The 137,107-nt window shown below is 38.6% G+C and overlaps 1 protein-coding gene across 1 annotated transcript; it reads left to right on the forward strand.

Annotated features, from left to right (window-relative positions):
- Positions 1-56,310: 56,310 nt before the first annotated feature.
- LOC140226524 (rho GTPase-activating protein 5-like) lies at positions 56,311-87,195 on the forward strand. The gene is made up of 16 exons (XM_072306975.1): positions 56,311-57,165; positions 60,209-60,394; positions 61,483-61,973; positions 62,889-63,049; positions 64,293-64,508; positions 66,181-66,480; positions 67,256-67,408; positions 68,398-68,518; positions 71,964-72,087; positions 73,309-73,507; positions 75,028-75,210; positions 79,744-80,001; positions 80,387-80,547; positions 82,842-82,974; positions 83,511-83,545; positions 87,050-87,195. Exons 1-16 carry the CDS (start codon positions 56,949-56,951, stop codon positions 87,193-87,195), a joined length of 3,084 nt encoding a protein of 1,027 aa, XP_072163076.1. The 5' UTR covers positions 56,311-56,948.
- The last annotated feature ends 49,912 nt before the right edge of the window (positions 87,196-137,107 follow it).

Here is a 137,107-nt window from a genome sequence, read left to right on the forward strand (position 1 = left end):
AATACTGCTGCTGCAGTTGCAAATGTCACGGAACCAGTCAAAGGGGCATAACCTTAACGGGTGCTGTTCTTTATTCCGAAGGTTCGTTATTCCGAAGGTTTGTTGATCCGGAACACACAAATTCCCTATACCTAGAGGTTCGTTAATCCGAAAATGAAAAAGGGTTCGTTAATCCGAAAGTGAAATATAGTTCGCTATTCCGAAGGCTCGTTTATCCGAAAATGAAATAGGGATTCGTTATTCCGAAGGTTCGTTAATCCGAAAATGAAATAGGGTTCGCTATTCCGAAGGTTTGTCGATCCGAAAAATGAAATAGGGTCCGTACGTTACGAACCTTCGTTATAACGAACCTTATTTCATTTTCGGATTAATGAACCTTCGGAATAACAAACCTTATCACACTCATTTTGGGCTTAACAAACCTTCGGAATAACGAATCTTCGGAATAGCGTACCTTCGGAATAACGAACCTTCGGACTAAAGAACCTTCGGAATAACGAACCTTCACTGTAAAAACATCGGTGTTAGATTTAACACCATGGGTGTTAAATCTAACACCGGTCAAACTTCAATAGAGGACCACACCCACAGGTGTAGAAAATGTATTGTGATGGTGATAAAAAGTGTTCACCTGGCACTTCGTGGTGTTAATTTGACACTGTGGCTGGTGATATTTTTGACACTGCGCTAGAGTTAATTCAATAATGACACCGCATGGTGTTGATTTGATATTGGTGGTGTTAATTTCAATGGTATAACACCCGTCCAGCTTTAATAGGAGACCACACCACCTGGTGTTACTGTGCTGTAAATGTGTTTTCACATTTTTTTCGAAAATCAAGTACTTTATTTCTTTCTTTATCGTCTTGTTGAAGTTCAAAATTAACAAGAAGTGCAGTAACTAAGAAACTGTTAAAAAACAATATTACATTTTGAAATGACATCCGGAGGTGTTAATTTAACACCATGAATGAGCACCGGAAATTTAACACCAGCTCGGTGTTTCATATTTAACACCGGACTTTTTGCAGTGTTCGGAATACCGAACTGTATAACCGACCCAAAGTGCGTGCATACCGAGGGCAGAGAGGAGGATAGACACTCGGATGGCCATTTATATGGGGCGGGGGGGGGGGGGGGGGGAGACAGCACTGCATGTCCACATTGTACATGACCTCGACAGTATCGCCATTATATAGATATGCTGAATGATAGCCTCCGCTTTCATTGGCTTCGCGATGGTATTCCTATTTTTCTTTTATTAGTGATGAAATGGTTGTAAATTAATGGACAAGTTATGGATTGTGCTTGATATTAATATGTCAAACTCCTTATACTAGGATATAAAAGCAAACACATTTGTAATATTGTTTTGAAGATGTAATAATGATAATTCATGAGAAAAGAAAAGAAAAAAATAGCGTTTCCTACACACATGCACACATACACACACACACATTATAGACATAAGACACAATACACACACAGACACACACATACGCAAGCACAGAGAGGGAGAGAGAGAGGAAGAGAGAGATAATTTTTCTCGATCATTACAAAATGTAAATTATACCGAAACAGAAAATATGAACGATTCACTTATAGACCGTGTGTCTGCCATAAGAGAAGGAAGTGTATACTTATAATAGCGGTTTCGGTTTTGAAATCACTGTTTGTGTTTTGTACCTTAAAGGGATTACATAGTTTTGGTTGAGACCTAATTTCAGGTTTCTAACATTTTTTGGTGAGATAATGAGAAACCTCTTATGAAATATGAAAGAGCATGTAATTTTTTGAGGAATTCAACGTTTATTTGATGAAAAATTGTTTTGAAATAGCTGAGATATCCAAAAAAGAAAGAAAGAAAAAAGAGCGATTCTTATAAAGTGTGGGACCCACACTTTATTACGATCGCTTTGTTTTTACTTTGTTTTTGGATGTTTCAGTCATTCCAAACCCGATTTTCATCAAATAAATTTTGAATTCCTCTTAAAATGGTATGTTCTGTACTATGTCATAACTTGTTTTCTTGGTATCTCGCAAAAAGTTAAAAGCCCAATTCTCATCTCCACTAATACTGTATAATCCCTTTAATCACCTTCTGTCGTCTGTCTACAAGCGGTTTGTATTTCCGTCAAACCTATTTGAAGCTTAAAGGACAAGTTCACCTTCATATACATGTGGATTGAGTGAAGCCAATAATATTAGTAGAACACATCAGTGAAAGTTTGGGGAAAATCGGACAATCCGTTCAAAAGTTATTTATTTTCAAGTATCTGTGCAGTCACTGCTGGATGAGGTAGCAGCTGCAGTAAATGTCACATGCGTATATACAACGATAAGGAAAATAAAAAGAGAATTTCACAAAATGTTACTGTTTGAATAAAGTGCACATTTCTTCGACTTGTTACTGATGTATGTGAAGGGTAATATTATTCACCCTGCCTTCTGAAAGAGAGAAGTCGAGTGTTCTTTTGTTATGCGAGAAAATCAAAAATATTATGTTGAATTTTCTTTATTCTTTCTTTATCGTTGTACACTATTTGACATCACAGGCTAGTCTTCTCATCCAACCATGACTGAGCAGAAACTTCAAAAATTCATAACTTTTGAACGGATTGTCCGATTTTCTTCAACCTCTCACTGATGTGTTCTACTAATATTGCTGCATTCACTAAACCCACATGTCTGTGAAGGATTGGTGAACTTGTCCTTTAACGAGCTACTCGTCCCTATCAAAACAAAATACCGGTAATGATAATTATGATAACACTAATGATAATGAGGAAAATGTTGATAATGATAATAATAATACATGTATAGGTTTTACCTGCCAATTTCATTGTTTTGCCATTCAATTTCATATTAGAAATATTCTTTTTCGTCAATTGTGCTCAGGCATCAAAATACGGTCATTCAAAATCGTTTTTCTTCATTCAAATTGATTAATTTGGCAACCGATTTTGCATTTGTGCATTCTAATTCATTGATTGCGCATGCCTATATTATTATACTTGTCATGATGATGTAAGATGAAGAAAGCTGCATGATGACGATGATTAAGATAAAGATGTCAAATGAAGATTGTAAACCCAATAATGATGATCGTATATGAATGAAAATAAAGTTAAATTAGAGATAAGGACAACTATGAGATGACATCATGACGAAATTAGTATTTTATTCTAAAGGCATAATTTACCATTTGCAGATGAAAGCATTAGTGCTTTAAAATAGTTCTAAAATGTGAGTTAGGGATAGAAACAACCACTGTCAAAATTTGAATCCGTATAATCGATGTTAAGTGTTGTTAAATACACAAAATGTGAACAATAGTTATAATAAAAATGTTTCCAGACTAAACCGTATACAGTTACGGTTTACTGAGAAAAACCCTGATATCTCCTTATATTTTAGGTTTTATTGGAAATATTTCATATGGTAGAATGTTTTATGATTCAACAGACCTACACATATGCATCAAATGTGATATCTTGAACATTTTTGAAATCACTGCTCCCAAAGGTAAACTGGACCTTTAATAAAGTTTACATAACATGTTTAGCAAAAGAAAACAATTTGGATGTTCAAAATAAAGAAATGCTGATCATGACGATGAGTGTATAAGATAAAAAGTAAACGTCACATTCATTGACTATCTGGACATAATCACTCTTGCCAATTTATAAGCACACGTGCATTACTCAATTGACCCCAGTGCTCAATAATGAAAATAGCTTGCTTAAAAACGAAATTGAAAGTGCTTGTAAGTGCTTATTGCACTACTCTGAAGGCACAAACTTGGAAATCCATGTCAAAACACGAAACTAAATGCTTACATCCGAATTTTAACTTGTGACCACTAATTCAGGTGCCTAAAAGTAGAAACAATTCTGAAAACATTAAACGAGAAATCGTTTTACCAAAGTCAATACACCGCTTCAAACCTACGAATTTGAATTCACATGAAATGAAAAATAAATGACATTTTTTAAACGAAATTGGCCAGGAAAACCTATTATAGTGAAGATGATAATAAAACATTAATGATAACGATAGTAATAGGAACAACAACAAAAACAATGGTAATAATACAAATCATGATTATCATTGTTATTATCATCATCATCATTATCATTAGTGGCTGGTATTATCATTATTATCAGTAGAGGTATAGGAACACTGGTTACAAAGGGTAATGTTTGAGGGGACATTAATTCCGTCTATTATCTTTTCCAAGTTAGGCCCTATTTATTTTACTGGCAATCAAAATCAAAAGAGATATTGTAGACCCAGTAAAACATCCTTTCCTTAGCATAATGTACAAAAATAATGAACCACTCCACAGCACTTATCATTTTTTCGTATATATTGTATGAAATGCATCAAATCTAATAAAGGTACGGCCACTTGTCTAATAAACGGCATGCTCTATGGTGGTTCCTCGTACAGGGTGACCCCACCCTATTTCTTTCCTTACAAAGCTGGTCCGTTTTTGGCGTTAGATGGCGATATTCTCAACAGCAAGAATTCGCTGCGATAACTCGGGCGAGTCATTAACCTGTGAAAAAGAATGAAAGGACGCGTCATCCTCTGCTGGTATCAGCGAATGCATCTCGGCCCATCAGGAACCGAGTAATGCACGTACGTATTGTATGTACAGTAGTCTGTACATGTAATGTATGTAACGAACGGTGGATTCGTGTCTAACGCCCTGGATCAGTCCTGCACCCTCTGTGGGGTAGGAAAGTTATTAATTTTGGTGAATTTCCGTGACTATTTTTATGGATCAACCCTTGACAGTTGGGAATAATTAAGCTGTCAGTGATACGAATGTAAGTATGGCCTCCTCACTTGTTTCGAGAGTCATAGACGAGTGGAAATACGTGTATGGAAACGAATTTGTGTGACTTGTTGATGAATGTATAAATTTCATTTTCACTTCTGTGTGTGAGTAGCGCTGCAGGTTGAGTGCAGTTCTGCAAGTGTAATCGGTATGTGATAACGTAGCATAGGCCCTACTAGTCGCTGGGTGGTGGTGCGTGTGATAACTGATAACTGTGAAGCCATTTGATATTGTGACTTCAAGTAAAAAGAGCTTGCATATTCTTACCTAATGACTGAAAGCTTAAGTTCAACATAAGAAGAATGTTAAGGATCCTTTGGCTTTGCAGCATTGGTTGTTGGAAGCACTTTCCATATTGAAACAATTAGCCTGTGCAGCCTAAACCCTCAGCCAATAAAATTAGGACCTCACCACACAGCTCACCAGTAACGTTAGCTAAAAGTCATTTGTGGCTAGAGTAGATTGTTTGTATGGTGCTCACTCAGGGACTAGCATGGCAAGTGTTAAGAGGTCACAGATGTTGTGAAATTGTCCCAATATGGTCTCAATAATATGATACATAAAATTACTGGATTCTTCTAGATTCTAGTCTGGATATCCCAATTACAATCAGTCAAAATTAAACTTTAGGCCTAGTAGACTAATTGCAGAATTCAGAACATGCAGGGGTTCCTGATCCTGATTGTAAGTGTCTTTCGATCTAACAATAACATGAGCAGAAAAATCTGTCTATCCAGAGGAGTCTTTTTATCGTTTTGTTTTACTTTTACGACTCTCCTCGGTATAGGAGGGAATTCCGTGAAGCCAGACGGAGTCACGTCCCCGACGACAAAACATAATGTACAGACCAGTCTTTCAGTCAGCTAGCTTTCAATCTTGTCTAGATTCCTTGTCCTCTGGCTCTAGACCTTTATGAGCATGAGTGCCCTTCAAATGTAGAGTAAGTGCACTAGTTCGCGGCCATGCACCAGTTCGCGGCCGGGCCAGCGGTCTCCAGTTGATAAAATCTGGCCAATGGGCTGGCAGCCCGGTAACTTGTCACCATTCAACGGAGTATATCCTGCACAACATCAACATACCTGGGACTAACAGCAGTGCGAGGTCTAGTCGCTGTAAAATCTCTTGGAAACCAAGGTGTTCACCGCAAGAGCTTGAATTATAGGTATTATTAACACGTAAGTCAACTATTCTGGACGTAGCTAGACGGCTGTCATGTCCTTATATGTCGTTTTCTTGTTGAAATATTGATCGTAGAGGAGGGTTAGAATGTGATGACTACTCACCACGGACAATACATTGAAAATGACGAATCGCGAAGGAAACGGGGGGAGGTCGCGAACCGGAACACCATAGAGGGCGCTTGCTCTATATCGCGGCCGGGGGTAAAACGCCAGCCAAAATAAGCGTACAGAAATATAGAAAAGCATTTGAAATAGAACAAAAATATATTTTTTATTAATAAAACAAGTAAATTGAAAAATAAGATCATGCATCCATATACTTTGATGACTTGTAAGGGCGTGCCTCATAGCTGTCCCTGATCTTCAGTTCTGCTGTCCCTCATATTCCTTGAAGTCCTCTTCCTCTTCCAATTTGTCAATGGCTCATATTCAGTAATTTGGGGAAAATTTTGAGGAAATAGTTTTATTAATCAAAACTAATATTTACAGATTGGGAAAATAGGATTTACAGTTTGATATGTTTCATTCTTGATGGAAAAAAACAAGTCACTTTGCGCTGGACAAAACCCAAAAGCGCGAGGCGGCCGCGAACCAGAACACCCCGGCCGCAAACCGGAACGCGCTGTACCGGATCGCGGCCGCGGTCTTTTTTGACCAACGGGATGGACATTGGTCTTGCAATGGTGACAATATGGTGTATTGGTAAGTGGACAATCTCTATGATATAACCTGGATTAGAGCAATCTGCACGTTTGCATTTCAGAGTGGAAAAACCCTTAAGCGGCCGCAAACTGGTACACTTACTCTATACATGGCAGATACTGGCACTATAATCAATATTAAAGAAACAATCTTCATCATCATCGTCACCATAATAGACACTATTTTGTTCACACAATGTAGTGTGGCAGCTCTACTACACATTGACCACCCTTTTTGAAACCGACCGCATAGTTTTGGCGCACAGAACGCTTAGTATGCACTGCACTGTGCACAGAGCACATAAAAATGTATTGGCTTTGACCGTTGATGAGGATGTGTGGGAAAATGCGAAAATTCACTTTTCATTAATGATTTTAATCAAGGACAAATTTTCTAATGAATATTTCAACCGAATTGAATTGTGATGTCAGCATTTTCTAAAAAGCTTCGTACAACACGGTGTTCAATACAACTCGGTTTGTGTGCTTTGTCAATACAAAAACAGCGGTCGATCTAAAAAAGGAGCGTTACCGCGGGGAGCTGAAAAGAAGACACTCAAGTTCGACGGCGATATTTTTGCACTAATTTCGAATTGAAAAGGGAACAACAGCATTTGACGGTGCCTGATTTTCTCAATCACGTATACAATACAATGTAGGCCAAGTTTCTATGTGAATTTCAGTATTGAATATTCTTATCAGGCAAATAGAAATTAGACGGTCGGTGAGTAGTAGGACCAACCATACACTTTGTAGTTAACAAACTAGATCTAAATTATTGTACATTTTGTAAATCACTCTGGCTGTTTGGGGTCAATTGTTTATCAAATGGGATAACATATTTTATTTTTAATGCACAAGTCTTTGGACTCTAGCAGTCTAGGTTTGTAACCCCAGGAATACTCTGTAATGCCACATTTGATGCGCCAATACTTCCGGATTGAACCATAAGCACAATGTACAAGTTAGACCTAGTAGAGATATATATCAAATATATCTACAATGTGAAGACCAAAGTACGTGTGAACCAAGGCATGAATAGCAAAGTGACAGTATCATTGTACAGTTGTACTAGGAGTGTGGTGGATGTTGAATGGATCAGATGACAGTGAAAAGAAAAGAAGAAAAAAACTTTCACTCTTGGTGTCTTGTTCAGAATGTCAAGATTTCTTGTTGTTGTTTTTTTTGACCAGTAAAGGCAGCATTTTTTTCACTTAAAAAAAAAAAAATAATTATAGACTGTCTGAGCCTTCTCACCCCGAAAAACAAATGTCTCATATGTTGTACTCATATACATGTTATGTGCATTTATGTATAGTGTGTCTACAACAAGTGTGTGATTGTTTTAAGGTACACAGGATCAGAATGAGCATTTGCTCAGTATAAAGTTGATACTGCACTGATTTTACTCAACTATATACCAGAACTCTATTCAAATTAGTGTTGAATAGGGAGGGTTATTTTACTGTCCTGGCATGAATTATGGTGTAACAGGGTATGTCTAATACATACGGTTGTATACATTTGTACATTGTATGCCACATAATACAGCTGTACATGTGTTACATACAGTGCACATATTCAAGCTATGAAGAATGTGCTAAAATTTGATACCCCAATTTTGCTTGATATACAAGGTTGTATAATGCTTGTCTGTTGGGCCATCGCAGTGAAAGTTACCCAAACAAGTAGCACTGTAGAAGTACTGTAAAAGTGGATATTTTCACGCTCGGCCCAATAAGAAGAGTTTCGCATGCTTTTAGTTCTGTGGAATCAAGACAATCAAGACAGTAAGTACAGGAACATATGGCATGCAAAAAAAGATTTGTATGCTTTCATTTTTGCGCTAGTGTCTGGTTGTGCGAAATGCGCAAAAATTTCAACATCGCGAAAATTTCCACTTTTACAGTACTTCACTTTACTGGCAAACGAAAACATAGGTCAGGGGTCATGCAACTGGGATACTAACAAGCAGCAGTACAAATTACTCAAATTGCAATGAACTGTTCTTTCCCCAACCAGCAGGCTTCTACAAATTCACTTGCCCACTTGCCTTAGAAAACTCTAACTCATTGTTCGGCAAGCAAAAGAAACTTTGTATTGTAGATGTACACACTTGTTGATCAACCCATTAAAGAAGTACAGTAAGTGTACATCTAGCCCTAAGTTTACTCCAGCAGGTTTCTATGGGAAATGCAATTTTAACAATATCTTCTTATCCTTTAAGAATGAGTTAAGGTATGGGACTCCAGTACATTCCCACTAGGCAAACTAGGGTTATCCTGTGTAATGCCCTATGACACAATGTATTACATTACTGGTATCGAGATACTGATAGAATTTTTTAATCAACAGTGGTAATACATATGTAGTTGCTATGATAACACCTTTTGCTACACCATCTCTCTAGTATTGAAGATCTTTTAGACGTACATAGTAAAAGAAATATTAGAAATAGAAGAGAACTGTTTTATGCAAAAGGGAACAGGCATATACAATTGTATGCTAGAATTATCATCATTCAATGTGTTACATAATGTATGTATACACTGTTTAATAATATTTTGAAAAAGAACTGTCTTCCAATTTGGCTCAAATTTTTCCAGAGTGTTGTGTTAGCTCTTGAATTTTAGAGTTTTTGGCAAGCATACAGCCTATAGATGATGGCCTTATCTGGTCAGACACGTACCTGAAGTGATTCACAAAGCTCCTAGACATGTTCATGTGCACACTTTCCCCTCACCCCCCTTTTTTTGTGCAGAGCTCTCTTACCATTAAAGTAGAACTCAACTCCAATTTACAGTTGGCTTCAACTGAATAGATTAAAATCAAAGAAGTGTGGTTGCAGTTTCATCAAAATCATGCAAAAGATATACTGTACATTCATGCAAAGAGATGATAATGATATTGATTGCTTTACAGTGTATGAAGCTCCCCCTCATTCAATCTCACACAAACCTTCACTATTTTTCTACTTTGAAAAAGTAAAGTGAAAATGCATCAAATTAAATTATTGTTGTGTCGCAATAACTTTGCTACACTTGTACACATAGTGTACGATGACTTGTTTTCAGTTTATTTTTGTGGTCAGGCTGTACAGGATACTGTAGCTGTGGTATACTGACGCAAGCCATGATACAGTACACGTTTTGTATGTATTGTAAATTTATGCAATGACAAGATGATGACATAATTACCATAAATACTTGTACCACGTACACAAGTGGTCACAGCCAATGCCACTGAGTGGTGACAGCAATTTTAAAGCTTAAAAGTGCCAGAACTGCCACAACGATCATCTCATGTCTGATTTTGATACATACTTTGTACAAATGTAGTACATTTGATGTACATTGGGACTTCTTTGCTAATATTCTGTCTACTCGTTGATACATGCGATTCGTTCGAAATTGGCACAAATTTGTGGAACTGCCAGTGGAGTTGGGCTTTAAGGGTGTGAAGAGTGTACATGTACATCCATGTGGCATGTGCTGGCTCCTCGGCCCACTCAGAGTCAGCTGTTTCACCCCGCTCCTTGTTTGCACGAGGCGGAATGCATTAACGAGCATTCCTTGTGGTCAGCCAAAGATCGGGGAAGAGGAAACATCCCTGGCCCATCAGTTAATTGCTGTACTGACACCTTCCCCCCATACATGTATAAATAGTTCAGTCCAGATATTATACGGCTCCAACGAGAGCCAAGACTTAACAAGCTGCCAAGTCTCTCTCTGAGTCTGCAGGAGTTTTCTTGAAAACTTTCTCCTTTAGTACCAGTGGCAGTCGAGATAATAAACCAGTTTGGAGATACAGTTGTATTGTAGCTCATTTGCACATGGGTACAAATTTATGACCTTTCATTTTCCTCTGTTGGTTAGGCACTTCAATTACAGTAATTCGGAGCAACATAGAACGCATCAGTTTGCCCAACATAGCAATTAATGATAGGAACTTATATTCAAACAAAAGAATGAACCTGCGTACAGTTTTGTTGATATTAAGTGACCAGAATGGTTCGTCAATCGACACTTTTGGAAGCATCCGTTTCAGTGTGCTGTATTGAATGCATTAACAATTTTTTTTTTTCTCTGAACATTGCTACATACCAGGCTTGCTTTCAGGCCTGGCTGGATAGGGTTTACTGGCATTTTTAGCAAAAATATTGTCAAGTCCTGATTTGCAAAAATGATTCTACTTTCAAAACAATTATGCTGTAAGAATGAATCCAGTGACTATTAACAAAGCAGTGCAAGTTTGAGCAAAATTAATACATTGTATGCAATGCATTATTATACCTAATAGCCTACATTAAATCTTTCAACTGGGCGTGTATTGCATTGAGCCTATGGGAACTACTGTAGAAGCATCAAAAGCATAGGCTGATAGCAGTGATGATAATGGCATGTTCAAAGGTCACCTAGGGTGGTGATATTTATTAAATGTAGAATAATACACTAGTATACATTGTTGTGTGACTACAATGTCACATTATATTAGTGTGCAGCATACTCCACAGACAAATATTACAAGTGCCAGACTTCCTTTTCCAACTTCAAATTTTATCCAGAAGAAGTTTTCATCGTGACTTTCTTCAGTTTTACCACTCGAGGAATTTATGACTAATACATCCTGTGTGAGGAAAGGAAATTTATCCCTGTTTGGAAATAAACAGAAGATCATATTTTGCTTCAGAATTGTTTTTCATGCACTTGAGTATCATCATGCATCACAGCAGTGTGTAGAAAATTTTCTGAAATTAATAACAACCACTTTGTGAAACGGAGTCTGACTCGGTCAATGGCTTGGCAACTTCACATTCATGAGTACATGTACAAGTTGTATTTTGCTGAAACACACAACTGTGCACAAACTAAATCAATGAAGTGCAGTACACATGTTTCAGTACATGCACATTCAGAATTTCATAGCCACGAGTAGTAAATGTCACAAAGTTAACATCACATAAAAATTTGCAGCTTCGCTGTACTTAATTTCTGCCATTTTAAAAAAAGTTAGATGGATTTGAAAGCAACTTTTCCAATGTTTTCTTTTAAGTCCACACATGATGTCATATTCAGTAGTCTCCCTATTCAGTGGTCCCATCACCAAAACTTTTAAAAATTCATAAGTGTTGCATCAATTGTCCGATTTTTCTCAAATTTTCACTGATAATGTGTTCTACTAATGTTGCTGCTTTCACTTAATCCACATTTCTCTTTGGGTTTTGGTTCCTTTTTATAAGGCAAATGACATCAGGAATGCATACATAAAGGAAGTTGTCTTGTCTCAAGATCTCCAACAAAGTGTCCTCAGTATGATTTACTGTACAATCTTTTACACTGTATGTTTTCACTTTTCTGTACTGAGAACTTGTTCGATTTCCCTTGGAACCTGCCAATGATTTCCTGCTTTCGTTTCTTTTCCATATCATTCTCTTTGCGGCTTCTTGGTTATTTTGAACTTACTTTTTGAAGATCATATTAACCACCTTTCTGTAACTTAGACTATTCTTTTGATATTCTGTCATAATCGTTAAATTTGAGTGGAATCTTATTAAAATTAAGATGTGTGAAGTTTGCTTTAAGCATCCAGTCTGTTCAAAGGAAAAATGTTATGGTGTACTTCCTTGTCCGAATTTGAAATTGTACAGTATGTACACGTGTACATCACTGTGTGTATGCTGCCATGTTGCTATACTGTACATCTGCATGATTGTATTAAAAAAAAAAGAAGCAGGAAATGTATTAAAAGATGAATAATCAACAGACAGGAGGAAGCGAGAAAGTGTAGAATCTTGAAGCTGGTGCGACACGATGACGAGTGCCCAGTTCCTGTATCATTTGAATTCATGACGAGTATCCCGTGGACACTCCAAATTCGCCGCTCAAACATGTTTCAACACGCAGGGTTGAATACAAACTTAATGTCAATTCTTCCTGAGTGCTGCTGCCATGTACATTATTGTACAATGTAGGCTGCTTCCACCTGCTCCCACATATGAAAGGTTTTTGCAGCAGAACTCATCTTAAATCGTTAAATTGGCAACTCTAAATTTCACTGCATAGATTTTGGAGCAAAGTTTATAGCTGCAATTGATGAAGTACCTTGTACATTAATTCTGTACAAAACTGGAATGTACATTTTACAAAATAGTTGCCAATTTGATTTAAAAAAAAGGAACTTTAATCTTTAGCAATTAAAGCTACAGTTTACCTGTGGGAACAGTGATTTTAGAAATTTTCAAGTTAGCACATTTGATGCATATGTAGGTCAGTTTTATCACAAAACATCCTACACTGTATCATATAAAAATTTTGCAATAAAACCTGAAATATACAGTCTGTAGGGAGATATCCCTGTGTTTCTCATTAAGCCATAACTGTAGACGGTTTCGTCTAGAAACAATTTTATTATAACTATTGATCACATTTTGTATATCGTTGTAACAATACTAAACATTGATTATACTGCTTCAAATTTTTACATTGGTTGTTTCTATCCCTAATGCACATTTAAGAATTATTTTGAAACACTAAAGCAGGGTTTTTGTTTCATCTGCAAAAGGTAAATTATGCCTTTAACCTGTTGTCAAAGGATGGGCTGATTTTGCTATAACACACATTTCTCATAGACAGCTGCCCTCGAGTACATTGTATACTCGGGACTAGTCTCCAATGGGTTAAAAAAACTTTTGAAAATTCTAAAAAAAAAAAAAAAACTAAAACAACAAGTTCTGTCTATAAACCAACAAACATCACCTATAAAGGGATATTTAAATAGATTTACTTAATGAACCACAAACAGCAAATTTTTAAAATGATAATAGAAAGCACATGGCACTAGAAAAGTTACAATTTTTTTAAGATTGTGTAATACATAAATTTGTGCTTGAGAACTACAGAGACCAAATAAGAAATGAGTACATCACAAATTCTATTTAAAAAAGCAGCAAAGTTCAAAGGAGTTTAATTATTCACCTGAGAGACAAATTGATAGCTTTATACACATGACATTTTACAGAAAATAAAATCACCATTAGATGCCATGGTATTTTACAGTGCTATAGAGGCTTGCCTGCTATAGCAAGACTGTGGAACATAATGTGCTTCCGGTGTTCACCCGTTGAGGACGGTTTGATTTTGCTACCACACGCATTTCCTGTAGACACTTGCCCAAGTACTGGTGTAAGTGTATACTCGGGACTCGTCCTCAACGGGTTTTAAAGGTAGGGGATACCTTTTACAGAACTCCCAAAATGCAGCAAAACATTAAATATGAACCTCAGGGGACTTGTTTAGGCCACTACTTAGAAATTTGGAAGTCAACAGTTATCTACAATTTGAATAATGCACAAAACTCAACTACTCAGTAGTTCTGTGTGTCAGCCACACTTAAGCCTTTTTGTTGCAGTCTTCTGTATTTTTTATCTATAAACACAAATCTAAAAGTATAAGAGCTGATGTAATAACATATAGAGTGTGTGGCAAGAATGTATATAGAAATGTTTGTAAGTTTTGATGAACTTTATTCACAAAATAGATATGATGGGCACACATGCAGTGCATGGGTCTGCAAAGGTAGCCCTAGTAATGTACTGGAATTTACGGTGAGCCCCGAAAAAAATTCAATTCAAAATCTAACGGTCCATGAAATGTACTAAATGTTACCTTCCACTTTCAATACTTTATGGGAGTTTCTAAAATGATGCTCTCTTCAACATACCACTGTGTTTATACAACTCTTCATTTAAGGCATGCAAATGGGATTCCCTACCTTTAAAGGGGATGCGTAGCTTTGTATCAAGCAATGGATCCAGATGTAATGGGAAACCGATACAATGTTCAGTGCCTCAGGGAGGGAGGATCTTCAGAATGTATTCATTCTGTTATGCTCTGCTTGTAACCGGTGTCTTGCATTTTTGTCCGTATGTGTGTGTGTGTGTGTGTGTGTGTGAGTGTTCATTTTGGCGTGTTGGAGAATCAAGGTATTGTTCATCTTATAAAGACTGACATAAGTACACTAGGAATAGAGACTTTGAGCCCTTTGCAGTGATACACAACGGTATGAGCCAGTTAACAGTTCCCCTTTGCATGTGATGCATGTGAATGTCGTCTGCCCCAACAAGCATGTTGGATTGTACAATGAAAGTTTACTAAAGCATCTATTAGGTAGTTCTTATAAATAATGCTTGCCAGTAAAGCCACCTGATTGTAAGCCTGGCATATGGCAGCACTGACAAAACAGGGTTCGAAATTGGCGATGGTCCGCTGGCCATTGACCACCCAAAATCATGTCAGACTAGCTAAAAATCGTAAAATTCTGAAGTTTCTAGTCCGTCTGGCTAGCCAAAATATTGCTTCAGTGTCAAAATTGATTCTAAGTAGTCCGCCTGGCTAGTTAAAAAAAAAGGTAAGTGCGACCCCTGCAAAAGTTTGTAATTATGGTCATCAGGTCAGTGCAAACTGACAAAATGGATGCTTCCCCAAGCTTTAATTGACAGACCATTCAGGTTTATTCTTTGACCATGAGTAATGAATTCCATCAATTGTTTCATCGAGCAAGCTTACTACATGTATATAAATGCGTTAAGTGTCCCTTTGAGAATGAGTGAAGTGCCTATAAACCAACAGAGAAAAAGATTTAGATAGACTGGGCAGTATGCAGAAAAATGAGGAGTCCAGTGCATTCAAGTTGTGAAAAGAGTTGTGAATTTCTGTAGATTGAAGTAAAAAAGTGTTCAGCCCTTGTTAATCCCTCATGTACATTGCTTCAATGTTTATATGTACTACAAACTGTAGGACAGTGGAGGTCAATTACTTTATTATTCGTACTACAAACTGTAACCGTTGCCTAATCAAAAATGCCTTATTTGGTAATACTACGAACTGTAAACATTGCCTTCAAAAATGCCTTTCAAATGGAATCTCTACCCTCTTGATCAAACAAATCTAGAAACCAGTGGTTTCGTTCATACAGTAGAGCTTGTGCTCAGATTACACTGCTACCCTGCACACCTTCTCTTGTCACAGGTTGTGATGCGTGGGTAGTCATCTCACGTGAGAACGCACTTTGCGGCGGGCCTGTGATATGTCGTTCAGGCTGTAAAACCCATCCTGACACCAATTTGTCACAACTGGGCACGGTGGATCCTCCATTTTTCCTCCATTTTTTTTTTGTCCGCAGACAGAGCAGCCGTGATGATTACTCCTTCATTCTACCAAGGCCAGGCATTAATACATAGTAAGAGCCTGGACTAACAAGTCTAGGCATACCATGAAGGTCTGTCCAAGAACTTGATGGGGGTGTGTTCACACACATGCATAAAGTCAATCTTTTTTTCAAGGCTGTACGCAGAACGTTGAAGGCAAACAAGGCAGACTCGTACAAGTGGTAGCACTGAATGTGGACAGGATCTGGACATGGATTCTATTATGAAAAGGCAAAGATTGAATAGTTGCAACTGATTGACAAATTGCCCTACATCAATGTCAATACGCACTGAATTATCATGAATTTGGAACATCTTTATACAAAAGGGCTATATCCTATTAAATATGGTTTACCACATACATGTATGTTGGGAAAACGAAACTGTTGAGTCACGATTGTTGATCCTGCAACCGCCTGTAGCGTGCAGTTGTAAATACTACGTAAATTTTGTCCTGTTTGTTTACCTGTGGTTCATACTGTGTACACACGTTATTGTCTACCGTAGGCAGGCAGATGTTGAGCTGTTGGGGGGGGGGGGGGGGGTTGGAGGGGTGGTGATGGAGAAGATCATATCTAGTGGAATGAGGAAGTGAACATTGTTTTTATTTTGCAAAGTTGTCATAGAGTAGCAGTCACCTCTGTTAATCAAGGGGGCCATTTCATGAAGCATTTTGTTGGATATTTTTTCTGACAAATTTGCTCTCAACCAGTCAGATGCGAGGATTTCTGTAGCTTTTTACAGTTTGTCCAAAAAAAAAATCTCTGACAAAACACTTCATAAAATGCCCCCCCCCCCCACGGCTCATATATTAGATTACATTGTAGGATTGCGGCTTTGAATTGACAATGTCTTGTGGTTACATTCCGATTAAATAAAGGCTTGTTATTTTTTCTATTAAAACAGAACAAGGCATCAAATTAAACTACAGTGTAGAAAGGCATGTAAAATATGTACATGTACATCATTCCTCGGATGTTGGTAGATGCTGTATTGAAACTTTGAATAACATTGATTTGTTGATACAGGACGAGGAAGTTTGTGTAGATACAAGTACCACACTTAGTCACTTTTATTTCTGGACATTGTATCACGTACACATGCTATACATATTGGGTAAAGAACAATTATTTCTTTCAAAAGACTCCAACTACAAACTGTAGGTCTACAGTGTATCAATTCCTCTTTCAGCTTAGAATGCAAATTTATGTTTCACGCTGATTGGTTGATGGGCGAATCAAGTAGTTTCATAGGTTGAAGTGATAACTGAAATAATCAGTGTCTGAAAGATTCAGTATGAATGGCGTCTAGGTTTGATAGGCTTTCTGCCAGTCATAATAACATCAATCGCAATCACAACCCATGTGCTGATGTACTGTGTTTAGGTGCTCTACCTTCTCTGTGCAAGAAAATCTCCTTTGTGAAGGCCCTTGAACAAGACTATCAGAAGGTGGACATGACAAATACAGTGTGAACACATTTGGACTGCCCTCACACAAGGCCTTTTCCCCAGGTCTGTGTGGACATAAATAATGTTTCTGGCTATTAGGGAAGGGGGGGTATGTCTTGATATTGATGGGTCACGGAGTACATGTGGGGAGGATGATAGTCTTCATCCCAGGCTGACTGATTGGTTTTTATCTGTTTCAGTCGCGAAAGATTTCAAAGTGTACCAATACCCTGAAAATTAAATTTGGTTGCAGCTAGAATGGATACACAAAAAACCCTCATAATTCTCCTGTGATACATGTAGCCCCTGAAATCGATAAATCAGAGCATATCTCAATAACAAGTTTGTGTTCTCCGTAAGCCCCGGTATTGACGTGTGCGCATTCTACATGTAGCAATATGTGCCTAACATGTTTTCAACTAATAATATTGAGATTCCATGACGATCGGTTAGCTGTTCGTGCACGCATTCCATCATTGTTCAAGAAGTATTTGGGAAATGAAAATATGACAATAGTGTGATCATTTGATTGAAAGACTTGGGTGGGCGACTAATCTATTTCAAGTTGCTCTTGTGATTGCATTCTCTTTAAAATTTACATTTAAACCCCCATAGATAAAAATCGGAGTGCCCGAAATTGTGATGTTTTGCAGAGAGCACGTCTCAGTAGCAAACATCATACTCGGGATACTGGTACACTTTAGAGTTGTGTTGAAACATTATGTGCAAATCACATAGCCCCAAAGTTGGAAAAGCAGTATAAGGAGATTGTAACATGTCTTCATCACTCTACTTAGTAATTACTGTAAAACGAGGAATGTTTGCATGCATTTTAATTTCGCAAATTTCGCGAGAGTCAAAATTCGCGAGATTGAAATGCATGTGAAAGTTCTTGTCTACTACACTATATGCATTGAATGTGAGAGGAAAACTTGCGAAATTTTCATGACGCGAAAAAGGCCATCAGCTCCAACTCGCGAAAATTTCATGCCGTGAAAATATTGTGTTTTACAGTAGTATGGTATGGTGATGAACTGCTGCATTTCAAGATGCATGCTGAATATATGCTTGGGAAGTTGTCAAAAGCAGTTTGCCAAAGGAGATTCAATACAGTATGTGCAGTCCTTATTACCTCTGCCAAGGGAGGAGGTTTTACATGTAGTTTTCATTACCGTTTGTTTGTTTGTCCGTTTACAAAAAACTCAAAAAGTTGTGAACAGATTGGAATGAAACTTGCAGGAAAGGTTGAAAATGACACAAGGAACAGAAGATTAAAATTTTGGTAGTGATCCGGAAATTTGTATGAGTTTTATGAAGGATTTTCGATATTTGGGCCGGTAGGGTCAATGAATTTGAGAGTTCAAGCTGCATATTTTTTAGGTTTTCATATGCGCACTAAAGTGCGTGCTCTAGTTTCTTTCTGCTAGAGCGAGGCGCACTGCGCAGCTGAGGGTTTGTGATGTAGGAAACTCTTGTACATGTACATATTGGGAAATCGGGCGAATTTCAGCATGCTTACATTTTTTTATGGGTGGAAACGAAGAGCTTTTTCCCAGGAGAAAAATCTCTTTGGATGGAAATCACTGATCTCTATGGAAAAAGAAGATCAGTGGTGGAAATTAGCTGCTTGGCGGAGGCCTGCGCTCTGAGTGCTTCTCTAGTTGCTTGATGCTACAGGTGGATTACATGTAGTTTCTCGCTCCCCTTCCCCCCTCCCACCTCCCACCTCCCCCAGCCATTCCCCACAACATAGAAGACGGGAGCTCTCATCCAGACTCTTACAAGCACTTGCAAATTATGCCACATTCACACGGAAAACACAGCAATACGCACAAGCCCACAAAATGCTTCATGTGTAGTCAGTCATACTCTTGAATACCCCCTGTGTGCAAGACCAGGGAATGTTCACCACACAATGCAGAGAAGCCGTTAATTTATGTTGCAGGGTCGCAGACATAAAAAGGTGAATGCCTTTACAAATGCATCTATGACGGGGAGTCTGGGCTGTTTGCAAATTTTGTGAAGAGAGTGCATTTAAGTGTGCAGTTTAGTTTTGTGTTGCTGTACATTTGTTTTTTTTTTGTTTTTTTTTTTGTTATTTTGCTCCTTCTTAGATAGGACCGTGTTCAGTACTTGAGCTGTGGTGCATTCACAATACAAACATGCATTGTCCTTATGTATGTGTTGTGCATGCGTAGTGAAGTAGAGCCAGCAACATCTTCATATCAATGACTTTACATTCGCTATGAAAACAAATTTGTACAACTGTACATCACTCACCCATGATACCTGCAATGTATGGCATATTATGCATCAGTATTATCTCACTGTAGCTTTAAATACAGTGTACACATAAAGTGCAATTGCACCCCATATTAAATTTGGATGTCCATAGGTATGGAGCTGTTAAAATGAGACAATTGAATGCTGCAGCAAAATAGTGAATTAAGAATAAATTTCATGAAAATAGTTTCCTATTGTGTTACAAGTGTACAGTTGAGTAATATTTAGTCAGGTCTTACCAATACCATACATATTTCAGCTATTATAAATCTGATTGTGATGTCATAAACTGACAATAGATGCTTTAAATAGATGATGATGTCATAAATTCACAATTCTTTCATTGGTTCCACTTTGTACACAGATTATACAGACATGTTTTGAATGATAATGGTGCAATCATAACCTGTTTGCCCGGCAAATATAAAACAAGGTTATATTTCAGCACAACATGATAAAGTTGATGCAGTTAAAACAAGGAAATTGATAGCAAAAGAAAGTGGGTACCGTAGATCAATAAATCAGGCACAATTTTTATACTGAGAAAGGAAACTTCCGCTCTTTAGATTTTATACTCTTGTGGTTTCTGTTTGAATTTATTTATCTGTTTTTGATGATCCTTGTGAGGAATTGTTTGAATTAAAGGGATGTACATACAATGTATATACACATTTGTTGAGGTGAGTGCATTGAGATTTTAACTTTTTGCGAGATACTTTAGAAACCAGTTTATGAAATGCTAAAGAGCATACAATTCTAGAGAAATTCAAATTTCATTTGATGAGAATTGGGTTTGAAATGGCTGAGATAGCCAAAAACAAAGTAAAACAGAACAGTCATAGTAACATTGGTGACCTGTCTATATTCTATAGGATAGGTTTGTTTTGTATAATATCTCAGCCATTTCAAAACCAAATTTTATCAAATTTTATACATTGTATGTAAACTTTGAATTCCTTTTGGTGTTTTAGAATTGATCGGAATGCTCTTTCATATTTCATAAGAAGTTTCTCATCTCATAAAATCATCATCAAGAAAAGAAGTTGGAAACCTGAAACCCCATCTTAACCAAAACTGTACCATCCCTTTAACTCTTTGTCAATATGCGTACTTGTAAAACATAAATTGTCGGTTGAGAACCAGCGCCTTAATTTAAAACATTCATCAGTTGACCTTGTGCAGTGCTTCACACACTACACTGGCTTTCAACTGCTTAGTATAATGTGCTTTGAGTGCTGTTTGGCACAGAAAACCTCATAGCATTGTGCACACCGTCCACCAGAGTCTCCAGTACAAGTTGTTTCTAGCGCGAAAATAAAGTTTTAATGGTACGTTAGCCTTGTCAATAATGGTATCCTTGGTGGCAGCTTTTATTAGCTCATACATTTTTATGCTGTGTTGTTTGTGAATTTTTAGTTTTTGCTAGATTGTAATTGTTGCAGATTGTTCAGTATTACAGTACTGTAAAAGGGCTCTGATAGAGTTTTGCAAAAAGAAAGTCCTGTAACTACGACACCTTCAGCACAGCAGTTCTTCTGACAAGGAGGCCCTGTGATTTCATACATGGGAAGAAGAACAATAAAGAAAAAATAAAATACCCCACATGGAAGTTCTCTAGGATATGATTTGCAATGTTCATGATGACTTTTGCAGGGCTTTACAGCTGATAGCACATATAATGCCCTTCTTTGCCGATGGCCACAGATGTCTTTAAATGACAATTTTTGAACGATACGGATTACACCTAATCCCACAAATCCCAAATACTGCACGTTAGCCATCATGACCTTTGGTTGGACAGAGTTTTATGTTGCTACACCTGAGTGGGCTTGCTATTTTAGGTCAAGTTTGGATGAATTCTGAATACCTAGATACACTGTAAAATGAAAAACCTTGTAAGTTAAGCTACGTATGAGCCTTGGCTCATAAGGAGTTTATAATGAATGATGTGTCAAAGGTCAAAGGTTGCATAGAGCATTCTGCTATTAAGCACTATCATTTCCTCGTTTGGGGTAAAAATGAAGTCAGTTGTGAATATTGTGCAGGTAAAAATACTTTTGTGGCTAGACTTTGCACCAGTCTTTTGGAGACCACTTTACGCTTTGTATGCACAAGATAGCGTGGGATCTACTAAGAAAAATCAACATTTTTTTTTCCCCTGTTGGAGTGTCATTTCAGGAGATAATATGACAAAGTGTTTAAAGTTACTGTCAGGTTCTGCTAAACCCTTTCTGTGCCAGGGACTTTGGACATGACAGTGTTTTGGACAGCGTGTGCGACACTGTGCAGTTTTCTGTACCGATCGGCTCTCAGAGCACATTATAGAGAGTTCAATTTTTCAATACCAACAAGGAGAACATAAGGAGAGAAAAAAACAACAACCCAGTTTTGTGATGGTAAGAATGGGAGGTACAATTATGTATGTTCACATGGTCGTCCTGGCACCACTAAAACTTCCTTTTCCTCTGATGTCTTGGAATTGCTCCATCAACCACTTACAGCTCATTCAGGCAGCGCTGAGCATCATCAGTAAATCTCCATTTTTCTGTTTTTTTTTTTCCATTTGCACACACCTCTTCACGATGAAAGTCTGACGTTGCGTGCCATTATTTGTCGTGGGGCTTTCATTTTTGCAAATTTCGTGAGTTACAATTGTACCTGTAGTTGTTATTCAAAATTAAGAACAAGCAAAAATATTCCTTTGAACAAGGTGAATGCGATGTAGTATTTCCTCCTCTGTTTGCTGTACCCCATGATCGCGAATTTAATTGCTTGCTAAAATGTGAAGTCGTGACTTGCAAAAAAATTAGAGACACTAAAAATCTGGTCTACATACAGTAGTTACACTGATAATGAAAAATGCAACATTGACCTGTGCACAGAAATGTTGTTTGGGGGACTCTTAGAACTGTAAAGAAAGGTATTTTTGTTTCATGAAATATTTGCGAATGGGAGCCGACGGTCATTTTCGCGGCATGAAATTTTCATGAATTGTCACTGGCTTTCAATGCATCATAATGCAGACAAAAACTTTTGCATGCTTTGGGAATCTTGCCTCTCACGAAATTAAAATGCATGTGAACATTCCTGGTTTTGCAGTAATTATAAGCTCTCCAGCAACTGCATTTACTCCGGCCACTATTTACGAAGCTCAGCAGAGAGATCCCTGCTGGCCGTATCATGGAGCTATAAAAAAGAAAAGAAAAAAAAAGAAATATACAGAAATGTAGATGCATTCACATTTATACAACATACTGCTGTATCTTTGAAGTACTATACTGCAGTACGAGTGTATTTCATTGTAGATGTGAATGACCCTAATGATATGACGGTAAGAAATTGTGTTGTTACGAATGTTGCATTCCCTTGTGACCAACACGGGAGAGTCTGTAAACTGCAAGAGCTTTCTGCAGGAACCCAAGATAGGTTTTACCTTTTATAAAAGGGGGCTGCCATCATCATTGTTCTCTAACTTCCATGTTAACTTTTAAGAGAAAAGTCTGCTCAGTGTGAACTGCACTATGGCAGCGCTGCGGTGAGGCATACTCTAATCAGTATTAAAAGTAACTGTAGAATTATTGCTGTCTTAATTTAGCCCAGTCCGACCTGTACAATGTCCATGGTATATCTGCTGGTAGCCAGACATGCACAATATTGTGCAGCAATGCTTTGTTATTATTTTCCCTATTTTTGTTTTCTTCTTCTTCTTCTTTTTTTTGGATCACTAACTCATCTTTGCAATCCGCAAATGCAGTGGACCTTGTGTGATCAACCATTTGGAAGAGAATTTAGACAGTTCCTTGGTTCAGATAAGTGTATTGTCTTGACTTTTGTTCAGCAGAAAGCTAAACTTGGGCTTTTGTAGTATGCAACTTTACATGGCTGCGTAATGTTTGTCTGTGGTGAGGACGACTTCTGTGTCATTCAAGAGAAATTTGATTTTGTGGGGAGGACTGATAAAAATAGCAATGTGTGAAAAAAGGACAGAGAGGGGAAAAAAAAAAATAAAAGCGGGCGAGGCGGAGAAAGCTTGAAATTAAAGGTCTGTACACACTCATGACAGTAAAATCACAGTTTACTTTGAATACAGTGTAATATCTAAAGACAAAAAAAAAAAAGTTCAATGTGTGTTTGCATACTACATGTATGTCCAATATACAAATAATTTTGAATAATAAATGTTAAAGCCATGGAAAGCCTTGTTAATGGTCATTAAATGTACTTTTCATATCAGAAATCAGAAGATTCCTTGCCTCTGTTTGATTTTTTTTCCCCCTGAACAGCTGGAAAACCAATTTAGTATGTAGAGAAAAAGGTGGTTGTGTATGAGGTCATGTCTTCCTGTTTTGATCAAGTATAAACCTGTGAATTACACTGGATCATAGATTTGACACCTTTTAAAATCCTTTCTGTGTAAAATGTGCACAGATGTCGTACACAAACCTGTGGACAGGAAATAAATGTCGCATGCAGAGGGTTAAAAAAAAACCCCCATTGTAACGGTGAAATTTGGGAGGCAGGCTTTATGTTCCTCCAATGTGTTGTACAATGTACAGTATGTACTACCTGATTGTGTACACATGATATTTATAAGCAAAGTCCTGCAAATCCACATGCCTAGTTGCCTGGGGCAGCTGTAACTCACTGGTGGGCAACTAAAAATGAATGAGTGCCTCTTGTGTAACAGGTTCAATGCACATGATATGTACATTGGTATGCCCAAACACCTGCTCTGGCCATAAGTGGCACTGTGGTAATTCAAATCTGAATACACGGTCTTCTAGTGACTCTGCAGCTGAGATTGTTGGATGTGATGCTTGACTGGTCATTGATGCTAGCTGTCAAGAGTGATCAAGCTTTTATTACAAAGGGCTCGTTTTTGTTGTTGTAATAACCTTCAACCCAGAAAGCTACACACACAATACACACACACAACACACACTCAGCACTATCACACACACACACACAGCACACACATTATTAACATGCACACACACAGCACAAACACACACACACACACACACACACACAAATGTAAACTGCAGTCCATAAATCGTGGGAATTCTGTAGACTGTTGAGGTCACTAAAAATGGGTGTTGATCGCTCACACTATTCATAAAGGCAAGAAGGACAAAGCTATACAGTGTGTATTAATAGTGCAGTGACTTGGTGACATTGCAAAAGTAATATTTTGACAAATTTTACATACAGGTACAGTATAAAGGTCACCTAAATATGTCAGCCAAATGAACTTATATTGTAACACACACAGTAGTCTTGGAATGAAGACAAAATTGTGGAATAGTGCTGTTGCATGCTGTGATATCTTGCTACACACTGTATAAAGTCAATTGTAAAGTTGTAGAGTAGAATTTAGACGGAAGGAAAGAATGATTAATCAAGACTTCAGTCACATGGCTGTTAAGATTTGAGGGGGAAGCATTCTTTAGAATAGTGTAATAGTAGAAAGTGATTCAGTAGCTGAGATTATGTTCTGTAAAACTGCTTTGAATAGAAGAACAGATAAGGATTACAGGTTTAAATATTCTCTTTTCACAAGTGTTAGTCCTTACAAGGTCATTGAGTTGTTAATAATGGGTATTAAAGCCATAAAAACTACACTGATGAATTAGTAATGCCTTCCAAAACAGGTACAGTAGGAGTTTCGTATGCGTATTAAACAAAAACATAAAAGGGTTGCATTACAGTGAAGCTTTTAATAACGCAAGAGTGAGGAGGTGGTACTGTAGGTAGCCTTGAAGTCCAGTTAAAATCGTTATTTCACAAATTGACAGCAGTTTAACACACAGCAGTGTTGCCCTTTAATACAAATTTTATACTGTGTATTTTGCTGGGTTCCATCAACAAGGCCAAGTTTTACATGGCATAGTGCTTTACTCTGTCAGATAGTATTGTAGGTATACTATAGAGTGTGAAGAATAGCAAGTTAGTAGTGGCTTCCCCTTCCACCAAGGGGGAATCCCCCTGCTGTAGTCAGCAGGGTTCCTCAGTGAGCTCAGCCCCCACACTGCCCCCCCCCCCCCCTTCCCGGCATACCATACAGTGCATTTTAGGTCAATGCACTATGGTTTCTACAGTCCCGAGTGTGCTACTTATAATTGCCAATATTAAAAGTAGATTTTCCTGTCTTTAATAGAATAACAAAACATGTACATATGATAAATGCTGCATAATACTATAATAAGCAAGAGAATAAGGTATCTCATGATCAATGACCCTCTTTTTCAAAATTTGAAACTCTGAATTTTGAAGGAAGGAAGGTTAAAGCTCTCTTTTGTGACCTACAAATTATCCTTGCGTGACCCGTCCAGTCCATTCTCTATGGTTACAATGTAGTTCGACTCCAGGTTAAAATAAAGGCACTTTTAATTCATAGAGATTGTTGTTGTTGTTGAATTTGAATTATCAAAGCTATTTGACTCACTGCTCGTATACTGTAGAATCAGCTTGTATTCAATGAATCCACTTCATATTTTAGGTAAATTCTCCTGACAGATCAAAGTGTCGTACACTGTAATGTCTAAAAATCTGACTGTTCAAAGATTGATTTTTTGGAGGTTGTCCTACCTTTCATATTAAAGTAGTTGGTCATCTGTTAATAGGCTGTAGACTTTTGCTCTTAATTTTGCCAGCAATTCTGCATCTCAATATTTCAATTTTTTAATTTTTTTGTTAGTTTGTGAAAATGTCAATTACAAGAGGATTATTTGATTGCTTTTCTCCCACTTCTTCTTCAGATAAGACTCAGTCTTAGTTTTATTGATTGTGCGTCAGCCCATAGGATGATGTGAGGAACAAGAAAAGTGCTCATAAATAAAGCGCGCTTCTGCCACATTGCATTATATAATGTGGTAATACCGAAAATTGCCCAGCAGGCGATAGAATCATGTAGTATTCATGTTTTGTCTCAGAACCTCCTGTTGTAGCCACGGAGCTGTCGTGAAGCTGGGAAGTACCGCCGTATTCCAGTCAAGTCTGTCAAACAATCCCCTTTGTGTCGTTGGGAAAATTTCGTTAAGTCCCAGCTTCCCGCTGCCCCATCTCCATTCAAATTCCTCTTCGTATCCTTCCGCTCAAATTGAATTTTCCTCGCCAGAATTGCGTCATAAGTGAAGAAAGACGGTCAATGCACTTTTCATTTGATGATTTGATGAGTGTCGAATGCTGTTACACATGGCTCAGTGCAGAGGGAGGGTTGGGAAACGTTATTTTGACATTTGATGTTGATGGTTGGGATGTTGGAGAAAGAACTGTATTGAATAGACACTGCAATGCACATTGCTTTCTTGGCAGAAGTACTATATAGTCTTTCTCCAAGACTTTTGAATTTTGAGATGAATGCCTCGTTTGATGTCTGAAGTACTCTGTATACCTGCTCAATGCAGCTCACATTTTTCAAACTTGGAATGTTGTTTTATGCTTTCAATCTACATGTACAAGTGTGAGCTTGATACTTCATTCATTTATTCCTTTTGTCGCAGTATCATGTGGAAGAGATTTTGTGATAGTTTAATTATGTCCATAGTATGAAATGCTATCCATGAAGTACAGCTCTACGTCATCATCAGTTGGCTTTTTAATGTTAAAAAAAAAAGAAAAAAGAAAATCAATTGGGTGATCTATGCAGACGTTTCATCAAAATCAGAAATGAAATATGAAAGAAACCGATATTATGTGAATTCTCTTTGTACATGATAATAGTCTTGTGTTTTTTGTTTTATAGTGACCAGTGTTTCAGCAACTATCGTATGTCCCAAAGAAAATTACAGCGCGACCATCCGCAATGATAACTTCAAAGATAGTGAGTCAATCCAAATACAATTTCAGGGTATTAAACTATAACTCATTGCCCACATCTTAATACAGAAAATCCCACTTGATTTGCTTCAGTTGTCAAAGAGAAATGAGGAATTTTGTAGAGCATGTCAGGAATCTCTTCCCTCCAAGTTCTCTCCTTTGTGTTCACACATTAATGTGCAGTTCCAAGAGCATCGGAGTGCTAAGCTTGGAAGAATCACTCACGACATGCTTCACAACGATCCACATTTCTCTGTGACCGAATGGGTTTTTCTGCAAAATAGAGGTGAGATGTTATACTCAAATTATAAAGACCCTGAAGTTGCATTTAGACAGTTTAATCATACATAGTGGGAGTTATCAACATTTGCGAAAAATCTGATGTATTTTTTTTTTTTTTTTTTTTATGGGACATACTGTATAAAACGTGTGTGGTATAGGGAAAGAGGAACTTCCTTGAGTAATATACTCTGATTTTTTCCCCCATGTTTGTTTCCCCTTGATTCATACAGGAATTCAGTGGGAACCTATTTCTCGATACATCGCATACTGTAATTGAGGCAGATCAAAGGTATGTACACAATGCATGTTATATCTGTAACACAGTGCCATCATACTATAGTTTAAATATTCACCATGACGGACAAAGAAGTCACTCACAAACTTGACAGCCGTAAAGGACTACTGTTTCTGGCGAGGAGAAAAGTGGTCAAATTCCAGTGCATACTGTTCGCAGAGTTCTCTCCAGGTAGACCCATTCTGAAAGGGTCACTGGTAGCTAGCTATGCAGGAACCGAGCACATAAATTTGATAATGACAGTAGCTTTCCATTTGTTTGTTGGTTCTATGATTTTCAACCCCAGCCCCCCCCCCCCCAAAAAAAAAAACAAACAAAAAAACACACACACACACAAACAAAAAGCAAAACAAAACCAAAAACAGCAGAGGTCTAAAAGCAATTTTTACTTCCACATTAAAAGGTAAAGTCCATTCTGATATTCTGCTGCTTTATATGAAAAAAAAAATGGGCTTAGAGCTTAGACCATTGAGAATTTTGGGAAAAATTTGACACATTATAAAAGTTATAAAATGTAAGAGTTCAAAGAGTATTACCAAGCAAATTGACAACTAGCGAGTGTGTGTGATCTAGGCATTGACCACCTCTCTACTTGATTTACAATTACACTTGCAAGTAAATATGAAAAGCAAATTGCGTAGTTTGAATTGAACACGGGAAATAACCGACTACACAGTCACAGCCATCATGCAGTACTGACCAAATGAATTAAAATAATATTGGTTTTATAATGATAAAGATGATGATGATTATGATAACAATGATACATGATGAATATGTAGCACCTACTGCACAATGCTTCCATGCACAACGATTATTGTAGACTCTTTAGTGCCGATCAACCTGGCAAGAAATGTCCGTATGGCTCATAGTATGTCTTTCTGACTATTACGTGCATTTTGGTTAAGGCTGCGTTTATCATCTTTCCGTGTTTGAAACACGTTTCAATACCCACTATCAAAACATGTCTGCAAAGGCCTTTTGGATCGCGGTTCTTGAGTTGCTGTATTTTCCATAGTAATCTCTATCGCAAGTTTAGAGAGAGGCCTTATCACTGCACAGCTCCATCGCGCAGTTTGACCCAAGGAGCGGAGATGTGTAGTTGGCATTGGTTGCATGGGCAGGTCCGAGCTATGAAGGCGTTTCAAAATTACTTCTCATTTATCATCTCCACAGAAAGGCGTTTCTGGCTCAAACGTGTTTACGATTACACTTTTTTTTTTTTTTTTTTGCATTTCAGAAAGGTGTTTGTAACTTAGTCTCCTAATCAAACCAAGATTGCATTTATCATAGGGATCTGCCTATTAAAATCTGCCTGAAAGTTTTATGAAACCATAATTCTACATCAGAAGTGAGTTGATAAGGGAAATCCTTGGATGGCGGGGGGGGGGGGGGTTGTTGATAATGACAATCGGGCATCGTTAGATTTTAATACCCGGTGGTGAACAAAAAAAAAAAAAAAAAATACAAACATTACTCTGGTCAGTGTGCATACTACACTGTGTAACTTGCCAAATCATTCAGGATATTGTGACATCACTCTGTGAACGTGGCATGTTATCTTTGGACTGAAATTCTCTCGCTGTGACGCCACGATATGATCATTTCAGGAATTCCTGGTGAATACGAGGAAGTATTGTGTCCATTTATGTACTTTATACCAAAGTGTTAGTTTTCCTTTTTTGCTCTTGTATTGCTTTTGCATATCATTAACTGTTGCTAAGTCAGAAACTTTTCACTTTTCCATGATGGCATTCTATTTATTGTTTTTTTTTTTTCCCCAAAAAATGTAGTCTGCACGTAAGTCAGCATCGGATTTTACTTTGTGGTCGTTCTGTCTTTCCCACTTATCAAGTACAATCCAATATTTGTTGGCCTTCCTCAGTCCTTGAATTTGAAGAAGTAGTATTTGAATTCGTGCAGGCCGTCTTGTTTGTGACAGCGAATGGCATTCTTTAGGATGTGCTGGAATTTGTCGTCCTCGCAAGTTTGGAAGAATCCCGCAGGTTTGTGTGCTTGAGTTGAGTTGAGTTGAGTTGAGTTGAGTTACAGTGTACATGTACAATGTAGTAGAGGTGTAGCAGTGCTTTGGGCTGAATAGGGCACTTTCCAACACACCTGGGTCCCGTTGCATAAAACTTTTTTAGCAACCTTAAAAAATTCAGGTTGGGATTTGCCCAACCTGAATTTTTTAAGGTTGCTAACCTAAGAATGTAAAATCGGTTGCATAAAAACTCTGGTTGGGAGCTTCCAACTGGAATTTTGTGATTTCAACCGGAAAAAAATCCGGTTGGAGTTTTATGCAACGGGCCCCTGGATGTATGGAATATGGCACCTGACTAGAAAGTTTCATAAAAGTGGCTATTTTTGCACGACTAATTTTTCGCTCATGGCTGGGTAAGATGAGTTTCGCATATTTTTAATTCCATGGCATCAAGACATCAACTACTGGAAATGTGGCAAGCAAAAATATTTGCATGCTGTTTTTTTCGCGCTATATACTGTAAAACGAGAAATGTTCGCGTGCATTTTAATTTCGCGAATTTCGCGAGCGCCAAGATTCGCGAAATTAAAATGCACGCGAAATTTCTTAGCTACACTATATGCATTGAACGCAAGAGGCAATTCGCGAAAATTTCTTGCCGCGAAAAAGGCCGTCGGCTCCAATTCGCGAAAATTTCGTGCCGCGAATATATCATGTTTTACAGTAGTTTCTGGTTATGCGAAATGCGCGAAAACACCATGAAACACCACAAAATCTCCCCTTTTACAGTATTTCATGAACAAGCAGGGGATGACTTTCAATGGTATCCTTTTATTCAAAAAACTGTAATGCATTGTTTCTGTTTCAGGAGGAAGTGTTGATTTTCTTGAGTTTGAGTCCTTTCCTATAAACAATATCAAGTATTTCAGTTTGCAGAGTTTTGAAAAGCCTATCAGTTTGCAGAAATCATATATATATAATCCTTTTAGATTGGCAATATAAAGTGTCTGTTTTTCTTCTTTAAAATTGGCAGTGTTGCATATATTTCATATACTGGGTTTGTGCAGGTTTATTAGTGATATTAACTAGTCCCATCTAGTCATACCCCAATTGCCAATTTGATGATGACTTAGTGATCACATCTGCGGTGTTGTTTCCCTGAAGGACTGGATGAGTTCGATATTACTCCTACATGTGTTGGCAAGATTTGGGAAAGGGAATACAGGTCTATAGAATGACTCTCTCATACAAAGTGCACAACATACAACAATGTGGCATTAATGATGAGTATCTGTAGAATAACTGGTCTAATTTTTGTAAGTGTGTACTTTGTACATGTTTTTATTTTTATAGTCCTTGTTGCTCTACATTGACACATAAAAGAGTTTTTAATGTCTCTTTGGAGCACTCTTCAACGACTTCACTTCAAGTATTGCCGGACTTTCAAATAGCACTTTCAGACAAGCATAGTGTACATATAAACCGTGAGAAAGACGAATGACCATTTGGCACTTAAGGTCACTCTTTGAAGTGTCATTAAAATGTGTACTTGACTATCAAAACTTTGTTGCGATGAATGGGCGAGTCATTAGTTTTAAGAAACGAGACATTTACCGAACATGTGTGAATGGCGTGGAATTGTAAGCCACTTCCGACCTCAGTGTTAGAGATGACATTATACTTATACTGTCACTGTATGATCAACTTTGAGTGATTTATTGCATTTAGCCAATTAAATAACAATGAGAACAATCAACAAACAAAAGAAAAACCTCACCAGTCTGTTTCGGTAGGCAGGGGAGAGTAGAGGGGGGGGGGGGGTGAGGGGAGGTGGTGGTTTAGCTGAATTCTTCAATTCAATTTATTGAAGTTCAGTAGCAGTCCCCAAAGCTGTTCAATTTTAGCAGAGATGAGTCTCGTCTTCACTTGGGCAGGTAAATGCCTGCTGTCACAAAATCGGCTTGTCTTCAACGGGTTAAATATCCCTGAAAAGATAATATGCCATTAATAAAAACTCCCATGTTTGGCTTTTGATGTTGAGGAAGGTAATAAGATGCACTTCAGTATGCTTGGAACGGAGTAACAATTGCTGTTTTATGTAGCCTTTGATTAATAGTATAATGATACATTCCTGTTTCCTATACACGATGGTGAAATTCATGAGTATTCTGTTGTTGTTGCTTTTTTCCAATACACAGCATAGTTGAAAAACCATTTGTCTCACCTGCTCCCACCCATAGGCCCGAATTAACGAAGGTGGTACAATCTTTGTCCGTGGTTTAAACCATTGATAAAGACCGTAGTTTTGTATTGGGGGCTGAAATGATCATTTCGTTACGAAATGTTGTCATTTCGTAATGAAATAGGCCATGGAATACTTGGGGCCCCATACAAAACTACGGTCTTTGTCCATGGTTTACACCATGAACAAAGATTGTACCACCTTCGTGAATTTGGGCCATTAAGTTTCTTAGACAGGAATTTACTTGATATTCAACAGGTGTTGCTAGGTAGGGCAAGCCTTCTGCAAGCTTGTGATTGCCAAGGGTAATCTTTTGTGAATAAAGTGCTACCATGCATAGAATTTGAATACATGTCAATATAGACACAGGCCCGAATTCTCAAAGGTGGAATAACTTTATTATACCGCTTTATTCCGCTGATTTATTACGCCTCTTATGCAAATCAGGCCCTCGTGACGTAAAATGACGCGATATATTCCTCGGAATCTATTATTCCCCGGAATAACTATTCGGGCCACAGTCTATTGCAAAGGGGGGGGGGGGGGGGGAGGGAGGTTAAGGCCCAGTGGCAATGTGCTTCAAAAATAAAGGCTCTTATCACGAACTGAAAAAGGGAACCGTCGCCAAGGGGATTTTGGAGAGCGGTTTCCCAGCCATGTGCAATGTCCGTATCCTGACCTGCTGCGAATCCTGTGGTCGAACCATGGGGGTGGGAGAGAAGGGGGATGGGGGGGGGGGGGGGGAGGAGGAGGGCAGATTATCAAGCATCAATGGGCCTGTGTAACAGACAGAGAGATAGACAGACAGATGGACAGACACAATGTAGGACGCACACTGATTAGTCATCAAGGGCAATTAGTGGGGCTACATGGTAATGGATCCAGGCCATTACCACCGGTCTCTGCCCCCTGCCCCGCCCTTCCAGACCCCCCAATTCCCTCCATAATAGGGACCGGTAGGTTGGTACCTGATATTCCTGGCTGTATATTATAGTGTCAACGAGGTGAAGGGTGAGATAGTCAGTGGTATCAAGTAGTAGCCTTTTCTTTATTATGTCTGTACTGATGCCCTCACCTTACCCCCCCCCCCCCTCCTTGTCTCTTTCCATTTTTATAAAGATCTCATCAGCTTAGAAGCCAATTGATAAAGCAAAGAGGGGCAATTTTGGAGCAGGTTGTGTCCATGTTTGCTATCAATGAAATTGGAGACTACCCATCATTTCTCCTAATTGCTTCTGAATGCTTTCCAAGGCACTCGGGTCTGACAGAAAACTAGAAGACATGGTACCATTCCCTGAATATACAACGTATGAATGAATGGAATGTTTGTTGTGCAACACATAATACACTGAAATAATGCTGTGTACTTCCCCATGGGATAGAATGCACCAGGGATATCATGCACCACTCTTTAATACTATCATGTTTTCAGATCATGTTTGCATGCTTTATGTGCACTCGTACCGTATGAGAACATTGGTGTGTGTCCGTTCAAGTGTGTCCCATTAGAAGACAAGGGAGGAAAAGATTACAGGGTTGAAGTTCAGTGTACAAAGTATGTTGAGATTTTAATAAATGACCAGATAACAAAGAAATGCCGAGTGCAAAGGTACTCTACATTGTGCACACTCGATAAGATGCAATAGGACTATTAAAGGCCAAAAAAGGACAACAAAAGAAAAGAAAGGAAAGATATGTATAAAGTCCCCCTGTTCAATCAGGACCTAGTGCAGCTGTATTGATGAAACACTAGCACTGCAAGCTTTCCAAGGCATGTTATCCGTCCTGCATTTGAACTTAGACAACTTTGAACAAAATTGGACTTCTTGGAGCCAAAGACTTGAACAAGTGCATGAGGACATGAACCCATGGTTACGCCCCTCTCACCTGTCCTGGAAAATGCAAGTATGATGGAACACTTAACAGTAGCACATTGGATTTATTTGGAGGGCAAACCATCAGTCAGGTACATGTAGTGTGGTACAGCATTTACAAGGAGGGTGTGGTGTGTAGTCCCATATGTTGAACTTTGTGTAGTGTAGTGCTATACAGTAACTCTTAAAATATTGTGACCCTCTAATATAGCTCTGCTTCATGTAATTAAAGGTTTTGCTTTGTAATAGATCAGTTAGCTAGTGAACACGTTCAGCTTTTCTGTGCTCTGAATAAATGCTGTTTCTACCAATCAGAAAGCTTGCGCAAGGCTTCCCTGATTCGGCAACAAGCGATGCATGCAAAGTAGATCATTATATCGAAGTTGATGATGATTATCCACAGCATTTGTATAGCACCGTGTCTGTTGAAGAAACATTCAAAGTTCATTAAAATTTGTAGATTGGTAATCACACATCATCAGAAAGATCCATTAATATTCAAAATATATTGATAAATTGGCCTATTCCAATGTAAGCAATGAAATCATTTTGTTGTTGCTGCTGTTGTTGTGGTTGTATTACCAAGATAATGCGTTGGTTACTTTTTAGGATGGGGGTTGGGGAATGTTTATCCCATAGCTGATAAATGTGAAAGACATTTTCAGAAAAGACGGTTGTCAGAGTGTTAAAATGAGGAGGCATCTGGGAAAATATTCATGCTTCTATCTCTCTGTCTATTTCTGATTTGAATCACAGAGTGCATTATTACCGTTTGTTTGGATATCATGGGAATTTTCCTCAGAGGCTTGTCCGATTTGGGGGGGGGGGTAACAAATTTATGGAGCACAATGCATCACAAATGAGGTGACCGTCTTGTCCATTTAACCCCCTTTCCCATTTTGTCTATTTGCAAAGGCTCATGTATCTCATTAACAGCACTATACATCCAGAGCTACCCCCATCAAGGAGATACTAGGGTCGCCACACTATGCAGAGACTCCATTGCCTGTGTGAAATGAAGTGATAAACTATGGTGAACTATTTTCATGTGGCCAGTGGGGAAGGGGGAAGGGCATTTCATCAAGAGTATTGTGAGATTTTTGTCTATTTATTTATTTATTTATTTATTTATTTATTTTTTTCAGACGGACCATTCTTAAGCTATGGAAATCTCTGCATTTGATTGGCTAAGAGCAAATTTGTCAGAAAAAAAAAACCCTGACAAAATGTGTGATTTAATGCCCCCAGAGCCTAATTTTCAAAACACTTATAAGCTTTGGAATTCAGTAAAAATGAATAAGTTAACAGGCAATTTTTTATTGGTCATTTTCCCTCCATATTGGCACCTTTTTAATATTATTATTTTGAAGCCAAATTGCTTTCAGATTCAGCTTTAATTTTGGATGTGAACAGGGTAACATGATGCAGGTGCACATATCATAAAAAGTGACATGACAATTGCTTCTGTGTGACGATTGCTCTGGTCTTATTTCATCCAAGGACTTAAGAGTTAGGGTTAGTGTTGTGATAGGGTTTTAGGCTTAATTGTTTGATGTGAGTATTAGGGTTATGTTTGTGGGTAGAATGTATGTTTGGCTTAGCATGCAGATATTTCATGGGAGCAATTATCACAGGAGTAAGGCTGCATTTATCTAACTTGAGAGAGAGAATCACATTTCAAAAAGCGTTTGCGAACGTGGTTTGAAGCGCTATTCTGGAGGTGCTGTGTTTATCTAAACCATCATACAATCGGGATTCGAGTGTTGCCACTGCGCAGCTACTTTGCGCCCTTCGACCTGAGAATTAAAGGTCAACTGTGTACCAGCAAACATGCTTTATCAGTCACACACAAATAATGGGTAGAGAGCAAAACCGGAAACAGCTGGGATTTGATCTTGAGATATTTAAACCCATTTCAGAATGGCATTAGGTAATCTACTCACAGGATGGCTATAGTGATCTCAAACACGTTTCAAAACACCCTATGAAAGGCGTTTCAAAACGCCGTTTCTAAATGCGTTTGAAAACACGGTTGCGTTTATCTATTACACCTGAAAATGCCTCAAACGTGTTTAGGATCATGATTCTGTCTTGGAAAATTTTTAGATAAACGCAGCCTAAATGTCATGGAACCATTATAGCCACCTGTTTGACCCCCTCGACATTGATGATGCTCAATGTGGGGTGACTGCAGATTCCTAGAGTTGGGAGTACAGGTGTTCGTTGAATAAACACCAAATTTGCCTCATGAACACAAATATAACACAATGATCAAACATATACACCTCTTGTGCGCAGTACGCCCCATTGTTTGCAGAAGGGGTAGATTTCTGAATCCAAATATTCCACAAAGAATAGGACTGCCAGTATTTAAAACAAAACAAAACAATGTTTAACCCGACAAAAACTTCCAATAGTATTGAAAAAAAAAATCTTTTATTTTGTTTTATTTTATATTAACAGAAAGAAAACTGTTAAATGTAGTCTGTGGTTTATAAAATTGTCTTTGGTAACAGAATTTGAATAAAACTGATCATGACAATGGAAAAGCAGTAAATTAGATGCTGATGAAATTCATTGCAAAAAGACATCTACTGTATTTAATAGCTGTTATTTTTAATAGGATTTTGTACAAATATTTTAGGATGAAGAGCATTCATTTATGGCCTTTGAGTCTGTTATTATGGGAAGACTCCCTTGATTCTTATAATCTGTCAAATATGTTACTCTTGTACAGTATGTTGAGCACTAGCCTATGCAATGAAACATGTAGTATACAACATGTTTACATTGGAGAGGTAGTAAAGTGTGTATGATCTCCGAGTGTGTGTGCCTTTTTCTGAGTTTGCAATGCTCTGCACTATCCCTGGCAAGATATTGCGCTGCCCCATAAAAATGAATGTGCAACATGTCATTCAACTTTAGTGGCACATGCCACACTCTAGCACTCATGCGTGAGCCATAAACCATAACATCTACAGGATTGGGGGATGGGGGTGGATGGGGGTGGGGGGGGGGTGGGGGGAGAACATTCAATGTCTGACCCATGTTGCAGTGGTTGGTATAAATGGCTCGGCAGTGTGATTGAATGCACGCATAATGCATGCAATATGCTAATTAGCAGCCTGTGTGAATGCATAGAGCACAGAAGATCTACCTTCCCTACTGTGTAATGGACGTATTCAAGGTCAGCTTCCTATCTCAGATGATGAGACCAGTCTGCTAATGTATGCAAATTATATGCATACCTTTCAAGGTGATACAAAAATAAATCTGTGCATTTCACCCACTGGCTCTAATGCCCATGCACAAGAGGCTCCATACCTTTTGATAACCCTTTGTATGCTTTGAGTGCTGATTGGTTCAGAAAACCCCATAGCATTGCACACACTGGCACTGAAAAAGTAAATAGGCAAATGCTTATGATGTCATTGTATTTGCTCCAGGTAAGAAGAATAAGTGTGTTTGTAGCACCTTGTCTTTTGTGACAATGAGTTTTACTGTAACAGGGCTTATTGCTGACAAGCTTGCAAAAAGGCTTTCCTGTCATAGCAACTGCTCATGCATGGGAATGGATTCTGAGTTTTTTGTATTAAACTTGTATTCGATATGGAGCAAGTTAATTCAATAGCATGGTTAAGGGGGGGGGGGTGGGGGAGCAATTCCAAAGAGTTCAACTGATACTGTAGGCAGTTGACATAAATTAGTTGTCGCTATGGCAACAGACAGGAAACGACCAAATTCCTGTAATTCAGAGATGGGGCGAAGCTTCATTTGGAAAAAAGAAATGTCAGAAAACTTTTGATGGTTAGGAATAGGTGGTGTTATTGCATCATTTACCCCATATGCCCAGCCAAAGATTTTTCACATTAACAAGATTTTCTTACTTCCCGAAACTTCTCCAGAGGTTTTAAAAACCCATTAAAGCTCTTTACAGCTGCATAGTCAATATCAGAGACATGACAATTAAAAAGTCTCACCTTTCATGACAGTTATGGAGTGCATGAAGAAAGATATTATAGATGCTCCAATCTTGTTTTTCTGTGGCGCTATTTGCCATTTATTTCTGTAGAGCAGTCTCAATTGAAAAATCCCTCTATGTTGCTCTCAGGAAGTATCTAAGAGAAAGGGAGGAAATTCAACATTCGTGATCCTTGGTAGAAACATAAGATTGGCCCTTGTCTATTGCATAGGAAACTTGCGATAGATAATGCAAGTTCAGGGCACATTACAACGACTCCAAATCTCCCTGTAGTCATGCGTGTGCGTACTATGTACTTTTGTGTACTTTAGAAAGGTACGCACAGGTGTGATACCATTCCCTCCCCCGCAGAGCTGAGCCTGGTGGTGTCAAAAAACAAGTGTGTCAACTCACAGGTCGCACTCTTCCTGTCTACAGCTTCCTGCTTTTAGGTTTAATATAGGGAGAAGAATAAAGGCAACATCAACAACAGCAACAACAAAACTAGCCTATTTATAATTGTGTGTGTGTTTGTGTGTGTGTTTATGTCTGTGTATCAGGGTTCGAAATTGGCAATGGTCCGCTGGCCAATGGCCACCCAAAATCACGTCGGACTAGCTAAAAATCATAAAATTCTGAAGTTACTAGTCCGTCTGGCTAGCCAAAATATTGCTTCAGTGTCAAAATTGATTCTAAGTAGTCCGCCTGGCTAGTTAAAAAAAAGTTAAGTGCGACCCCTGTGTATTATGTGTTCATGAATTGTGTGTGTGTATGTGTTTATGTGTAATTGTACAAATTGTATGCCACTTGCCTGACCAGCTGTAGTATAGTGCTGTATTAAAGCTCCATTATTATTTTTTTTTTTGTAACTGTAGGTCCCAGTTATTTTGTTTTCTTTTATTTTATGAAGAAAGTCAAGGATCCTCAAATGCTGGGGATGTATTTATTAGAATGTTAATGTGCAGTGGGGAGCCATCTGGTGCGGCCATAGAGATGCAGGGATGACCTCGCGTTTTGCCCTGTGCCAAATACTACTCAGGAGAGTATTTAATCACCTCTCCATTCTTGAGAGAATCTCTCCTCCTCTCCCTTTCTCTTTCTGTCTCTCTCTCTTTCTGCCCGTGTCTCTCCCTCCCTCACTCTTTCTTACTTTTTTCTCTTTCTTTTATTTCTGCGTTTGTTATTCTTTCTTCTCTCATCCTGTTTTTCTGTGCTTCTTAAAGACTGGATGCCTTTTTTCATAGATTCAAAAAAACAAAAACAAAGGTTCTTTTGATCCAGTGCTCTATTGCATTACATTAATATGGAGAAGGGTTTGGGTGAAGGTGGAGGGGAACGTGTGGTGAGAGGGGGACTTGTTTTGAGCTAGAAGGTCTTAAGTTAACTTAGTTTTAAAGAGGGAATTTTTGTGAAATGCAGCTTGTATAGAATGCAGTGCAAATAAAATGCAGAATAATAGTAGTACACATGATGTTGAAGTTTGAGTTTGTCAAATGGCAGGGCTCACTCAAACCCCAGTTACCCCGGCAGCTTGGGGATTGTCTAAGCAGTAGTACAGATGATTAGTTGCAAAAAAAGATACAGGTCTCTTCTAACTGTCCCCTTGACGTAGCACCTTCCCAATGTGAATGCTGGGAATATATGTTCTTAATGGTAGATCAGTGATACAAGAAGATGATTCCCCCTTTTTTTTTGCTTGATTGTCTTTGACAAAGGACAAGTCCTACATGAGCTAAGCTACCAAAAACCCGATGAAGACTGCAAAGTACGCTATTATCCACCTACAAAGATATGGGTGCGTGGGACTAGCTGTATGACTATTAAAGGGAAGGTAAACCCCAAGAGCAATGTGGATTGAGTGAAAGCAGCAACATTAGTAGAACACATAAGTGAAAGTTTGAGGAAAATTGGACAATCGATGCAAAAGTTATGAATTTTTAAAGTTTTGGTGTTGGAACCGCTGGATGAGGAGACTACTAGAGGATATGACGTATGAGTGGACAACAATACAAAGAAAATATAAAGGAAATTCAACAAAAATTCACTTTTCTAGAATTATGAAAGAGCAATGGACCAACCGCTTTCAGAAAGCATGGGGAATAATTGCTACCCTTAACATATGTCAATATCAAGTTGATGGAATTTGTAATTTTCATGAAAAATGGAATTTTGTAGAATTTTCTTTGTATTTTCTTGGTATTGTTGTCCACTCATACGTCATAACCTCTAGTAGTCTCCTCATCCAGCGGTTCCAACACCAGAACTTTAAAAAATCATAACTTTTGCATCGATTGTCCGATTTTCTTCAAACTTTCACTGATGTGTTCTACTAATGTTGCTGCTTTCACTCAATCCACATTGCTCTTGGGGTTTATCTTCCCTTTAAATACCTGTGTGCAGCTTTTGATAATTTGTAAACACTTCATATGTACTATGAAGTAAATGTTACATTAAAGTAAAATACAATTTCATGATAATAATTGCTTGCTTTTAATAAGCATTTTCATTTTCAAGAGTACCGTAAAACTTTCTCTTAAAAATTGATTGCTAACATACAAGAGTAGCAATGTGGAGTGAATACCAATTTTCCCTCTGGCTGGTTTACCAAATTTGCCATGAATGCAAATCATTGCAACTGATTGACAAAATGCCCTACATCAACATAGATTTCAACAATCGATTTCATGAAATTTAATGCTAATCATGTTTTTGATATTGTTCAATACTTCAGCAACTCAAGTATAAGCTTTTTCCCTTCTAAAAGTCATTGGCATTAGCTTAAAACTTTCTAATAGGCAAGTATTTGATGAGGATACATTAAAAAAAATAAAATGAAGTCTTTTTAATAAGGAATATTTAGTGAAGATTTGGATGCAGTTTTTAATGGGAGATTTTGAGGCTGGCATCTCACCATGCATGTTACTATTCATAGCTGATTTGAATAAACATGACAATTTTACATTTTATAGAACTTTCTCATTTGATTTAAGGAAGTATTGTTTAGTGAAGTCTTGAAAGCTCGCACCATTCTGTTCGTTCCATTTGTCTCATTTGTTAAAAAAAAAGCCGACTTGTTACATTATATGGTGTGGAATTGTGCTCAAGGGATTCCGAATGCGCTCGTATCAAGACTGGACAAGCCAAGAGTGACAATGGCTAATCTATAATGCAGTATTAGTGTGACAAACACATAATGAGCTATGATGTGACAGTGTTTGACAGTCTAGAATATTGACAGTAATAAGAAGTGACGATCGTGCCGGTCCTATGGTGTTGGCGGGGGTTCTAAACACGCGCTCATTCTACACTTTCCGTCTCTCTTGTGCTGTACGCTTCACTGCACGTTTCCCCGATCACTTTGTATGAAGGCACCAAAGCACAGGGCAAGCGCGGAGCGTGCCAAAGCGACGTGTTCGTGACTTGGGGTGGATGGGGGATGGGGAATGGGGGGGGGGGGGATAGGGGGATGGGGATGGGGTGGGGAGTAGTATTGGTTGTGGTGGTGGTGGTAGTGGTGATGGGGGGGGGGGGAGGGAGGAGTTTCATGTCATTGATAAGACATTATTGGCCAACCAAGTCAAAGCGATGCATGCCAAGTGAACATGGTCATGACTTGAAATGGCTTGTAGTTGGGATGGGGTGCGAGATGGGGTGGGGTTTGAGTTTGGGAGTGATGGTGGTGGTGGTGGGAGGGGGAGGTGGGGGAGGGCATACCGTGTCTTTGATAGCACTTTGTTGGCCAACCAAGTCAAAGTGGAATGTGCCCAGTGAACATATTTATGATTTGAAATGTATGGATATGGGGGTAAGGTGCAAAATGGGGTGGGGAGTAGTACTGATGTTGGTAATGGTAGTAGTGGGGGGGGGGGGGGGGGAGGGTGGTAAGGGAAGGGGAGTTTCATGCCATTGACAGCACATTATTGGCCAACCAAGTCAAAGCAAAGGGTGCCAAGTGAACATGGTCATGACTCGGAATATATGGATGTGAGGGTAAGGTGCCCGAGGAGGCGGGGAGTAGAAATGATGGTGGTAGTGGTAGTGGAAGTGGAAGTGGAAGTGGTAGTGGTAGTGGTAGTGGTAGTGGTAGTGGTAGTGGTAGTGGTAGTGGTAGTGGTAGTGGTAGTGGTAGTGGTAGTGGTAGTGGTAGTGGTAGTGGTAGTGGTAGTGGTAGTGGTAGTGGTAGTGGTAGTGGTAGTGGTAGTGGTAGTGGTAGTGGTAGTGGTAGTGGTAGTGGTAGTGGTTGTGATGGTGGGAGGCGGTAGGAAGAAGGGAGTGCCGTCTGTTGGATATCACATTATCGGCCAACCAAGTCACGGGCGCCTGCGCCTGCCAACTCATGAAATACCCATCCCAGGCTATCATATCCTCAATAGCTCTCCCATCGCCCCCTACCCCACCCCCATGCTGCGCCATTCATGCCCCTCAAATGACTCACAGTGCCTGGAATGAGCTGCATCCAAGCGTCCTATCCGTGGCCTATTGATAGTCGCGCTGTGGTTAATGCATACAAGGAGGGGATGCTAATTAATTTTCGACTTCACACACCGTCCACACTCGATTGATCCCCACTGCTAATTCTCGCCTTCTAATGCCTCCAAGACTGAACGTCTTCATCTGGGAGATTTTTATGAGCAAGTTGTATGATATATCTTGCCTTTCTGAGAATATATTGCTTCATCTGTGAACAGAGGAAAAGTTCAGGAAAAAACAATGATATACATTTTGTACAGGCATAATATCATGTAGATTTAAATCTGATTTCAGATTTTTTTTTTCTCAAGTCTATCGCTTTTTATACGCATCTTACTTTTTCCATGTATCAAAATCATCTTCAAATTTTGATTTTCGATTTTTTTCAACAAACCTAAATATCATCACTGTTTGTAGGAAGAGAGGAAATAGAGATGAAAAAGAAAGATTGGGAAGCAAGAAAGATATAACAGGAATAGAAGTAGAGAGAGAGAGAGAGAGAGAAGGTGAGATTAAAAAAATATAGAAATGGGATATATCCACACATGCAGGGAGAAAGGGAAAGAATGGGAGATAGAAATTTAATAGTAGGGAGAGAGAAAGAAAGTTAGAGAATTGACAAGAAAGAAAAGAAAGAGAGGGGAGAGTTTAAGAAGGGAAGACATGAGTGCAAGAAGAAAAAGAAAGTGTTGTTAATTCACTGAGATCAAGAGAGATGTTTAATATACATATGAGTACAATTTTGTTATACGTCGGTAGATCATAGATATATATATATTCTATTATGTGCCCACATAATCCACATATCAACCTGTTAAGGACGGGCTGATTTTGCTACGACACACATTTTCCAGAGACACTTGCCCGAGTATGCTCCTGGCCAGTCTTCAATGGGTTTAATAATATGCAATGTAACATTTGAATGGGTGGTCCCACCTTCCTCAAACTTTCGCCTGACCGTAGCACGCAGTGATAGATGGCAAGGTATGTTCATGAATGCAATGTGCGTTTGCATGAATACTTTCAGTCGCAATTATCAGGGTTTTTCCTATTTTCCTTCTCCATGCAAGGAGTGTTCATGTGAAGTTGTGGATTTTCCAGCAGTAGATATCTTTCAAAAGAGGAAGCGGAGAAGAAAAACTTGAAAAGGTTTGTTTTTCTTACACCTCTCTCTTCGTTGAGGGGGAAGTGCGTATACTTTGGCTTTAAGCACACAACTATTTGGCTTTAACAGTCTCGACTAGTTCTCAAGTGTCAGAAAACATGGTGACTGTATAATTTTTTAGCTTTCCAAAGTGGAAATTAAAGGTGCTGTTGGACGTTTCAAGAGAAGCTCAGTTCCAGTCATAAAATAGCTTAAAAAAATGTTCCCACAAAAACGATGAGGGCTCAATACTTTTTTTTTCCTTCTGGTAGCCCCTTTGGGCCACTAAAATGTTTGAATTTAAAATTTTGATGGCCCCTATTATTAAACAGGAAATATGAAAATTAATTTTGGATTTTACCTGCCCCATCAAGCTACCAGAAGAAGAAATTGGTGAACCGACATCAATTTTTAGTGGCCCCAGGGCCACACCGTTAATGTTAAAGGTAGGGGATACCTTTAACAGAACTCCCAAAATGCAGCAAAACATTAAATATGAACCTCAGGGGACTTGTTTAGGCCACTGCTTAGAAATTTGGAAGTCAACAGTTATCTACAATTTGAATAATGCACAAAACTCAACTACTCAGTAGTTCTGTGTGTCAGCCACACTTAAGCCTTTTTGTTGCAGTCTTCTGTATTTTTTATCTATAAGGCCAAGTAAAAAAAGAAACCAGTTTCTCGTCCTCGCGCGCATCGATTTTGGCCGCCGCATCAATTTTTTTTACTATTTACTATTTTCAAAATGGCGCTGAAAATACCAAGAAATTCATAATTCTCGTCCCAGTCCGCTCCCCGCCCGCATCGATTTTCAGTTGCCGAATCGACTTTTTTGATATTTACTATTTTTTCGGCTGGCAAAAAAGGAAATTGACAATAATATTCACCTACTAATGGTGATGTCTCATTTCTAATTATGCCTTGCGCCCTCTACTTAGCTGTAGTACAGCTGTAGCTTCTGTAGTGCGTATGTTATTTAACGCATGCATTTCACACTGCTCCACAAAGCAGTCGAACTGTAGTTGGATGGGCGGGCCGCGGGCGGGCCTGGGCTGTGATGTACAGCGCACTCAGTATGTCGTGAACGCGATAGCAGCAACATTTTTGCGAACAATCGCTGATATTCCACGCGTATTTCGCGCATTGTTCGTATTTTTCCCTGTTTCTCATATTTTAAGCGGATGGATTGTACTGTACAAATGCTTGTGAGGATTGTATGGAGTTTGTATACATTTTCCTGTCATTGTGACTATGTGCATGTGCGTGCAGTGTCGGAAGGTACGGTAATGCAGTGGCCGTGCCGCACCATTTCTTATTGGCAAAGTGTGCGTGTCTGTAGCTGTGTAGAGGCCTGTACACTCTGCTCTGTAATGTTGCATCTGACGGCGATGTATTGTTATATTTTGAAGATAAAATGAATGCGCTTTTCCAGCAAATGTAGAATTATTAAATGGGTGTATCTACAAAATAGATAACTTTTCCACGGATTCTGGTTTGTCTCGTATTTCTGCGGGATACTTTTCTTTACGATGTAAATTCACGGACACGGCCGTGAGTCGTATCATCTGTAGTGTGGTATACAATCATTCATCATCCAAATGATGAGTGATTATCAAATGTCTTTTTAGAACATGAAGAAACATCTTTAAATGTTTAATGCTATAATGCCATATCAGTATCATTTTGACATCCATCTGCAATTGTACAAGCCAGTTTCCAGTTGAATGTGCTACAATTATACTGTGAAGAAATGCAGATACATACCAGCTGTGTGGACACAAAAAGTCACAAACACCAACGATAAATAAAGCAGTGTTTTGAATATCATGGAATTTATTTCAGTCGTACATTTGTTGAAAGACATGTTTTATACCTGTTTTAATTAATAGCACAATACATCAGAATTGCAAGTACACTGGTATCAGAAATGCCATTACAACACTAAATACCAGTTTTAAGATGGTCATTTTCCCTTGACATCTGTAGTGGAAAGAAAAAGCAAATGTATTTCTGCATGCATGAAGTCTCATTTCAAGTATGGTACAATATTTGTTTGAAAATGCACAGAGTGCAGGCAAGACATACACTTGGGACCTGGTCTCTCATAACACAGCTACCAGAGTGATATTTCATTTCATAAATTGGATATAGGAAATAGTAAAGCCCTCTCTTGTTACCTTTCTCAGAATTACCGGACGAGAAACACATATTACTTTCATTTTGACAATCCTCGAAAAAATAGTAAGATATCAAATAGTAATTACTTCCCTCATCGCCTTGCTCAAAAAACCCGGACGAGAAACTACTTTCTTTTTTTACTTGGCCTAAACACAAATCTAAAAGTATAAGAGCTGATGTAATAACATATGATAGAGTGTGTGGCAAGAATATATATAGAAATGTTTGTAAGTTTTGATGAACTTTATTCACAAAATATACATGATGGACACACATGCAGTGCATGGGTCTGCAAAGGTAGCCTAGTAATGTACTGGAATTTACGGTGAGCCCCGAAAAAAATTCAATTCAAAATCTAACGGTCAATAAAAATGTACTAAATGTTACCTTCCACTTTCAATACTTTATGGGAGTTTCTAAAATGATACTCTCTTCAACATACCACTGTGTTTATACAACTCTTCATTTAAGGCATGCAAATGGGATTCCCTACCTTTTAAGCCGTACCATGAAAAAAGTCAACAGTTTAAAGATCACCCTCTTCTTCCCCCTCTCCTCCCCCATCCCTCCCCCACCCCTCTTCTCCTCCCCCTCCCCCCTCTCCCTTCCCTAAAATGAACAGCAAGTGACAGAAATCACTGAGTTGTGACATCTTTAGTCATGGCATGCATATCTCCCATTCTGGGGAATGCCTGCTTCTTTGTGCTGGAGTGTTTTCGATCCCCTAACCGCAGAAGTGTTGCTGCTGTGGAGCAGTCGCTAATGGCTCCCATTAGGGTCTCGTAAAATGACGTCGGCCACAAATGAAGCCACAAAGTTCATCCTAAGCCCTCCCCTCCCCACACCACCACATCATTTGAATTCAGTATTAAAAAGAAGAGACTTTATATCTTGTACACTTTAGTAAACAGCAAGATACAAGGAATTTGTATAAGATGGAATACAGACCTATATTTAGCTTGATTTTAGATTAGATTACAATTGTCAAAATACTGAGGAGACCATTACTAGAAGATTTGTACTTTTCTTTTTTTTTTGAGGGGGCAGATTTACAGTGAAAAGTGAAATTTGTGTAAACTGTATGTATTGTAGAAATTGTTAAAACATGGTCGTATATTTCAAGTTTTTCTGATGCTTGTTGTACATGTATACATCCCTGCATTCAGTCTTTTAAAGTAGCAAGTGATCGTGCAGTGCTGCGTGGGATGTTTCAGTTTACAAATCAAGTTTTCATTCTGATTTCCTACTCTTCAGTGTCATTGCTTTTTGGAAATCCTGTCTGCTTTAGAATTACCTTTTGTGGCACGATTCCACTTGACCTGGGCTTGGGCTCCTGATGTAAACAAAGCCCATCGATGACATTGCAATTGTCTATTGGTCCTTCCTGCTGTCTACCCATATTAGGCATGGATGACTGACAATTGCTTTATACTAGATATATTCTTCCCGTTTAATTGTTACCCAAAATCCACGACCCGCTACGCTAACCAGCGACCATGGCGTCAAAATTGGTGACTTGACCCTAGCTCTTATTGTGATTTGGTTTCCCGAGCGTGCAAGAGGTACATGTACAACAAGTTTTAGCTTCCCAGCACCACTGCGATGTTGCCCCCCTCTTCCAGATGCAGCACGGTCTTGTTACCCTGTTGAGGACGATCTGATTCTGCTAGAACACACATTTCCCATAAGACACCTGCCCGAGCATACTCGGGACTCGTCCTCAACGGGTTAGGGTACCCCCACAATGCACACACACCTGTCAAAAAATCAGCTTCTGACCACTCTCCCCCACACGCTGCGCACTCATTCTCATTCTCTCTGTCCCCCTCTTGGTAGGGAGTGTAAACATTGCTCCTTAATATCCTCATCACCCTGTGTAATAGACAAGCACTCTCTCTCCGTACACGAAGATATCAATAAAGCCTGTGTTTATTTTCACACCTCCATCCCTACTTGGGGAAGTGATGATGGCCAGGTTAATGTCGGGGAAAGATCGTTCCTACGCTGCTGCTGGTATCAACTCTTGTGCGGTCGATGGCCGGATATTGACAGATTTCCCCTCAAACGCAGTGCAACAGATCCACATGTTTGATTCATTCTGGGGGGGGGGACAAACCTGTGTTCACACTTTTGTGATTCATGTGGAAAAATAAAAGAAGGGACATAGTACTATAATACATTAACATTTATAGAGCGCTTTATATCATATTTCTATTAAAGCGCTATGCATTCACGTACGTGTTAATGGCATAATCAGGAGACTTTATTAAAGGGAAAGTCAGCCCTGAAATAAATTTGTGTGACTATAAGCAGAGAAATGAGAGGAAGAGGATTTTCATATTACATGATAAAGATCACGACTAAAGATGTACCACAGCACCTTATAGAATTGTGGTATTTTTTACTTTGTGGTTTAAAAAAAGAAAAGAAAACTTAACACAGATTTTTGTGCAAAGAGTCTTGTTAGGCTGAGGCATCATTTCTTTTAATCTTATCAAATTCTGTCACTGTGATCAAGAGCTCTGTTCCTGTAATTCAACTTAAGAATTCTGAAAAATACTTCCTTAAAGGGGATGGCTAGTACCTGATCAGTGGGAATCAGTGGGAATGCTGGGGGATGATTGTTTCAATCCTTGTGGGATTCATTTAAGAGTACATTATATATCTATTGTTGTGTGAAAATTATTTGCTTCAGAATGGTCTCATATTCAAGTAATGCACAGTTTATATCGTGTACGATCACCCCGTCACTGTACAGGCATGCTTACCTGGAAACATGAAATGAATCCCACAAGGATGGGAACAATCATCCCCCAGCATTCCCACCGATTCCCATTGATCAGTTACTAGCCATCCCCTTAAGCTTTCACAAAATTCCTAGTAAATTTTGTTGCCTTTTGCACTTGCCAGGAAATCACCCAGAAGATAGCATAACATTGGATTTCACTTTCAGTTTGTACATTTGTTTAACCGTTTCTGTGCTACGAGTGCTGATTGGCATACAGTATGTCCCAAAAAAATTACAACGGGGCCCTCCGCAATGATATCTTTAAAAATAGTGAATCAATCTAAATACAAATTCAGGGTATGAGACTATAACTCATTGCCCACATCTTACAGAAAACCCCATTCGATTTGCTTCAGTGGTCAAAGAGAAATACGGAATTTTGTAGGGGATGTCGGGAATCTCTTCTGTCCAAGTTCTGTCTATTGTTCACACACAAGATCATCGAAATGCTAAACTCGGAAGAATCTGATTCATGACATGCTTTACAACAATCCACATTTCTCTGTGACCGCTTAACCAAATCGAATGGGGATTTCTGCAAAATGGAGCTAAAATGTTATATTTCAAGACCCTGAAGTAGCATTTGAAAAATTTAATCATATTGGGCATTATCAATGCGAAAATCTTATTGTAATTTTTTTGGGGACATACTGCAGTAAGTCGCCCCAAAAATTACAATCAGATTTTCGAATTGATAACACCTATTATGATCAACCTGTGTACGTGCTACTTCAGACTCTTAAGGTATAACATCTTAGCTCTATTTTGCAGAAAACCCCATTCAATTTGGTTAAGCGGTCACAGAGAAATGTGGATTGTTGTAAAGCATGTCATGAATCGGATTCTTCCGAGTTTAGCATTTCGATGATCTTGTGTGTGAACAATAGACAGAACTTGGACAGAAGAGATTCCCGATATCCTCTACAAAATTCCGTATTTCTCTTTGACCACTGAAGCAAATCGAATGGGGTTTTCTGTAAGATGTTGGCAATGACTTATAATCTCATACCCTGAATTTTTATTAAGATTCATTCACTATTTTTAAAGATATCATTGCGGAAAGCCGCATTGTAATTTTTTTCGGGACATACTGTACAAAACTCCATAGTCCCGGGTTAAGCAGCACCCCCTTCTAGAAGGCAAAGTTTGGGGATTCTCCCACCTTGGTGTCACCTGTCAAGGCACCTGTGTTACTGAAAGCAATGTTTAGGTGTATGACCTCGGGCGAATGATAGATGACACACCCTCGACTTGCAGTAATGATAAGAGTGCAAAGAAACAATGTGGTAGAATGGTTTTCAGTACAATTTCATCAGAGGAAGATGACTGAAATATATCAGTTATCAATCAACAAACAACTACTCAAGTTTGATGCACATACACCATTGTAAGAGGAGATTGTATTAAAGTTTTAGTGATAGTATGCATCCTTGTTTATCATTTTGCCATCCTCTGGGGCATGTTTTGGTCATTCAAAATAATGTGCCTCTGACACTTGGTCATCCTGATCTCAAACTCTTTCAGTTGTTGAGGCATAGTTCCACAGGAGCCAGCTAATCCCAATAATGGTTAATAAACGCTATGTAACTGCATTTTCTGCATTGCACTTCAAGATTGAGTGCAATTTTTACTGTGCTTGCACAAAATTGGTTGCTATATGAGCATACTTCACTTCAGAATCTTATTGGTGAGTGTACTTGTTGATAGCTATTAAACTAGGAGTCCTGTTATTAGTAAAAAGCACTTTGTAAACATACAATGTAACTCGCAGTACTTAAATTCTTTAGTGCACCAAAGCACTTAGCTTTTAATTGCTGTGTTTTCTTTACTAGCATTCATTCCATCATCACTTCAGTCTTGACCTAATTGTATACAGTTTTGGAATGCTGGTAGCCAGCTCATTCAACATTTATTTAACAGCATTCCATGCAGAAGGCCATGGTGACAAGATAGGAATTAGGGAGATTAGGTAATCCCATTTCATTGATAATTGGCTTCTAAGACATCTGCTTGTTTGTTTGTTTGTTCATTTTCCATTATGGCTGGATAGCCCATATTCAGCTACGTTAAGCTGGTCTTCCATGGGGTCCAGTTGGATGTGAGGTGGGACCACTTCACCCTGCTCTTTGCGATGAATGAATGAAGCGGGATCTTTTACGTGCATGAGTTGTGACTCTCTCACGCACGGGACCTCAATTTAATGTCCTATCCGAGGGACAGAGTGTTTTGCCTCTTGCTATAGAGGGGATGGTATGATTACGCACAACATTGCTCAGTCCAGATTCGGGTTCGAACCTGGGTCGCTTGAGTCGGAGGCAGGACGCGCTACCGACTAAGCCAACTCACCGCCCTAGGCCATGTCAATAGGACTAGGGATAGCACAGTATTACATTATAAGAGTTTGAAGAAGTCATCACATCATGGAGGGCACATGTTTAGTAGCTAGCATCAATGATTAGGTACAGTGAAGTACAATATTACAGCTGTAAATGAACATAAGGCAACATTTGAATGATTGGCTTGTATGTAAATAGATGATGATGATGTTTCGAAGGTATTATAAAAGAAGACATTGTACAGTAACAAGAATAACGCAGAGGTGTGGAATTCTGATAAAAATTTGAGCATCTATCCTTTGTGAAACATAGGGCTACCTCTTTATTAGTACTATTCATTTTTGCCGGCGTCTGCTATTGTGCTCTGGGCGTAATGCGACACTGTGTCATCCGCGCGTGTCGAAGCCATTCCTCTAAATATAATGAGCGACCGAACTTGGCAGGCCGTTCGTGCTGTCCTCGCCGCGTTCGCACAAATGGCCGGAAGGGTCGAGCCGGCGGAAACTATCAGCTTGTGATGGGTAATGAAGACACAGACAACAACAACAAGAACAAAGGGGGCTAGGCCACGGTCCTTGGAAAGATTTGCGTGTGAAGGGTATTCCCTTGAGATAGGGATGTGTAGGGGGGAGGTACTGGGAGGTGTAGTGACCAACACCAGTTTCACACTTGCCAAAGGACTCGTTTGTATAAAGTGTGCTCAGAAACATCAGTCATGCTAATAGAATTCCATCATGTGAAGGTTTTAAAGGAAGTGGGATCGCATTTAATCTCTTCGTTTGGCCAGTGGTGGTTTGCAGATGTCTTCCAGACAACTTTGGTGCGAGTCGTGATGCGCGCGTTTCCAGCAAGTGTAATGGTTTCCTCTCCAGCAGAAAATGGGAAAGACGCAGCTTAAATATTTAAAGCCCCGAATTCACTGCTGCCATGTGCGTGTGTACACATACTTTGGCAAGTGACGGTTCGGATAGTTAGTTGCTTGATTGACAACCCATTGGCTTCTTTTTCGACACAGCTGCTCCTGTGGAATGTGATTTGTAGTTTAGACAGAGGTCATGGGGAGACTCGATTTGTGTTTGAACACTAGATTAGATTAAAAACACATTGGAAAGCCTGTTTCAAGAACGTGGTTACAAACGAGTCTTACAGTATGTCTGGATCCCGTCGTCGGAGGGGGCAGAGAGGGAGAGAAAATATGATGGTTTTCCCATCTGTCAGCTAGGGCAGATATGGCAGCAGAGTGTCTGGCTGGCTTCATCGGGTTCGCTCGGTCCATAAAGAGGAGATCGTACACACATCGTGTACCTTGCATCCGATGTAATGAGTGGCTTCCATTGCTGGGATTGCAAGGTGTGTGTGTCTGACCTCGTTTAATACGTCTAGTCGAGGTCGCAAGCTGTCGTATTACAGGTGTACTGAAAACAGCTTCACGGAGTACACCATCTATTTTAGTTGCCTTTCTTCTTAGTATCATTACAAAAGTGTTTTTTTTTTCTTTCTTTATTTCGCCCAGTCATGTAAAGTACTCAACCTTTATCTATGGCCAATCTTACATTGAATGAAAAGAGATAATGTGTGTTATATTATGAGAGGCATTACTGTAATGTGGATTGCCGGAGTGCTTTCGCGTACCTCCGGTGTAATTCCTTAACATTCCAAATTCTGTTTGTGAATAGGTGGTGGTAACATTCCAAAGTCAGAAATTTAATATATTTGAAGTACGTACCACAGATATGAAACAGATTTGTTCTTTCCTATTTTTTTTTTCAAAGCCACAGAATCTTGCCCCATAGTTTTTTTTTTTCCCCTTGATACTTGCTACTTGCTATTTAGTATCAGTGAAGACAGGTAAAATGGACTTATCACCTTCTGGCATGCACCTTACCATTTAAAGGGTGTGTACAGTTCTGGTCAAGGTGAGGATTTTGCTTTTAACGTTTTGCGAGATATTCAGAAACCACTCTATGAGATGTCAAAGAGCATGGAACTCTAAGGGGTATCAAATGTTTATTTGATAAAAATCGGTTTTGAAGTGGCCGAGATATCGAAAAACAAGGTGAAACAAAGAGATCTTAATAAAGTTGTGGCCTGTACATGTAGTCTTTTATTATTATCACTCTTTTGGATATTTCAGCCATCTGAAAACCAATTTTCATCAAATAAATGTTGAATCCTTCTTAAAATTACATGCTCTTTCATATTTCATAAGAGGTTTCTCATTATCTCACTTAGGAATGTAAAAAACATGAATCCCCACCTCAACCAGTACTGTACAGCCCCTTTAACCTGGTGTACAACATGTAGTTGGTCAGCTCACAAAAGCAAAGCAGGGCCCTATTCAATCAAAACTGAAATAATTATAAGTCCCACTAATCTATGGTACAGTGTAACTCTCCCAAATCAGTCTAAAGTCCACAGATCAACATTTGATAACTTCTCAATTAGTTATCCATTCTATCAAGAGACCTATATTGGAAATCAATTATAACTTCCTCCTGATTCAATTACATGTAAAACTTTCTTAACATCAATCACAACTTCTCAGATCAAATATAACTCCTATCATTGATCCAAATCTCCTATAAGTAGAGACGGTCTAAATAAACTCAGCTGCAAGGCAATTTACAGAGTCTCGCTGGGTCTTGTCGCAAACATTCGTCTGTTTAACTGCTAATTTTCTCTAGAATTTAGGTTCATTTCTACCCTCTAGTTACAGCCTGTTCCTTGTATCTAATTCATGATTGACGGGCATTGCTCACACGTCTGCTATTCAATGTACATGAACAGGACAGCAACAGCATATAGTGCGTGTTCGTGTTGACATGAGTGTTACTACAAATACGTGATTCCATTTTGGAGTGAGCTGGTATAGTTCTGTATAAACTGTATGGGATGCACTGTTGGGGGTTCTGTTGGAAGCGCTTCTTCCCGTCATGACGATGCAGGTCCTGCAGCCAACTCATACTGCACTGCGTAATAGTGTCGAGAACAGAGCGTTATTTTCGTCTGACCACAGTCTTATGGCGTACTGTGAGACCACTACTGACTGTCTACAAAGTGGTTTGTTATCCGTCACCGCGTACTTCAGACGAACAACCGTTCACTTTCGATTGACTGCTGTAAAACACTTCAGTTTGCTCACTGGAGTTGATTTTAGAGTGCCATGTGATGTCAAAGGTACAATCGTCATGTAACTTCAAAGTTACCGGGGAGATATCAGCATATTTTTTACCTTTTTCTCTTTTTTTTTTTGCTTCTGTCTGGTACCAAGCTGTATGTGTCTGTACTGTGTCACTACACTTCATGCAATGTTTTAAATCGCAGTTCACCTTTACTTTTGTTTTTTTGCATTTAATAACCCGTTGTGGATAGGCTGATGTTGCTACAACATGCATTTCCCATAGACACCTTCCCGAGTATGCTTGGGACTAGTCTTCAACATAAAAGCAGTGTTTTATTTCAGAGTTTGTACTTTCTTTTATTTCATTTTCCCAACTTTGAAGATGAGAAATTCTTCAAACAAGAGTTCCCTTTAATCTGAAAAACCAAAAGCAAAAATAGACTCATGTCCATTGAGGTTTTCTTTTGTTGGTTTTTTATTGAAGCTGAAACTGGATGTCCAAGGAAACTTCACAGCTGGTTTCGAATGACAGCTCGTGAGGTCTGAATGTGGAGCAAGAAATGTAGCGGAAGGGTTGTGTCAGACCATACGTGTATGTTTAAAGTCGAGAAAACTTTCTTGCGAGTTCTGAGGATCATCGTATTCAGGAAGTTGAAGACGTGAACTTTTGCTTTCTTCTTAAGCATCATTTTCATCAGAAATGATTAAAAAAAAACCAAGATTTTAGCGTGTTCACGTTGAGAGTTGATGAGGACGTCTGCTGGATGTTGATGAAATTTTTGAATTTCTAGAGGAGATTTTTTCCCTTTTAATATTGGTCACTTCGTTTCACTTGCCAGTTTATTCTGTCTTGCTTTGAAGTAATAATATCAAAAAGAGACATTATATTTGTAATTTTATGTGCCCCTACATCTCAAAACCAACAAAAAGTCACAAGACATGGATATTTTGTTAAGAGCATATTCTGAAAGAGCAGACTTTGAAATGATGTATTAAACTCAATTCAAGTGGACTCTTCTAGCCTAGTCTAAATATCAGAAAGAAAGCACCTTTATACTCTTGAAAAGTGTTAAAAGGTCTTTTCAAGCGCTTGATATGACTGTGAGCCGTGCTTTGTGCAACGAATGGGCCAAAAAAATCCCCAAAACAACAGGATGTAAAACTTCATAGCAACAACGATGAAGGGATTATCAGATTTTAACAGCTGAAATTGATCGTGCTTTATCAACACATTCTATCCATGACTAATACCAACTTTCAGAGCAGTAGCCTGATCCTTTCAAAAGTTTAAGAGTTGAAAGTGAAGAGTGTGTAAAGGGCTTTAAGAGAAATGAAAGTATGACTGTATAAGACACACCTTATCAAAAAAGTTTGATTGTAAAATTAACTTTCTATTTGTTGGAGTGAGGAGCTGAAAGAAAGTTTGTGTCAAACGGATTCTTTTTTGTTTTCCTGATTTGAATTTGAATCAAAACAACAGCTCCCTCTTTTGATCACAAATTGTTGGCACATTGTGAACTGGATGAACTATTTCAAGTTTTATGTATTCTTTGATTACAAAGGTTACTTTTGACAACAAGAAAGCTGTAATATAATAGCCCAGGTTTGACAGACAGTGCAACAACTAATGTGTACAAACTAGACCTTGGGTTACATGCTTTGAGTACTGTTAAAATGTGTTTTTTTTTTTTTTTTTTTTTCTTACGTGAGTAATTTGTCATGCTCTGCTAGGCAAGATGAATTTTGTGTGTTTTAATTCTGCAGAATCAAGACATGTATTGATGGAAGATATGATGTGCAAAAGTATTTACATGTTTTTATTTCACGCTGGTTTTTAGTCAGGCGAAATGTGTAATGTTGATTTAAGTCTTGTTTAATGGGAAACACAACTTCACGCGCATCTAGACACTTAAAAATGACCTGTAAAATATAGTATCAGTTTTTTTTTTTCATGCTGATACTATTTTTTACAGGTCATTTTTAAGTGTCTAGATGCACGTGATAAGTTTTGATACAGAAACTGATTGAAGTGCCTGCTTTTTTTTTTTCGGTAATAATTTCTATCAAAGAGCCATTGTGCCTCACTGTCATGTTTTCCTTGTGGGTACTCAAGATATTTGTTTCTCTTCCCCGATTGTTTTATACAGGAACTGAAGAGTCAGCGAGGAACGAGGAAGGATGTGAATTTCGTCACTCGGGTGCCTCCACATTCCGTAAGTGTTGGTAAAGAAAAGACGACAAAAACACCGACGTGGGATCTGTGAAAAATCTGTGGGAAAGTCTGTCGCTATCATGTAGACATCCAGCGGTGTTTTAGAGTTTTTCTCGCGTTGCTACGATAACAAGGAAGCAGGATTGAAGTGGGAGGATTGCTCGAAAGATTTGCCACAGGAAGCCTGAGGAAGAAGCATACCATGGAAGAGACGAAAAACATGGAAGGGTACGACGAGACAGTCGCCAGGATCGCGAGATAACCAGCCCGAACTTCGTTCAGAAACTGGTGTGCCCGTGGTGGTGGCGGCGGCAGGGCCGAGATATCGTCCCAAGTGAACTGTGCTAGACACCCCCCCCCCCCCTCCCAGCCACTTTCATCCCCGCAACTCTGGTGTTTTACCTGCCAGCTGTTGTGAAATCACCCGTCGTTTGTGATGGTCTGCTGCGTAACAGGTGGCAGCCATTTTCTTTGATTTGGAGAGCCTTAGCTATAAACTTGTGTTTGTTCGAAAAGATTCTTCTAGGTAGAGACAAGAGAGAGAAAGAGAGCAAGAAGAGGATAGGGCATCGTTGCCATGGCAAGGGCAAAAGGAGAAAAAATCTTCCACATCTCCGTGGTGGGGTTGTCAGGAACGGAGACAGACCGGGGCGTGACCGGCGTGGGGAAATCGTGCCTCTGCAACCGCTTCATGCGGCCCCACGCCGACGAATACTTCACTGACCACATCTCGGTCATCAGTGCAATGGACTTCAGCGGCCGAATTGTCAACAATGACCACTTCCTGTACTGGGGTAAGCACCGTTCTCACGAAACTATTTTTATGCCTCCGCCAACGAAATGGCCGGAGGCATTATGTTTTCGGGTCGTCCGTCTGTCCGTACGTCCGTCCGTACGTCTGTCCCGTTTTGTTTTTGTCGATATCTCAAGAACCGTGAGGTGGTTTTGCATCAAACTTGGTATGAGGGTATATCCTGGGGGGATAATACTTTTTTCGATTTTAGGGTCACGGGGTCAAAGGTCAAAGGTCACAGGTTATTTTGTGAAAAAAAGGTTGAAATTTCATGTTTTTCTCCATATCTCGCAAATGGTTCAAGGTATCTTCATGGAACTTAGTATATATGCATGTACCGATGGGCAGTGATTATCTAGGGAAGTTGGGGGTCATGGGTCAAAGGTCAGGGGGTCAACGGTCAAGGTCAACTCCTAAAAAATATCACTACTTTCCCTATATTAATGCAATGCCTGAAGGATTTTTTTTAAATTTGATGTATGCATGTATAACCCAATATATTCTGTGGGAAGTTTCTTGCTAAAAGGTCAAAGGTCAAAAGGTCAAAGGTCAAGTGAAAGTGCTAAATTGCACTTCTTCCTCCATATCTCAAAAGTAACTCAAGGAATTATCATGAAACTTACATATTTATGCATGTTCTACCTAACAGTGATTCTCTTTGGAACTGTGGGGTCAAAGGTCAGAGGCCAGGTTTCGATAATACTATTTTACCATTTGATACTGAAATTATACTTTTTCTCAATACCTTGAAAATTACTCAATGCATAAACTTATAAAAGGGTCAAAAGTCAAGTGAAAATCATCAGTTCCCCCAAATACCTGCACTCTGATGTTTTAATCATTCATCCAATTGAACCTAATTCTAGGAAAGTGAACATTCAGCACATTTGTGGCAAACCTGTCATTTTAATATTTTGCCAATTGTGTGAAACTGTCATCACACATTGTCAAGACATTGTACTATAGACCTATTAGGAGAACCATGCATTATGGCGGAGGCATACACCAGTCGCCGTAGCGACATTTCTAGTTTTTTTTTTTTTTTGGGGGGGGGGGGTGTGTTTTTATGCATGGTAAGGATTTGGGGATTCCCCGTTACCTGGAAAGCCTGGAAAAGTTGTGGAGATTTGCACAGTATTTCCTGATTGTAAAATACAAATGTAGGTCATGGGAAAAAAAAAATCCCTAGGTCTTGGAAATGGCTTTACATAACAATCATACTAAATACTTCCCTTTTGTAATTCTCAGAATTGTGTTTGACTAATTCTGTGTGTAACCCCATTTGAATGCATCGTGCTATAGATGCCACTCTTCAAAGGTTTTCGCTTTTTTCGTTGTCACTGAAAAAATGAAAAAAAAAAAAGAAAGGTCATGCAGTTTTGAAGTCCTACTCATCACAAAGTTATGGGAAAGTCCTGGAATTTCATTTGTAAAAGATGTAGTAACCTTACCATATGAAAGTATCATTCATTCATATTTGGGTGTTTTTTTTTTTTTTTTTTGGGGGGGGGGGGAGGCGGGGGAGGGAGGGGAGAGGGGAGGGGTGATGCTTGCTAAGTTGTCAAATGCTGTTGATACAAATTTGCAAAACACTGCCTAGACCAGTCAAACCTGGGATAAAGTGGCTCCCAGTCATAGCCCCCACAATACTGTAAAACATGATATATTTGCGGCCTGAAATTCCTTTTTCGTGGCTTGAAATTTTTGCGAATTGCCACTGGCGTTCAGGGCATATACATAAATATGTAGTGTTTTAGACAAGAACTTTCGCGTGCATTTTAATTTCGCAAAATCTTGGAGCTTGCAAAATTCGCGAAAGTAAAGTGCATGCGAACATTCCTTTTTTCACAATCTCTCACTTTTGAATAGTTTTTCTGCGCTACGGTGCTCTCTAATCAGGGCTGCACACTAAGCTATTAATACCGAGAATATGAAAAACTGCAAATAATTTTATGCGATCTTTATCTTCTAACATATGGTCTCATCTATTTTCACCATAGGTTTTACATACCATTATGAATGGAGACAAATTGATCATATAGATTCTGCAGTGTGTAGATATAAAATACATTGTAAGTGTATGAATTCAAATATCATGTACAGTGAAGATACAGTATTAGAACTCTATTCTTTTTTTTTCAGTAGGAGACTATAACGCAAAGAGACTCAGGCATGATCTGTTTTCTGTTGGTCGTTGTGTACACTGTAAAAACGATATTGAGGTTGTAATCGATTGTCTTGTTTTAGAGCTTTTGACGCAAGTGGTCGAAGACAGGGTTTGGGATTGGACTAAAACTGAAGGGCAGTTTTCCTTTGAATGCACTATGCCTGGCTGAACTTTGTGTAATAAATGCAGGTACCTGTTAGGCAATAGGATGCACTTTCACTGCCCTCCCCCATAATAAAGTGTTACTGCCGGTTGACCCCCTGTGATGATACTGGACACAGCGGAGGGTAAGGCCAGTACCAGGATTCTCAGAGGAACGGGTTGATGCCTAAAATGTTGTTAGTTCCTGTGTGGTGCCCTCGTCTGGTTGGCAAGGGGCGAAAACACTTGCTGCCATGAGCCAGACTTTTTTTTTTTTTTCTTCAGCCAAAATGCAATTTTTGTCCGTGTGAGGGCTCCATTTGAAACAGTTCCGGTAAACTTTGTGATTAACACGTCATAATTATTACATGGAAGTTTTATTTCTTTGGCGTGAATATGAATTGTGTAAATTGCAGCTGTATAAATTACAGTGTAGCTACCTACCCCCTGCTACAATTGTATTAAAGTGCTTAGAATGCATGGTGTGTGTGGGAACTCATGCTACAAGTGTGCAACAGTATGCTTACAGTGGCTCTCTTCAGTGACTAACAATCATAGTTTTAATGAACATGAGGCCTGGAAAAAACGACACATACCTCTTGACAATTGATATCACAGAATTTTCGTAGCCTGTTCTACGTCATAGAACACAGGAATTCACGGTTTAATGTAGCATACAGCAGTCAAGGAGTTAAAGGTCATGCCTTTTTTTTTGTCCCATTTTTCACACCAACAGGTGAGGTGACCAAAAAAGCAGACAGTGAACAGATGACATTCCGTGTCGTCGAGCAGACCGAGTTCATCGATGACTCCTCGTTTTCGCCGCTCCGCGGTTCAAACACCCACAGCTACTTCAAGCGCGCCGCGGTGACGAAGCTACAGTCAGCGGAGAAAGTCACATACATCTGCAAGGATCAAGTTGGTACGTATAATGAATTGTGTGACAGGCTGAATTAGCAGTATTAAAGTGGGATATTATCCAAACGTACCTGTTGGTGTAGTGGCCTTTACACAGCTAAAACAAATCAGAGGAGCTCAAAACTTCCGTCTTCCACCAGGTGGAATTTACTTGCAATACATCAAAAGGGCCTGCAGCGAAACATACCTGGCTGGCGTGATTTACCATGGTGAAGATTTGTTTTGGAGTATTTTGAGATCAAAAGTGTAGAATAATTTTGATCGTAGTTCACGACTTTTATTCTGGAATAGCCCTCCCCGTTCAGCATTGTGGGAGTGTAGAAGGTTGATGCTACATTGTCAGATATGATTCCAAACATATTTTCCAACAAGCTGCATGCGATTCACTCTAGCGCGGAAGATCTGTGTGGTCCGATTTGTCGGCTATTGATAATCAATTATGAAAAATTACGTAGCATCCAGGATCATATGCAAGTTGTGAGATTGTGGACTTCCGGCAAACCTTTTTGGCTAATATTTCACATTTTTGTTGTTACCCAACTTGAAATTGTGCCATTACAGCATTGTTCCACACATTTCTTATGACTATGTGGACATTTGGAGCAAAAATCAACAATTCTGCAGGCATACAAAAAATATTTTTGGCTTTAAGAACTGGACATAGGATGCTGAGGTCGCAGAGTTCTCAGACTTAAATTGGCAGTGCTAGAGATCTTCGCGTTCACTGTAACGAATAGATTAAAATCAAACAATATCTCCATCCCCTCAGAAAAAAATAAGTTGTTTGAATTTTGTCGGTATTGTACAGAATTGAGAAATTTAACTTAGATTTTACAAGTTTTCAGTTTGATTGATATGGGGTAAATGGTCAGTCACAGTTGCAATGTTGTCGCGTGTCTTTAAATTTGCGAAAAGCACCTGACTGGCGAAATTCGCGAAAATAAAAAAACCTCAAGAAATGTTCGGCATATACAGTATTGTTTTCTTAGCAACTAAATGAAGAGAAAACCTGATTGGATTTGGTGTCATCATAGGTTACTTGAGTTTGAGCAAAGTTTTGATTTCTACCTGAACGTTTTCTTTCTCCGACAGGCGATGAGACAAATTTTCCGCAGAAGATACTACCTGATGGCAAGTTCCCTGTCGATGGGTTCATCATTGTCTACGACGTCTCCAAGTCGTCTGGCCACGAGAAGCAGCTTGAGTGGCTGACGAAGCTCTACAGCCACCTCAGCAAGGCCAAGCGACCCATCATTGTCGCGGCGACCAAGTTTGACGACCCGATGGAGGCGTACATGCGGGAGGCGCGGAACTTTGCCAACAAGAACCGGCTGACGCTTATCGAGACCTCGGCGCAGGAGTGCGTGAACGTGGACCTAGCCTTCACAACACTGGCAGCCAAGATTGACAAGCGTGGCGCCCCCCGCGAGCTGAGCTACCTTGCCGCCAATGAGCTTCGGCAGAGGGCGCTTAACGCCGCTGTGACGGATTACATCGACCTCCTCGAGCGCACGGTGACAAATTACCGCGAGCTGTGGTCCACGAAGAAGAGGCAGTTTCAGAACGACCCCGCCTTTCAGAAGGTACGGCATCATGTCTGCCCTTCTCCCCTCACATTCTGTTTGCTATTAAAAGGACAAGTCCACCTTCGTTTATATATAAGGATTTAGAGAATGCAGCGATATCAGTAGAACAAATCAGTAACAGTTTGAGGAAAATTGGATAATCCGTTCAAAAGTTATGAATTCAGTGCTGTCATCGTAGGATGACAACACTACTTTAAATATTTGATGTGAATACCACTTATTGGGTTACATGATATCTCTCCCAGTTCGCTTAGTCTCTCTCTGTTATTCTCCAGAGACTATTTGGCACAACACCATCAAAATTATTGAAATGGGCAATTAGATTGTGGTAATAACCACTCACAGATCTGCTATTAAATCTTTACACTGTGCCATGGTATAAAACCCCTCTGTGCCACATTATTCTGAGACACTAGGCGTCGTCATGCTTTGAGAAAACATTCTGTTTTCAAATCTGTGTAACTTCTTTATGGATTTTTGTTAAGCTGGACATGTAGTGAGCAAAGTTGTAGAGAAAATGCCAAGCTTTGTTTTGATGTAAATTGTATGACAGATCGATGATTGTTTTTCTTTGAAATGACCGGTAGCTACTGTGTGTACTGTTTTGCACACAAAACAGTTACAGAAACTTAGAATTTACACGTAAATTTAATAAGGAACATCGCTTAATAGTCAATTACCACATGAAATTCAAGCTATATGTGAGATGAACAGAAGCGCGAGAAAAGCTTTCAATGTACTGCAGCATTTGGCGACTTATCGATTCGTTTGGGCGGGTTTGTGGGTTTGAGCAGAATATGCGAAGTTGGCACGCCGTCGACTGAATCGGACGTGGCACATAAAGAGTTAAAGTAGCTGTGCTAACCTTTGTGATATTTTGTTGTAATGGCGACATTCCTCCCCCCTCTCCAGGTTGTCGAGATTGCGGGCACCAAGCACGCGAGGCAGAACTTCAACCGGCACACGCACCGGCTGCGCCAGAAACACCAGCAGAAGAAGAAGGGGCAGTACCTCGGCCGCCTGCCTGCCGCCCTCGACAGCATCTTCCCTGACCTCAACTCCATCGGCGGAAGGTGAGTCAGTTCTTCCCAGATACCTGAAACTCCTTCCTCCTCTCGTCTCGTCTACAATGCCTACGGCCGTCTACTTCCCTCATCCCTGTGATATTCACATGTAGCATCAGTTTATTCAAATAAAGGAATTCTTACGTTGAGTTGTTCTTGTTGCAACTGATTGACAAATCACCCTTTATTGACGTAATTAAAAAATCATGGGCGTACATACTCGAGCAGGATTCGAACCTACGACCTCCTGATCACCGGACAGGCGTCATCTCCACTAGACCACCGAGCTTTCGCCCGACAGGAAGTGTTGGTTCTAATCCTTATAGCATGCAGCTTTGTGTTTGTTGAGTATAAGCCATTGTGGCTGTTAACAAGTTATGAGCTTTGCATTGTAGGCCTCTGAATAATCTAGTTATCATTTAATGAGACCACCAGACATGCTTTAGAGTATTTTCTTTTCCACTTCTGCTACCGTAGGGATGATGTCTTTTGTAAGACATTTATTTTTTTTACTTACATATTTTTTTTTTATTTTTTTTTTTAATTTTATTTTTTTTTTTGGGGGGGGCAAATAGTTTTCTGTGACTGAGCAAAAACGGCATTGCTCCCCCTTGTGTTGAAGGTTTCCCTATGACCAAAAAAAAAAACAATTACAGGTATTCTGGTAAAATGTGGTACACTGGACACCCGTTCTAATAAACATGGTTATATTTTTTTTTTTTTCAATGACAAAGTAAAAATGCAGGTCAGAAGATTGTTAGCTGTATTTCTTTGTGTGTTATTTGTTCAGTTGTAATGAAATTTAGATCTATTAACCCATTGAGTATGTGTCCCAAGTATACTCGGGCAAGTGTCTATGGGAAATGCGTGTTGCAGCAAAATCAGTCCATCCTCAACAGGTAAATAGTAATTATCACCGTCATAATAATAGCAATAATGAAATAATAACATTAATAATAATAATAATGATGATGATGATGATGATGATGATGATGATAATAATAATGATAATCATGATAATCGCAATAAAATAATAAAAAAAAATGACAGTAATATCAGAGGGTATTAATAATACCTTTTACCACTCAGTCTGAGTGCTCAAAGGGCATGAAAAATCACTCACACAGCACACAAGAGAGAAGGAAATGAAAGAATGAATAATAGTGACAGAAAACCGCTGGTCCTGAGGACTTCATTGTATGGAAGTGGTACAACACGTATATTCAATGTATATTTGTGTCTGATACAACAGGGACTGGACAGAGACATGGCAGATCCTTCCAAAGATGGACAAGTTTGAGGATTGGTTCATTATGCTGCCGGAGGGCGTGTCGTGGAGGGAGAGCGATCACATCGACACCGACGACGACCACATCCCTTACGACATCCTGGAGGACAACGAGACGGAGTGCGAGAACCTCTTCGGCGACCACGTCAACCGCCTCAACGCGGCCAAGAGGAAAGAAAAGTGAGGGTTCCGGATTGCCGCCGAAATTTCGGCTGCCCGTGCCTCGTGCATTCCTCTAACTTGAGCTTTTGGTTTGCAGTCCCTTCTGGGGTCTGCAGGAAGCAGTGTGCTGTAAAACCAGAAATATTTGCGTCATGAAACTGTCGTAGATTGGAGCCAGTAACCTATTTTACAGCATGAACCTCCCACTGGCATTCAATGCATTGTGTAGACAAACACTTTCGCGCACATTTTACTCTTGCAAATTTTGCCTCCTCTCAAAATTTGCACAAGATTCACGCGCGAATAATTTTCTGGTTTCACAGCATGTGTCATACTTCACAACTGTTTGAAAGACGGCATCACTTTACGTGTATGCAGAGGATAGAACAGGACAAAATAGTAACATTAGACCAAATTTTTTATATTGTTAGAATATGTGGATAGTCTTTTAGCACTTATTGATAGAATACAAATGTATGTACCTTTCCAACACCTCCCTCCTTCCCTATACAAGAAAGGTACCCACTAGATTCTTGTCCAAATGCTTTAATCAAATATAGCAGTTTGCTAGGCAAAGTTATTGTGATTTCTGTCTAGTATGTACTGTCTAGAATATTCAAATGCAAAAAGAAAAATGGTCTCATGTCACTATTTTGTCCTGTATAGAATATTTAAAACAACAAACTACAGTTGAACCTCTCTTATCCGGCCTCCCTTTATCCGGATCTCTCTATTATACGGACGCAATCTCGCCGTGATTTTTTTAAATAATTACGGGAGGAAAGGGGGATTCCCAACTCCATCTAACAATGGCGACCTACAGTCGACTTTGCCGAGTACAGTTTATTTTCAAGATCTACTTGATACACTTTTTAATAATTATTTAGATAAATCATTCCAAGAATCTATTCCAAGAATCTATAAAAGAAAATGATTTCATTCTTGCAAACACGAACCTCTATTTTGGGGTCTGTTACTGAGTGTAACAATGAAAAGGTTGCAGTATACACATTACTACATGTGGTACTACAATGGGCTACATCAGTACATGTGTATGTATATGTACATGTATAAAGCATTGAGTCTCCCGTATCTGGCCAAATCCCTTATCCGGATGAGCCCCGGTCCCGACTTGTCCGTATACGAGAGGTTCAACTGTATATGAAGTTTGCAATTGAACAATAATTCTTGAGATAGTCTTCATCTAATGTGGAGTTCTGAATGAGAGGAGAGCTGTTAAAATGCTTCAATCCCCTTGGAAAGTAGCCTGTTTGAAAGGATCGCTTAATGAGAAAGGTCAAAGTAGGAACACGCTGAATGAGTGGTTCCATATATGTATGTTTATATGAAGAGTTTGTTTGCAAAAACCGATAAGTCCATATTTGTCAAATGGAGATATTTGCGATTAAAGGACAAGAAAAATAAAGAGAATAATAAGAAAATTATTGCTTCTTTTGACCATAACTTCAAAAATATACCATTATATGTAGTGACCAATATATCACTTAAAAGGTATTATTTTGAACTTTATGACAGAGATCGCACTTTAAAATCTTCAAACATGGACTTATCGGTTTTTGCAAACAAACCCTTCATATCTTTTTGTATCACATTGCTTTTTTGTTTGTAATTGTATTAAAAAAAATGTAATAATGGAAATAAAATTTGATTTGAATTGAATTGAAACTAGGATGAAGGAGGAGTTCAAGAAGCTGCTGGAGTCGCTGCCGAACATCGTCTTGCCGAACCGTGCCATGGAGGACGAGGCCGTCATGGACACCATCTCGGAGCACGAGTGTTTTAAGGAGCTGGACGAGGGGACGAGATCGGCCATCTACAACGTCCACCAGCAGGACATCACGGAGCGCTCCAAGGCCGACTTCCAGGAGCTCCTCATGGAGCGCTACCGCCTCCTGGCCGACGTGGACATCTCGCAGTCCGCCCGCAGCGAGGTGGACCGCATCATCAAGACGCTGGAGAGAGAGCCTAGGTGAGCAGCTCCCGATCATGCTGTCAAGTTACTGTAAAAACAGAATTTTTTATGTGCATTAAACTTTCATGACTTTCGTGCAAAGCCAAGATCAACAAAATCAAAATGCATGCGAAAATTTTGTGTATGCAGTGCTTTGAATGCCAGGCATAAATTCGCGAAAATTTCATGCCGAGGTAAAGGCCGTCGGCTTCAATTCGTGAAAGTTTCATGCTGCGAACGTTTCTGGTTTTACAATACTGTAACATGCCAAGAGTTAAAGGTTGAGGTCAAAGGTCATGAAATGTAGGCAGAAGCATCTTTTTTCTAGTCGTGAAACTCACCGAAGTAAGCAATCTACTCATCATGCATGCCCGTCCCTCCCGGACCTTATCGCTCGGTTATTGTCGAGGTCCGTGGTCGTGGAATTTTGCTAAATGTGTCAACTGACGTTGGACTGACTTAAAAACTTTGTGGCAATTGAGTCGATAACATTTGAATTTAAATAATGTTGAACTGATTTGTTCTTTTGGAAAAACTGAGTTGAGTGGAAGACAAGCTGATATAGTCCTTTGCTGCAGTTGACTGAACTGAACTGTACTTCATAGCAATTGAGTTGAATGGACATTGAAGTGAACTAGCATGTTGTAGCAATCGAGTTGAAAGAATGCTGAACTGAACTACACTGTATAACAATTGAGTTGAATGGACATTGAAGTGAACTAGCACTTTGTATCCAATAGAGTTGAATGAACATTGAATATGAATGGTCTTCTGTGACAATTGTTGATTTCAGGTACCAGAGACTGAACGAGATGGAGATACAACGATTCACCAGTCTCATCCAAGAGCTCATCTTCATTCAGAACCCATCTACGGACTGCTGCTACTACAAGGAGAAGTGTATGGACAAACTTATACACAGCAGCATAGAGAGGGCCGTACTGAAGTGAGTATCATTTGCATAAATCCATATACATTAGCATGAGGATTAGTATTCAATTTGAATATATGAATTTATGAGTATGGAGAAACTTATACAGAGCAGCATCTAGTGGGCTGTTCAGAAGTGAGTATCATTTGCATAAATCTGTATGCATTAGCACAGAGATTAGGGCTCAATTTGATATGAATTTATGAATATGGAGAAACTTATACAGAGCAACATCGAGAGGGCTCTTCAGAAGTGAGTGTTATAACCCCATATTCATTCGCATGGACATTAGTGCTCAATTTGAATGTATGAATTTATGAATATTGAGAAACTTATACAGAGCAGCATTGAGAGGGCTGTTCAGAAGTGAGTGTTATTTGCATAAATCCATATGCATTAGCATAGAGAGAATGCTCAATTTGAAAATAGAATATGAATTTATAAAAAAAAATTGGTTGGCACTTGGAATCTGTCCACAATATATGTGTGCATATATTTAGATCTAGTGCAACAGTTAAGATACTCAGGTTTAATGATACACAGTATCAAATTTTATACATTCCATCATAAGAAAAGTTGCTGGTAGCAACCATGAAGCCTACCTGAGCCTTTCCTGACATACACTGTATCAGTAACTAGTTGCCCACTGGATTTGAAATGTTAAAATGCTTTGCTTACATGTATGTATGAAAAGAATGCATAAATTTGAATATATTTGTAACCCTGCCTATTGAGCTGAAACAAGGCCAAAGGTGTTTGATGTGCTGAGCTCCCAAATCCCCCAACAAATGTTGCTCCTCTCTCCATATCTGGACAAAGAAATATCAAAACCTTGCTTTCTGGAATCTCCCTGATTTTGATTATGTGGGACTGTTGCCAACCCAAATTTATGTCATCTCAGCGTCAATCATTCCCACGTTTATTTGTTTGTTTGTTTGTCAGTGTGTCTATAATCATTCCCATGTTTATTTATTTGTTTGTTTGTTTGTTTGTTTGTCTGTCAGTGTCTCCGACCGGTCTCCGATCCGGGACACCCTGGGTAGCCTGGACGACACCAACAACAAACTCAGCATGATTGTCATGGGGGAGGATGGCCTGGCGGTCGAGTTGGAAGCAGAAATAAACGTGAGACTTGCAGATCTTTTCTCCACATGACTACACCTTGACCCTCTTAGTCCCAGAAACCTCAAAATATGTGTTGTTTGATGACATATTTATGGTTTTAATTTCTTATTACTGATATTCCAAAAGGTAGAATAAAAACTAATTGAAGTCTTATTTTGGTTCCATACCATTGATTATTTCGGATGGTGTATTGTCAATAGCCTCTGAAGCACCAAATTTGTATCTGTTCCTGAAATTGGCAACACCTCTTAGGTCACAAGTTGCGGAATCACTAAATTCATATCTGTTCCTTAAATTGGCAAAACCTTTTAGAGGCTTAGAGTCTCATCCTGAAATTTCTAGATTCTTTCTTAAAGTCTCTGTCTAATTTTGTGGTGATGGCTTGAATTTTATCAGAGCCCACTGATCTATCTTCAATCTGAGATGTGCAGTCAAATTCAGAGTTTCCAATTTCACAAGGACTTTGCTGCCAAATTGCGACAAGGTTTACAAGGATAAAATCTGATAAAAGTCTGCTTTCCTTTGGACGTTTGAGTTCATTGTTGCTTTCTGTTTGTTTCTCAAGAAGTCAATGATTAATCAGCTTTTTTTTTTTCTAAAGTTATGAAAAAACTGTTTAACAGAATTCAAAAGACTACATACACTGCATGTGTATTTCATTTTATTTTTTCTCTTTAGTTTAATTTAATAAAGATTTTGAAAAAGAAAGAAGGTGCAGACTGACAATGAAATAGTGTACATGATACATGTGGAAAAGAACAAAACAAAACTGGAAATTTTGAACTCGAATAATTCCTTTTGTTGTCTCTGATAGAGAGTGAGAACAATGCTGAAGAGTGTATTTCAATCAACTTCTAGCTGTACAACATAGCAGCATGTTGATAAGTGGTCATTCCTATTTTGTAATGCAACTGATGGTTTTTAGTTACGAGAGAATGAAAATTAATATCAAGTTTTTTTGAGATGGTGGAAAGATCCGTTCAGGAAGACTCCTGGATCTTTAATTCATTACCCAACAATGAATTAAAGTTGCCACACTTATTTTTGTAGACATCGCGTGTGAAATTTTAAAATTTATTATGGAGCACTATTACAAAATGTTGCTTTACCAGACAAGTTGTATGTTGTAGAGTTCACTGCATGCTGAAAAAAAAAGCACTGGTATGAGTTTATTTGCTGCTGACTATATGTTGTATTCATCCACTCATAGTGATTCTGTGTTCCTAGTCCCTCCATTTATTGATGCACTCTTTCTCCATTTGGAATGACCCTTGCACTCTTTGTTTTTATTTTATTTTTATTTCTGAATTGAAGATATATCGCGCTAAGCAAACATTCAGGGAGATTGAGCGAAAGGTAGTGTGCATTACGACAATAACTAAACATTCCATTTAGTATAACCCCTATAATAGATGGTATATCCATACAGCTTTACTAATTCTTCCTGAAGTAATTTTCTGCTGCTTTCTGTATTCATCGGTCGAAATCTTTCCATGGAATCAGTGCTATTTTTCAAAACTTTTCGCAGTCTAGGTTCACATTGTAGCATCAAAATTTTGTGAAGAACACATAAACTTGGATTCTTTGTGTAATCCTCTAACGTCCCTAACGCATCTTCTGACCACAAATACATTTTCTAGAAATAACAAAATCTGTTATGGAATATTCATATGACATTATAGTTTGGTTCAGAATTAATTGCTGATCGTCATACTAATAGTACTTAACCCAGATATTTACCTTCATGGCAGACCGGTGTTATGTATCAATGTACGAATGGCGCCATTGTTTGTGGCAAAATTAAATTATGACACATACAGCAAATGACTGTCCCTGTTACATATAACTTTGCATGGCATCTAAAGCTTCCCCTTCAATCATCATAAGTGGTTGTAAATGTTTCCATTTTATTTCTAGCTTTTAACAGTTGTTAGAACAGTGCCTAGAGTATTGGTTTGTCTTCTCAAGGACCACAACAAATGCCACCAATCTTTACCTGGCACTATCAATTTATGTACTACATAATGTACAGTTATATAAATCATCCAGAATGTCCCTTTAATACTGTGGCATCATGGAATACAGTTAAGAATCAACGCAAGACGCTCTCACCTTTGTCTATCCAGTTCTCTTGAAAGGAAGAATGGAAACTAAGGAGAAAATTATTACTATATATGCCATATATCTAGCAAGTCTGATTTTTTGCAGATCTTGACTTCCTGACGATTCCCTATTGGTTAAATTCCTGATCCAGGAGTACAGTATTGAGTGGAGAAATGTACAATATGCGTGCACGTCTCATTCATGTCGGGATCAGAGTCAATATTTTCGCTTATTGTCTTTAAATTTGCGAATAGCACCTGACATGCAAAATTTGTGAAAATGAATACCTCGCTAAATATTTGGCGTATACAGTATAAAATAGAATATGGATTTAGATGAATGAGTGTACACCTTTCTCCCTGAGGCCGAGACAGAATTTTTCCTCCTCACTGTAACATTTTTTTAAAATTCCTTTTTGTCCTGTAATTTCCTCAGAACCCCATTCGTGGGTGATCATTTTAACATTGTAGACACCTTGCTCTCAGACTTGAGAAGATTCAGTTTCTTGTAGTATTTAAGAGCAGGGAATTATTATCTCTCATTTTTCCTTCATCTCTTGAAAAGCTAGAAAATCACATTTAGTTTATTGACATAAGTATGTATTACAGATTATATTAACAAGTAGTAATAGATGTATGTCATCATCATTAATCATACAAGAACAATTTATATATGATTCCTTCTTCATAAGACATGGACTGTTGCAGTTCATATTATATTCTCAATTATTAAACTTTATTTCATTGAGATTTATGATATTTGTGACTTTCTTGACTCCTATTATACCGTATATACAGATATACATTCTATCTACAATCATATCTTGTATTGATTTGAATTGATTTCGCTTTTGTTGCTCAGTGTTTTTTTTATGTTTGTGCAATAATAAAAAACAAAGCACAAAAATCTGCTCAAGTTAGGCTAATATTTACTTCATTAAGGATTTTGACATGATAATGAATTAGTTCTATATGTTTTTTGTTTCAGATTATAATTCTTTGTACCCCGTATCTGAATTCAATATTTTGGGTGGTTTGGTTCATGTTTGTTTTTTATTTTTTATTTTTGCAATAGATGATAATGATGATGATGATGATGATGAAGATGAAGATGGTGGTGATGGTGATGATGGTGATGATGATAATGGACAGCATTTGTATGACGCCGTATTTCTGTTTTAAAAACATTCAAAGGTGCAGTTATAGAAATTATATAGATTACCGGTATATAAATATAAGTGAATTAGATTGTGATACATGAGGTATTTGTTGCAAATGATAAGTGTATTTTTTTTTTTATTACAGTGCCAATGACGATGTGATATTTACAATTTGCTTTATAGGCCCAGTCATATGACGGCGACTACACACTGAACAAGGTCCTCTACAGCTTGGAACTCAGGACAATAGAGGGCGACATCATGCTTCCCAGCAATCAACTCCTAACTGACCACTTCACTCCAAAAGGTTGGTTTCTCGCGGATGTACATTTCCGTAGATCGATGGGCTAGTTTTTAAATCATTCTACTGACACATGTGAATCCTGGTTTTATTTTCACTCTTCGTGACAGGTCTGATTCAGATGTCAACTTATTTTATCACTTCCAACAAAATTTAAAGGGATCGTATAGTTTTGGTTGAGACCTAATTTCAGGTTTCTAACATTTTTTGGTGAGATAATGAGAAACCTCTTATGAAATATGAAAGAGCATGTAATTCCTTGAGGAATTCAATGGTTATTTGATGAAAATTGGTTTTGAAATGGCTGAGATATCCAAAACAGAGCAATTCTATAAAGTGTGGGACCCACATTTTATTACGATCGCTTTGTTTTACTTTGTTTTTGGATGTTTCAGTCATTTCAAACCCAATTTTCATCAAATAAACTTTGAATTCCTCTGAAAATGGTATGCTCTGTAATATTTCATAAGTGTTTTCTTGGTATCTTGCAAAAACTTAAAAGCCCAATTCTCATCTCCACCAATACTGTACCATCCCTTTAAAGTGGTTTTATCCTATACACTATGTAGCTGCTAGCATGTGAAGGGTAGGTCTCACAGATAATTGACCGGCAGGCTGTTTGGTCAGTGTGTCGCAAGTTTTTGAGACTCAGAAATTCACGAAAGTAAAAACCTCACAAAATATTTTTAGCATTTACAGTAATTGTGAAAATTGTGATTATTACGTTTTGCTATGTATGGCTGTAGAGAAAAAATGTTTTGTGATGGAAATGAATATATTCAATTTAGTTCAATTTTTATTGTAATGATGATAACAATCACAATAATTATCATTATGATTGTTATTAGTACTACTACTACTACTACAATACAAGTGTAAGTATGATCATTATGCATTGTAAGTAGTGTAGTTGGAGAAGTACTGTAAAACGAGGAATGTTCGCATGCATTTTAATTTTCGCGAATTTCATGAGCGGCAAAATTTGTGAAATTAAAATGCACACGAAAGTTCTTGCCTACACAATATGCATTGGATGCCAGTGGCAATTCGCGAAAATTTCATGCCTGAGAAAGGCCATCGTCTCCAATTCGCGAAATTTTCATGCCGCGAATATATCGTGTTTTACAGTAGTAGCAACAGCAGTGGCAGCATTCTTTCTGTTCTGTCAGTGGTAGTTCAGCTCAAAAGTTTTCATTTTTCACCCCTGCTTTCTTCGTCCTGGAACAGGTTGTATCTGTGTCTTCACATCCCTGGAGGGATTCCAGTACGTCAAGGATTGTCTGGAACGTACCATTCTCTCTGGGGAGGAGGAGTACAACCTCCCCGCCCTGAGGGAGATGGCGGTGGTGCTAATGTTCGGCCGCAGCACCAGCCCCGAGGCGGACACAGCCCAGGTTCGGGAGCAGGCGGAGCGCCTCTGTAGCAGGTCAGGAAAAAAAGCAAGAAACAAAAAACAAAAACACATGTGGAACATAACAATACAACGAAACCAAAACAATCACAAACAAAGAGACTTTCAAGTCCCTTTTTTTTTGACCAAAAAATAGCCATAAAACAATAACAAAAAAGGCAATGAAGCTGTAGACCAAAACTGAAACAAATGCACAAGCAAAGTGACTTTCAAGCCCTTTTTTGATGAAAAACAAAAAACAAAACAAACACATGCAGATCATAACTATCTATCAAAAAAAAAAAAAAAAAAAAAAAAAAAAACACTCAAATTAGAGACATTCGAGACCTGTTTTGACCAAAAAAACAAAACAACAACAAACAAACAAACCCTAAACATGTAAAATTAAACTGTGGAAAAAAACCAAAATGAACATACAAACAAAGAAATGAAGAGACATACAAACCCTTATTAGGCTATACATAGTGGTTGAAAAAAAAATGCCCAGCAGACTGAATCCCTTGAAGCTCAAAAGGATAAAGGATATGAATTCCAGGATTATTGTGGATTGATTGAATGCAGAAATTATTAATAGAACACATCAGTGAATTTTGAGGAAAATCAGACATTCCGTTCAATTTTCACGTTACCATACTTGCCAACTAGTAAGATTTTATCAGATTCAGTAAGATTTTTTACGTTAAAAATAGCAAAATCAGATTTGCTGTCAGAGAAATCAGATTTTTAAAAAATATTTAGATATACCTTTCATGTGTATTTTCTGAAGATTTGACCGAAAGTAAGATTTTTAACTTCAGTTTGCATATAAAATAAGATTTTTGCAATCCATGAGTAAGATATTTCATCTTGAAATGCTGGCAGGTATGCGTTATTATTATCGCCAATTACGTCCAAATCATTGTTGTTATCATCATCATGTTGGGCACTGATTGAATAGCATCGCTTGTGCATTTGTTCAACGCCATCAATAAATGTGGTACATCATCACATTACCCGTATCAAGTGGGAGATGACATAGGAAGAAAAAGGCATACAAATATATATGTAAAGTCAACTTTAGCAACATAACCTTTACAATTTTTTTTTTTTTTTTTTGGGGGGGGGGGGGGGGAGGATCATTTTCCTTCAAATTCATGAAATTCTTCCATCGAGGTGTTTTTATTGTAACTGATTGATTTGTCATTCAGTTGGAAGCAGCGCTGATCAATTCAGCGCTTATTTATGTCAATGTAGGGCAATTTGTCAATCAGTTGCGACATTTTCCTTGTAACAAAGTGGACCAATATATATAAACCGATTATACTGATTTAAAGCTTTGCATCTAGGGAATTCATGTCTGCCAAAATCCAAAGAATTATTTTCCCCTAATTGTACGACTCTCATGATGACGCAGTGCAAACCATCTTTGTATTCCTGCCTTCCAGGTTGAACAACTGCCAACTCCCCCCCCCACTAAAAAAAAAAAATTCTAGACATTGTACCGCTTTTGTTATGAAGCATTACCAATTATGATCTTCGTATGCTTGCCATTCCAGATTGAACAACTGCCAGATCGTCAACGTGCCAGCGGATAGTGCCACCTTGTGGCAGGGCAAGAAGTTCAGCGAGTCCCAGATCCAGGAGGCCATTCGGTCCGTGGTGGCCGGCCAGAAGTACGGCGGCGGCTCCCTCGGCCAGACGGAGGGCATCCTTGGGGAAAAGGGCGAAGGCGGGTTCAGGTAAGAAGGAGACTTATGACAAGAATGAAACCTTTAGAGTGCTGTGTTGGCTGACTGGCACCAATGTCTCGGATCTAACTGCAATAAGCAAGGATTATATGATCTCATTGAGCACTGTGTTCAATCACACCTTTCTCTTTACATGGAATTATTGCCTAGGTTGGTTTGTCTGAGAGACGTGAAAACCCAGATGTAGTAGGAATATTGGGGGAAAAATGCTCATCGTAATGCTTGGCCAATTGTGGCACTAGGCAGATGTCTTTTTTTTTTTGCGGCAATAGAATTGTTATTCGACAAACAAAACTGGCATACTGATGGATACCATACAGATTTAGTTATTCTTTATCACCCTTTTTCTTCACACAGACACAAAAGTGGAAATTAGAGACATTCAAATCTGAGAATACGCAATTTTGACAAAAATGTTGCCCTGTGACTGTGTGATTCGCAAAACCTGTTTATGAGAACAAATTGAGAATACCCCAAAAATGAAAATAGGCGTACATACAACAAAATCCGCCAAGCCCGATAGACGTAGATGCCTGGATGTCAGTCACAGGAAATGGTGGCACTTGGCCGCACATTAATGCATATTTGAAAGTGAGGTAATTAATCATCAGCCTGACTTCTTAATGGAGTAATCTCCCTTACAAGAATTTTCACTTTCCTTTTCTATCTAATGGAGAAAGAGGGAGATTTCTGGGCTCAGCGAAAGGACGTCCAATGTAGGGCAACTTGTGCCACCTTCTAGACACCTCGATGGTTCTGAACATGAACAAGCTTAGTCGTACTTAGCATGCATGCTTAAAAAAAAGAGAGAGAGTAGATAATGGCTTGTTACATTGATTAGTTTCACAACCAAGCAAAAGGACAAAAAAAAAAGTCTGAAAAGGGTGAGAATTGCATGGCATGCCCTCATTAATGTGCACTGCTTCATATCATGGGTGATCATCAATATTGTGCTCTTTGATTTACATTGTATGTCTTAAAGGGACTGTACAGTACTGGTTGAGGTGGGGATTCAGATTTTGACATTCCTAAGTGAGATAATGAGAAACCTCTTTTGAAATATGAAAGAGCATGTAATTTTAAGGAGGATTCAATGTTTATTTGATGAAAATTGGTTTTCAAATGGCTGAGATATCCCCAAAAGTGATAATGATAAAAGGCGACAGGCCATGCCTTTTATTAGGATCTCTTTGTTTCACCTTGTTTTTGGATATCTCAGCCATTCCAAAACCGGTTTTCATCAAATAAACTTTTGATACCCCTTAGAATTGCACCCTCTTTGACATCTCATAGAGTGGTTTCTGAATATCTTGCAAAACGTTAAATGCTAAATCCTCACCTCGACCAGAACTGTACACACCCTTTAAACTTCTGCTTGCACTTTCGATGGCTCTTTTGTTGCCTCCTCACTTCCCGTAATCCTTCTGGGTTTCACCTTCATGAGTGTCCTATAATGGCTGCAGTATTTCCTCACCTGTCAAAGCTGCTTTTCTTGTACCGATCTTTTCGTTGATGAATGACTTTCATTTTCGGGCTTCTCTTGTTGTTACTTTTCATCTCCTATATCTTGTCTGTCAAACCTGTAAGCCTGTCTGATGTACTTTTCGTTCTGTCTATCTTTCTTTTCCTATCCCCGCTGCTCTCCTTTTACTTTCTTTTCATCTCTTCTTTATATTCACTTTTCTTTCATGTTCTTGTCATTTTTCTTGTAACCTCTCTTTCATTGCTCATTGCTGTGTCATCTTTATCTGATGTGCTTTTTGAAATCATATTTTGGCTATTTTCTCAAGTTTCACTTCCCCTTTCTTGTGGTATTCTCCTTTTATTCTTTTATTTTTGTTTTATCCTCATCATGTTTTACGATTCACTTAGCATTCTTTGTTGCCGTTTTCTTCCTTCTCCTCCTCCTCCTCCTCCTCTTCCCTTTGTGGGTTGTTCTGCTTCCTTCTTTTGTGCATGAAAAAATTCACTCCCCCATAAACTCTGCTATGTCACCCATTTGTTGTACTTTACCCATCCTGTATCTACAATGTATCCCCGATCTCTGGCATGCACTATCCTACCCCTAATGTCATTGCTTTGCTCTCCCCTGCGTGTGTGTATACTCGTGTGTAACCCTTGTGTGTGTGTGTGTTTGTGTGCTGCTAGGATTGGCATTCGCATGATGTGTGGTGACCCTTTCTCGCCAGACTTGGTCATGCCCTTCACCAGAACTCACCAGTGCAGTCTCACAAGCTTTGATAGGTACACCACTCTCTATTCTCTTTATCATGCAAGTCTCTCTCTCTCTCTAATGCTCTTTATCATTTTTTTTTTTTTTTTACTCATTGCTTGCATTATTTCCTATTTTGCTTTTTGTTTTAAATGATCCTTTCTCACATTGTAGTCTGTGTCATCAAAAATGTTGTTTAGGTACTCGTGATCTTCATTGAAGGAAAAAAAAAATTGCTCTCACTAGTGTTACTGTTGCATAGATTCACCTGTTATGTGTAGTTTCATGTAGGCAGTACAAGGTGAATGTGAAACATGAGCTCATAATGAGCATGTTAAAGCCATGTATCTGAAATTGAAACTTGGCCTTCTGTGTGGCCTCACAACCTCTGGCATTGGCAGAAGGAAACGAGTGACAAAAGAAGTATTCATTACTTGGATTTTAAATGCAATCAAATGAGCAAATAGCATCTGTCATCTGCCTTGATATCAGTGCAATATGCTGACGTTGTGACTTAGAAGTCATGCAGAATAAGATGAGTAATCTTGCTGTGAGGTTTTCTGTGTCAAACAGCACTCAAAGCGCACAAAGGGTTAATGTTACCTTCTGGAATTCAAGCGGAAGGCATACAAGTGTATACTGTAAATGCCCATTTTTTCGCGTGATTAATTTTTCACACTCTGCCGCTCAAAAAATTTCATGTGGAATCAACAATGCAGAATACAATTTGTATCCATGAGTCTTGCTTCGTAGTCGTGTCTGCAATTGCTGTATTCAAAAGTGGGCGAGTGATCTGCCATCTCCACGGCAACAACTTGTAGATGTTTACGAGTCATTATAATTCGAAATAATCACAAACCTTCTTAACCCTACAGTGCCGTGAGTACTGATTGTCACAGAATACCCCAAAGCATTGTACATACTGTCCAGAATCCCTGGTACGTAAGGGGTTAAATGAAAGGCTTCCTTGGTAGTTAATGTTACAGTGAAGGAGTGGAAAGCACTTGTGGCGGCTGTCAAAAGTCAAAGACAAGTGTAGTGAGCCCTCATCACTGTGTGGTGATTTACGATCCATGGTACCGATACGTGTTCAAAGTGTTTCGGTCATTGATAGATAGCTGGAGCGTCTCATGCACTCCTGAGGGAGACTCTCATGATAAGTGACCGCAAACCTTTACGACCTCTCGGTGCTACCGGTAATGGCTAGGATAAATGACCGCTCAAATGACATTCAACTCTCGATGGAGCGTTGCTCCTAATCCTGAGGAGTGGCGGAAATACCCCCCGAGAGTCTTCCACCGAAGAATGCCACTCTCTATTTCATTTTATTGTGACTAATGATGAATGGTACATCTATACTGTGTATCTCATGCCCATATCTTTATGTTCCTTTTTTCTTCCTTTCTGTTTGACTTGATGTTGGCAAACTTTGACAGAAATGCCAAAATATAAACTATTACAACAACAAAAAGGACCTTTGAAAATACATGTATTGACGTATGTTAAAATATACAGAACACACACACATTCTTTAGGATAAACTTTAATCTCTAGTTTTAAAAAAATGAAAGAAAATTATCAGCAAAGTCTATCTCATATGGAAAGGCCCAGTTCTTTACTGAACTGTCCAAATTTCTTCCTCTTTTGAGCTACCCGATATTCTATTTTGCCCTCTGAATTTTACCATAGAAATGAAGGTCTTAAAGTTGCTGTCCCTTATCTTGAAATTTATGTGAACCAAATTCCATCACCGTTCATAATACGGTAACCATATCCTAATCCCCATTCATTCTCTTTACACTACTCCCCCTACATTTGTACCTGCCCCCCATTGTCAAACAAATTTACATGTAATCTTCATCCCGTGTTTAACACCACATCTTTTTCTCCTCCCCTTCCCCCAACCCATCTCCCCTTTGGTTCCCCCCTCCCATTTTGCTAACCCCCCTCCCTCAACTCATCCCTACCTCCTCTTGGTCCCCTCCCCTCAACCCATTCCCTGCTCCCCACTTGGTTCCACCCCTCTTTTTGCTCGACCTCCTAACCCATCCCCTGTTCCCCACTTGGTCCCCACCCCTCTTTTTACCTGACCCCTCCATCAAACCCATCCCCTTCTCCCCACTTTGTCCACCCCACTTGGTCCCCGTTCCTTTTTTTTTTTACCCGACTCCTCACCCCCTCCCTCAATCCATTCCCTGTTGTTCCTTACTTGATTTCTGCTCAACCCATCCTCCTCCCACTCCCCTCTTGGTATCCCCCTCTTCCCCACCTCTACCTGCTTTGTGCTACCCACATCACCTCCTCCCCTCCAGAATCGGGCTGTCCATGATGTGCGGCGACCCCTTCCAGCCGGACCTCGTCCTCTCCCCGGTCACCAGCAACCTGTGTGTGGCCACGCCCAACCAAGAGAACAGCCTTAGCTGCCACATGTTCCTGGTGGACACCAAGTGCCGGGTGGAGTTCGAGGTGGCCTCCTACCACCGGTCCGGGCGTCTGCGGGAAGAGCAGGTGCACCATGGCTACATCCTGGTATACTACGCCCAGCGCAAGGCCTCTCGGGAGGTGCTCAGGTGGGCAGACTCATAAGTTCCTTCTTGAAATTTAATTATGATTTTTGTTTCTTTTATGTGACTGCTATGAAAGGAAAAGAAAAATTCTAGAAAGGAACCAATCATAGAGCCAATGGGTTTAAGTCCCTCCTCAAAGACTTTGTCTCCATTTGTTTTTCTGTCTGTTTTTAAAAAAATTTATTCAACCAGTTTTCAGGCTGGAGTGTGATATTTACTGGTCATTTGATGAATCATCTTGCAATCAGAAGGTGCTCTGATGGGTTGGGTCTTTAGTCACCCTCCTTTTCTTTATTTGTCTTTACTTGTTTTTGCTTTTCCATTTTCTGGACAGCGTATTAGGCAATGATCAGTTGGACTACATCTTGCTGGTTTTACCCCTCTTTAGGTGGTACCTCAAACAGGTGGAGCCCATTCCCACCCTGGTGGTGGCGGTCTGCGAGGACATCAACTCTGCAGCGGAGGGCATCACTGAGATCAACCGGCTGGTGGATGAGACGGAGACCGCCAAGCTCGTCACTGCCAACTGCTCCACCTTCAGGGACCAAAGTAGGAGCAGGGCGTGGTCTTAAACTACCAACATTTGAGTAGTAGTGATGGTGGAAGCAATACTAATGTGTGGTATTAGAGAGCAGTATTATGGAGCAGCTGTGATAGTAACAATAAAAGGGGTACTGATGTGGGGTAATGGTTGAAGCAGAAATGGTAATGGAAGTGGTAGTCAGAACAATAAAGGCGTGGTCTTAAACTTCTGAAATGCCAGTGGTACTCGTAGCAATACTAATGTGTGGTATTAGAGAGAGCAGTATTTGGGAGCAGCTGTGGTAATAACAATAAAAGGGGTACTGATGTGGGGTAGTGGTAGACGCAGAAATGGTAATGGTAGTGGTAGTAATAGTACTAGCAGCAGCTGTAGTAGTAACAGTACAAAGGGTACGGATGTGGGGTAATGGTAGAAGCAGAAATGGTATTGGTAGTGGTAGTCATCTAACAATCAAGCATGGACTTAAACTACAGAAATAGTAGAAGTGATGGTGGTAGTAATACTAATGTGTGGCATTAGAGAGAGCAGCATTAGGAAGCAGCTATGGTAGTAACAATAAAAGGGGTACTGATGTGGGGTAATGGTAATTGAAGTGGTAGTCAGAACAATAAAGGCGTGGTCTTAAACTGCAAAAATACTAGAAGTGAATACTAGAAGTGATGATGGTAGCAATGTTAATGTGTGGCATTAGAGAGAGAGCATTGTTTGGGGACAGCTGAAGTAGTAACAATGGAAGGGATAATAGTTTTAACAACAATCAGGATAACAGTAGTAGTAGAAGTGGTAGTAGTAGTATCAGTCAAAACAATAATAGTCATGCATTGTGTACTAGCAAGTAGCAGATACGGTAGTAAAGGTAATACAGTTCGACCTCGATTATCCGGCCTCCTTTTATCCGGAAATCTCTATTATCTGGACGCGTTCATGCAGTGAAGGACTTTTTTTTTCCATCCAGATATTGAGAAAAAACATTGACTTTAAACTCAATTAAAATTTCTACTAAACTCACACGATTTACCTACAATATTCCCGACAGAACTAACATAAATTCACACCACATTATCATCGTAAAAGTAGAGTTAGCAGTCATGATCTATCGGGACTACTATTTTGGGCAGGCTAGCATAGATTACACCACCGTTGCGGGGTACGCTAACTGCCTAGCTGCCAGTGCACTGGGACGGCAGCTTGGACGGCAGCTATATACATTAACATTGTGTCTCCCATATCCGGCCATTCGCTTATCGGGATGAGCGCCGGTCCCGACATGGCCGGATAATCGAGGTCGAACTGTAGTAGTTGAGGTGGTTATAGTAGTGGTTGTCAGGACAGTAATAGTTGTAGTGTTGCAAGTAGCAGGAATGACAGTAGAGGTAATGTAGTTGCGATTGTAGTAGTGTTGGTGGGACAGAAATAGTTGAAGTTGTAAATGGTAGTCATGATAGTAAAGGTAATTGTTGTAGCAGTGGAGGTTGTGATAATTACTACAACTCTAATGACTCTCACAGTTGTGTCAGATCATGCATTCAAATTTGTTTCTGTTTTATTCTTTTGTTGGATGTGGTAATGCCAGTAGTTTCAGTCCACCATTAGACTGCTGAATTATTTTTCTCTTTGGTGAGCATCCCTCCTAAATCAGAAATGGAAAAAGATTTACACTTCTTCTCCTTACAGTCATTCAGCTTGTAAGAGCATATCGTCGCTGGGGCGACAAGACCTCGTATCTACAAAATGTCAAATGTTCAGGAGAGCCAAAAAACATGGCGGCCAAAGCACTACAGCGAATGGGATAGCCGTTCCTTTGACGTGCCGTGGTGGCTTCGTTTTTGGAGTAAGACAGTTGAGATTTGGTCAGGACATTACTTAACCCATTATTTGACCATTAATCTGAAAAAGTCATTTTCACCAAAATTGCAGATACAAGGTCTTGTCACCCCAGCGACGAATGTATCTGTAGAATATACTGGGATTTTTAGTCACTGTTCCTTTACAGAAAGGATATTTTTATTATTTTTTTTTAATATTCTTACTGTTAGAATGGACATTTTTATGGCAAATTGCAACATACATGTAACTCTATTTACAAGTGAAAAGAATGACAAATAACAATTTCCTATCTTATCTATCCACCTATCCATCCATCCATCCATCTATCCATTTCTCTGTCCATCCATTTATCCATCCATCCACCCATCTCTTGTCGTCCCCCTCCACCCTTTCTCTCGCCCCCTTCACCATTTCTCTTGCCCCCCTCCACCATTTCTCTTGCCCCCTCCATCCTTTCTCTGGCCCCCTCCAGCCGTGATCTACAACAAGTTCTTGAAGGATGCCTTCGACAGGAGGCGAGAGACGGAGAAGGCATACAAGCTGGCCGACCCGGAGCCACAGTCGCCTGGCGACCGCCTCCCTATGTTACCCCCATCGCCTGCCCAGTAAGTGATGCCTTCCCAACCAGTCTCACAATCTTTGGTATTGAATGCAGCATCCTATCTGACAGAATGTATATACAGTCAAACCTGCCTTAGCATCCACCTGTCTATAGCGGTTACTTGTCTCTAGCAACCACCTGCCGTATGTGACCACTAAGGAAAATTCTCCCGCGGGAGAAAAGCCATGTAAAAGACCCTGCCTTTAGCATCTACCTGTCTATAACAGCTACTTTTTCGAGCATTGTAAAAGCGGATCAAATACTTTCATGTAAGTAATTTTTCATGCTCCACTGAATATGACAAGTTTCATGTTTTTTTTTAATTCCACGGAATGAAGACATGAACTACTAGAACATAGAATATCAAGCAAAAATACTTGCTTGCTTTTATTTCCTGTTTGTGTGAAATGCTTGAAAAGTTCAACACCGTGAAAATTTCCACTTTTACACTAGTTGTGCGATATACAGAGACGTAGTTTTACACTTATGACCTGCACTAATTATTGTTGTCTTTGCCTGTGTCTGTGTGTTTGTTCTCAGGGACGGTTCATTTGGTGGAGAAACGCCCACGACAGGTAATGAGCTCTCTATTCCCTTTTGCACCTTGCAGGATCGATCCCTTTTTCAGTCACAAAACGTCACTATTCAATATTCTGTCATCTAGAACAGAAATTGACATCATATGTCACAACCTTATATCTCTCATCATCTTGTGTGCATTTCCAGGCTATATCATCCCATGGCATCTTAGCAATCTATTACCTCGTAGTGTAGGAAGTGATTTTAATGGTAGCATTTGCCCTTCTGAGTATGGCATGACCTTTAACCTCAACTTCCGGTTTCATGTCTTCTTCCATTTGCTATACATAAACTACTGCATCTTCTTCCTTCTTGTCTCAGCAACATCCTTTATTTAGGTAGAGATGAGTGGTGGACATCTGTGTGTGTGTGTTCATGAAAGTTTCTGCCCATTGCTTGCCTTAATCTGGTGTAGTCTGATCCAGTTTGATCCGGTTTAGACCAGCCCTACCTTCTTATGCATTGTGAAGTTTTTGCCCATTGCCTGCCTCGATCTGGTTTGGTCTGATCCGGTTTGAGCCAGTTTAGACCAGCCCTACATCTTCCTATGTATTGTGAAGTTTCTGCCCATTCCCTGCCTTGATCCGGTTCGGTCTGATCCAGTATGGTCCGGATTAGACCAGCCCTATATCCTGATGTCCATTGTGAATTTCCCATTTTGCCCCCAGAATGCACAGGGATGGACCTTGAAATGTTGCAATTTCTATTTTTCTTCTAGTGGTGTTTTTCCTAGCATAACCGTGTGGAAATGTGGATGTTTCTGTTCATTGCTTGTTTCTTTAACATCTCTTTTTATTCTGCTTATATGCAAATGGAGAGGAAAATAGATTTGTACATAGATAGATATTGTAACATATAGTATATATGAACTGAAAATGGTGTAAAGTTGAGCTTCTACTCTAAATAGTGAATATGAGAGTTAATGAAAAAAGTTGACTGTTTGCTAACCCATTATTTTACCAAGTACAGTGGGTTTGGATTGATAGGACAATGACAGCATTGAATTGAATTGAACTAAAAAACTTTATTCAGTAAAAACAGTCAAACATACCAGCCAATTGGCTTAACTGCGTTCAACATACATGTACAAAGCAAACAGTCAAAATGAAATGAGAAAATAGACACTCACCAAAAAGGAAAGCTGTGAATAAAACGGTTGTATTATAAACAGCTGTTTACAAACTGTGAAGTGATTTCAATAATGTCCGTACTAAGATATAACCATGGGTTGGGGAATGCAACTATTATAGTAATGCATACAGTCATGTACATGTAAGTTATTCACCGTAATTACTTGTCTCATCATGCGTATTAGACGTGTAGCAAGTCCTCTTATCTCTCAGCCGTGTGCTAGGTATCGCAGTGTGCATTGGATATTGTGATTGCATATCATGTGAACTGTCATATGAAGCTGTAGTCAACCCACAATGTGTGGTGTTTTTTGAGAAACCCCTCCCCTTATGGTGTGTTAACATTGAAGTGTATATAATTGGTTTGTTCAAGGCCCAGTCTTACACTTGTACCTGAGACCAAGTATTCTAATTTTCTGTTTAAATGTTGGTACATCAGATTGTAAAAGTGTCGTGCAGGCATCAACATGAGTGAGAAAAGGTCTACTAACAGGATTTTGAGTATGTGGGACTGTGAAATGCAAAGAACATCATGCATGGCAGGAGAATTGTACAGTGTACATTATAGATCACATTGCTACCATTGTAAGTCATACATTATACATGACCTTACAAGTCATTGCATAATACATGGATTTGATTCCAAAAAGTTTCCTTGAGGATTTGATATTGTGATGTGGAATACCTTTTGGTGCAGTTCGCTTTTACTCTTTTTTGTGGTCCAACACGTGGGGGAATTGAGCTTTGCTATTAAAATGGGTATTGCCTTTCATAAAGTCATAAGAGCTATGTGGGCAGAAGTGCACAAACGCGAAATATTTCATGACATAGAAATCTTTTTCATGCATTTTGTATTCTTTGTCCCCTGTGCAAAAATCAAAACGTGCAAAGATTTTGTTTTGTATTTCATTTTCTTTTGATGTACGTGCAGATAATTAACTATCAGTGTTGCAACTGATAAATTTGAAGGCTATCAGTAGTTGACTTGTGTATATTTGGACATTCACTGGAATTGAATATATGTAAATCTTGTCTTGCAAGATCTAATGCGAAAAAAAAGAAGCTACATGTATATCTCTGTGAAAATTTTCATGTTTACAGTACTGTATTTGTGCACAACATGTGGGTAGGTGTACATTGTATGATGTGTGATGGAGACTTTTGAGCTTGAAGTAGCCCCGGTGAAGTAAAATGAGAATGGATGATCGGTCTTGCTTCAAGTATCTCGCTCTCTCATCTGCTTCAGGTTGTGGGGAAATATCAGATTATGGTTTTCATGCCAGCAAGGGAAAGACGAAAAATGAAAAATGGGAAGAAAATTGCTAACGATTTCCTCTCTCGTTTTCCCCCTCTTTTTTTCCTTTCTTCACATTTTTCCTTCCCGTTATACCCGTTCCATTCCACTCAAATCCTCCTCGATTCCCTCGTAACATCGCATGCCGCTTTCTCTGTGGGCATTGGTCCTTGATGTGCTACGATGTGCATTCATTTCAATGTCGTGGACTCTGTAATACATTTGTTCATGAATATTGCCTTCCCCTCCTCTACGTGTGTGGCCATATTACACCTTGTGTGTAAACATCTGTACACCGATGTTGCATTTCTTAATTGGTGTTGACACATTATGTTCGGTGATAACATTTCTTCACCTGTCTTACTGTGTGTACATATATTGGTCTGACTCATTTGTATGTGACTTACATGTATCTGTATGCACCCAACCTTTCTACACTGTGTATAATGTGGTGTTTTCTCTGTTGGTATTACATGCCTTCCTTTGGTGTTTGTGTACTTCTTTGTGTGTTGGTGTTTGCAAATACACGTGTACTCCATCACAAATGTAATGTTTTGATTCTAATTTCAAACGCTCTACTCTTACTTTCAAGTTTACCTCCTGTATTGTGTGCATATCACTGCTCACATTTGATATTGCCCTGAAAATGATCACTCTTCAATTTGTTCAAATTTCTTCTTCTGCTTTTGATTAAATTTGTACTTTCAATTCATCACATTATATATTATGGATGATGCAAGTGATGTTATAACTACTTTTTTCAATTATGGAAAACTGCTGTTATGTTCCAACCAATATCTTTGCACTTGGTACACATGGTTGCCACGGATGATGTTACAATATTGCGCCATCCCTTATTTTGCATTATGTTTTAACCTTTCCGTTGACCTGATTTAATATGCATGAAATTGATTTGGAAAATCGTACAATGGCTGTTTGTTACGCATCATGCCAACAAACTCCTCGAAACTCCCCTGCCCCCGCCCCCTACCCCGCCCCCGCCCCCTACCCCGCCCCCATCTTCCTTGGAACCCTGCTCGAAACACCAAAAATAATAAACAACCCCGAAACACCAGGATTTACTCCAGAGTTTGTTCCCCGTAATCGGTCGGTGTCGAGCGAGGCAGTGGTGCACGACTCGCTGGTGAAACCCAGCGAGATTCGCAACAGGGTCCGACTCCAGCAGTCCCACTTTTCCAGCAGAGGTACACGTCCGGTGTAACGAGCAAGCCCGGAAGAGCACTTGCTCTTTTGTTATTTACACTATACACAGAACACTGTACATTGTACAGTGTATACTGCAGCGGGACTGCTTGTTTGTATTACACCAAAAACTACACCTTATGCAGGATAGTTTACACTATACACTGCAGTTAAAGTGTAGATGTAAGCACAATATGCCCTTTGTACTTGAATCCATACCTTCTTCTCAGGTTGAGGATTACTACACCAAATTCTAATGATTTTGGCTGGTGTTTATGACGAGCGTATGACATTTGCAGAGGGTGGATAAGTTTGGCATGAAAAGCACAAAAGACCAAATATGAAAAATGTTATGAAATGATGCATAGTTCCCCATTTCAGCCATGTTGTAGTGAATATTGTATTCTTCCTTCAAACTGTATACACGCAAGTTTTTGGATTTTAACATGTATATCCTTTGACAATATTATTGAATTGTGCCAGGCTATGAAATTTGCCCATTTCTGTAAGGTTTGTATCCATAAGTGGATTCCATTGTCCTCATGTATCTTGTTGCTAAGTCAGGCAAGTCATGAATAGGTTTGAACACTGTCCTGTCCACCCTTATCATTAATGGCTGCTTGAAAGCCTGAACAATTTATTTGAACTGTCTATTTGCTATAAGGGAGTTCACGGCTGCGATTTGCGCATACATGTGCAAAATAAAGGTCAAATGAGAATGTTTGTGTATTTGCCATTGACTTTCAAACAAAAAGAATCCTCAGGTAAATGAGGATTTGGAATGTTAAGTTGTGTGTTTCACCTTGTTAGAACGCACAGGTAAAAGTGATTCATCAATAATGTTTAACAAAAGCTTGTTTGGATGTACATGTACATGTATGCTGCGGATAATTCAGAGGTTCACAAGAAATGGCCTTTTGTTGTTTTCGTTGTATTCTGTTTGAAATTTCGTTGTAGCATTTCAAGATTTATGCAAAAGGAGCTGCATAGAAAAGTGCTCATCATGATATAGTAGAATAAATTGTGTATTTGCATGCTGACTTACATATTCTCCTCGTGAAAGATTTTTTTTTCTTGTGGTTGAATTGTTCATTTCAATCTGTTGGGTTTTACAGCTGCTTTCTTTTTTCTACTCTGCTTGTTCCCTCTCGCTTCCTTTTTTGTTTCATTCCTGCTCAAAAATTTGATTTTGCATCGCGAGCAGGAAGTGACGATGTCTACGAAGACATTCGATCCGACTTTTCGACGCCGGGCCGGAGAAATAGCGCTCGGACCAGCAGTGAAGGTGAGGCCCTGTCTAGCATTTTTGCACCGCTTTCGAAGTGAAATTCCACCTCATGCTCAAATTTGCCTGTGATAAATAGAGTTTTGTTTTGTTTGTGTGTTTTTTTTAGAAAAAGAGTCAGATACTCAACGTGTTAGAGGTGTCATTAAAATGAGACACTTAATAAGAAAGTTATGGAATGCTAAACTTTGACATATTTTCATGAAATGTAATGTTAGGAATAATTTGTAGGCAGTGATGGTGTTATCACCTTTAAATAGAAGTCTGCCATGCACCTCGACATACAATCTCATGAAATAATTCTCTTCTTGATTTTAACATGGAATCAAATCAGAATGAGTTACATGTACGTACATGTACATTCTTGCCATCAGATCTTTTCAGTCTTGAAATAACCTGGCAATAAATGGCTCTCCTGGGTAATCATTCTCAGTGGAATTATTGACAAAAAAAAAAAAAAATGATTTACATGCACGTTCCATGAGCTTTTAAAGCAAACCATTGTTTCATGAACGTTGTTAGTCACTACATTTAGCGTGGGAAGAACACCTGTTGTTTGGGTGGAGGATCGCCCTAGATTGAAGATTATGATTAAGTATTTTGGGTAGATTTAAATACAGTCTGTCAAAGTTAGCCGACCAGTTTAAGAATAGAAAGTCGATATTCATGTTACTGTACATGATTGTATGAAGGTTTCTTCAGTTCATTGCATGGACGTATTCTGTTCTTCAAAACCGCAATGCCCCAGAGCCTGTGGGCCACTCAGCGAAAAGACGCTGCCTTTATTTGCAAGTGTGGTTCTTAGCCATCATCCATAACAAATACATAGAGTGTGCTGTGATATTGCGATTTGCAGCTCGTCATCCATTTTAAAACGAGTGATAAATTTGCAAACCCTAAGCATTGCTGTGTAATTTGCAATGGAATATTCACAATTTTTTGTTGGTTTTGAATTTACTTGAAGCATCACATGCATACATCTCACACGAGACACCTCATAGCATTGTAGTTTTGGTCTGCCTTTGCTTTTGGTTTTGTTCGTTTCTCTTTATTGTAACAAGCATGGTTAAATTGCAGTTTTAAAGCTGTTTGACAAACTAACATTTTATCTGATGAGAGTGTAGAGAAAGCTGAGACGTGTGTGTATATTTAATGTGGTTTTGTCTTTTGTTTCATACGTAGAGTGAATGTCATCACTGGCTTTGAGGAAAAATAGAAAATAGAATGAGAAATGTTCTCAAAATAGATTTGCATCATTGTGAAATCTCAAAATTTGTGAGTGTAGAATGCCCAACTTCATTATTCTGTAGCATCAGTATCATCATGATTTTGAAATCATGCATACCATGGTGCTTTTAATAGGTAGAGTGATAGTTATATAGATTTTTATTCATTTTATTGAATATGTGATTCCTCACATAATTAGTTGTATGTGTATGTGAAAGCTGCAAATATGAAAAGACATGAAGACAAATGTTGAAAAAAGCATTTGATAAAGTTTTGGACAGTATGCCGGATACCTTATTATCGTCCCATTATCTCCTGTATTTTTTCTCTCCCCCATTCCCCCGCTCCCGAAACCTCCCCCTCATCTTCCCCATTTTTCCCCCGAAATGTCACCTTCACCCCTTCTCTCCCCCAACACCTTCTCCCTCCCCACTCGAAAAAAAATGAACCACATAACCTTGAAACGAAATATAAACCGAAGCAGGAAGAATATACCACACGCCCCACTATGAGAGCAGGCCGCGACGGTGGGGCTCGGAGTTGCGGCGGAAACCAAACTCGGCCTTACCACCCACCCCTCTTAACTCCGGTTCCGAAGGTAGCGTTTGTACGTGTCTTGTCGGTGTTGTCGTCCTTCATTCATGACACTCTCATATCTATGTGTGTATATACCATTGTGGGTATCATCCTGTGGTCTCGCCTGTCCGCTTTCTGTCACACAGTGGCGCTCTTTGGCTCTGCACCACTGATCTCTGTAGGCTAGATATCTCATTGGCCCATTCACGTTGTAGAAACAAGTGAAGCCGCCGCGCCGCCATCTTACCAGGCACACTCTATGGGGACTTGCACTCATTTTCCAGCAGACTGTCGCCATGATCACATGTCATGAGCTCCATACATAAGTGTATACTATGGTGGTTGTGCCTGGTAAGATGGCAGTGTAGTGGCTTCAAAACAATGAGTGCATGAGATATCCAGATATTTCCTGTAGAGATCAGTGCTATGCACACTTTTTCTGGGTGGCTTGCTTGTTTGTATTGTTTTGTTTTGTCCATAGTTCTACATTGTTCAATGTCTGTTGTCTCTGTCTAAACATTATGTAAACATTTTGTATATTTCATGACACATGTATAATCCACCTTGTAGGGCTCTGTAAGAGCAAGTTCTACCACTTGCCTCCCAGAATGATATAATTATATATTTACTTATCACTTGTATGGCAGTGAGTTTTTACTAGACTTGGGCAAGTGTGTGGGAAAGTGGGTTTAAAGCACCTCGCATGGGAGAGTGAAATTATGTCCTGGTGCGGTTTGTATGCATTGTGTGTTTTCTGCATGTTGCACAAGAAAAACTGGTGGCACCATAATAACACAATCCTGTATGATCAACCTTGCACACAACTCTCACACCCATGCATTATGCGAATATTAGAAAATAAACGAGTACTCATATTCTAATGTATTCTCCACCGCCGGGGGGGGGGGGGGGGGGGGGGGGGGGGCACTTCTGGGTTTCATGAGCTAACAAACAGAAACAAAAACAAAAGTCCTTCAGCGAAACTTCTGGTGCCATTTCTGGGTTTCTTCAGCTGACAAGCAAAAAAAAAAGAAAAAGGAAAAAAAAAAAAAGGTCTTCAGCACAAAAACAGATTCACCTTATACCCCGCTGACATTTCAAAGTTTCTATCTATTTCTTTCTTTTGCCACTTACGCACTTCCGGGGTTTAAAAAAAAGTGGGGGGCCCAAAGTGGTGACACCTTATGTATTCCTTTGTATGGTGCAAAAAAAGTGGGGGGCCCAAAGTGGTGACACCTTATGTATTCCTTTGTATGGTGCAAAAAAAGTGGGGGGCCCAAAGTGGGGACACCTTATGTATTCCTTTGTATGGTGCAAAAAAAGTGGGGGGCCCAAAGTGGTGACACCTTATGTATTCCTTTGTATGGTGCAAAAAAAGTGGGGGGCCCAAAGTGGTGACACCTTATGTATTCCTTTGTATGGTGCAAAAAAAGTGGGGGGCCCAAAGTGGTGACACCTTATGTATTCCTTTGTATGGTGCAAAAAAAGTGGGGGGCCCAAAGTGGTGACACCTTATGTATTCCTTTGTATGGTGCAAAAAAAGTGGGGGCCCATAGTGGTGACACCTTATGTATTCCTTTGTATGGTGCAAAAAAAGTGGGGGGCCCAAAGTGGTGACACCTTATGTATTCCTTTGTATGGTGCAAAAAAAGTGGGGGGCCCAAAGTGGTGACACCTTATGTATTCCTTTGTATGGTGCAAAAAAAGTGGGGGGCCCAAAGTGGTGACACCTTATGTATTCCTTTGTATGGTGCAAAAAAAGTGGGGGGCCCAAAGTGGTGACACCTTATGTATTCTTTTGTATGGTGCAAAAAAAGTGCGGGGCCCGAGACCCCGTTCCGGCAGCCATGTTGTCATATAACTCATGAATGAGTGAGTGCGGTGTTAAAAATGATCCCACTTTGTTTAATCTCTATAATCCGGGGCAATCTATCTTGTATACAGTTACCTTCTGCATATCATTCAGAATCAAATTATCAAAAATATTGTAAATCATCGATTCATTTTCGCCTCTTATCATCTACAGTGTTTGAGAATCATTTTTGTGATGTGGCAATTTTTCACAGAGCTTGCTCTGGGTGATACTAACATGGAAATGAAAACTGATTAAAACATTTTGGTAATCTTGTTTAATTCACACAAACTGGCGCTTACTTGAGGCCTCGATAGCCGGCAAAAATCGAACATAATTTTAACGTAGTCTTCTGAGATGGAGTACAGAGGATTGATCTTGCGGCAACTTCACTCCAACTTATAGTCTTGCTTTTGTGCATATTTAACGGTTGTGGATTTTGGAAATGGTGCGATAGAGCACTTTTTGCTTCACAAATGCATGCTTGGAAGATGTTTTGGGACTTGTGCGGAATGTGGCATGATGGTTGATTATGTATTTTTCTGGCTCGGTTGACTAATATTTGACTACATGTAGGTCTGTGCATTCGCACAGTCTCGAAGTGTAGATTCTTGGTTTGCACATCACGTTTGACTCGTTGCGCAAACTCCTCAGTATTGCGGACAAACGAGGAAAAAGAAGCATTGTAGCAATCGTATGCGGAGAGGTGCGATTACTTCAGATAAATTTTTGCAGCCAAAGATGCAACTGTAGTTGTCATCGTGGCAAAACACCTATGCATGTATTTATTCATTGGTGTGGACATATTTATGGGATGTGTGACCCTTGCATGAGTATTTAAGAGGAGTAATCACTGTTTACAGTGAACATCTTCCCCCCAGTAGGATCCCTCAGATAATTTGGTTCAGATGTGATTATGGATTCCTTTCCTTGCTGTCTCTATTCTGTGTATTGCACCAGTAAACTTTTCCTATTTAGTAGCAATATTCCTCCGTTTCTTTTCAGGAAAGGAGAAGCAGTGTTCAACCTTTTATTTTCTGTTCTTTTTCTTTTTTTTAAAGAATACTATAGTGATGTCTTGGAGATTGGGGAAGTACATGTGTATGAATTTTTTGGCAATATTTTCCTCCTGTGTATTCTGAGTGATTGAAATTTAGGGTTAGCAGGTGTCTGTATATTACTAGTATCCTTGCATGATACATTTGGTGTATGCATCTCCTTGTATTCGTCATGGACAGGCCCATATTTGCGGGACACTGCAGCTGCATTTGCATGTGTGTGTATGTCTGTTTGTTATTACAAAGTGTATATCTATGAAAATCTATGTCTGTGTATGTTTATAAAAGTTAGGGCAGTAATAGTGAACAAGTAAGATTCTACACTCTATTCTACATCTTTAGTACATGTCTCATATTTTTGTGAAATAGTTTTGCCATCTCCTGGGAAATTTGCCATGATTTATAAAAGCTATAAGTAAACCAAAGACATTTGGTCAGGGATGATGCGTTTTCAACCGAGTTGACGTGTGAAAGTTTTCGTCGTTGGGAGCATTTGTGATGAATCCTATTGTGACATTGCTGATGAGAGGAAAATTTGCATAGATGAAGATGCGATGGAAAGAGAAACAACTTAGTAGAGTGCTTCATTCTATGCTGTATTCTAATCTTGCTGACATCCCAATTCATCATGACTGCCACAGTACATCCCATCTCACATCAGTAATGCTTCCATGCCTAACACGAATCATCATCTCTCATTTCTCTTTGCGAATCTTCTTTTTCCCACTCCCTCCCCCACTGCATCATCCGCTTTCAAACTCCCACAAAATGGTAAAAAAAAAATGACAATGTCAACGACCGAACGCTTTGCAACTTTGCAGCAGTCTACGCTCAGGTGGAGAGGCGCGGTTCGGAGCCGGTGCGACCGAGTGCGTCGACGTTCCGCCCAGGCGAAGGTTGGTTTCTCTGCATGACGTCCCTCACACAAACAATAATGGCACAATCCCTTCAGGGGGGCTGAGCTGCCCCCCCCCCCCCCCCTTCATCCTTCTCTCTCCTAACCTGATTAACCCGTTGAGAACCGGCTGATTTGGCTGTAACACACATTTCCCCCATGGACACCTACCTGGTTTATTTGCCTGTTTTATTCAAGACCAGTCTTCAATGGATTATTAGTTCTCCCTCCAGCTCAGCTCTTAACCTTAGTGATGAGTAACTCTAACTTGTAACCTTACTGTCCATCACCAACCATATCTTACGTGTACTTCACTTTGTTTTATTCCCCTCCTTAATATCTCAGTATCATGCATTCATATGTATCCTCATTTTATCTTGAATCAATTAAAAAAAGAAACCGTTATTATTTCTCTCATATTTCCTGTAATCAAATTGCTACTTTTTCCCCCTCATTTCATGCTTGATTTCTGTCACATCATTTGTTCGCATGCTTTTTCCCCTTGTCTTAATAATGAGTATTTTTAAATTGCTATTACCACCTTTTGATATACAGTGTATCTTCTCGTCTATGATGGCAGACGCTGCTTAACGACTTTTTATTCATCCCTTTGTGTGTTTTGAGTACTGATTGACGTTGACAATCCAATGGTGTTGTACATTATTAGCATGTAAAGTCCTTTGAGCAGAAAGGATTACTTATCCACACTTCCTTTGTCTTTCTTTCTAATGTGGCATGCTGTATCATTAATGGTATCAATATTTTGGTGCGTGGTGAACTTATATGGGGGGCATTACCTCTCCCTTTACCCCCCCTTCCTCATCCCCCCATCCTAACTTCTTTAGGATTATGATGAAACAGATTACGACGATTACATGTATACAAAGAGGGCCATGAAAACTTTGTGATTGATCTTTCTTTTCAATAGAACAAGGTATTTCAGTTTATCTGATGGCATGCAATGTTTGGCTTTACTGAGGCGTGCGAAAAAATTCATATCAAAATTTGTATATTCCTATCATGCAATTCACATATTTAAACTTCAATTTAATACACTCATTACATAACAGGGGTACAAAGTGTATCATGGAAAAATTACAGGATTACCATGACTTTGGCACTTTAAGTGAGTGCCCCATTAAGAAAGCAACAGCTGTCAGAGGGTCTTGGCAAACCAGACTACCGACAGACGAACTCTGTTGAGTGTGTGTGTGTGTGTGTGTGTGTGTGTGTATGTGTTTGGGGGGGGGGGGGGATTTTTTAATACAATGCTTTAAGAAAAGCTCCAAATATCCCAATAAGATTTTGTCTCTCCCAAATCCCTCTTGCCAAACTGCTCAGCGACAATTTTTTTTGGAGAAAGCCTTATCTGCCGTGAAATGGGAACTTTGTAGCAGTTACAAGTTCCAACTGATTTGTTTTGTACTTGATGGACTATGTTGGTAAACTAGTGATGAATTGTTTATAACTTTTCTTTGTTTATACCTTTTTTTCTGCACTTTTTTTTTTCGAACGAGGAAACTAATTACTCATCAAACATGTAAGGCATGTTCTAACATATAGGAATTAAGTTGCATTTGAGTTTAATGGAAATTACCTGGTAACAATAATAATATACTTTTATTTTTAGCCCAGCAATTTTAAGACGAAAAAACAAATCTTGAATTCATGTTTTTCCCAATTTCCCTTTTGTTATAGATATTTACTGTACAGTGCATATATTATTGAATGTGCTCAGAATGACAAGTGGTCACTGCCTGCTACCATGGTTGAATATTTGTTGAATATATGCATATTTGTATATATGTATATTTACATGTACATATACATGTATATGAATATACATTTATGTAAATGTACATTGGCATGCCGTATGCATTGCTGCACTATACAAACTCTCATGACTTCACATTCACTTTGACGACAGATGAATGGTATACTTTTGGTTTAGAAGGTGGGGGAGGGGGTTCAGATTTTAAGTTTTTGCGAGATAATCAGAAACCACAGTATGAAATACTACAGAGCATACAATTCTAAGAGGAAGGCAATGTGTATTTGATGAAAATTGGTTTTGAAATAGCTGAGATATATGCGAAAACAGAGTAAAACAAAGTGATCCTATAAAAGGTGGGTCCCACCTTTTACAGAGACCTCTTTGTTTTTGGATATCTCAGCCATTTCAGAATCAATTTTCATCAATTAAAGTTTGCATTCCTCTTAGAATCTAAATATGCTCTTTCATATTACGTCTGGGGTTTTTCACTGCATGTACAATGTATCTCACAAAAAAAGTTGGACACCTGAAACCCCATCTCAGCCAAAGCTAAACCATCCCTTTAATTTCATCAATATGTAATCATACGTCAAATCTGAAGGTGCCTGAACCATCTACAGCGTATGTTCGTTGGTGATTTTTAGTTTTTGCGTTGCTTTTGTGGAATGCTGCATACTCTCACTGTGGTTGTGTAACAATATTGATTCATTGATGCATCCAACATACAGTCTACCATTTCTGTAGTGTATTCAAATTTTGATATGCGCTTTGTTCACAAAATATTGTCGAAACAAGCAGAATTTGCTGGTGGCTTGCCCTCCGTAGCAACAGCTGATGGAGACTAACTGAGGCTTGATAGGTTTGGTATACAAGGGTTGAAATGAGAGTGTAGTCTATAGTCTCAAAGACCAAGACAAGTAAACATTTTTGCAAAATTCGCCTTACTATACCTTGGCAAGCACGAAAAATTACTCGCCCAAATATTTCCTCTTTTACGATATATTGGATCCATCTAAAAAGACAGACTTGGCAAGTACAATGTAGAGAGCTATTCATTCACATTTTACTGATGAAATTATTTAACACCATTTCTCATAAAACTACCGTACGAAGTACATAATGTATGTATGAGATCATATATCATCATTATCACCATCATATATTATACGCCATGTCTTTGTGCATTGTTTTCATAACTACCTTGTAGTTTAATTGATTATCATCTATCTTAAAATGGCTGGAAGGTAATGGGTGGGATGGCCATATTCTTTTCTCTTTTTGTTTGATGGTCAAACTGAACTCATACATGGCGATTGTACAATTGCAACAGACATTTGTGTACATGTATGTACATTGTAGCATCCAAAATGTGATTGCGTATAAAGAAGCACAGGATAATCGCACTAGATTTGAAAATATGGCTTTCGGAGCAGAACCCGTGTTACTGAATTTGTGTCATAAAACGCAAGTCGACGTGTGATTTTCGTGCAATATCGATATTAGCTGCTGCATTTGAATTGAGATGTTGGCCAGCGTGTTGAGTATTAGTGAAGAATGTTTGGCTTTTTTTTTCAGATTTTCTGGGAGATCTTAATGACAAATTTTGCATGTACACACATTCAAATACTTTCCTAATGTGAATGCGATTGTGTGTGTGTGTTCTGGAGCATCTAAGTGTATGTGTGTGAGGCAACGCATCATGTGTTTGAAGTGTGCCTGATGTACACTTTTGTTGCTTTGCTATGCCAACTTGCTGTGATGGTGTGAAAGTGTTAGGGCTAAGACTATTTGTGTAGTGAGCAAAACTTTGGATGCTTTCACACTGAAAACTAAATCCTGTGCTTGAAAAAGTTTAATATGCCTTGTCACTGGATTGGGACAAACAGCCATATCATCATGTTTATTGAATTTATATGTTAACTAATTTTTCTCAGTTTTGATTTTTATTTCATTCTGTGCGAAGACAAATGAGTTGTTTCCACACTGTTGATATCATCTTTTGTAGCTTATCATGTTTTTCATAAATTTTTACCTCATAATTTTTATTTAAAAAAAGAAATAGTATTTTTTTTTTATCTCCATGGATACATTATTACCCAATATTTTTTTCTCTTTGTATTTGCATTTTTTCTACAGCATTGAGAGAGTCTGTTATTATTTTTGCCTCAATATGAATGAAAACAGGAAGAAGAAGTAATTTCAGTGGGTTCCAGGAAAATTAACTCAGCAAGCCTGAGACAGTTATGCTGCAGAAGTTACCATCTTTTCCTCATTAAATTGGCAATTGAATATGTTGCCATGCAATTCAGTTCTATTCTGTTCAAGTGAATTCTATTCAATTGAATTGATAATCATTCTGCAAAAGTTACCATCTTATCCTCATCAAATTGGCAACTGAATATGTTTCAATTCAATTCAGTTCTATTCAAGTGAATTCTGTTCAGTTGAATTGATTATCATGATGCAAAAGTTACCAACTTCTCATCAAATTGGCAACTGAATATATTTCAATTCAAGTCAATTCAATTTAGTTCAGTTCAGTTCTATTCTATTCTATTCTATTCTATTCTATTCAAGTAAATAATCATGCCATCTTATCCTCATCAAATTGGCAACTCTAAATATTTTTGAATATCTAATATTCCAGAAATACTGAGGGGACAGATAAAATGTAGTAAATCTTTACTAAGTCAGGAGGGGGGAAAATACAAAACTTAACTACCATGAGAGAGCAGGTGACTAAATCTCCCATATTGTTTGTTTGTTTGCTTTTTTTAATTGTAAGAATTTTATGCTACCCCAAGCCACCTTTTTGCTCCCAGTGGAGGCCCCAAAACATAGACCTTTCCATCTGACATAAGATGAATTGCTCAGTTTTGCAAAAGCAGGTCTCCCTCTTCTTGTGCGGTCCAAATCTAAGCACTGTGGGGCTAACGGGAAATTCTCATTTTTCATCCGTGTTTCAACCACCCAGTCTTTACGGGGATGTCATGGGATACAATAACACGAGGGTTCTGCCATTTCATTCACTCTCGTTAATTTTTTTTTTTTTCAAAGGGATTCTGTTCGTTTCGTCATTTGAAGTGTAAATTGTGTCAAGTGTGGTGACTTAAATAATCCCATCTCTGACCGAATGATTGTGTAAGCAGGATAATCACCAGCGCCTTTTAACTCTGATCCAATGTCAAAGTTATCTTACCATCTCTTCTTTTGTCTTCCATGGATTCTTCTCCCCCGTCCTTCTTCCCTCTCTTCCATTGTTTCTCGTTCCCTCCATCCTCTGGGAAAAAACCCCAAAAAACACATTGTCCGAGCCAGCCCCCGTTTTGAATGCCCGTAGTCCACCAAAGCCAAAGGTCAAGCCACGGCCACCCATCCGGAGCTCCAGTAAACGGCAGCAGGGGTCGCAAGGTTGGTCTTTTTTCTCCCTCCTGGGGGCGCCCTTCCTCTCTTTCTCAGTAACAACAGCACGGCCGCAAATCGAAAAAGAAACGAAGCACAAAAACACGATCGATGGGCGTCGCCTCACCTTCGCCTTCGTATCTTGACAGCTCGTTTTCCTGTTCCTAATAGCAATGCTGTGTCTTTGTGATGTTGGTCAGAAAACGCCATAAAAAAGAAGAGAGATTTCCTTGCAGTGCTCTTGGTTTTATTTTTGTTTGCTATTCCTCTGCGATGGCGTAAAGGTTGCTAGAGGTCAATGCACTGTTGTATGTTCTCCCTCCGTATCTGCCCCCTCCTCTCTTCCCCCAGTCATTTTGTTTGCATTTTTTTCTTTCTTCCGTATGACGTCAGTGGTCGTGTGAAGTCTCTCGTCTTTTGCAGCTCGCTTTTTGCCGTGCCTCTACTTCACTATTGCCTACGATTAGCTTGGAAGGCCCAAACAAGAATCCACCGAGAATACAGTCTGGAAAGTGTCTGGGATTAGATATAATCAGTAAAGAGGGTTAAAGAAAAGGGGGAAAAGCAAATGATCAGATTAATAGCATGGACCCAGACTGTCTGACATGCCCTGTTTACGTGAAAGTTAAGAAATAAAATTGGATGCAAAACGTGGAATGCATAAGCGTTCGGAAGCGTAAATATGTTCGGCAAATTAAATTGACAGTTCTACGATAGTGCTGGTTTGGAGTGTGGAAGTCTTTAAGAACTAAAAGGGGTCATCAGAAAGAGGAATTTGTTTTCAGGACAAAAACGAATTAAACGAAAAGAATGTTGAAGCAGATGAGTCGAGAGTCTTGTGTTACAGGAGTATTAAATTTGCTTTTTAGGATGTGGTTCATGATTCATTCATTTCATTGATTCATTACCTTGGCCTGGAGTAATGTGAAACAGAAATTGAGATTCTGAGATTTAGGACCATCGCACTTTCCTTACTGTTTCACACATTTATTTCTTTTTTTCCTTTCTGTATGATGTCGCTAGCACAAATGTGAGAATTTGACATCGAAGTTATACATGGAAGGCAACTCAAACAAGTGAAGAATTCATCCCCCCTATAAGATAAAACTAAAACCAAGTAGAAATGCTGGGACTCCACAGCAACTGCATCGAATAATTGAAAATGAAATAAATGATGTTAGTGCATACTTAGAAAACAGACCAGTATTGGAAAGGATAGAAATAGAATCTGACATGAAGATTTAAGTTCCCCCCTCATACTTTGATGTATTCTGAATTCAAATGTTCCTGATCGGTCCTCTGGCGCTTTTCTGCCAAGTAGCTAGCAAGCATTTGTTTTGTTTTGTTTATTTTTTCACTGTTTTGACGATAAATGTAATGAGATCTGCCGTCTTTCTTGTCTGCTGTTCTTAACCCGTTTCTTTCTGATTTGTGCTCCTCCCGATTGACGAGGCATTTCTCATTTTTCGTTTTGCCATTGTTGTTACCTTGACGAGAAATGTGGTTTGATGTTACACCCCGCGACTTTCTCTTGGCACTGCACACAAACTTGACCCTAACGTCGCAGAATGAAAAAATAAAAGCAGATTTTCCTGTTTCTGCTTTGTTGTCTGTTTCTTTTTCACCAGTGAGATCCTAACATGCTAAAAAACATACATGAATATTAAACAAATAGGTAATAGCAAGTGTTTTTGGTGTCGCTCTAATTATTCTGTTTTTTTCTTTACCCTAAATATAAAGTAGATTAATAAAAGACCACATTACATTTCCTGCTCACTGTGCATCGTATCTTAAAGCTCCAGATTTTCATTAAGCTCTTTGTTACACCCTTTGTTTTTTTATTTATTTGTTCTTTCCTGATATATTGTTAATGTAGCAGATATAATTGCTTTTTGTAAACCCATATCTTTTCTTCATTTTCCTGTCCCCTTGTTTAATTGCAATATCTGATAAGAAGTGATTCCATTCTACTGTGAAGAGTAAGACACCAAATACTTGTTCAAATTGTGGTGCACTTTGTAAAGCACCCTATAAAGAAGGCTTTTTGCTGTGTATGATGAATTTTGTCTGTTTCTGGCTGTGGTGGTTCTGAGAATTTGTTCTTTGGAGTGCATTTTTATTTCTCTCTCTCACATTTTTCTTTCCTTGGAAGAATATATCAAAACCCCTTGATAATTAGTATGTAAAACTATTCTGAAATCGTTGGTTGATTTGGGCTGGAGAAGTATACAGGTACATTTTTCTTTTGAATTATCTCCTGTCTTCATTTTGAGACTAAGAGATGTGTCTGTAGGTCATCTTGCCTGAGATTTGTGAATGGTAACACACGGTTTCTTAAAACAAATGGCAAAATGATAGTATGAAAAGAAGAACACTGACTCTAAGTTCTACATGGGAAGATACTTTAGTGAAAATTTTTTTTTTTTTGTATTGTTCAAAAGAAGATGTTGGAAGACTGTATTTTCAGATTCGATGAATGTGCCTGGCTTGTCTGCTACAGTGTATTCAAAATCTATGTCAGGCAATTGGAAGATGTTGAATTTACGCTTGATCTCTTGTAAACAAAATATGGCTTGCCTGCTATTCAAAATCTATGTAAAGTCATCAAAAGGTGTTGATTATATGCTCTGCTCTCTGTTCTTTTAAACAAAATGGTGACTATCCGTGAATTCCTTCAAAATATTGCTACATGTATATTGGTCTCCATGTCTGCAACAATTTTCATTTGTGCCTCATTTCGCTGAGTCTGCTTAATTTGCCGCATCGCTACTTTGTTGTATTTTGTATTTGAATGTTTGGGCGGGGCTCTTTCGTCTGTACTGTGAAGAGTTTTCCCCTGCTTCTCTGTATCTTAGGTTGGCGGTGGCGCAGTAGGTATTATTTCTACCTTTTGGGTTGTCATGCTGGTTTTGCATTGATTTGATTTTGCATGATATCTGTTTTTTTACTTTTGACTGGACTATGGTGTAAGAGCTATTTTTTGTTTTTCTGTTTCATTTTATTTCATTTTATTGCCAGACTTTGTGTTTGCTATGAATGAATATTGTAGGTATTCTTCTCATTGCTCATATTTTCTTGTGGTATTTTGTCATGAAATTTGGTGTGTCTGGGTGTTTTGTTACTCCTGTGTCGTCTGTTTCCATGGCAACGCAGTGGTGATGGACCGCATCACTTTGAGCTTTAAGCTCATCTCGCATCAGTAACTATGGAAACCACCATCATATCTTTCAGGGATCGTAATTATGTGCATCTGATGTCAGACAGCATGGGTGCCATTTTGTATTTTGTTTTTTTTTTTGTGTCAAAAACATTGTTTGATATCACAAGGTTTTGGAGTATGAATGTATTCACAAAACTCAAATGTTTTTCATGTTTTTCATTTGACAAATATCATGTCAAATGTTATGACATGATATTTGTTTCCCAGTTTTTTCCCCATTTACACATATTTTTCCTCCGTTAGTCCAATGATTGACATTGAAGAGAAATGTTTTGAAAAAGGGATATACAAGGTATGGTCATAGTAAATATTCTTATCAGATGTTAGGCTAAGTGTACAGTTGACAGTGATTAGCCATTCAGCGCAGAATGAGCTACTGTAAGCAGTAATTGTAAAACAAGAACATGACAGATAATCAGTGCTTTGGAATTGGAGATGATCAGATCAGATTAGAATAGGATTTGATGTAGAAACTTGTACAGCACTGTAGACTGGGCTGTTGAGGTTCAGTGGGTAAGACCACAGGCTCTTTAGACTCGAGACCCCAGGTTCAAATCCACTGGCAGCAGCGGTTTGTGCCCCTTTACAAGGCGCTGTGTCTTCTCATCGCCAAGTCATGCGTAGGAGACTTCATCTGGTGGGTGCCCCGTAGTCCTTCTTTCATCGACTTTAACTTTGACACTAGTCACTCTTCCACCGTTAAGAACTTTTATTCTTATCAATTTAGGTTTGTAAAGACAGTATTGGTACCCTATGTACTCCATGGTATTTTTTCTGTGTATCAAGATATAAGTTTTTGCTCCGCCTCTCCATCATTTCTATTCTTTCCAGTGTGTGTGTTTTTTTTATTCTTTCTTTCTATCTTTCTGTCTTTTTTTTGTATGAGACCATTGTGCAAACTCTTAAGGTTTAGTAGTATTATATTACCAATATCATACTTTTAAACTTTAGAGGAAAAAAAAAATAAAAAAAGCTAAGAAAGCTATGCAGATGATATAGTCATAAGTGTACCTTTACATGGTACATATTTTCACATTGTGTTTTGTGTACACAGTATTGTGGTGTAATACACTTTATTATACCATAGCACGTTATTGCTATCAAAGTTGCAATACTACCGAACTTCCAAAAAGGCCATCTCTTAGTAGCCAGATCAGGCAGATAAAATTCAGACTATGTTATACCAGAGTGCAGTGTTATACCCAGTATAACACATTGTGGCCTATAAGATGAGAAGTTACTGTTTGACAGTTTGCCGTCATATCTTCGTCTTTTGAGTTGTAATATTTTGTAAGTCAGCATATCCCTGTGTCTTCCAAAATTGGCATTGCATCATATATTTTCACTCACAAATTGTGTTACAGGCTCTCCACTTGTGTGTGTAAAATCAGCTTCCTACATGTATTTGTATCCTAGCTTGATGTGTTAATCTGTTTCATACGCAGCTTCACCATCACCTCTTATATCAGATATCAACCACTGCTCAGTGTGTCTGTGTGTGTTGATGTTTGTGTATGCGTGTCTGAGAGAGGTAAAGAAACACAAGTCAAATGAATAGGCCTCTTCACTATTGAGAGTTTGTTGTTGTTGTTGTTGTTGATTGAAGGGTATCATCACAAGAGGACCATAAAAAAGAAATGTGCTATTCACCTGCAGCAACTAACCACACATCAAAAAAAGGAATCCTGTATATTTAGGATGGAGTGTTTGTTGTTGTGTCCGACACTGTTTTTTTTTTTTTTTTTTTTTTTTTTTAGCAGGAAAACCTTGTCATGAGGGTATGTATGACACCTGAACGTGTCCATCTTGATCTTCTGTGGACAAACATTTTGTGATGACATGATGTAGACTGTTTGGTGTACACTGTATGTGATTTTTCTCAGTAAATTATGATTTCCTTTGGAGAACAGGTGTGGAGTTTTTGAACCATTGTGAAGTCCTGATATGTGGTTTCTCTCAAACGTTCAGGCTTTTTTGGACCGCGGGACGGCGCTGGAAGACGGGACGCGAAAGAGAAGACCTGGAACTCGGAAGCAGAGAATGAACTTTTATGATGTGATTGTATTCTAATGTGATGTTTATTTATTTTTCCACTCCCCTTGGATCCCCCCCCCCCCCAGCCTCAGGAGTGTACTCACCTCCACTGTCCCCTCGCCCAGCTGAGATAGCAGGTGCGTTTGCCAAAGAAGAGGGTGTGCTTCGATTTATGATTTCTCTCTCTTCTCTCTTTCTCTAACTCGTAATATTTCAATGAAGGAGAAGTTTCCCCAAACAGTATGTGCATTCTATGTATGTATCGATATACAGGGCTCAAAATTAGTGGTGGTCCAAGGCCACTAAAGATTGATATTAGGCCACCAAACTTCCGAAAAGGAGAAGTTTCCCCAAACAGTATGTGCATTCTATGTATGTATCGATATACAGGGCTCAAAATTAGTGGTGGTCCAGGGCCACTACAGATTGATATTAGGCCACCAAACTTCCGAAAATGCCATCTCTTGATGGCCAGATCGGGCAGTTCAAATTAGAAATGAATTTCTATATTTCCTTTTATTTCGGGCCACTACATTTATTTTTCGGGCTACCAAAATTTCAAATCAAATGATTTTTAGTGACCTTAATGGGCCCTAATGGACTACCAGATAAAATGGTTAGTGTTCAGCCCGGATATTTGTACTGTAATGCTAGAAGGCCACTGGGAATTGCAAAGTTTCAGGAAAAGTGCATTCGAATGCTGTGAAGTTTTAAAACTTTTTCTATATGCTGCCCTGTCAAGAGAAAGGAACTGTGAAGAAAAATCTGTAGAAGTTAACAGCCATGAAAGCATACAATCTGTATTTGTTCCAGATTTATTCGCTGAAAACTTAAAAGCTCTAATCTTGACTAGTGAGTAGTATACAGCTGTACATTTTCCACATCAAAATGAAGCAAGGCAAATATGCATTTTGGCACAATCAAAAAAGTTTATTGCTTGATAAAAAACATTGGTAGACTCCACATGCAGTCTTTTACCCGAGTTTGATTATTCATCCTGGTACGTTTCTGCAATTTTCCCAATAACTGGCTGCGTTGATTGCCGATTTGTCTTGTGCAGGTGGATATGCCTCCATTGAAATGCAAGGCCCCGCCACGTCAACTCCCGGTGCAGAGGGTGCGTTTACACTTGTTTTCATCGTCTAGTTGCAGTGTCATTTTACACAACTAACGTACACATCACCGTTGCCTCTCACTCTTATCCTTTCTCTCTTTAGCTTTAGCCCATCTGAGATCTGAAAAAAAAAAGATTGATTGATGCTGTGCTTTCTGGTTTAATGTAATGGGATCTGCACTTTGACGAGAGTAACTGTGTATGCCTTGTATTTCGCAGTTGTTTTATTTCACATGTTTCAGGGGTCAAGTTGATACTCTTGAAGATAATAAAGCAGCTTGCACCAATTTTGCCCCACGTTATAGTTCTGGATTGCAACTTAATAAATACTTTTGAACTAAAAAAGTCCCTATTTGCATGATATATGCTTGCAAAATATTTGGCATACACAGTAACTCTTTTTGTCTTTCACTTCTTTTTCTTCACAGACACCATACATAGAGATTACTTGATATTAGAGCTTGTCTTTCCTATCTTAAAGTGAAGAGATAAACATTCAGATACAGTATACTTTCAGCATTTTTTGATCTTCTTTTTTTTGGTATTGTTTGTGTGTTTGTTTTTTTAAATCTTTGAGGAGGTGGGTAGGCATCATACAAGATAACCATATTTTAATAAGGACCTAAAACCATAAGTCATGAAGATAGATATCTTTCTAGGTTTCTTGCCTCATTGGGTTGTAAAGGACCTACAAAATGTTAAAAGGGGTGTTTGCAACCATATATAAAGAATTTGGAGCTACAAAATGTTAAGGGGGTTTTGCTACATGTATAAGTTGTCCGACCTCTTTATAGCAAGTTTCCATGCATAGTGACTTATTCACAATTTTCAACTACAATGCTGTGTTTGTATACATGCCATCTTATTCAAAAGAGATCAGCAGATTACAGAGGTGAAATTAATTTTGAACCATGGTTATATCATGACTTAAGACCTTATACCGCTTTGCATCTTGTAGAAACAACATTATAGACAAATAAAACAAATTTGCAGCAATGTACCATTATCATAAAGATATCATGAAATATCCTGGCAACATTAGATATTTGTTGGTATTGAAAGTGTAATTGTGATTTTAGCTGCCAGTCCATCTATCCAAAAACGTAGCTAGTTTGTTTACTCTGTCCTGCAAGTTCCTTTCTTTAATGTGCAAACTACACTCGATTGTATCAAAATGTCTTCAAGATTCACCCAAAAATGAAAACCTACCCCCCCCCCCCCGAAAACAAAAACAAAAAACACCTATGCCTTAATGTCAGTGCCAACCTACCACACTCACAATGTTACAGGTCTCTTGGGCGTGTCTGGCCAGTGGAAACAGCGATCATCTATCTTTTCTGAGGGTGCGTTCACATATTTCAAAGAAAGATCATAGCCCATTGAAGCTGCATACTAGAAATTGAGAAAAAGAAAAGCAAAGAAAAAGAAGCTGGTGCCGGTAGCGTATCTTGATTTCCACACTTGTGCAAGAAACCAGTTCAGAGAACTAAACAGAGGTGCCGTGACCTTTAACACTTAATCTGCTAGAGGATTTAAAGTCATGGTCACACTGGCAAAAGATCATAAAGTTTACGATCGCGAAGTCTTCGCGATCTTTTGTCGTCCATTCACACTGGCATCCATACTTTCAGTCTTTGGATCAAGAACTTTGGGTCACTGGTGCGCACGTGCAACAAAGAAGAAAGAATACGTCGTCTGACAGCTGGTGATTGTGATGTAACAATACCAACTTGTTCATTACAATGACCCCGCCCTTCTCAAGCACAGCCCAGAAACAGATAGCTTACTGGTCACATGACAAACTGTGCGAAGTTCCCGTTTCTACTGGTCACACTGGCAAACGATCGAGAAGTTTTGCAGGGGCGGGGGAAAAATCCCTAGTTTGAGTGGGAAGTTTCGCGATCTTTTGCCAGTGTGACCGCAGCTTACAAGAATTTCTCATCAAAATTACTTCATCTCGCGGACACCTGAATTCATGCTCTGAACTGGTTTGTGTGCACTTTCATAGTAGCATCAACTCAAGAATTTAGAGTAAGCTTTCGCTCAGCAAGGGTAAACCAAACTTTGGTTGCTGTCATTATTATTAATATCTCTGCAGGATTAGAAGAACTTTGTCAGTGTAGCAAATCACTCACAATTCATGCATCATTACTTTTTTGTTTCATGAAAGGAAAAAAAAAAAAACAACCTCTCAATAATCTCCCTATATAACTTACAAATATTGCACTCCAAATGTGACCCATCACCACGAAAACCTGGATAAAGTCAAACATGGACTGTCCTATGTGATATTGCTAGATTCTCTCAGCTCTAAGAGAAACGCTGCAAAGATGCAGTTTTGAAAAAGAAAAAAGGCTTTGAAGTTAATAGGCAGGCAAGCATGTAGACACAGTAGGTGAATCCAAAATACTCCATGAAAACAGACAAAATATCAGAAAAAAGGAAACATTTTCTTACTGTCAAATTAATGCGTGAAATCAAATTTCTGCAATAAGGAAGTAAGTAGCAGATTGAATTATTTTTAAGCCAAATTGTGTGATATTGCAGTTTTCTCGGCTCTTATACCTGCAACTCTGATTGCTATGGTGACGGGTCACAAACTTTGACCACTGTATGAAGATACGCTTTCACATCTTCACTGATAGCACCTCACTCACTGAACTTAATGCCACCATCTATGTCATCAAAGTATTACACCACCTAATCTCATACCATAACTTACTTTATTACTTTTCTCTCACGAATAGAACAGAACAAGGTCATAGCGATTTCAGATTGCAACCTTTCTGTGTTTGTTTTCTTTGTAAAGAATTGTTAAAAAGTTATTATTAGTAACTCCTAAAATTTGTTTGTAAAAGGTCCCTTTAAAGCACTTCATCTATCCAATCTTTTTCTTCTAGTATAGCAAATCCTTTCCCCACGATGATGCCTTTATCTTCTGAGTTACAGTATTATCGGATGACTCATGCTCACATAGCACTATTTAGAAATTAGAGTGTTAGCAGAATCTAAAGTAGATGTTGATTTTAGTGTGCCTATTTTTTAATTTTTTTTTTATTTATCACAAGCCGCTATCAGAACCAAGGCCCCATTTCACTGAAAAAAAGAAAGAAGAAAAAGTTGCTATGTAGCAACTCTTGCTACAGTATCATCTACATTATACATACACTGTATGTTCCTGTTATAGGTCTACTGTGCACTTTCATGAAAATGGCTGTTACTGCATTGGATATGTAAAAAAGAAGACTTTTTTCCTCTTCCTATTTTACCATTTTTGACATCATTTCTGATTATAGGTACTTGTAGATGACATAACATAGGGCAGCTGCACAGGGACTCTTTCCGCCAATCACAGTCAAGAGATTAACATTTTGTTCCTTAGCAACACCATCGTTTCCTGCCGTGCTCCATACACTTGTGTGCCAGTGTGGTTGAGTTTTTCTATGTGGTGTGTGTGTGTGTGTGTTTGTGTGTAGTCTGAAATGATATATTATGGCTTAATATCACAATGTAGAGTATGTATTATAGACAAATCTACACTCTTTACTATGTATCTATTTCATATATAATTATTTCTAGAATTGAATGATGCTGTGTCATTGCACATTCCTTCCAGTTAGTAATCATTTTTCTGCTGTGATGTGAATACTTTAGTGTTGTGTGTAATTCCTTTTCACTTTCTTCCAACAGTCTTGTGTGGCATATATTTCTGCTTTCTATTTTATTAGCAAAAGGACTGTATTAGAAGTCTACAGGCCTTCAATGGGAGATCATTTCAATCTATACAGTGATGAATGCAGTGCTCTGTCATGCATACTGTCTCAGTAGCTTGTCTTTCATTCAAGCGCTCATTCATTTAAAAGTTTGTGTGATCGGTGTGTGGTTCGATCAGTTGGTCAGTCATCTGACCGGTCAAGCAGTGGGCAGATCTTCTCGTGTGACACAACATTGGCTGGTTCTTTATGACCCTAAGCCCGCCGCACACTATGCGACCCACGACTATACGACCTTAAGACCATAATACCCAGTCATACGACCTGCAAACGCACACTTTACGACCTGACCTTACGAGTAGGCTTATGACTGTTTTGTCTTCACTACATTTTACCAATGAGTATTAAAGCGCACGCAGTGCGCACTATGTCTGCTTGCATTTTACTGTATCTTGATTGGCTGAAAGCCCACGACCGGTCGTGGAAATTGAACATGTCAAATCTCTAGGACTGGCGCTAAGACCCAGTTGTACGACTGGAAACTGGCAAGACTGGTGACGTCACACTTCCGGTCTTAAGGTCATATGACCGGTCGGATCGTATAGTGTGCTGCTGGCTTTAGGCACACACACACATGCACACTGGAAAGATAGAATTACGTTGGACATACCAGTATGCATGAAAAAAAAAATCGCTCGTGCTGAAAAGGAAAAGGAGCAGGAAAAATACATGCAAACTAAAGGAGACTTACATGTAATTACCATTTTTGGTGGGTCTTTCTTTTTTTTCAGGAGGTTGTGCTTTCATTTATTTTCATGTGGTTTCCATGGTGTCATCATGGAGTGGAAATATTTATGTTCTGGGTTGTAGTTTAGGTCATTTCACCCTAGAATTGCAAATCTTCCTCTAGCGTTGCATGCTTTTTTAAAATTTTTTAAATAATACCAGATGCAAAATGTGGCTATTTTTTTCTCTGCTTTAGAAAAAAACAAACTAAGACCAAAGATTAGCAAATTAATAAATAGATGAATTGAATATACAAAAATGTAACATCAAATGCTGCTCAATGCTTTTTTACGGAATTTCCTAGTGCATGTTTGATATTGTAATGAAAGCCGTGCTCTTTCAGGACGCAAATCTTTATTTTGCGTTGTCATTGTAATGGGCGTTGCATTGACAGTACAAAGTCATCAGGGTCTGCATGTCATCCTACGATCCGCCAATGGAAATTGGTGAACACACTCTATGGACCATGTCGCATTTCTAATCTACTGACCCTTTTTTATCAATATATGCCTTCGAAGTCAAAGATTGTTAATATTATTCTACTGCAGCAGCAATGGCTAATTGTTCAGGCAAAAAAAAAAAAAAAGAAGAAGAAGAAAAAAAAAAGATACACTGCAAATGTTGCCATGTATGTGCCAGCAATTACTAGCAGGTGCTAAAAACATAACGTCATAACCAGTGCATGAAGCGAGCAGTAAGTATTCATGTAAAGCTGAGGCAATGATCAAGCTTGCTTCTAGCGCAGATTCTGTCGTTTCAACAAACTAAATTGGAATGAGAAAGGTATTTTGGGTCTCGCCTTTTTATACAGGTCTTTATGGCAAAGTGAACAAGCCACCTCCTATCCCGAAAGACGTTCCGGAAGGTTTGTTCCGTGGAGAAATTCTAGCTAGCTACTTCTAGAATTTATCATTCATCTTTTGTCTATCCATTTATCTGTCTGTCTACCTGCGTGTATCTTTCTGAAGAAATATAATGTTGTGACTTTTCAAGTTTCCCATTGATCTCTGCAAAAATTTTCACATTTCCTAGTTTGATGTGACATCAACAGAAGTTGTTTTGTATCAACTTACGTATCAATGTATTGCACTCTTGTAATAAGCTTGCAGTGAGGATTTTTTTTTTTTTTTATGTGGGAGGGGGGAAGGGGCTTTAATTGATGAATTACAATCTATCAACACTAAAAACATGGCATTTATAATATTTTGTGTAAAATTCAGTTAGTGAGTTATGAGGCATTGAAATTATTGCCTATTACTTGTGTGTGTGTGGATGCATACAAAATGTAGCCATGAGGTAAAAATATGGAACCTTCAAACCATTATCTTGTCATTTCAAGTCTGATTTTGATGAATCTGCACCCGTAATGTAAGTCTGATTTTCCTCTCCTCTATTAATGCCAATTTCAACATGTTTGTGGAATTGGTGCACTTCAGAATGAAAGTCCCCACAGCTCAAATCTCATTCTCAAATTGTACAACTTTTATAATTTTCCAGGTCCTTTTGATAAGAGTTCACTGCTACAATGTATTTTTCTTTGTGTGAGTTTACTCCAAGTATCAAGGACAATGTGGATGGGATGATTGTAATGAACTGGTACATTCATCTGTGATTGCTTTGATAAATGCTTTGTTTTTAGTACCAAATAGAATGTCATTTAAAAAAAAAGAGAAAAATCACACACACAAAAAAAAAAAACCAGCAGCAACAACCTTCAGAATAGAGATGATGTGGAATTGATTGTAGATTTCAGCATTGGTCTCACCAATGAACTGTTGCTTTGTTTAACAAACAGGTCTTTACGGCAAGGTGGAGAAGCCGCCTCCACCCAGTCCAACCACCAAAGTTCCAGAAGGTGTGGTGTAATTAGAAATCTCCCTCTTGCTCTCCTTTGCAGCTAGGCAACAGAAGTTTAGAATGAATATAATTCTCTCTCTCTCTCTCTACCCCTGTATCTACACGTATTTGTAGTATCTATCTATCAACGTCTATCTAAATATCTGAAGTTCCTAGCGCAGAAAGGGTTAAGTTTGAATCACCTGCTCAGAGAGACTTCCTTTTGTAGATCTATCAACTTACTTCTTCCTTTGCTTCTTCCTGCCAAAGAATGTTTCTATGCCTCTGCCACGAAGTTGTGCCATAATTTTTTTATTTTTTATTTTAGCTTTAAAGCGTACTTGTACCATAGGACTTAAGTAAGATTTATTTCAGTTCGTATGCCATTTGTGGCGAGCAATTTCCTTTTTTCTCTCTCTCTTTCTCTTTATTTCTGGGTCCCTTTTTATTCCTTGTGGTTTTCTGACTTAAGTCTTTGGAAAGATACAACAGCGCTGTCACTGTGTAGAAGTACAAAACATTCTATGACAGGCATTAGGAAATGTAGCAGGTAGAAGATTAACCCGTTGAGGACGAACTGATATTGTGATTACATAAATTTCTCGTAAACATCTGCCCAAGAATTCTTGGGACTCGTCTTCAACAAGTTAAAGATTAAATGGTTCTGTGTGAAATTAGTTGCCTTGTTTTTTGTGCTTCTATTTCAGAAAATTTTCTCATGCCATTTTGCAGTGGTCTTCATGGACATTTTTTTTTGTGTGTGGATATTTTAGACAGTACGTAGATATGATGATAAACCTTGTGTTCTTTAGATTAATTACCTTGCTCCAACAGGTGTATTGCACATCGTGTAGATCTTGTGTTAGGTTTAAACACAGAATGATGGGTTTCATTTGGTGTTACACATTGTAAGCTGCAGTCTATACACTTGCTATAGTAAAGATAACACCGTGCACTACACTGATCAAATAGAGAACCCTCTCGAGGTGTATAGTGTTCTGTGCAGTGTGAAAGTGTTTAGTGTTTACCTCCGTGTTCTTTGCAGGTCTGTACGGCGTGCCCAATAAGCCAGCCAAACCGGACAAACCCGCAAAACCTGAGAAGCCCGCTAAGCCAGCTACGGCTGCCAAGCCCCCTGTGGCTGCCAAGCCCCCAAAACTGGTTCCTGATGGTGCGTTGACACTCCCCCCATTAATGCTCCATTCCCAGCACCTCTACAGCGGTATATCTCTGCAGATTTGTGCTGATCTGTATTTAAACTGCCATAACGACTGACTTGGGTTTGCCTAATTTTGTGGGTTTTTCGGTGAAATGTGAGATGACTCCTTCTGTCGCTAAGACTCTTAAAGCTCTGAATTCGTGCAATTTTCAATGTTTTAATAATGTACTCTGACTAACCTTCTTACATTGTAAGTCCTAAAAGGACGCAACAGCCATTCATCTCGCCTCTGTGTGTATTTCTCAATCTGCCAAGGTGGTTTGCCGTGCCTTCACTTGATTCATATTACATGATGTACATGTGTATGTGTGTCTGTCTGTCTGTCTGTGTTTGTGTCTGTCTGTCTGTCTGTGTGTTTGTGTTAACAGGTGATGGTTACTGAAATACAGACCTCCCAAAATTAGGTGCAGAAACATCCAGCGGCCTCATCTTCTCCACTACATGGAAATTTTGTCAGTGTTTTCAGCCTTCAGTAATACCATACCATTCCACTCACTGAGGATAAGATCCCATTTTCTTTATTTGGACTTTATTTGGATTTATACGAGGATCTTGTTTATGTCTATTGTTCTGCGGTGGCTGGGTTATTTTGTTCTGTTTTGTCTTGTTTTGTGTGTTGTGCACTTAACATGGCAATTGCTCAGTGCATGTCCCGTTTTTGCGGTTTTGTGGTGTAAAGAAATGGGCGGATCCATAAAAGGGGTGATTAACAGCATCTCTGCTCTGCTTCTACTTCTGCTTTGAAAAATACCAGACATTTTGAGATAACAAGTGGTTATTCTTATTATTATTTTGATAACAATGACCTTTTTTTTTTTTGTCTTTGCTATCAAGAATTCCTTCTCTACATCCAGTAATTGCCTTGATCTTCGGGGGTACTGCCTTTATTTCATAAACCCCACAATTTATTGCCAGGTACCCATTTTTGGGGAGATTGGCCAGGAAGGACTCCATGGGTGAAACATGTTGTCGGTGGGTGTATGCACCAGGCAGAGAGAATTTAACTTAAGGACCTTTTTTTCGTAACCCTCCGTGTGCTTTGAGTTACAATTGGCACAGCAGACCTCATAGCATTGTACATATTGTCTAAAGTCCCTGGCTCAGAAGGGGTTAAATGTCCGAAGCCTCATCCCCTGTGCCTCGGTACTTTCTAAGCAACCATTATTTTGCATCTTTCGTATAAAGGGGTGTGGAGATTTAATATTAATAGGTAGATGCAGTTTGACATTTGTAGTCTTGATTGCATATTTTTGTTGAAATTTTGATTTTTCTTAGATTTTTCATTGTTTATTTTGGGACTTGTTTTATTTTTGTTTTCTACTGAATGGTGGTAGATGGATTTGTGTGGGGCAACTTTTTTTCAATCATCTCTTTTTCATGTTTGTTTTGTTGTTGTTTTTTTTAAAGGCATATTGCAGGAGAGTTTTAATGCTGTGATGAAAGCTTAGGTGGATTTTCGGACATATGTTGTACACCTTGAGGTTGTTCTTTTTCCTGGAAACGCATCTGAAATACTGAAAACACAGAAATGAGTCTGACTGACATGAAAACTTTTTGAGTATTTTGTAATGTCATCCTCTCTAAACATCCTTTAAATGTGAGACATTTTATTGTCCTTATAGAGCTTTCATACAACATCCCTGTTCATATCAACACATTACAACATGTGCTTGATCATCAAAACAAATATTTTTCATTGTGTACATTTATGTATGGCACTTGTGCCATACTTGATCTAACCATCCTTATTTGAACATTGCTATTTTTTACCCTCAACATGAATAGCCACAACGCGCTGAGGCTGATAAATAGCAATGATGTGAAAATGAGGATGATTAAGTATGGCTTCGCTAGTAAAAAAAGATACTCAGTACTGAGTACTGTATATGCTGAATATTTCGCAAGGTGTTTATTTTTGCTAATTTTGCGAGTCAGCTGCTATTCGCGAAATTAAAACACGCAAAAATATTGACTCTAATGCCGATATGAATGTTACGAACTCGTATACATTTCTCTGTTCAGTACAGGACTCCACGATCGCGAATTTAACCACTCGCGAAATTGTCGGGAAGCCCTGATTCATGAAAATTTAGACTCGCGAAATATATGGCATATACAGTATTCTGTTCAGTGGTATCCATCCTAACTCTTAGCGATATTCCGTTTTTTCGGGTTTTGGATATTTCACGCTCTGAAATCTGGTCCATTTTATACATGCTCATGGTGGTGACTGCGGCTACTGGTACATTTGATTTCTTTTTTTCATTCTCTAGAGTTCATGATGCAAAGATCTTGACTTGTGTTTGAGTGTTTGAGTCTGAGTTTACGTCTAAGCGTGTTTCTTTATAATTTATGTCTGTTAGTGTGTGTGTGGGGATGCGTGTTTGTCTGTGTGTGTATGTGTGCATGCTTTGTGTTTGTATTATGAAAAGCACTTTGGTGAGTGCAATAATTGCAATCTGTTAATGCTCTATATACCATATATTTTGCCATGCTTTTATCTAGTTACGCAAATTGTGTGATTTGACTGAACTGATATTGTGAAAGTATGACAGATTGCCAAAACATTCCAAATGTATTCCAAGATGGGACATCATGAATGTTACTGTGCAATAAACTCCTTGTCCTGTAGCAACATTTTGCAATTGCAAATTTAAGCACTCTCAGAATTTGCCTGGCAAATCCTGATGTGGTAAATAATATTGATTGCTTTATGCCAAAAGGGCGCTAATAGTGTACAAAGTCTATGGTGTTAAGGGCCTTTTGGCATAAGGCCGACAATATGCTGGCAATTTACATGGCATATACAGTGATATTAGAAAAGGAGGTTCATTCTCACTGCCTCACAGATTACACACATTCATCTTTCACATGGATATTCATTGCTAAAACATCACTAGATGCATCTCTCCTAGTTGCTTTATGTTACTCACCATGCTATATTCCATCACTCAATCGCAACATGCGACTCTCTGCCGTATAAGAGGGCACTAGTGTATAATATCACCAAAGATGGCAGAATCCACTTGAACTCACAACAAACACAAAACACACCATTTGTGCTAGAAACATGTGACCCTTTTACATCGCTGCACATACCAACCATCAGTCGCAGAAAGACGTAATGTCAAGTAAGCAAGATAACGTTCCGTTTCTGCTTTCTTTTTGAAACAGAAGTTATTTTTCAATTCTTTCCCTTTTTCTGTTCACGGTGGTATGAGGTATCACAGCTTGTTGCTTCTTTCTTCCGCATAGGTCGTCACACCAACGGAGAACGAAAACCTAAGCCACCTGTCCCCGCCAAGCCCCCACGACCCATACTGATAGATCAGGGTGTGTTTGTGTCAAGTGAAATTGCATTTTGCTTTTCTGAAGTTCAAGGAATGAGGGGGAAAAAACCCCAGAAATTTGATAATGCACAAAAAAGAATAAAAATATTAACCCCTTTGAAGTGCTCTGATTTGGCAATAAGATTGTATGAACAGTGCTTTAACTAAATGATGTATATTTTAATGGTTTGATGTTGCTAGCATGTGTTTTTGTACAACACAGGGCAAAGAAAAAAAAAGGAAATGGATAATGTATCAGATATACATATACAATATTGTGATTTACTTACTAAACTGTTCCATGATCTTGGGTTTAGGGCATTCTGAATATCTACCAATCAAAACGGGTTTGTTGGTTTTTTATCATTCCTATAGTTATATGAATAGATAGATGTTGTATATGATATAATAACTTAAACCATTTCTGACGAGACTCCTTATAGACCCAGTATTGGACACTCCATGTTTACCCCCTACCTCTTCATCTTATTCAAATATTTGTCTATTGTGCAGGCTGTAAAAGCTTCAACATCACCTATAACTTTGTCCAACTTTTATTCAGAGCAAGCTATCATATCGTGGCAGTGAGATTTAAAAGCATCATTGTGTGATGTAGTTCAGAATTTGGATAGAGAAGTTGATTCATTCAAAAGTTTGATCTGTGGAACAAGCTTCAAAAAAGGTCTTTGTCAGCCAAAGTACCTTACTTTGCCCTTCCCTTGATTTGGCATTTTTTGCCAGGGTGAAAGGTCGTAGGTCACAAATGAGCCCTTTTGGGTGGCAGTAGAGCTTTCATCTCTCGAGTTTTTGCAAAATCTATTCATTCCACTCGTAACACCTGCAGCTTGCTTTAACCTTATGTGTGCTGTGAGTGCTGATTAGCACAGGGAATCCCATAGCATTGTACATACTGTTCAAAGTCCCTGGTATAGAAAGGGGTAACTGAACTGGACTGATTAACACTGAGTTTCCATTGCTCTACTAACATTCCAATTTCTTTGATATTCAAACTCTCCATGCATGAAATAACAAGCTCTCGCTATATCATGTCAAGTGTTAGTTTTGGAATATATGTATAATATGCATATATATAATATATATATATTTATATATATATATATATATTTTTTTTTTTGGGGGGGGGGGGCAGAAGAGTAATGATCCTTTTATCTGTGTTCAAAAGTAGAATTTTGTGATATAGATTCGATGCATCAATACCATTATTATTTCAGGATTTTTTGAGTCTTTTTTTTTTCTTATGATAATGTATTCTGCTGTTCTTTGTGTTTTTCTATCTTTTTTTCTGGCTTTAGTAACATATTGGAAGTTTACTTTGATTATCAATTAGTGTAATTTGATGAAATTAATTGCAAATGTCAAATTTTTGTTCTGGATTTTTGCTGTGTGCGGTGTATCTGCATGTGTGTGTGTGTGACTGTGCATTCCATGAACCTAAGATGGAATTGGAATAATAGGTATTTTCTGTATGTAATTATGTCAGAATTTTATGGCATGGCCAGTGGTGGCTATGAGTTGCTTTTTGTTTGCAATTAGAAAATGATTTTTTTTTTCCAATAATTTACTTCACTGTGGATGTGTGCGTATGTGTGCCTAATTTTTTGTAGAATGCCCTTAATATTTAATAGGAATGTATTTTTGTTATATGTAATCCGACATCTAATGCTTTTCTTGTTTATAGTAACTTTTTAAGAGAAAGAAAGAAAAATTTAATTTTTGTGATAAGCGTTGCCTTGTTGCTACGCTTGAATGTGTGTTTGTGTGTTTGTATGTATGTGTGCATCAGTATGTGTGTGCATCCGTATGTGTGTGCCTGTATGTTTGGTCTGTTAACTGTAGGTTTGCATGTCTGTGTATGCGTGTGCATGTATTTTAACATAGGTATGTGTGTGTGAGGGCGTGTGTATGCACACACATTTTATTTGTCTTCTTTTTTAGTCACCTCGCTTCACTCACAATCGCCATTAAGGTGCACCTTCTAATAACCCCGAACTAACCGTCCAATTTGTCCAGGTTTGTATGGTGTTGTCAACAAGCCAAAGCCTTCCCAGTCATCCCCGGCACACCAGACGGCACCCGGCAGCGAGGGTCGGTTTGCACTTGCGCTTTACTACGATATTTTTGTATTTTTCGAATTTGATGCTTTATTCCAAGCTTTGACCTCACTGTGGTCAATCCCATTACAATAGATATCATAATGATTACTAACAAAATTTATGTTTAAATGGTCACTTTACTTGCTGAGATATACTGGCTCTAACTGTTTATTTTCTGTTTTATTTTCACAACTTTTTGATATTTTTTTCTTAGAAATTTTTGTGTCATGTAATAAATCCATGCACCAGAATGAGGTGGCTTTATAGAAAAGTAATAAAGTGCTCACTTTTATTTTTTATTATTCAAGAAATTTTTACTTCCTTCACAAAACACGTAGGCTTTTTTTTTCTAATGATTTTATATTTTGTCTTTTCGAGTGTGATCACACCCATCACACTGATACAAGTTTTAATTCTCAGTTTATTCACTTTGCTATACACGGTATTCACATTTCCCAGACACTTGCTGCTAGTGGGAAATTGACACACACGGCATGTAGCAGTCACTAAAAAAAGGACAAAACAAAAACCAAAGTATTTGTCATTGATTTTGGTCAGGGCCAAAGAAATTTTATTTATTTTCATTTTTTTTTTTAAAGAAAGTAGGTGATGAGAGAGTGAGAGAGAAAGAAAGTGCTTTCTTGATTTCATGTATTAAAAAAAAAAAAAAAAAAAAATCAGTACTCGATCATGTTTTGGTATGTGTGTCAATAGGCCCCTATCAGTATTAAACTATAATTCAGTATTATAATGTATATATATTGATGAGCATACAAAGTATACATGGACTGAAGCTATATTTAATTCTCAGATTCACTTTTGTACTATCCCATGTTCAGTATATCTTTCCTCCTCACATGTTTTTATCGCCAAAATATATCTTGGGCAGAAAATTGATGTCAATGGCTACAGCTTGCAGATTTCTCGTGTCCCTGAATTGTTTGTTATCATTTTTTTTTAACCTCTCTAACGACCTTCTTGTTGTAACATACCTGCACTCCACAACTACTCAGTACATTTTCTCCTCAAGTTTTGCAGTGTATATTGTACAATTGACTCCCTGGATTAGATAAAAGTTTTAAGAGTTGGTGTACGTAGTTTTGTCTCCCAGAAACTGCATTTTGCTGATGGAGACTTTAGTTTTGCGCTTATTTTCTTTTCTACCAATTTTTCCCCTCTTCTGTATTAGCTTGTTTAAGTTACAATGTACGTGGTTGTATGTACTTTGAGTCTTACTCACAGTGTGGTGTGGTTATTGTTACAGAGTCTTGTAAGTTGACAATCGTTATCTCTCAACAGACTTGTACGCCATCCCAGAAAAGCCGACAGATCACCCGCAACCTGAGGCCAGAACCCCAGATGGTCTGTCCTTTGTTTCTTGTTTGTTTGTTGGTTTGTTTTTCACTTCTTTTGTTTTTTTGTTTTTGTTTCTTTTTGCCTCTTCACTCATCTGTCTGCTTTTTGTTGTTGTAGTCTGCATTTATTTCTTCATCCCACCGGCACACGCATGCTTCTTTCATGCAGACGTAAGCCACTATTTATTCACAGGGAGTTCATATCATGGAGTGCTGGATCTGCAGTAGAGCTCTCAAATTTCACTTTGTTTCACTTGGGATGGGTCTTTTGTTTTTCATTTCTTATTTCAATGTCTATTTTTTTTTTTAAAATTACTGGTAGTGACAATTATGAAAGCATTACTTTGGTGTTAATTAGCAATCCTCTTCTACAAATTCACTGCTTTACTTTTTCTCTCTCTGCCCCTATCTCTCTCTTCTCTCTGTGTATATTTGTCTATTTATCTCTCTCTGTCTATCCCTCCTATACATATCTCTCTCTCTATCTGTCTATCTATCTACATGTATCTATCATCTCTCTGTCTATATATCTCTCAATCTATCTCTCTGTCTATCTTTCTATCTGTCTATCTACATTTGTATCTCTGTCTCTCTCTATACACTCTATCTATCTATCTATCTATCTATCTATCTATCCATCTATCTATCTATCTATCTATCTATCTATCTATCTGTCTATCTATCTATCCATCTATCTATCTATCTATCTATCCATCTATCTATCCATCTATCTATCTATCTATAACCCAGTCCAAAATAAAAAGAGACTTTCCGAAACAGTCTACAAAAAAGCACTCGATTTTGGGAAAAATTTGTTAAAAATTGATCCATCAATGTGCAAAAAATGGCATTTTCTACTGAAAATGATGCTCCCAGGTTCGCTAGAAAGCGAACCCTGGCTGCCCTGCCAGGTTCGCCAAAAAGCGAACCTGACTGCCGGGTTTGCCAAAAAGCGAACCTGGCCGCCAGGTTCGCCAAAAAGCGAACCTGGCTGAAAGGTTTGCTAAAAAGCGAACTTGGCCGCCAGGTTCGCCGAAAGGCGAACCTGGCTGCAAGGTTTGCCAAAAAGTGAACTTGGCCGCCAGGTTCGCCAAAAAGCGAACCTGGCCGCCAGGTTCGCCAAAAAGCGAACCTGGCAACCAGGTTCGCCAAAAAGCGAACCTGGCCGCCAGGTTCGCCAAAAAGCGAACCTGGCTGCAAGGTTCGCCAAAAAGCGAACTTGGCCGCCAGGTTCGCCAAAAAGCGAACCTGGCTGCAAGGTTTGCCAAAAAGCGAACCTGGCTGCAAGGTTTGCCAAAAAGCGAACCTGGCCGCCAGGTTCGCCAAAAAGCGAACCTGGCCGCAAGGTTTGCCAAAAAGCGAACCTGGCCACCAGGTTCGCCAAAAAGCGAACCTGGCTGCAAGGTTTGCCAAAAAGCGAACCTGGCCGCCAGGTTCGCCAAAAAGCGAACCTGGCTGCAAGGTTCGCCAAAAAGCGAACCTGGCCGCCACGTTCGCCAAAAAGCGAACCTGGCTGCAAGGTTTGCCAAAAAGCAAACTTGGCCGCCAGGTTCGCCAAAAAGCGAACCTGGCTGCAAACACTAACAAACACTGCAAACACTAACTGGCCGCCAGGTTCGCCAAAAAGCGAACTTAGCCGCCAGGTTCGCCAAAAAGCGAATTTAGCCGCCAGGTTCGCCAAAAAGCGAATTTAGCCGCCAGGTTCGCCAAAAAGCGAACCTGGCTGCCAGGTTGGCCAAAAAGCGAACCTGGCCACCAGGTTCGCCAAAAAGCGAACCTGGCTGCAAAGTTTGCCAAAAAGCGAACCTGGCTGACAGGTTCGCCAAAAAGCAAACCTGGCCGCCAGGTTTGCCAAAAAGCGAACCTGGTTGCCAGGTTTGCCAAAAAGCGAACCTGGCATACATCACAAAATCCTCTTCAAACAAGAGAAAATGTTAGGTGCATTTTGATCTCCAAAAGGCTATTCTAATTGTTTTCATCATATTTTCCTTCAGTAAATGTGAAATTATCACTCTTGGTTTTGTGTATGAAGAGTTTAGATAAGTGAACAAACATTTGTCAGTGACAATCAATTTTACCTGTGTAATTACTCTGTACTAATCGTTGATTTTAGCCCATTGGGCCATGTATGTCCGTAACAAAAAAAAACATGTTTTTTTTTAAGTTTTACAAATTAAGCACTCAGTACAGAAGAACACACTAATTAAATGCAAAGCAAGATCATAACCCTCTTCCGAAACACTCATAAAGAAACTTCTGCTCTGTAATAATTAAGTAGTCAATTATTGTTAAAAAGTGTATATCTGTAACAGACACATATAGTGTGACTGTATGTGATCGTTACAATTTCATAAGGATTGATTTGTTGATTTTATTTTCTGATGTTTATTTGTGATTTAATTGAAAGGTAGCATGGAACATCTTGATAACTACGATTAAGTTGGAATACTTGTTAATCAAACTAATTAGCAGTGTTTGTTTGTTTGTTTTGTTTGTTTGTTGTTGTTTTGTAAATCGCATTGCACACATATTCAAAATTTCCGAGAAAGACCTAAAGTATATGGAAATGCTAAATTGCATAGATCTCTCATCTTTTGGCCACGGTGTATCAGGAGACAGAGAGTAAAACAAAGAGCATTGTTACTGTGTCAGATGAGCTATACAACACAAGCAAAACATCTATACATGTAGATCTATATAATTAAGGAAAATATCTTGATTAGGATTAAACAAAAAATACCTTTAACTACCAACAATCCATGTGGTTTCAGATGTACCCATACCCAGTACAAGCCAAGTCTTCCTTGATACAAAAGTAGTTCCAAGGAAACTATCAATGCAGATAATGATAAAGTGGCTTTTTGTCATGGTAAGGGTGTACAACGAAAGTGTGTTCTCAGTGGATGGACAAGATAGTGAGTACTGTAAAAAAAAAAAAAAAGGAAAAAAAAAAGAGCAGTTTGGAGATACATGACATACTGTATGTGTAAAATGGGCGGGCAGCTACATCAACCCCACAAACAACCTATGAGGTAGAAATACTAAGAATCCCACAAAAGATGTGATTACTAAAGGAAATGATATCAACTGAAAGAGAAGTTGGATTCAAAGGCACCCCTATTTGCAAATAGCTGTACCTGTACCAAATGCTCACACAGTCATTAGGCCTACTAGTATATAAGGAGCATAATGTGAGTATCAAAAGTACCATTGAATGCTTTAGAATACAGGAAAGTCCAATTAGACAGGTTTAAGATCTATGATTCCATTGTCAGTCTAGATGAGAAACCTGAAGATGACACGTCAGTGAATGATAAACTTGATGTGAATGTTGGGGATTTAGTGTTTTAGATGAATATCACATGGAAACATTTCCTGGTGAGGTTCTTTAAATAGGGGCACTAAGGGCAGGAATCTCAGGATCAATGTCAAGCATCCTGCAAGTGGTCACCAGATCACCAGATCAAATGTTTTCCTTAAAAACAAAACAAAACAAAAAACAAAAAAAACAAAAAACACTGCCAGAAAAATCACACTACAAACAGTTGATGGCAATCGTGGTCAGTTTACACGTAGCTGGAGTCTGGGACTCGCATTCAAACTCTTTGCTCTGTAAATTATGTCCTTCATCCATTAATATCTCAATCATTCCATGTTACACTATTTTTAATACCCCCCAAAAAGTGAAATTATGACTTCAATTTTAACCATACAAACCAGTATAATTTTGTTTTGAACATGCTGAAAAATAGAAGATTTTTGAAATACTCACAATTCATAGAGCAAGGGACACCATGATGTGTTTTCAAAATCCACATTTTCAAAATCCACATTAAGATTATTATTCTGGTGATCATGATAGTTTGCTGTCAATTTGTTTTTATGTACAAATGTATCTATTTTTTTATTTATTTCAAATCTTTGATCAGGTATAGACTCTACAACTGAGATATGTTTGAAAGGATTTTGTTTGAAATGCTTGCGAAATATAGTAGGCCTACACCATCAATTTTTCATGTGTGGCGCAAACCATTTCTGCACTGCTTTGTGTGTACTGCATACATGAGCAATGGATCCCTAGATAGTTATATGGTGGCATTTGGGCAATTCCACGATAACACCGTGACACTTTTGAGTATAATTTCACTGATCAAATGTAAATAATGATCAAAATGTAACACTTGAGAAAAATTTTTTATTGTGTATCTATGCATATCGTCATAAGCAATTTTGAAAACAAAAGAAAGGAAGAAAAACTGCTGTGGTAAATGAGTTATGCACGATTAATTACCACTGTAACACCGTGACGCAAAATGGACATGGGTTTTGTGCACTTTGTTTACTGACAAAACTCTGTGAAGTTAATGAACATTTTGATAAGTGGATGTGTTCATTGGATGTACTAGAGACTCAATGATAATAATGAAGTAAAATTTTATTCAAGAATCAATTGACAGGAAAACTATGACATAGATTTTAAATAAGTGCACCGTAACACCGTGACTGTAACACCGTGACCTCTGAAATGTGTGTAGAAAACCTATGGAGAATCCTGTTGTCTTACTTTCAGCTCAGTGTGTTTCTCCATTAGGTAGAATGAAATGATGATTCATGATGAATGTTTGACATCACAGTATGACACTTCCAGATAAAACAGAAAATTACTGAAATCATAACAGATTAACAAAAACAACAAAGTAAAGAAAAACTTCGCACTGTAACGCCGTGACATGTCATATACGTTTGTACACGTTACAGTCAGGAACACTGCTCTTTCAGTAAAATATACTTCATGTTTTAGGACATAATTCACTCTATCATCATTGAAAGCTTGTTAAATATTTCTGAGTGAACTTTTAGGGTTTACTTAACTACTCTTTAAAAGTCCAATTTGTATGTTTAAAGATGACATACAAATTTGAAACTTTGATTTTAATACCTTTGGTCACAAAGCCAGGTGAACCCACTTAGCAATTTCAGTAGCAATAAAAAGAATCATTCAAGCAATTTGTGTGGTACGAAATGTACCATAATTATTCTTCTTTTTCAAAGATGTACTGGAAAATGAACATGTATACAAAAATGATTACAATGCAAATTCTCATTCATACATATAAATCCTAGTGAGTGTGGCTCTTTTAATGGTGAAACTTGTAAGATCGTGCACAGCACCATGCACAGGAAAGTAGTATTCCAGTGAGATTAACTTTTGGTGGACTCATCAATCTGCTCTTTCAGTAAAATATACTTTATGTTTTGAGACATAATTCACTCTATCATCATTGAAAGCTTGTTAAATATTTCTGAGTGAACTTTTAGGGTTTACAACTACTCTTTAAAAGTCCAATTTGTATATTTAAAGATGACATACAAATTTGAAACTTTGATTTTAATACCTTTGGTCACAAAGGCAGGTGAACCCACTTAGCAATTTCAGTAGCAATAAAAAGAATCATTCAAGCAATTTGTGTGGTCCAAAATGTACCATAATTATTCTTCTTTTTCAAAGATGTACTGGAAAATGAACATGTACATAAAAATGATTACAATGCAAATTCTCATTCATACACATAAATCCTAGTGAGTGTGGCTCTTTTAATGGTGAAACTTGTAAGATTGTGCACAGCACCATGCACAGGAAAGTAGTATTCCAGTGAGATTAACTTTTGGTGGACTCGTCAAATTAGCTTCAGTATGCCCTAAGTAATTCTTTAGGATACCAGGGAAGCTGCAGCAAGATTTCAGACTGTTTAACATGTTAGGACCACATTTGAGTCTACAAAAGAAGAGTCAAATCATGTGATAAAATGGTCAATTATGATATAAATATTAAACAAAGGGTATCAACTCAACTGAAACTGTTGCCTTTACCGTAATTAAAAGTTCAAAACCTTCAGAAATGTTTGCTCTGGATAGTTATGAATCTGGTAGGTGGCACACTGTGAGTGGACTGCTTCCATTTTAACCCACCATGTGCTCTGAGTGTTGATTGGCATATCAAACCCCACTGCATTGTAAACACAGTTCTCGATTTTTGGCACAGAAAGGGTTAAAATTGCATGATGCTGGCAACAAGTACAAGGGATAATCTTTGTGGATATAGCTTGACCCATCTGTTATGAACAATCCTTGAAAAAAATGAGTAAATGTGACAGAGAAATCAGATGGTCACTTCAACAGTTAATTATCATGTGTAATCTGGTATGTGTCCTGTGTTATTGCAATGCAAGTCACGGTGTTATAGTCACGGTGTTACAGTTACTGTAACACCGTGACACATTTTAATCAGCTTTAATTAATTAACAAAATGAGTTACCATCATTTTAGTACTTGTATATGGTAGCTACATGTGGTCATGATTTGGGCTATCAAAATAAACCCTTTTGTTTGTAATTTTCAAACAATACTAAAAACATCAGTTTTTACCGTAACACCGTGACATTATTGATGATCGTATTTGCGCTGGCTGTTCGCTGAAGCTTAACACATAGAAAATCTTGCACTTTGATGATTTGGTAATGATGTTCAACCCTTAAACTCTGAAAACAAAGGCAAAGTTTTTACCTCCTTTTTCATTTTCTCATGCTACATTCATTTAACTTCATTATATTTTTCAGATAATTATGTCAAATTTAATTATGCTGATTTTATGCACATATTTAGCAAAGTAAATGATGTAATTTTTTAACAAGATGGTCAAATATGAAAAATTCAGTCCTTAAGCTTTCATTTGATACCAAAATGAATGAGATTTGACTATTTTGAAAATTTGATGGTCATGTCCACTTTATCGTGGAATTGCCCATTAATTAAATCTGATTCCAATATTGAATTAATTTCTTTTCTACAAATTAATATTCTAGACAATAATGTGTTTGTCAAAATGAAATAGGCTACAACATGACCAACTGACAAGCTAATTTACCATGAAAGGATATTTCTTTGGATAATGTAATCATCCTGTTGCTCAGTGAAGCATGAACTGTATGCAAGGTGATGATTTGGGGAAGGTTTTTGCAGATTTCAGTAAAAAAATGTGATTGTCATCTCAAATTATCAAGATTAAGACCCTACAGCATGAGAAGTCACTGAATTCTGGTAAAGGGATCTTAAAATAAATCCATCAAAATAATAAAATTAATAACGATTTCAAAACGTACGTCTGTAATGGAAATTTTGTACGTCTGTAAAATACTGTACGTCCGTAACACAAAAAGGGTGCAATTAATTGCCAATTTAAAAAAAAAAAAAAAAAAAATTCTTACTTTCTGCACTTTTGGGTTAACATCTAATTGAAAATGAAAAGAATGAATTTGCTGGAAAGTACCCCACAATTCACAGAGTTTTCCACTTTACATTCCAATGTCAGAAATTTCAACTCATGCGAGTACGTCTGTAACGGCCCTATTTTCATCATATCAAGGTCAAAGCATTGATCATATTGAATATAATTTTGTGATCACTTTACCTTCGAGATGGATGTTAGAAATTAAAAGTATCAAATCTTGTGAATGAAATCAAGTCTAGTTGTTAGAGCTTTTTAAAGTGTACGAAATGTACGTTTGTAATTATGGAATTGCCCGTAAAAGACAATGAAAACAAGAGAGAAAGAGATAGATGGCGTTTCTCAGCTCAAACACAAACTTTGATGCACTACAGATTGAAAAGTAGTGACATTACTTCAAATTTTTTTTAATGTATCAACAGAAAATATACTTCAGCTGATATTTTGAAGCCTGATACGCAGTTTTACCGCTGTGATGTGTCTCCTTAAAATGAAGAAAATGGAAGGAAGGTAGGATTCCCTCCATAGGCTCACATGTTATGAAGCTTGCGGTTTCATTATTAAAATGGTTGCCGTTGGGCTCCATGTGAGGCCCCATGGCGTACTACATCCATTTTTGTGTGAAATCGCGAGAGTATGTATACACCCTCTTAGCCTAGCTATGTATACTATTTGCTCTGAATTAATAAACGCAACTTTTCTGGAAGACGTTTATCACAGGGCTTTGGAAACGACTTTTGATAGTGGGCATGCATGGAAAGCCTTTTTGTAATTCGCGGAAAGATGATAAACCTATTAAACGCAGCCTTTAGGCCTATGCTTCTCCTATATTTTCTATATCGCACCTGAGAACTGGATTGTATTCGGCTATTGATAGATAGCCCTGCTTGTGGTGTGTGTGTGAGTGTGTGAACATACTTACATACAGTAATTAGCCATACATGGCCTTGCACATGCAAAGTTTGTATGTGCTAGGCTTTGCATTATGCGTAACAAGTTTGAATATTTTGCACACTACACAGCATGCACATGAAGTGGAACATTATCATTTAATGCAATTTACGTGTAATGGTAAAGCAAGAACTGTAACTACAGGTACACAATCAATGTAATATTTTGCAACAACATTCCCGCATGCATATTGATCAGAAGAAAGCTATATAAAGTTATAGGGCCAGTACCAGGTATCGCACAAACATTTAATACGTACAGTCCAAATAACGTCATTGACAAGCACAAGTAAGTCAAATGCTCACAACTCAAGTAGTTCTGGACACTCAATCAAAATGTTTATGCACAGCTCCTAATCATTGCATGATCGCCGTCCAGTGCACCACTGGCCACATCCTGTGAAGTGAACAGTTTACAAGAGAATATGGGATAGACTTACAGTTGTACAAACTACTATGACATCCGCTTAGCAATATTTGTGAGTCAGGACACCGCTCTCTTATCACAGTCGTTCATCTTATGGCGAGTGCTCTTCTTCAGATGGCCATGTTCACGATGAGCAACATATACATGCTGGTTTCAGAGGATTTATATTGTGGGGATAGAAAGTGTGGAACGATGTCTGACCTATGTCCATCAGTGCAGGGGTCAGAAAAGGTCAAGACCTAGCCAACTGCCAAATCCGCAGAGGGTTCAGTGAGTGGAATGTGATAATTCAGACACACTAGCACAGTGCCTGCACTACATTGTAGCTGTACAGTTCTCATTGCAGTGTGTCTGCAAACCAAGGCCATAGACAATGTTTTGGTGGGACAAAGCCACTTGTATGAAATATATTAAACTAACAATCCCACCTCATCCCTGCTCGTGGATATACAGTTCTGTATCATACACTTGAACATTAAAGGGGATGGCTAGTAACTGTTCAGTGGGAATCAGAGGGAATGCTGGGGGATGATCAAGGATTGCAACAATCACCCCTCAGCATTCCCACTGATTCCCACTGATCAGTTTGGTAAGAGTAGCCATCCCCTGTAAGTATGCATTTCAGTTAATTGAAACAGGTTTGTTTAGTATTTGTTAGTTCATGTGTTTGCTTGTTTTGGTGATCATGGCGATCATGGAAATTTACATTTGTATACACGTCATGAAACACAACTGAAACGTGTTTATTTTTTGTGGGCTTGTTTTTGGAGATGGCCTGTGTTCATGGATATTTGACAGAACTACATAATCATACCCAATTTAAGGATAACTGTGAAGATAAAGGCAATTTTGATTTTGATATTTTACATAGAGATAAACATGGTTTTGCTATTGTCCTGTCGCAAATATAACTTTAATTCCCAGTAATTGGTCCTTTTTAAACCTGGTTAAATTAAACCACTTGTGATGTTACTCTATTCCAAATATCAGGATACTCTTTTGCATTTTTTCATATGTCAGTGTGCTTTCACTGAACAGGCAGGTCGTGGGCGCAGTGCGGCTTGCTGTGGCGAAATAAGTAGTCCCAGAATACTGTATGATGTCTTCAAGGAGACAAATTGAAAACAGCATCCATATCCATTATCGGCCTGTAATAAACATATGCCTTGTATCAAAACATTGTTTGGGCAATATGCTTTTGGTGAAAAATGATTTAAATATTTCAAAAAATAATGGTTTGGGTAACTAACAGGAGAATAAATTTGAACTATGAGAATGGTGCAAATTGTACACTACTAGGGTACAAAATGAGTGCTGAATTCACAAATATTATGAAGGCATTAGCATTCAAAATGGGGATCCCAATTGTTTAAACAATGCAGCAAAGATGTGTCGTGTCCAAAATCCAATTCGTATTGGAATTCATGAATGACTAATAACTGTTATGGAGATACATTTAATGTTTTTACCCTCAGGCTGACCTAAAAATCATGATTCAAGGTGGACGGAGGGGCTAATATTCATTATAGACATTGCTTCTGAAAGCTTTGTTTACAAGAGGAGATTCCTACAGTACGTGTTGACCTACAATTGTATACTTATTCGTAATCTGTATTTTCTGACATCAGTCTTAACTTTTTTGTGTGTGCGTGTGTTTCTTTTACTTTCACCATTCTGCTTTCCTAAGTTGTGTGTTTGTACTCCTTATAGCGTCTCCGTTTGTTGCAACTTCAGTTTTTCTTGATACTGAAATTTAATAGCATTGACTTGATTCTTTGTTATTATTTGATAGTTAACAAGAATTTGAATGTCTACAGTGTAAAAAAAAATCATAGTAAATGAAAAGCTGTTCTTGGTTTTTATTTTCGGGCGATGAGCTTCCAATTTGTGTGGATGTAGCTCTTTTTTTTTTCCTTGCTGTCTGTCTTAGCTTATCCATCATTTTCTTTGTCCATTCCTATCTCATCTGAGGTTGATTCTGATTTCAGTTCGATGAAGCAATTTGGAGACTGAAGTTGTTGTTTTTTTTGTACATAATAGTCATCAATGGTACCATTTAATGGAATTGTTCAAAAAAACAGATAAACACACCAATTTTCTATCTTACTGACAAGAGTTTTCTTTTCATATCTTTGAGGTAAGGCAATGTCTGCACGGAGTTATACACCTTGAGCTATTCCTTGTTAATCTTTATCCTTGTTAATCTTTATCCCTATGATATGTCATTCTGTCTCATTATGTTTTATATTATCTTGTCATATTTTCCCACTGTTCCTCCCCCCATGTTATTTACAGTATTGTTTTATTTCATCTCATCTTCCATCTTTCCTCCCCTTTTATCCTCTGTCAATCATCATTTTCCCTTTTTATGATTCCATCATCTTCTCTTCTTATTCTTTGTTAAGTGTTATTTCTCTCTGTATATCAATTTGAACGGTTTTCATCCCGTGATATGGAATCTTTTCGATGAGTCCCCTTGAAGACACGCGTATAAAGCTTTTATGGGCTAATTTTGCCCCAGTTGGCCACACCGCACTTGTGATCAATAGCAAAAGCCTGTTTGGAATACGAGAAGTACAGAGGTTACACTCTAGAAAGATATGTTCGTACAGGGTGGGTCGTGGCTCAAAAAAAAAAAAAAAAAAAAGGCCTAACCAGTTTCCCATGGTCAATTTCTGCAATATTTGTTATCAGTAATTTAGATGCGCCATTTTCTAAGAAAAACAATACCAAGAATGATCGTCAATTTTGGTCGAGTAGTTTTCGTTTTATGCTACAAATCATACTGTGGAAGGAATAAGCCCCACCGCCATGCTTATCTACCGATGAACGCCATGGTGGGGCTGAATTCATGAGTTGGTTTAGGCCTATAAAGCAGGCGAGTCGCCGTAGTATTAGTACAGACACGCAGTGGTGGTGGGGCTATCGTGAAATAGGCCCCACCGCAGTGCGCGGGCACTGTACCCGTGTGTTTATAGCAAGCAAAGGGTAGGTCCTAGGGTTTAGGGTTAGGTAGGGTTGTATTTATGGTTAAATTGGCCGTAAAATTAGTCGAGGGACATATTAGGAAGTCATTTTCGCCGCATTCACGAGTATTGACTATATGGAAGGCAGCCCCATCGCCGTGCTTACCTACCGATGAACGCCACACGGCGGGGCTGAATTCACGAGTATTTAAACAGGCGAGTCACTGTAGTAATAGTACAGACACGCAGTGGTGGGGCCTATTTCACGAATTTGCCGAAAATTATGGATATCCAAGCGTACCACAGTTGTAATCTGTATTATTGGCAGTATTAAATCTGATACAATTCATTAAATATTCTTTTGTCTAAAGGCTTAGCCAATGACAATAGTGCAGCGCCTGCTATGCGCTCGCTAGCTCGCTCCCCCGCCAGCGCTAGCCGCCGGCCGGCTGTCGCTGTGCTGCGCTAGCATAGCCTTGCTAGCTCGCTGGCTATCAACCAGACAATCAATATCGACGACTCCGTTCTTAGACGTTATCACAATTTAGAAGTGATAGTGCCAAAGTATAGAAAGTTTTCCAAAACCGAGGAAATTGCATCCATTATGTTAACAAATGAAGAACAAAATTCAGAACAGTAAAAAACCCCCACGACCATAGAATTACTTAGAATTTAACATTTAATATTATTACATCATTAAGAAAAAAAATGTCCAAACCATTTTATTAGGTCTTTAATGTCAGGCCTTGTTTGATATTTTGTATCAAATTATAATGCATGTAGTGTTTTGTTCTTGTTTGTATGTCATGTGTTTTCTTCAATAAAAACATTGAAAAAAAAAGAAAAAAAGTTTTACTAATCAGACTGCAATCACATACCCTTTCTTGGGTGGCCGGAAGCAGCATACAATGTACTTTGCATTCGATGACCTGACCTTACCCAGAGACTCCAACCCCAAGCACCTTCTGATCTGGAGATTCTCCCGCCCGAAACCCCTAACAAACGGGAGACTCCAAGTTGATGTGTGCAAAGCGCGAAGTTCCTAGGGTTTTAGATGTTCTCTGGTGCTATCTAAGGCTTATTTTTTCAACATACGATAGCTATAAGTAAGAAATCCTTTCCACTGGGAGACACAGAGCCAGGGCGGGAGAAATCAAATCTCAATCGGGAGAACGGGAGATTTTGCGAAAATGGGCTTTCAGCGGGAGATCTCCAGTCGAAAACGGGAGGGTATGGAGTCTCTGCTTACCCAACCCTTTGTATATTAGGCCATGTTATTCATGAAAAGTAGGTAACGCGACCAGTGGTGGATCCAGATTGGGGCGCAACCGGCGCACGCCCCCCCCCTTTAATTTTCGTTAAAAACAAAGAAAATAAAAAGAAAATACTGCAATGAAACCCGGAAGTGGCACCAGAAATATTAGTCATGCCCCCCCTTTACAGAATTCCTGGATCCGCCCCTGGCGACCACCTGACACGAATATGATCACCTAATGAAACAATGTAAAGCCTTATAATTGAGGTTTGTTGAAGTCAAGGGTAAATCAAGAAAATATTGATTTCAATTTTAGGGCATAACAATATCACAATGCCAAAACAGTTTAGAACTCTGCTATTAAAGGAAAAAGGGGTAACTGAAAAATTTTTAGCAACTAAAGTATGGAACCTGTTAACAATATTCTTAATCAGGGGTCCTAAGTCAAAACTTGTTATCCATAACATTAACTACCACATTTCTGTGACAAATTTGTTCTGCGCCAATCCAATCATGTAAGGATTTCATTACAACAGCTACAATACTGTATAATTGCAATTTGGCACTCATAACAAGTTTCATGAAAAGGGCCCTGGACACTATACTTTCTCAATGCAGGAAGTTGTATGTTCACAATGAGTGCAGAGATGCCAAGTTCAAAAAACTTTTATGAGTGAGATTTTTATGACTTGGCGTCTCGGCGCTCGCGCGCATGCGCACGCGAACGAGGAGGGTGTCCCACTCCCATGGTAGGGAGCTTTTTTAAATTATTAGCTTTTAATGATGCGATCTGGTGCATACTTTAGTGACTGTTTTTTACTAATTTTGAAAGGCAAAAGGGAAATATACCTTCAATTGCAACTATCACTTTAATCCTTTGAGCTATGCTCCTTATTTTTGGCCCAAATTGCAGACTTCACCAGATGCGTGAGAAAAATGGGTGCCATGCGTGAAATCGTGAGACAGACCCTAAATGCTCGAGTCTCACGCAGAATGCGTGAGACTTGGTATAGCTCTGTGAGTGTCCAGTGTATGCTGTATTGTGGGAAAAGTATTTAACTTTTGCCCCTGTACAGTTCAGGGGTCAAAAAGAATGTCACCTTGATAAGACTTGGCCAAAACATTCACCAGACTCATGGTCAGGGGAGAGTATAGTAACACTAGCCCACTGTATCTGCACTTTGCTGTGTGCACCATACACTCTGTGTGCCACCAAGTTTGGTTGTCTTAAAGGGACCCTTAACTTTTGCAAATACATTCATTCTGGCATAGGCCTGTACAAACATTATTGTTCTGTCACCACAGCCAGATTAGTGAGATCCCTAGGGCTTACAATTAATCAATTACATGGCAGTATAGCTAAATTGGATGAAAAGGATGAGGACCTCATATCAAGGTGACTTTAAAAAAACCTCAGCTTTCTATAAAATAATACCAGACGTTCTAGACTTAAAAAAAGAAAAAAAAAATCATGGGTACATCCCATCATCTTTGCACTTTTCGTTTAAATAATTCTTAACACAAACGCAAAACACACACACACACACACACAAAAAAAAAGATTTAAAGAAATTGAAAACACTTGGATCAATGTATAGGACTGCCTCTCCACCTGTAAACTTCATAAATAATTTTTTTTTTTTAAAAGGTGCCGTTTGCATAAATTGAGATTCTATTCCCCTCGGGATGGATGCTACCTGCCAAGTTTGGTGAACTATGGGGTTTTCAAGAAGAAAATGAAAGTACAAAATTAAGGCATGACGCACATCACACACTGGACAAAGAGCACACGCAATAACTCAATTGAGCCTTCAGCTCAGTGAGCTATAAAAAGGATGTCAAAAAATACAGATTATGAATATCAAGTATGGGTTTCCTCCTGTTATCAATGTCTGCAGATGCAATGTAGCCCCTCTGTTCACTTTGAGTAATGATTTTCATATGGCAATGTGAAGGTAATTGCTCTCCATAGCAAATGTATGAGTCTCTATGTTGCTTGAACAAGGATCCCAATTTCATTTGTGATCTTATAGTCCTCATCAAATGCTAATGAATTTTCATTCATTAATTGAGTACTTATCTTAATGCACTAGTATACTTTTGCACCATAGCGCATTCCTTTTGAATTTCTGATTTCTCCTGTTTACGTAATACCCCGCTCATTATTCTTTGAATGGATGAATTAAATCATCTTTTACCAAAAACATAGGCCTACAGGGTACTGCCAAAGCAGTGTTATTGCTGTGTAGGCCTACATGCCATACGATCGTTGCACTACCATTAATCATGGATATGGATGCTGTTTCAATGTGCTTTCTTGAAGACACCATACAGCTTTTTTGGGCTATGTATGCTCCAAGCAAGCTGCATCACTGATCTTATAAGAGATCAGTTGCTGCACCATGAATGACACACCCACCGCCCAACTGTTAAGCTTAAGTTATATATACGCCTGAGCAAAAGAGTATCCTGATATTTGTATGTCTATACGTAAGAAGTGGGTTTTTAGAGGCAGCTTCTAGGACAATAAAGAAACCATGCAGCTCACTATAATTCTTATTAAGCTTCCAGCATATGCATTCACATGTAAATGATCAAAATCATCTAAATTGCCTTAACTTCACAATCAACATGAAACTGGGTATGTTACTGTGGAGTTCTGTCAAATTTCCATGATCACCAAAACAAGCAAACACATGAACAAACAAATACTAAACAAACCTGTTTCAATTAACTGAAATGCATACTTACAGGGGATAGCCTGTATTACCAAACTGATCAGTGGGAATCAGTGGGAATGCTGAGGGGTGATTGTTGCAATCCTTGTGGGATTCTTTTATGAGTGTATTATATATCTATTGTTGAATGAAAATTATTTGCCTCAGAATGATCTCATATTCAAGTAATGTGCAGTATATGCCCCGTCACTGTCATTTTGACTCCTAAATTATAGCATTGGCCTATGGGAGTCTCACTCTCAACTAGTTTCCAATTATGGCAGCCCTGTACTGCCATCCCCTTTTATAATGTTCATGTGTATGATATATTCACAAGCAGGGATGAGGTGGGATTGTTAGTTTAATACATCTCATACAAGTGGCTTCCCACCAAAACATTATCAATAACCTTGGTTTGCACACATGCTGCCATGAGAACTGTATAGCTACTTGTAGTGCAGATACTGTGCTAGTGTGTCTGAATTATCACATTCCACTCACTGAACCCTCTGCGGATTTGGCAGTTGGCTAGGTCTTGACCTTTTCTGACCCCTGCACTGATGGACATGGGTCAGACATCGGTCCACACTTTCCATCCCCACAATATAAATCCTCTGAAACCAGCATGTATATGTTGCTCATCGTGAACATGGCCATTTGAAGAAGAGGACTTGCCATAAGATGACGACTGTGATAAGAGAGCGGTGTCCTGACTCACAAATATTGTTCAACGGATTTCATAGTACATAGTTTGTACAACTGTAAGTCTATCCCATATTCTCTTGTAAACTGTTTACTTCACAGGATGTGGCCAGTGGTGCACTGGATGGTGATCATGCAATGATTAGGAGCTGTGAATAAACATTTTGATTGAGTGTCCAGAACTACTGTATTATATCCTTTTATGAGTTGTGAGCATTGACTTAGGTACTTGTGTTTGTCAATTTGACATTTGGACTTCATCAAATGTTTGTGCGATACCTGGTACTGGCCCTATAACTTTATATAGCTTTCTTCTGATCAATATATGCATGCGGGAATGTTGTTGCAAAATATTACATTGATTGTGTACCGGTAGTTACAGTTCTTGCTTTACCATTACACGTAAATTGCATTTAATGATAATGTTCCACTTTATGTGTATGCTGTGTAGTGTGCAAAATATTCAAACTTGCTACGCATAATGCAAAGCCTAGCACATACAAACTTTGCATACATGTGCACATCAGGGCTGCCAACTCTCATGCATTGAGGTCCTTTCTCATTCGATCTAAAACTTATTTCATTTCCATGCATTTCTATTGATCTCACGCATTTTGACTCAGTTGTTAAATTATAGCATTGGCCTATGGGAGTCTCACTCTCAACTAGTTTCCCTTGTTGACAGCCATGGCATGTATGGATAATTACATGTACATTTGTATGTTCACACACTCACACACCACATGCAGGGCTATATCTATCAATACTAATAGCCGAATACAATCCAGTTCTCAGGTGCGATGTAGAAAATATAGGAGAAGCATAGGCCTAAAGGCTGCA

This window comes from Diadema setosum, chromosome 3 (assembly GCF_964275005.1).
Source record: "Diadema setosum chromosome 3, eeDiaSeto1, whole genome shotgun sequence".
NCBI classification, from domain to species: Eukaryota; Metazoa; Echinodermata; class Echinoidea; order Diadematoida; family Diadematidae; genus Diadema; species Diadema setosum.

Coding starts and splice junctions, on each gene's coding strand:
- LOC140226524 (XM_072306975.1), top strand. CDS start 56,949: ATGGCAAGGGCAAAAGGAGAAAAAATCTTCCACATCTCCGTGGTGGGG. Junction 63,050..64,292: donor CTCAACTCCATCGGCGGAAG/GTGAGTCAGTTC, acceptor CTGATACAACAG/GGACTGGACAGAGACATGGC. Junction 80,548..82,841: donor CTCCACCTTCAGGGACCAAA/GTAGGAGCAGGG, acceptor GGCCCCCTCCAG/CCGTGATCTACAACAAGTTC.